This window comes from Sphaeramia orbicularis, chromosome 20 (genome assembly GCF_902148855.1).
Source record: "Sphaeramia orbicularis chromosome 20, fSphaOr1.1, whole genome shotgun sequence".
NCBI lineage: Eukaryota > Metazoa > Chordata > Actinopteri > Kurtiformes > Apogonidae > Sphaeramia > Sphaeramia orbicularis.
In genome coordinates, this window is record NC_043976.1 from 25,562,049 (window position 1) to 25,679,660 (window position 117,612).

At 36.7% G+C, this 117,612-nt stretch overlaps 4 protein-coding genes across 14 annotated transcripts; 3 read left to right on the plus strand and 1 right to left on the minus strand.

Annotated features, from left to right (window-relative positions):
- The first annotated feature begins 1,606 nt into the window (after window positions 1–1,606).
- Window positions 1,607–17,268, plus strand: pdha1b (pyruvate dehydrogenase E1 subunit alpha 1b). Of its 5 annotated transcripts, none has more exons than XM_030123225.1 (13): window positions 1,611–1,757; window positions 3,393–3,413; window positions 6,042–6,194; window positions 7,775–7,840; window positions 8,792–8,965; window positions 9,653–9,779; window positions 10,385–10,476; window positions 11,416–11,508; window positions 11,741–11,896; window positions 12,462–12,533; window positions 14,773–14,840; window positions 15,079–15,187; window positions 16,210–17,268. In XM_030123225.1, exons 1-13 carry the CDS (start codon window positions 1,698–1,700, stop codon window positions 16,372–16,374), a joined length of 1,356 nt encoding a protein of 451 aa, XP_029979085.1. In that variant the 5' UTR covers window positions 1,611–1,697; the 3' UTR covers window positions 16,375–17,268. The 5 variants fall into 5 exon arrangements, with proteins under 5 accessions (XP_029979089.1, XP_029979085.1, XP_029979086.1 ...); XM_030123226.1 differs by having other exon boundaries at window positions 1,612–1,757; window positions 6,042–6,134; XM_030123227.1 differs by lacking the exon at window positions 3,393–3,413 and having other exon boundaries at window positions 1,612–1,757; window positions 6,042–6,134.
- Window positions 17,269–19,316: 2,048 nt separating this feature from the next.
- Window positions 19,317–80,051, plus strand: rps6ka3b (ribosomal protein S6 kinase, polypeptide 3b). Of its 5 annotated transcripts, none has more exons than XM_030123217.1 (22): window positions 19,317–19,815; window positions 26,649–26,705; window positions 59,030–59,146; window positions 60,986–61,067; window positions 63,092–63,172; window positions 64,941–65,020; window positions 66,540–66,646; window positions 66,740–66,777; window positions 67,150–67,292; window positions 67,992–68,062; window positions 69,378–69,466; window positions 70,251–70,315; window positions 70,392–70,494; window positions 70,578–70,687; window positions 71,221–71,346; window positions 71,433–71,522; window positions 73,240–73,398; window positions 73,703–73,864; window positions 74,781–74,857; window positions 75,456–75,573; window positions 75,680–75,820; window positions 77,232–80,051. In XM_030123217.1, the coding sequence occupies exons 1-22, from the start codon at window positions 19,753–19,755 to the stop codon at window positions 77,352–77,354; spliced, it is 2,202 nt and encodes a 733-aa protein (XP_029979077.1). In that variant the 5' UTR covers window positions 19,317–19,752; the 3' UTR covers window positions 77,355–80,051. The 5 variants fall into 5 exon arrangements, with proteins under 5 accessions (XP_029979077.1, XP_029979078.1, XP_029979080.1 ...); XM_030123218.1 differs by having other exon boundaries at window positions 19,318–19,815; window positions 26,655–26,705; XM_030123220.1 differs by lacking the exons at window positions 19,317–19,815; window positions 26,649–26,705 and adding an exon at window positions 36,592–36,762.
- Window positions 80,052–92,922: 12,871 nt separating this feature from the next.
- LOC115411218 (myoneurin) lies at window positions 92,923–106,625 on the minus strand. Of its 3 annotated transcripts, XM_030123221.1 has the most exons (4): window positions 106,477–106,625; window positions 106,151–106,370; window positions 99,055–99,606; window positions 92,923–95,143 (listed from the first exon to the last, which is right to left on the minus strand). In XM_030123221.1, exons 2-4 carry the CDS (start codon window positions 106,175–106,177, stop codon window positions 94,076–94,078), a joined length of 1,647 nt encoding a protein of 548 aa, XP_029979081.1. In that variant the 5' UTR covers window positions 106,178–106,370; window positions 106,477–106,625; the 3' UTR covers window positions 92,923–94,075. The 3 variants fall into 3 exon arrangements, with proteins under 3 accessions (XP_029979081.1, XP_029979082.1, XP_029979083.1); XM_030123222.1 differs by lacking the exon at window positions 106,151–106,370; XM_030123223.1 differs by lacking the exons at window positions 99,055–99,606; window positions 106,151–106,370; window positions 106,477–106,625 and adding an exon at window positions 96,906–97,538.
- Window positions 106,626–108,971: 2,346 nt separating this feature from the next.
- On the plus strand, window positions 108,972–117,191 carry eif1axb (eukaryotic translation initiation factor 1A X-linked b). The gene is made up of 7 exons (XM_030123230.1): window positions 108,972–109,151; window positions 109,854–109,937; window positions 112,502–112,605; window positions 112,771–112,821; window positions 114,196–114,277; window positions 115,165–115,256; window positions 115,915–117,191. The coding sequence occupies exons 1-7, from the start codon at window positions 109,136–109,138 to the stop codon at window positions 115,918–115,920; spliced, it is 435 nt and encodes a 144-aa protein (XP_029979090.1). The 5' UTR covers window positions 108,972–109,135; the 3' UTR covers window positions 115,921–117,191.
- The last annotated feature ends 421 nt before the right edge of the window (window positions 117,192–117,612 follow it).

Consider the following 117,612-nt stretch of genomic DNA (forward strand, 5'->3'; position numbering starts at 1 on the left):
AACATGCTTATATTCTCACTTCATATACACAAATTATAGACAAATTTATAATAGAAGATATGCTTTTATGAGGCATTTAATTATACCTTTACCAAAAAGAAATGCTTTAGATAAAATGCCACTGCATAGAACAACATACTTATGTAATATTTGTAGTGAGAGCAGAAAAGATCACTTAAGAACAGCCATTATTCAGAAAGAAATCAGTTTAGGCTATATATAATTTTGATGGAAGAATTATTAAGTGAGTAAAGACTGTAGACTAGTTTCACTCCACTTTGTATGAGTTAGGCATTTTAATGATGTTCTCATTGTTTGACTTGTTTTAATGTGATACTAAATTATGTATGTCCACTTTTAAGTTAATTAATTTATTATTGGTTATCGTCAATGATGAAATGTTTGAATATTTTGTTTATCTTTGTTTTTGCAATGCTAATTGCTGTATGAACTAAATATTGCTCTTACTTTTTTCATTTATTGTTAATTGCTGTGAATAATATCTGAATATCTTGATTGTTTTTGGCTGGACCTCAGGAAGAATAGTCATGACTGTGGTTAAAATTAATGTTGGTGCTAAGTAAATTAATTGATAAATGTAAGAAGTGGCTATAATCACTTAAGAGTCATGAAAAGAGTGAAACACTGTAAAAGACTTACACCAAGACAGACATGTTGTACCCCCCCCCAAAAAAAACAAACAAACAAACAAACAAACAAACAAACAAAAAATTTAAAAATGGCAGAGACTTCCATAGACGGTGTTTAGATGATTGAAGAGTCTGTAAAAATGTACATCTACAGCAATTCACAATATATTTTGGTAATTTTGTGACTTGAACAGACTAATTATAAGAGAGTCCTGTTGGATTTAACTCTAAAAGGAACAACAAACCATCTGCTCACTAAGATTTAAAAAAAATATATGTATATATGTATATATATATATATATATATATATATATATATATATATATATATATATATATATATATATATATATACGTGTTTTCTTTCTTTCGGGGAACAGTATATGGAGGACCGAACCTGAAATTTAATTGTCATCTTTTGTGGTCCACGTGCGGATCTCCTAATTCAAATGCATCTGGCACATAAAATCATTTATCGAGCCATTTTTATATTTCTGTATGTATTATTAAATATACAGGTCAGGTCCTCCAAACAAATATACAATTAATTTCCATGACGTAAATATTTGGTACAAGGTAGCCCCTTTTCGAGGCATTTTAATTCCATGCGACTCATTAAGGTATAGAATATTTCAATAATTCATAAAAAAAAAGAAAAGAAAAGTGAATTTATTTATTCTTACTGGATGTTGTTTCAAACTCTTCCACAGATTCACAGGAATTTGAAAGTGCAAATAAATGCATCTGAATGGAGATGAAAAACACGAAGTTAGATTATAAATAGACCTTTTATTCTTTTCTCTTCAGTAAAACAGCGAATACCGATTCACTCTCCAATATAGTACCCGGTAATGAGCTGCATGACTCACATTCAACACTGGGTGTCACTCGCCACTAAACAAAATAAAAGTAGGAAGGAACCAACGCGGAACCTATATTTCGTGTCACCATTATTAGCCGGATTGTTTTTTGCGACGGACACCAACACGGATATTCAGCCAGCGGCTTACAATTAATCCTTTTAACCGCAAGTCGTCGCCCAGTAGCATGAAAAATATGTTAACCGTTATCTCTAACGCACTTTGCAGGATCACGGGCAGGAATGTGGTGAGTGGTTTGGGCTTGGCGTGGAGTTTTTCGGCTGCTTGTTCGGAGCAGACCCGGGTCGTGCTAACTGCTAGCTAACCTGGTGTTGTTTGGCACAGCGCTGACCTTGTGAACATATTAGCTGCATGTAGGCTAGTTTGGCTGCTGCTTTGTCTTTTACCTGTTGTGCTTTTATTGTGGTTTATCTCTGCTTGCAAATGTCCACTGAACAAGCAGTGAAATTATATATTTGCACGGATAAACACACGGGCAATATTCGTTCGGACATCATGACTCTTTTAGCCCCAGTTTGAGCCTAAGATTTAGCAAGTTACAACCAACTGAATAAAAACTAATCCCATTTGCTTTTCTATTTTTGTTGCACACAGTTAAACACAAGATATTTTTAAGATATAACATAAAAAATGGCTTCTTATTGTTGGAGGAATCGGCATTGTGACGTTAACGACAAACCAAAGAGGCGGTGGTCTAAGTTTAGTATTAACCTTAATACTTAGCTGTAGCTGTGAAGTTAATTGACCTGCACTATAAAATACAGGCAATACTTTACATAAGTTTGGTAATTAAATCTGTTTTTCTTTAATCAACATCATCTATTAATAAACTGACAAGAAACTCAGCCGAAAAGAGTGATAGTTTCAGTAGACCTTAACCACACGTTTCCAGTGTGAACACTATATCCTGCTCTTTACTGAATGATGTAATTTTTTTTTTTTTTTTAAATTAAATGATTATGAACTATTTTCTCATCATTCAAGAAGACTTGTTGCTTTAAAGGAACAGAATGATGTATTTTACCGGGGAATTTACCGAGATAAGGTTAAAGACGTTAAAAGTCTTTATCCAAATGGGATTCTTTTTATCCATTTGGTTAGAAGAGACTGTGAGCTTTCAGGAAATTAAGTCGGTCCTTAGTGGGTGTTGTAACTCTTCTTTAAGATTGTGAAAAAGGCCATCTATGTTTATGAATCTTGCTCATTTTATAGTCAGATTTGTGGCTCAAACTGGGGCAAGAATAACTTAATTGCCTCCATGTCTAACATCTGTCTCATCACATTTGTCTTCAAGAAAATGGCTTTTACTGCTGATATGATTGATGTAATCGACCATTTCTTACTTTTGCCATTTCATCAACCTAATTTTTTTATTACGTTTCTCTCAAAAATAATTAGAGGCTATGTTGCTGCCATGTCTGTACAATCTGATCTTATTTGTTAGCAAAGTTATTTCTTTTTGTTACACTCTCCCTTGGCCTCACATCCTTTAAATTTCTCACCAAAATTAATTTGCCCAATATTTTTTGCAGTGAATTACTCTGAGAACATCCTTATTTCAGCCGATGCTTTAAGAATCGAAGGTGATGGGTATGATTATGGGCTTTACCAGGAAATTGACTTTACAAAAGCAGTCATGCCTGTGTCAAATTTGTGCATCTGGGATTAAAAATAAAAGCAGTAAAAGCCAGCAGAGCTCCTTCAGACTTCATGATATTAAGGGTGTCTGTGGGAACTGTGCTGTATCATTCACTTTTTCCTTCCTGTGTCCACTCCTCTTCTTTACACACATACACACACACACAAAACAAACCCTAAATGTCTCGCTTTTCTCCCCCTCCCCACCTCGCCTGAACCCTAGGGAGCCCAAACAGTGTCGGAGGTAAGCAGCTTGTCACCCTGCTGGTCCTGCATCCCCTCCTTCTGCAGTCACATTACCCTGAATTATTTCTGAATAGTGGGAATATTGCTAAAGGATGAATTTGGTAATTTTCTGTACTTTTGTTACTGTCAGCAAATAATAATAATAATAATAATAATAATATTAATAATAATAATAATAATAATAATAATAATAATAATAATAATGATGTTACATGTTCCACATTTTCTCTAAAATCAAAGAACAAGGTATTTATGTAAAATGGCAACATGAGAAGCCATATTTCTATTAATATTCTCAGTTAGATATTTAATCAATGTTTGATCATTCTTCCTTTAGAACCTTAGATAATGTACATATGTATGTAAGGTCATGATCCAAATATGTATAATACGGCAAAAGAAGAATTGATTGAATTACAGTTGCAAAAGAAAATGGAGACTGGTGTAACATACAGAACTGTGCAGAAGTGATGGGACACCTCTAGCTTTGTTGTTTTTGCAGGGTTGTTATGAGCAAACATTGATTTCTCAATTGCTTTTCTTTGGATATAGCAAGAAAATACAGGAAACATCCACACAGTGATATGCTCACCAAAAACAAAACAAAATCCTCTCTACAGGCTCCATAATTAGAAGTTGCCTAAATGATAAGAAACGTTCTCACGCGTGGAATGAAACCTTAAGTAAATGATGTAAATGTCATATTGCCTGATCAAAAAAGTATGACTTGTTGCATACAAAAAGGATGTCACAGTAAATGATTAGCAGGAGATGTTTTTACTTTCCTGAAACTGGTGTGTTTAAGGCTATTCACTGTTTGTCCCTGTTGTGTCTTAATACAGGGACAGATCATTTATATATGTGTGATTGCTCTAAATAAAACAAATCTAATGATGCCCTAAGACTTTTGCTTTGCACTGTAAATATTTATAGAGGGCTGGGCAATGTATTACATTATTGCTTCATCAGGAGATCTGTCTTGTGCAACAGAAGTTCACAATGCAACCAGTTTGTTCATTCTTATGTTCATTGGGAATGTGTTTCTCGCTTATGTGTATTTAATGGGAATAATTAGTATTGATCATACTTTAATAAAACTACAAAATTCAGCACACAAAGCACCAACAACCACTAATTAGATTGTAGCCAACATTTAAAGAAAATAAATGACAAATTTAGAATGTAATCTAATTTGCTTTGTAAATAAGTCTCTGAGCTTTCCTTTTTATTCTCTCATGTTGTTCTGATAGTAGGCTATATATTTTAAACTGCATACAAAATTGAACTAGTTGAAACACTGTCAGAATCCTAGTGTTCTCTTCAGTTTCCGAAAGAAGAAACATGTCACCCACTGCAATTATGAGGCTCAGTCATGTGTTTTTAATCGTTTTCAGACAACAATGGAGCGCCACAATACAGACTAATAAGATAAATCAGGTTACAGACACACAGACGATACTGTTTATAGGATGAATTCACTGCTGCTGTTAGTCTGTACATAGGATTTGTTGACAGGAAGAAAAGTATAAATTACTAGACTCATCCTTTTTATAGTGAATTTGACTTGAGCGTCAGAGATGCGTTTTTATTATTACTGTAACGGTGTGTTTTTACTTGAAATGTCTGTTTTAGCCTCTGCATGTCATTTTGAATATCAAGTGAAGTGCTTTTTAAAAAAAAAAAAAAAAAAAGAATTCTCCTCGGAAAAAACCCTGTTCACTGTCTGTAATTTGACCATTTCAGTGTCAGGACAGTGAGTGTGAGCGCTTACATACACCTCTTTTTTTTTTTTTTTTTTTTAATTAAAATCTGTGAATAATGCACTCTGCAAAGTGATAAGCAGTCATAACAGAGCCCCTTATGAGAGCTACCAAAACACTTGCATGTCACATTTTATGTTATTTAATAATATTGTTTCATATTTATTTGATTCATAATTGCTGCTGTTGTTTTCCAGCTTCTTCAAAGTGACTGTATCATTATCCTTCATTAGTCACAAAGTGATGGTAGATAAAGCAACAAAATCATCTATGTGAATTAAGTTAGTTGAAATATTGGAACAAGGAAATGAACTTGAAAAAAGTTATTAAGAATGGTGTATTTTTTTCCCCTACTAATTAGTTAAAATGAGGAGATGTCTTTGTAGTCACAAAACAGTGAAAAATCCTTAATAATTTAGACTTCATTCAGTTTAAAACTCAAAATATCATGATCAGAGAAGCTTCATCTTTCAGGACGGAGCACTTTTATTGCTGTTACTTAAAAAAAAAAAAAAAATTAGATTAAACTGAACTCTGAGGTATTTGTGACCTGTATATGCATCCTTTTCACTTCAGTTTTAATTTGATTTTGAATGTCGATTTGACATTTTTGGCTCTTTTTCGATCAGCTAATTGATTACCCAACTAATTGTCGCAGCTTTAAACATAATTTTATCTCTAATGTAACGTCAGACCGTGTTGTTGATGCAGACGCTGGTTTTCGTCTCCACGTTCCCTCAGTGTTTGTGCTTCCTCCTCATGTTTGTGTCCTTTTGATTTCTGAGCTGCTGTTTTCACCTGTAGACCACCTGTCTCATCATCACTGTAGAGCTCTGGTCTGACTGGTTGGCTCCTGTGCTCCTCAGTTGCTGATTGACCTGTCAGAGTACGTCAATCTAACCTCACCAGCGGCGCCCGCCTTGGCACAGACCCAGCGGCAACCACCCAAACCACCACCTGTCAGTACTAGAGCTTCTGCTGCAGAGTTAGTTAGCACCCAGACCGACATAGACAGACCAGTAAGAACATGTGGAGCATCCTACATGTCTGCCTGCTCACTAACTGGGGAGGGAAATCAAATGTGTGTCTACAGGATATCAGCAAAATAACCTTAACAGCAATTATAACTCTTTCTTCCTGTTAAATTCTACCTAAATTTATGAAAATGCTGTTTCTGCCTCACTCTCTTACTTTAACATTTCTGACTTCAGCTGTAACTAACTGAAAGTGTCTTAATCAGTTAATGTCCTGTTTGTTTTTTGATTTGCAAGTACATTTATACAGTATATTTGTTGACTCTGTTTAAACAAAATACACTGATGGGGCGGTTCCTCACTTGGATTTAACTTAACAAGTAGTTAATGTCCTTCCATTAGGTAATTACTGTAGTGTTTGAAGAGAAGAGAATTTAAAGAGAATAATATTAAACATAAGAGAATAATAATTTCTGGGGGGAAGAACGTTGCAATCTGTCTGAGTTTTTGTATCATTGTAAATTACATTTTAAGTGCAGCACCCCAGCCATTTTGGGCATGAAAATTGTATGTTGGATCTAAAATGTGGATGGCATCATCAAAACTACCTAAAATAACCATTCCCGTGATCTAAGAGTTGTAGTTGGTCCACAGTGGAGGTGTTTAGCAAGATTGGGCTTTAAGTTTTGTGTGTGTTTTCCTTATTTCCAAATAATCTGCTCTAACCTTTACAATATTTTGTTCGTAGGTATGATAAGAATAGTCATCCAAAATTTGTGACACTATAGAATAGTATTGATGCAGAGTCCCCCAAATGGCTCACCTGAGTTCCTAAACCTTTTCACAGACCTATTGAAAATCCTGTCATAAAGTTCAACAGTTATTGGGCAATCAGTTGAGTAACCTAATAATTAATTATCTGATCACGCACAGAGCTGATCAGACAATGTTGAGGAAAAAATGTTGTCTTCCTGAACAAACGTTTTTTTGAGTTTTTTAGATTCTGGGTCTAATATAAAAAGGTTTTGAGGCAATGTTTGTCTTCACATATTGAATAATAAGTCATTTAACTGTTAGAATGATAACAGAGAGCAACTAATACAAATTAAATTCTCGTACCATCATTTTCATCTTTTATTCAGTGAAAATGAAATGCAAACATTACCATTCCTCGTGAACTCATGACTCGCATCAGGATGTTTAATATTTTATTTTTTTCTTTTGTGGTGTCTGTGTTCAGAGAGAGAGAACTGAAACTGAAGGCATTATATTATTAACTTTGAAAATCAGTGTCTGCCAGCTTTGAGCAGGTTCAGTGTTGTATTTGTCTGATGTTTATTCCTTCCTCTCCCATCCAATGTCACACAGTTTTAGGTGTGGTCAGAAGCTGTGATTGATTCACATGGAAAGTTGTAAACATCCAAGTGTTCCAACTTTTGAGTTAGAGTTGTGTCACCACTCAGGACACCAGGTGCCAGCTGATGTAGCATTACCAGCGTCTTTAATCCTGTGATTCACTGTGCAGAGGAGGAGCCTCACACTGTCTGTCCACTGTGAGTTGTGCTGTTGATGTCGCTAATAGTGTTGGTAATGTGGTTTATGTTTGGTGTGTTGTTGTCCTTCAGGGCACACAGGTCTTGGTCTCCCGCTCCTTCGCCGACTTCACTCCTCAGGTGACCTTTGACATCAAGGTACGTCAAAGCTAATGTGTCGAGTGTTTTAAAAGCCACTTCAGTAGCTTGGATGATGTTTTATAAATGTATTAGAATAGACTAATTTTTTTAGTCCTTCTCCATCAGTTTATATCATACTGTACAAACTGCAAATGACATAAAAGTAACCATAAACAATATAGATTATTGACATTACATAAACATTGTATTCAAATAATATGAAAGACAGTGGATGAAGGCTTGGTGATCTGGAAAAACATTATTTAACAATGTAGAATCACATTCTGCAATCTGAATTACATTTCCTAGAAAATGTGTTAATGAAGTTTGATCTGTTTTCTGTGGTTTCTGGAAGCTTAGGCGGTGTAGTGGCTTTTATTGCACTATTTTACACTAATATTATTGTTATGTTTTATGGTAATAGAATTTATAGCCGGAAAACCCCTAAAAGTAATCTATTCATCAGTGAAGTAAATGTTAGGTCAGAGCTGCTGTGTTCCCCATTAATTACAAAGACAGTAAGGCTGTATCAGCTTAATTTGGCTTGTTGTTAGAATACTCTAACATGTTTTTGCACCACTACTTCAGCAAAGTGTCTGTGTAAATCAGACTTACTGTGTGTTGGAGTTCCGAAACTGGACCAACAGCTCACAGAGTTACACTCTAAAGTTGTCTTTTCCCCAAAGCAACACATTATAAACTTTTCAGATTAAAGTAATGCAGTGACAGTAAATGATTACTATACATAGAACTAATTATATAATTTGAAAGTAATATGAGAAATGAATACCATGAGCTCACTCAGCCCTAATTTGTACCTTAAAGTAAAACAATACAAAATCATACAAGAGCCATTCTACACAAGTTTTGCAAATATACTGTACATTAACAACATACATACAAACCTATCTATCACACCAAGAGACAAAAGAGTCAGCTGTCTTCTTCCTCTTCTGTGTTCACTGATAGAAATGCGACCTGCACCGTCTGGAGGAGGGTCCCCCTGAGAAGGCAGAGCTGACTCGGGATCAGGGACTGCAGTACTACCGCACCATGCAGACCATCCGCCGCATGGAGCTGAAAGCTGACCAGCTCTACAAACAGAAGATCATCAGAGGCTTCTGTCACCTCTACGACGGACAGGTATCAACTTCTGAGGTCAAAATGAACACTGCTTTATCGATGATACTGTTCACTGTCCACACAAGCTACATGATGGGTTGTATTCACATCTTGTCATTCATAAGATAGAATCTATGCTATTAAACCATGCTATGCCATTAAAATTAAGTTTTTATCATAGTTAGATTTTCACATTTAAAATGCCAAGATTAGAAGAACAAGAATCCTTATTTGGCATTATATTATAAATTTAGACATCCAACATACACTGAAATTAAACCTCTGCATTTTACCCATCACTAGCTGAACATGCTAGAACACACTGCAGACTAGGAGTAGTCTCTTAAGAAATGGGGTGATGTTCATTAATTGCAATGAATCACAGTAAATTGTGAAATTTTCAAGCACTTATATAAACAGAGAATAAATGATTTTCTTCGGCTTTCAATCCTGCTAACATAATTTAAGGGAAGTGTAGTAAATGTATCCTTGATTTCATAAAAATGCTCATCTGTTGAATAGAATAAAATAGAATCTTTTAGCTGTTGCCTCATCACCACATATCCTACAGATGAAATATTTTTTACAAAACATCTTTAAAGTATAAAGTATAGAACAATAAAGACATAAACACAGAAAGGCCTTTTCACACATCTGCTGTGCAGTTAAAATAAGATAAGGGATAGTATTCTTGTTTTACTCCTGCAGGAAGCATGTGCAGCAGGCATCGAAGCGGGCATCAACCCCACGGATCATTTGATCACTGCCTACCGTGCCCATGGATACACCTACACCCGCGGAGTGTCCGTCAAAGAGATCCTGGCTGAGCTCACAGGTGAGATAGACTCAGATTCAAAGCGTGAACAAAGCATTTCTTCAAGTATGTAGAAGAGGAAATGTCAGTGGGATGTTTTGTACTGTGCGTCTGACATGATGCAGATTTAATGTTGGTTCACTGAAAACAGCAGCTTTTAATGTCAGCAGTGGTGGAAGAAGTTGTCAGATCTTTAACAGCCCTTCTGACTGACATATTTTTCTAGGTGTCACCATTAGATTATTAACACTGATGCAAGCATGTGGTTGCGGCATGCGGCTAACGTTTCTGGGGGTGGAGCAGGTTTTAACTGCTCAGAGGCACCAGATAAAGCTTTAAGCTCAGCTTCTTCCTAGTCCTTTTCAGACTTAAAGCATTGTTAAAGAGCCACAATGAAATAGTTATACATTTGTTTTCTTTTTTGGTTGATTTAGCTCCATATATTGGAGTGTCCTTTTAATTCTGGAATTTCTTTTGCCTACTTATGTTCGAAATAAAGTCTATCTTATATCTTATAAAAGTGCAAATCTAGAGCTACATGGGAAAGGAAAGAAAAAGAGACAAAGTACTGACACACTCATCTGTTTTTGACAGAGGTGCTACCTGATGTCCTTGTTCCTCTGCAGGTCGTAAAGGTGGTGTGGCCAAAGGCAAAGGAGGATCGATGCACATGTACGCACCCTGCTTCTATGGAGGAAATGGCATTGTGGGAGCACAGGTAGACAAATATACACACATCAGTCAGATGTACAGAAATGAGCTGGATACCCCATTACTTTGACACTTTTTGTTTTGTACTATATTTTAAAAATGAAGGGGTGAAAAGCTAAAATTGCAAGTTATTGTCCGTCTAATACAAAGTTGCACATTGTTTCCCATTAAGTAACAGCGTCAGAATTAACCCAACATATTTGTACATATCTCATAATAACATAAAAGATTTCCAGCATTGTGGTTTGTGAGATAGCCTTTATCTGTGTAATCTGCATGTGATATCTGTAGCTTCCAGTAACATGGTGATCTGAACTCATTTAACATCACACTTATTTAATTTACTGACATGTTACGCAAACACCCACGATTTCAAGTAGATTAACTGGACACTTAAAATGCTAACGAGCTCTAATGAATATATAAGCACTATAAATCATATTAAGTACACTCACTACCCTGGCAACATTAACGCAACAAACAACCCATAATTCACAATTCAATGCTCTCTTGATGATTTTCAGCTCGTTGAAAATGAATATTAATGAAGTAGGACAGTGCTGTTTTCACACTTTGGAGCTGTATATACTGTGTTGTTTAGTCATATCCACAGCTTAATCTCTCATACTGTATTTAACAAGATTATATTAAAAGACAGCCTCAAGATGTGATAAAAGGATTAATTTTTCAGACTATAAAAATGTTTTGAATTAAGTAGTTTAAAGATACTTTTATGACACTGTGGTAAGTAGGTTTCATATTTTTGCTATGAAACTGCTTTTAGTATAAAAATATATATATTGTGCATTATTCACAAATTGCATTTGAAGCCACAGTTACAATCCTTTAATTATGTTTTGTCAGTAAAGAGTTGTTTTTTGCTGGTGTGCATGAATTTAAGTGAAATAAAATGAGTTGTTTTAATTAACTAATCTGTGTTGTTCAGGTTCCTTTGGGTGCAGGCATCGCTCTGGCCTGTCAGTACCAAGGCAACAATCAGCTGTGCGTCTCATTGTACGGAGACGGAGCAGCCAATCAGGTGAGACAATGCTGACTTGGAACAGGGGTACAGTGTATATTAAGATTTCTAATTTAATTTAATTCTGTTAGTATTTAAAAGCCTTAAGATATGCTTTTTTAACAACAAAAGTATCTTTAAGGTTCATTTTATTTTGTGACCAGGGAAAAATGATGAATTCAATAAAATCATGTCTAACAGCTGGCTTTCTTACATTGTTTAAACAACCCCCTGTTCTCTTCTGTCCAATCAGGGCCAGCTGTTTGAGGCGTACAACATGGCCGCCCTGTGGAAGCTGCCATGCATTTTCATCTGTGAGAACAACAAGTACGGCATGGGGACGTCTGTGGAGAGAGCAGCAGCCAGCACCGACTACTACAAAAGAGGAGACTATATACCAGGACTGAGAGTGAGACACAAACTGATTTGGTGTACATGAGAAACATTCACATCAGAGTTTGTGCTAGTTGATAATTACATGCACGAGTAACTCCAACAGATATACTAATTTTATTTAAGAAAATTATCAGTTACACTGTGAGAAAGTTTGATCTTGTTTTAATGTGTACTGTCACTTTGATTAGTGGAGGCATGATTAAGTCTAGGAACTAGAGTATTCTGTCTGCATAAAATGACTTGGGTGTAGATGCAGGTAAAGGTCAGGGGGCTCTCCTAAACCCCCTTGAAGTTCCTGTTTATGTCTGTCATGGTCAGACTTTAAACTGAGGTCTTGGGTATTGGCTGCAGTGTGTCTTTGTTGGCTGTATGCTGCAGCTGGCCTGTACAGACCTAGACTATAACAGGAGGAGGCTCATGTCCATCCTGGCAGTTGCAGGTGTGAGCATGCATACAGCTGTTTGATGCTCATGTATGATACTGCACACAAATGATTCATGCTTAGCTGAAGGGGTTTAGGACAGATACATCCTCATATGTCTGAACCATGATGTTGATTTCATCATATTTTTGTGCAGGTGGATGGGATGGATGTCTTGTGTGTCCGAGAGGCTACCAAGTTCGCTGCAGACCACTGCAGATCAGGAAAGGTGAGCTGAGTGCAGTGGTTTTTGCCATCTATAAAATGCTAAAAGTTTGATAATGACTTCAGTGTGGTTATAAGTCTATGTATGGACTTTATAGCTGTATCCCACCTCTGTGTAAAAATATACTGAACTTAAACCCTTCTGAAAAAAGGATAGATCTTCTATGTTTTTGCTCTTTTTTTATTGTTGAAAAATGTCCCAAAAACTAAAGGGTGTGCAAAGAAATTCAGTCCAAAACCTAAAGAATCTGATGCAAAAATAAGGGTTTATTGAATTTATGAAGGCAACAAGAATGTAACAACAAACAAAAAGATTTTGAATTTGGCAGTGGTGCCCTTCCCAGAGTCTGTGTTCTCTGTTTTATAATCTATTAAAACCTCCCTTTTTGGCATGTTTAACATGTTTTTCATGACTTCAGAATACCTGCGAAAACATTACCCCTCTTATCTGTGTTTTTTGACATTTGATTACTTGTAGTACCTGTATAACCCTGTTGTGTCAGCACTTTCAGTGTGGAAACTCCCAGCTCTCCTGCTGCTTAGCCTGCAGCACTGGGCACACATATACCCAGTGTGTGTGTGCTTCATTACTCTGCCCTAACTCTCAACAGACATACATGTTCAGGGCTACAGGATCACAGCTACATACATAGAGCTATAGAGAGAACACACAGCTCTTAATAGTTACCATGTTTTCATTAGCATATACATTATGTGCTGATTAACATAATATGTTAATCACACACACACACGCACCATCAGAATCCAGGATATCACTGAGTAATAGCTTGACTTATAAAAGTATGTATTCATTTTTATCTGATTTATCCTCTGTATCTGTTCTATATTATCTTATAGTTACTGTATTTATTTATTTTATTTTAAATGTACTGTTTACTTTAATAACAAGGTTTCACATTAACTGGTAAGTGTTTTTTTTTTTGTCTGTCAAACTGGATGATGGACAGTGATTTAGTTGATTTTCTTTATTCATTGTCCCAGCAGCATTCAAACCAAAATTCCTTAAGTAGCAATATAATATTCTATATATTCTAAGTGTGTAGGAGAACCTAGGCTGTGTGCTGTAAATGCAAAAGCCCAGTGTTTTATTTTTAATTTCTCTGCTATGATATGATGTAAGTTTTAAGTCGATCAGGTTGTATAAACTGCCAACCAGACAAGCCAAGAGAACAATGAAAACACTCACCACAACGAAAAGGGACAATAGAAAGTTTGTACCCAAATCCTCTCAATTCTTCCTACTCCCTGGAAGAATGCAGCCCTTTCAGCACTGTCAGTTTTAAAGTAACAGCATTTCTTTACTTTATTATTTACTTTGGAGCTAAGCCTAGTAAAACAAAACATAAATGCATAAATTTAGTAAAGACCTTGAACATTTACCACAAATAAAACAAATGACAGAAATCTATGTTACAAAACAGGAGAAAAGTTACAAACAAAAGGCTTATTCCTGATATGATATGTTAATGCTACTTGCACTGTGACAGTGTTGTTTACAGTACTCTGGACAGGCCTGACATACATTTTATATTAATAAGACATAGTGTCATCTGTGTCTGGTGCCTTGGCAATGCAACATAATACTTAAAGCAATATATACATGCTATACATCTACGTAACCAGAAGAATGTCAGCTAAAAGAACACAATTCACGAAGCACTCGAATGGGCAAATATTCCATTCCATTTTCTTCCGCTTTATCCGGAGCCAGGTCGCAGGGGTAACAGTCTAAGCAGGGAATGGGCAAATATAAAAACATGCTAACAGTCTGAGACTATCCTATGTCATGAATAATTTTGCGAAACAAAAGACCAATACAACAAACTTTGCACTGCTAACGCTAAGCAGATGTCATTACAGTTGAGATTCACTGAACAAGCCAAAGAAGTGCAAAAATAAAGGCTGCATTTTGAAGCAATGATTACGAATTTTGTCTTACCTTTACTGTTTTTTGATCATAGCTTGGTTTTATATGAATGAAGCTTCTCCTATCAGCTAATCCATTGTTTATGTTACATTGAACTGATTCCAACTAGAAAGAAATGGCCCAGAGTTGAACAGGTTAATGGCTTGGCTGTTAGTCACTTAAAATTTATGTTCAACACTGAATTTTACATTCAAGGTTTATTTCTCCTTATCTGCCAGTGTCATTTTAAAAGTGTAACAGTGATGTAGAGTGAAAATTGTTTCTCAAATGTGATGCAAAATGAATCTGGTTACAGGGTCCCATTGTGATGGAGCTGCAGACTTACCGTTACCATGGACACAGCATGAGTGACCCAGGCGTCAGGTGAGAAGCCTCATAAACAACAGCATCATGTAACAAACGGACTCACCTTTTCAGTTTTCCAAGCTGAGTAAACAGTAAAACCAACCGTATATGAACAAATTTAAACCTGATGAAAACCAGTCATTTATGATCATCAGGAAATTATGAACCACGTGTGTCCTTCAATAGAACAGACTAGTGAGGAGGCATCAAATCAGAGATACTTCTTTAACTGAAACTGTGTTGTAACTCTCCGTAGCTATCGCACTCGGGAGGAAATCCAGGAGGTGCGCAGTAAGAGCGACCCCATCTCCATGCTGAAAGAGCGCATGCTCAGCCACAACATGGCATCTGTAGAGGAGTTTAAGGTGAGTGAACGCTTCAGGAGTTAAAGCAAAGAGCAGATTATGGTTGAACTAAGCGCATATTTTGTGAAACTGCAGCAGATTTTGTTCCAAAGTTACAAATTAATACATTTTCTGTCTGATAAAAAGTCTTGTCGCATCAGTCAGATTTTATTATTATTCACCCTATTTTATTTTACAAGCTAATACCTTTAACCCTTTCCCATTAGCCATAGGTTTCTCAGTCCAAACAGTAATACAGTTTCTATCATTTTTTTGTGTCTTTTGTTTTCTTTTATACAGCCTTTTTTATTCCTATTTCACTTAAAGCTGCTGTGCTTGTTAATTTTTTAGTCAGTAGGCAAAAATTTCAGAAATACCTTCAGGAATATTGTAACTGAAGTGGTGTGAGAGGACATGAAACTAATGCATCTCTTCCTTCCCTGTAGAAAATCTACCCATTAACACAGATTTCAGCTAATTATAGGCATAAGTGTAACTGTAATTACGAATCACTGATCTAATGAGTCAGATACGACCTGGATGTGACTCCATTGCTCTACTCTGCATCTCAATATAGAATCTCAGAGAAATGCCTTCATTTTTCCATAACAACATAAAACTGTGTCAGGTTAATCTATATTTATATTTAGACTTTTTATTTGGACCAATAGGAGGGAGATACAGATGGAAACTATTTTCAGAATCTGGCATCTTTTTCCACTGTGATTTTGGCTCCTGTAACATTAACAAAAAACAGTGGTTAATTACTAGTGTTAACTTTGGTGCAAACTGATGTCTGAAGAATGTGATTGTAGTTTTGTTGACAGTTCAGCTCAAGAGTTGAAGGACAGACTCTTTTAAGCTCTGTTTTTGTTTTGTTTTTTATAGTGGTCAGAATAAGGTCATTGTCCAGCACAAGCAGACACATGCTTGATTCGAGCTTGACATGATACATTTAATTTGCCTCAGAAAGGAGTGATTTTTGCTGGTCTTGCTGTGGAATAACTAAGTGGTTCTACTCAGAGACTTTTCTCTCCTTTCAGGAAATGGATGTGGAAATCCGTAAGGAGGTGGAGGAGGCAGCTCAGTTTGCAACTTCAGATCCAGAGCCACCACTGGACGATTTGTGCAACCACATCTTCTACAACAACCCGCCACTGGAGGTCCGCGGTACGCACCCATGGGCCAAACTCAAGTCTCTCAGCTAGACTTTTGCAACATACGTACACACAAAGACCCTCTAACGTCTGTTCAGTACAACCAAGACCCCATGAAAACATGTCACTCCAGACCTCTGCAGCATTCCGCACCTTCACAGGACTCAGCCGGGACCTGAAACCTGCCAGTGTTATTTATTTATGTAGTTTTCTATAGAATTATCTCGGAGTTAAGTGGATGTTTATCCTGCTGATGTGAGGATATCAGATGTTTAAAATATCTGAGAAGGTGATGTGTATTTAACAGAGAAGGCTTTAGTTCTGAAGGGCTGCACACTATACGCACAAAATGTTATTTTTCAGGTTTTCTTTTCATTACGAGGCCAAGTTTTTAGCTAATTTTTAATGCCAGAAGAAGAATTATGAGTTTCAATCACCTCTCCATCCAAAACGTCGTTGGCAGCATTTTCAATCCTTATATTTATAAAGCAATCACTGGTTGAGCCTCTTTGCTGAGGTGTTTTTAAAGATGTCTACAAAGATTTTGGTTTGTAAATGGAAATGCACTATCGGGAAAAATTCGAGCCATGGTATGAGCTAAGTGTATGTTTATTAAAATGTGAGCGATTTCTAACGGAAGGGAAAAAGAAACCGATCACGTTTTTAAATATTAAGAAGCAGCTTTTAAACATTCTCTTTGATTTGAGTTAATGGATGAAAATGCGCGAAAGGAAACCACTTCGGATTTCAGCTCTTTACACTGTTACTGCTACTGATAAAAATGCACTTACTGTATTGTTTTGCTCCTCTTTACATGCACCTCTGTAAATGTTTACTGTTAGAAATCCTGTACAGTTACAAATATGAAGCTTTACCTGACTGTTTGTGTATATGTTAAATTGTAAAAGACTGTAAAATAAATAAATATGCAAATGAGGAAGAAGATATTACTCTGGACTTTTTTCCCTAATCAGTAGTGGAGTTTTTTTTTTTTTTTTACTCTTAAGATCTGACAAAAGACTTAAGCCTCTATAACTCATATTAGTGCATTTGTGTGTTGAAATGTTACAATTGAAAGTACAAAGTAATTATGATATTGTTCTCTTATCTACCACTCGGTGTCACTAGTACACTGTTAATTTTATGCCCCCAGTCAATGCAATTTGTGATCAGTGGGTTTACATAAAAGAAGAAACACTACAATTCCAAATTACAATCTGTAAACATTTAATTTAAGTCACTCTATTCATTACAAACAGGCAAAAGTTTCTCATCATTCACCCTATTTTCACTTACTGGTAAGTCTTGGAAAATTGTGAAACTTTTAAATGAAAGACAAAAAACAGACTTTAAGCATGAAACACAGTAAACATACAAAATGCAATGCCAAAATATACAGTGTGTACATATGTGAAAAATGTATATAGTATTTACAGACTGTTTATTAAATACGCTAGAAGGTTAAATTTACACAATCCAAGTTAATCAAGAATAAACGGCATTTGTAGATTCATCAGTGATATTTTACATAGATAGATAGATATCTGTGCTTTATATAGCACATTTTCCAAACAGATATGCAACCTATGGACATTTTCTCTATAACCTTCAAGGATGTAAAGGGCAACCAAAAGTAACCATTGGACAAAAACATTTAATAAGTTATGAACCACTAATCCTATCAATACATGTAAACAATTCTAGTAAAATGCCATTTCTAAACTTCTCAGCTGCATCAGATATGACTCTTTTGGATGTTCAGAGGCTCTATAGCGAACATGGAAATGCTACAACATTGATTCACTAATAAAATCCATGTTTGATAAACGACTGGTTGTAGATGCTTGTTTTTATGTTTGGATTTAATAGGCTATATTTTGCTGAAAAAAGTACCATCTTCATTTTTCTCTGTTCTGATATAATAAGCTTCAGATTTACTCTGAGCTTTACTGTACATCCACATGATAAGTTAAGTATAGGAAAAAACAGATTTTTTTAAATTTGTTTTTTTATGCAAAGTACAGAGGAGGATGTGATGACACTAGTCTACACATAAAATGCCTCCAGAATAAAAGTAGTCAAAGTTCCAAGTTCGAGTCACTAATAAAGACAAATTAAGTAAAACATGCTGGTTGGCTGTAGTTTCCAAGATACAGTCAGTATGTGAAATTCTAAGAATTAATGAGAGAATGTGTTTTACTCACAAGGAATGTTTATCTCAGAACTACCAGATCTACTTAATCCACTTTACCCACCTTATCCTTACATTCACATACTGTACATAGTTGTTCTTATTTTTTCTATGTTATATTTTATTATTTTCTTTTTACTTTATTTTCTTACATTTCTTTGGTTGTATAAGAGTGTTGTGTAATCATGCTACTCATATGTGTCTTTAAATCGCACCCTGGGGGCAAATAAAGTTTTTTGAATGACATTTAATTAAAACTAATTAAATCTGTACCTTCCAATACTTTCACTTTTCAGGTTCTTTCTAATGGAAGATTTAGAAATCTATTGTATAGATGTATATAAAGTAAAGTAAGTAAAGTAAAGTAAATTTTATTTATAGAGCACTTTTCACAGACAGAGTCACAAAGTGCTTTATCACTTCAAATCAGATCATAAACCAATATATATGTGTAATAACCCTTTATATATACACTGAAAACATTAACTGACCAGCACTTTGGTAATTTGTTTTCCAGGTCATTTTACTAAGATTTAATACATTTAATCTCTGAGGCAGATAATTTAGCAAAGGTTAAACGTAGAGAAAAAATAATTTGACAGTCGCCATAAAAATATTCTTAGATTTTTAACTATTAAAATGAATGGTTATAACCTGAAAACATGTTAAAGTTGAGTGACTATGACTTTCTGGACACGCCCCATCCTGACGTGACGCTGCGTGACGTAGCGGTCTGACGGACAGGTAAGCCGACACCGGCCGCCATATTGGGAAACAGCGGAAGTGAGTGAGAGAGAGAGAGAGAGAGAGAGAGAGATCGAGAGATAAGTGTGTGTCTGTGTGTGTAGTGAATGTGTGCGTGTGTGAGTAATGAGTGTGTGTTGAGTCAATCAGTTTCCGAAAAAGGGCGTCCGCGCTGTTTTCTCTCATGTTTGTCTCGCCGGAGGAAGGGGCGGTCTCAGCACCACAGCAGATCCGGAATTAGGCAGTGTTCACTCGGCTTGGCTCCGCTTGGTCGGTCGGTGGGACGGTCGGTCGGTCGGTTGGTGGTGGGCTGCGCGGCGGTTCGGCACGGAAACAGGACCGACTTCAAACACTGACAAAGGGGGGCGATAACGAGAAAAAAAAGGGGGTTTAAATAATCAACAGGAGTTAACGTGTCGCCCGAAGGAGGGAGGGACGACAAACAGAAAAGAGGAATTTAAAAGAAGAAGAAGGAGGAAAAGTAGAGGGGGAAGATGCCTCTGGCTCAGTTAGCAGATCCATGGCAGAAGATGCCGCTGGGGGGGACAGCCGGAGAGGTGAGACCCCCACCAACACACCGACATTCCAGGTTCACCTCTGTCGTACTCAACGGCAGGGGTTCACGTTTTGTTATCATATTAGCTCACATTTAATACCCATTCCACTACTTTTCTTCAGTATTTCCATTCTCTGCCACTGCACTTTTTACTGCACACTTTTACTCGACCGCAGAAGTTACTCAATTTAAACGATTAATCGCTTGGTTGAGGCATAAACAATATGGCAACTGGCTAAAACAAACAGTTATATGGACTTCTGTGGCTCATTTGGTTTAGCTCAGAAGGTATTGGACTAAATGACCCTTTTGACGACTTTGCCTTGTATATAATACTTTTGACATTTTTCACTCTTTTATCAATTATGTTTAACTTAATACATTTATCTGACAGAGCAAGTTGTTTGCTTTATCCAAACAGCGTATGGTAACTACTTTATAGTTTCTTTATATTTGGTGTTTTTTTAGTGTTTTAACAGAGGTGGCTTTCCATTTAACTTTTAGCATGTATCTGACATGTAAAGCACTACATTTGGGTTTCAGTTTTGGGTCACTACTGAAAACAAATAATGGATTAACTCAATCCACACCATCCAACCAATTTAGGGTAGTAGTTCAGGCAAAATTGTAAATGGGAAGACTTTGCTTTGTATTCACAGATATGTTTTAGTATTTTTCTTTTATTTTACTAACAGTATAGTTCCATTTATTCTTCTTTACAGATTTATAGTTTCAGTTTAATCAACTGATAATTTTGTTGAGGTGTGAACAATATGGCATCTTTTTAAAATAAATATACTAACTTAACTTGGACATTTGGTTTGGTCAGTCCTCTATTGGACAAGTGTTTGGGCCAAATATCCAATGTGAAGACTTTGATTTCCATGTTTGGAAGTGGCCAAGTTTCATCAACATACAAACTGTAGTTGTGTGATAATTGCTTGAAACAGTTGGTACAACTAAACTGCAGATATTTCCATCATCCAACCATTTCCGGACATAAAAACAATCTGAAGACTTTTCAGTAACTCTGGATGAAACAACAAATTCTTTCCTTGTACACTTTTTGGCATGTTTCTCTATTTCAACAGTGCTAGGCATGCAGTTTACTGTCTTCATATACCTGTACAAACAGTAAATGACACCTGCATTAAACCATGATTCATCAACTAAAGTGACACATTTTGCTTGTCTTGCCAATTTTTGATGATCAGTGAGACATAATAACAGGTTTTAAGACCTTATGTTCTGGGAAGTAGTTTTATTTTTCACAAAATTGTCTGTGGTTATGAATGACCATTGTGTATACCACAAATTAGATTCTCAGAGAAAATTAATAGTCTGCATGTTAATCTTCCATGTGAATTTTCATTCATGCATTTATCTGTCAGGTAAAGTTCATCTGTATCTAAACAACATATGTCCACATCAAATTTCTCGGTTCAGTGTCAGTTTTCTGTATTCTTAATAGTAGTGTTTGCTATTTTTCCCTGGCTTTATCTGACTGCTTCAGCTACGCTTCAGTACAAGTGCAGTGATTCACTGATTAGTCGATGGACAAAAATGTCTGATTTTAAAAGATGGACTATTTTTTTCCAGTAAAACATTTGCCCCTCTTCAGTCCTTAGTGTCCGCTCCTTCTCTTGTAATCACATTATCAGTTAATCAGCTAATTTTTTAGTTTATTTGTTATTTTGTCTATAAAATGTATATTGCGAGACATTTGAAAACCCAGAGATGTTCTGGTTATTATGTTTGTTAGTTTATTATTTTTGATACATTAAATCAGCTAGTCAGCACACTGTAGGAGCTGCGACCTATATAGTTGCAATTTGCTGGTGATTTTTCATGTGAATGTAACATAAATATAGAAGTGAATGCATATAGGCTAAAAAATTGAAAATCATTTTCTCTAGGCATGCAGTGCAAAGAGAGTAATTGCACTATAACCCAGATCATTTTCACCATTATTTAATCCATGTGAACTTGATCTTCCCAAACATCTACTGAGCACAGACTAAATGCTATCCTACAGAGCACATTCAAGAAAGGATATTTGTTTATGAATTCCACAACAGTGTACATAAGTGAGGGAATTGTAAGATATCTTGTACATTTATCTCCATTGTTTTAAGTTTGTTGGTTATTATGTACAAGAAGTCAAAATCCACACATCCTAGAAGTCAAGCTTTTGGGGTTTCAATAGGATTTTGGTGCAGGAAAATCTGTGTTAGTGGTTTTAAATGGTTTGCTCCAATTTATTTCTTTTTTAAATTAAGTTGCAGCATTGTTTTACTCTACACTTTGCCAAATAGACTGAAAAACAGAAGCTCGTCCTGTCTGTTGGTGTGTGTTTTCTTCCTACAAGTTTTTCAATCTTGATAACAAGCAGGAGGCGGTGCTGCTGCCACCATATGATTCAGGAAGAGCTTACGTCTTTGTGTTGTGTCCACTTCCTGTATGAGGTGTCACAAGGTCTGCGTGAATTGGCTGCTTTTGTGTGTGTCACTCTGTAGACATACAGTTAATAAAACCCGATTTATGATAGGCTCGGAAAACACTGAGTCACAGGCAGCTTCTCCAGTTCTAGCACGCCTTCTGACAAGCTCATACCTGCTTCTAGCTTTCCCTCATGTCTTTTTTTAGTGTTTGTGTGTTGATGCCCTGCTCAGTGAGACTGACTTTTGACCTCCTTCTTTTACAGTGTGCTTTTATCGGTCTATCTAATAACATGAAACTGTCATTCCTGCCTTTTTTTTTTTAGGCCAGCATAGAACAGAAAAAAAAACACTCATGCACACAAAAGGGTGAATGGTGAACTTAAGGAGTGATTCCGCGACATTTTTGCCCTGAAGACAAGATCATTCAAAATACAAAGAATAAAAAAGGCCGGCACTCATCTGGAGAAAAGTGGAAACAAAGTGTAGACAAATACGGCTACAGCTATTGAGGCTTAGATGTTTGAACCCTGTAGGCGCCAGACTTTTTTTTTTTAATATTTAATTTTGATATCAAGATTACAAAAAGCTGTCTTTTTCATTTAGTTGTGTTGCTTTTCGCAAGATTGCAAGTTTGGCACTTAAAGCGTTAACATTAACCAGGTGCACTAAAAAGCCTATTAAGGCTGTCACTTTTTTTTATTTTGTATTTTTTTGTAGATCAGTGGTTTCTAAACTATTTCAGCTCAATACCAAAAAGTCAATTTCATGACACCTCATTACACCACAATTTGCCCACAAAACAACACTAAACTGAATGAATTTTTGTCTTGTTGCATCTTTTTTGTCTATGTTGCCTTGGTACTTTTTTTTTTTTTAACAACTTTTTTTTTTTATTTAGTTGCATCTTTTATAATGTTTTCACCCTGTTACATCTTTTTACAAAATATTCCCAAAGCATATCTTTACCAAGATCCAATAATACTTTTCACCTTCGGAGTAGCTGTGCCAATTCTTTAGGTAAAAAAAAAAAAAAAAAAAATCAAACTTTTGCATATGAAAGCATCTGAAATGTGGGGTTTTTGATGTTTTTTTCTGTACTGACAGTGAATTAAATTGAGAAAAACGTTGGGCTGTGCAAAAGAAAGGTGTTTTTTCTCCTTTTCCAATATTTTCAGACTAAATGATAAGTTGGATTCATGGAGAAAATTACCTGCAGATGAAACAATACAGAAAATAAGGATTAGTTGCAGCTGTAATTCAGAGGAAAGTAGCTTTTGTCTTCCACATCACTGCCCTCTGTCACCTCTTGTCTATCTTTTATTCTCTGTTTCCCCATAATCCATCACTACCTCATCTCCTCTCTGCGGTCTCTGTTTCACCCCGCTATGCGGGTTTCTGGATCTGCACTTAGCACCAAAGTAAATAATCACCATAATCACTTTTTTTTTTTTTTGGTTATTATTGTTTTTGTCAGGCTGTAGTATCAGTGCTATCAGTGTCTGAATCACAGCTGTTGTTCCAGCAGGGAAGCAGACAGGCTGCTAATCTGCCTTACGTAATGCTAATTCATATCTGTTGGGTTTTTTTTTTCGCTTTTGGCTCAACTTACGATGTAGAAGCGGTCACAGCGTGGTGGCCCTGCTGATGAGTCTCACACTGCCATCATCTCTTCAGATCAATGTTGGACTCTGAAATTTGTTGGTAATAAAGAGAGCAGACAATGATAGGGTTTACATTTGCAAGTAAAGATGCCCACTCGTTGAGCTGCTAGCTTCACCTCTGACTGCTCTGTAGCATAAAAAAAACAAGACTGCAGGCAGCGAAGTTGATGAAGTCTCACAGAAAAAAATATGAATGCAGTTAAACATCATTAAAAAGAGCTAGAGTTCAAAATGTTTTTTCTTGTTTGAGGTTGTCAGAGTCACAGGATTTTGACACCACTACTCTATAGCATTCTCCTCTCGGTTCAAATAAAACAAACTAAATATAAATCTACATGACCCGACACTGTTAGATGCTGATGTGGAAAAGAGAAAATGTTTTTCCAAGCTTGCATATTGTGATATGAGAACAAGCAACTGAGTTGCATGTGATTAAATCTGATTAGAAATCGGTGATTACAGCTGTCAATCATGAATTTAACCCTCCTACCTTTCTGAAAACAACTGATAAGCTAAAGTTTGAGTCTGTCACAGTGGGTAAAAGTGGGTAGAATTTTTGTTGTGTTTTAGACCAATTGAATTACATTGTGTTGAAAGGTAATTATGGAATATTTACCCATGATGCCAAAAAACCTACTATGCAATGAAGGTTTAAATAGGCTTTTCAAATATCAGTACTACTGGTTATAAATTAGTCAGTCCACTTTTTATTTATTTCCTACATGTTAACACAAATATAGGTCTTCTTCTTTCCTTTCTCACTTAAGTTTTAATGCATTTGAGTGTAACTGTTGATTAATTTTATTTTCAGTTGTGCACACTTGCATAATGTTAAGACTGATTTCACCGTAAATGGGCAATAACGCACAGAAAACATTTTCCCCATTTGTGCGCATCAAATATGATGAATATTGTAAAATGGTAATGATGTAGACAACAATAAGGAGTGTCATCATGCCTCAGGTTCTATGGCTAACCTCACATGGGACTGAATTTAATTATTTTTAGTATATTGTTTTTAGAAGTAAGAATGGTTTAATTGTCTTCACATTATATTAACATGGTATGAGGTTCAGTTTGCCAGTGGAAAGGTCCCTGAAACGCCTACTCTTTGTTTTTATACTTTGAGTACATTTCATAGCCTGTACATAGGTTAAGCAGTACCTTTTTAACCTTTTTTTTTTTTTTTTTTCCAAGTTATTTTTTACAAGTATCTGTTCTTCTCTGTGTATGTCTATGTGTATTAAAAAGTGGTCAATAACTGTAAGACATAAGACAATAACCATTTAACATAGTAATTAAAGAAAATATGGAAATCACTGGCAAAATCTCATTCCCTATGCCTCACTTTTATTTGTCTTCCTAAGTGGTGCTGCCTTAGCTCTTGAAGTATAAGTTGACTTTTTGACATTTTCCACTATTCCTTTCACTTTTTTGATGTTAAAGCCTTGCTCTAATCAAACGTCAGAGAGTTTATACAAGTATGAAGAATGTTCCTACACTATAATCTTGAAGCTTTACATTGCAGTCGGATACTGTCCATAATGTGATAATAATTCCTGTGATTAAGTGAATATGCCTTTTGTTAGGCTTTTTTTTTTTAACAGCTGAGATGGCAAAAGTGAGGGTTTTGATTAGACCGTGTTGACTTTTTTGTTTGACCTAACGTTACCTTTTCTTACTTCAAGAATCCTGTCACCCAGTACAGTAATGAGACTTGGTGATGTGTCGTAATTTTTTTCAGACAAGAGTAGGCTGTGGCTCTGAGAAGATGAGGCTTGAAGCCTCACAAACATCATAAATACAGTGATTTTTTTTTTTTTTTTTTTTTTAAGCTAACGAGTTTCACTGGTTTCGCAACATCTTGATCCTTTTCACAGTTTCAGAAGCAAACATGTGAAATGTCTTTGAAAACTGGCAGAAATGCCATAGTATTCACTGCTGTATATGATAGGAAGCCTGCACTTAGGCCTGTGACAAATATTACATAATCATCTGATTGTGATTAATTGAGCAGACTGTGATCTTTTTCCCTGATAGTTCTAATGGTTTATATGCAGCTATAAAAAATATAGCAGGACGAAACCAGCAGACATGCTATATTTCCTCACATGCATCATTTGAGCTTCAACAGCATTTGTTTCATGACATCATCTCACTGCAGTTTCTTCTCTAATGGCAGCTGAGTGGAGGATCTGGCACCACTGTTTATCTGTGAATCTTCAACACACTCTTAAGATCTATTCAACATGTTGAGTTATTCTTGACAATTCTGTTTGTGTTTATGTGTTCATTTTATATTGTTTCAGTATATTCATGAAATTTAAAAGAATTTTAAGGAAACTTTTGAAATAAGGCAAAAAAGAATACAAGCTATGTTTGGGGTTAGTTCTGTGTGCAATAAAGATTTGTTTTTCTGGTGCATATATGATGAATCAAGATAATAGACTAAAGTCGATGATAATCTAATTGATATATTTGTTGTTGGGGTACATTATTTTGTAAAGCATTTTAGGGGCTACAGAAATAGATAATTTTTATTAAGCAGCTATAATTTCATGATTGTCACAGCGCTACCTCCACTGTTTGTGTCTGCACCGTTTCCAGTTACAGATTTGCTGAGGTGAACATGCTACAACCTGAAGGACTAATTACCTTGTCACTGCTGTGCATTAATACATTAGGTGTGTGTGTTGTTAACGCAAGTTTTTTTTTTGTGTGTGTGTTTGCGGTTGCAGGATGCACATCACGACGCTGAGGACTCAGTGGGCGAGGACGACTCCATGCCTGTAAGTCGGCGTCTTTTTCCTGCTTTTCTGTTGACATCAAACAGAGACGAGCCTCCAGACTGTGTTTGGAGCTTTCTACTGGTCTTGCCTGACATGTAGTCATAAACACAACGAGTGCTATGTTTGTACAGGCAACAGCTGTGTGTGTATTTCTCAGAGACATATAAGTTCAAAGTAAAAGCAGCTTTTTTGGTAATTTGTGTGTTGATGCATGTTTTCCCTTTTTAATTCTTTATTTATTACTGTCATTAAAGAAATCTGTGTTAGCAAACAAATCAGCTTACTTTGATATTTATCATGTCTTTTAGTTGTTAATTTGTACCTTAAAACATAAAACATGGCACTGACAAGAACAGCAAAACAACATTTCCACAATGCAAAATGAAAAGGATACATAGCTTCCCACACTGCATGTGTTATAATTCATATTTAATTAATTACCTTTAGAACAAATGGGAAATGACTCAGAAGGTTGAAGTTATTTGGCCTGGAATGCTCCTTTTTAAGATATTGTCATCCATCTAAATTCTCTGGGTAAATATTTATGATTGAATAATGAAATAAATTTAAGTAACTGTTTAGTTAATTGGTCGGTGTATTTTAGTTTTGTAGTATTAGTAGTATTTAGTATTAGTATTGTAGTTTTAGTATTCTGCTTTCTAAAAGATGTGCAGTCTTAAATGTGAGGTGTTCAGGGTTTGCACAGGTTTAAAACATTCACTGTTTGAGCAAACAGTGAATCGCCTACACCTGCAGGATAATTAGTGGTATGAAAATGAACCACAGAATGAAAGTCATGACTCATCTTAGTGCAAAATCCTCCCTCAGATCGACTGACTGCATGATTTATTTGTAGTTCGACTCATTTTGGGAGTTAATGTAACATTAAGTGTAAGGTAGGATCCATGTTTGTTCAACCTACATTTTCTTCTTCTCGTCCTCCTTATTCTTCATCTTGGTTTTCCTCCTCTTCTTCTTCTACTACTACTGCTTGTTTTCATTTTCTTCTTGGCAATATTCCTGTTTCACAAATTTCAGTACTTATAACTGCAACTGAGTGTTTGTTACTAAACCTATAAAGACTGCTGCATTATTTAAGCCGTAACCCTAACTTTCATCTCTCCCTAACCTAAACCTAACAAAATCTTTAGCATTATCAGCCTACATACAAGATTAATGTGCATTGTACTGTTGCCTGTAGGATCAATCATCCATCAAGCACTGCTGCGTTCATTCATTGCTCTATACTGACTTTGTGTTGCATGATGCTACTTACTGGGGATTCAGTCTGCAAAAAAAACCCTCAAAACTGCTGTGTGTTAGGATGCGCTACCAACAGTTTAAAGAACCCACAAGAAATTCCTTTGAGCAATTAAGCCAAAAAACCAAGCCTTTAAGGAGACAAAAGTAGAAGCAGGTGATAAAACATGACATGTCAGCAGGAAGAGTAGGATCCTTAACGTGTGCAGAACCATGCAGCAAGCATTTTATCATTGTGTAAGCAAAATGTTTAAATGTGAGATGGGCTGTTATTTCTGTAAGTTTAGCCCATTTCAGACCAAAGACTTATGATGAGATGAGATGAAAGAGTTCAACTAATGCAAAGCACAGGTTTCCGGTGTTCTGAAAACCTGACTGGATTAGATGAGACTGTGTATCGTTTCCATAGTAACGACTTTCTGTATATTTATTTTTCATAGCTGTATATAAATTGCATGGCTTTAAAATATGAATGATTTTAGTGATAGTGAGTTACTTACTACAGCTGCCTTTCTGGAATTGATGAAACAGCTCTGTTTCCAGAGCACTTAGATGCACTAAAATGAGATTCAGCTTTACCACAGATTGTGTTACGGTTTTTACTGAACAAAAGTGACCAGGTTGACCAATGATCTTCACGTCGTTGAGAGTCGCAACAGATTATCTCTGCATGAAGATTGTTTAAAATATGTGTGTATTAGGATTGGGCAATAAATTGAACTAATATGATTAATTGAGGTTAATTGTTTTTTGAAAATCTGGAAAAATCCCGTTGTGAAACTGAGATTATTTCTCTGCAAACTTTTTCTGCTCAATAAAAACTGAAAATGTATCCTGTTTGCTTCTTATAATATATAAATTTTGTCTTTCCAGTCATATGTCAAACAGTTTTGGTGAAGAAAGAGAATTTTTGAGACTTAAGTTCTCATAGCTACTAAACAGTTAAAATCATAAATTTTCCATTACATTGACCAAAAAAAACCATTTTTTGGTCCCGTCATGCAGCCCTAGTGTGAATAAACTAATTTAATAGTATTGGCACAATTTTAAAGGCTAATCCTTCTACCATGCTATACTGATGGACAACTGCTGCTGCAATGACAGAACATTCCGAGTGGAGCTCATGCTCTAGAGTTTTCGATCCAGCAGTGTGAGTAAATGGAGTTAGATGGACTTTTCACTGGAAATGTTTGGGTCACAGGGTGTACAAAATGAAAAGGAAACTACACACCGAGATGAACATGGAACACAAAAAACATTTTTGAGTAAATGCATATACCTTTCATACCAATTATTTGAAACCATTTCATTGTTGGATTGGCAGAGCATTTTGGAGCTTTATTATATAAGGATAATTATGAGGATACATTTGGACAGGTTACTTGTTTCCCAGAGAGGAAATTAATGTGTTTCCAAAAATGCTGAAATGTCCCTTAAAGATGTTCCAACTTGGATACAGTGATGTCGAACATACTGCGTTGGGAATCCAGAAGCCTGATGTCTCCACTGGAATAAAACAGAATCAGACTTTGATCTCACTTAGAGGGGCTGCTGTGTGTGTGTGTGTGTGTGTGTGTGTGTGTTTGTGTGTGTGTGTATGTGTGTGTGTCGGCTGCAGCCGGGCAGCAGCTTGCATTGATTTTTAAATGCAGAGGAGATGGCTTATGGATCGTCTGTCTGAGAAGAGCTGAGCACTCATTACCTCACCCTCCAGAGTCTGCAACACACACACATGCACACAAGTATACACACACACACACACTGGCAAGCTGCATGTAAAAGCAGTACAAACACACAACATATGTGTGAGGATGAATACATTACAAAGCTGTTAATGAATGAGTTAGCGTGTTCCACAGACTCAACTGAGTGTGAAACTTCTTCCGTGTGTGTCTTTGTATAACTGTGTGGACTAATTTTTTTGTCTTTTTTTAAATTTGGGAGGACATTTTGATCAATCTTCCGCTTTAGTGGCTGTGACTTTAGGGTCAGATGGAGATTAGGGTAAGCTTAACAAAAGTTATTATATCAGTGAAGGAGACATGATGGTGTGTGATTGTTAGGTTAAACTGTCCAAATGAGGTAGCTCTATCTCTTTACACAACAGATGGCAGCTTCTGTGCATCCTTTAGTACGTCAGTGTTAAGTAGTTGATGTCTTTGCATTCATCAGTCAATTTAAAACAACTATAGTGGCTGTTAAACAGGAGCCACAACACTTCTGTGCATGGATAATACATCCATGGAGCTGTTGCTAGCAGCTTGTCTGTGTATTATAAAGTGAACATGTTGGACATAAGGTCTGTACAATATGAGGTAAATCTGCAGTGTGTGCAATAACGATGTTCGGGCTTGGAGTAACAGTTTGAACTTACATTAATAATCAAACTGACCTTGCAATTGCCATCAGCTTGAACTCCATTATTGTATGCTGATTGAAATGGTTGTATTTGTGCATGAAGGTAAAACTAAGGCTTCTTCTATGATGATTATACCGCAGACGTACGTTATTTTCAATGTGTTGTTGACATCACTCATGTGCAAATATGAAGTCACCAGATTTATAACATAAGTAATACATGACCACACACAGATGCCCCCAGTGAGGCTGAAAATGGTTTCCAGACAGCGTCATGAACATTGTTGCTCTCTGAGGGACCCAAGAACATCTGCTGCCATCTGCTGCCGCTCAGCTGTGTGTGTGTGTGTGTGTGTGTTGTGTGTGTGCGTGCGTGCGTGCTTGCGTGTGTGTGTTGGATAGTCACAGTATCATGTTTGGGTCCACAATGAGGTCACCCATCCTCTGTAGGGGAGATCCCAACCTTTAACCCCATCTCACTCAAACACATGCTCACAGTTATTATTCTAATTTTAAGTCTCTTGTTTTACATTGTGGACTAAGTTGAAGTGCTCATGTCATGGACTACAACTTAGACACAAAATGCTGGAAAATAATCCAGCTGTATATTCTGTTTATGTTATCCAGATTAATGGAAATTTGGTGGATTTTGTTGCTTGAGACAGGTTAGGATGTAAGTAGATTTATTGATGAATAAAAAATAAAGAAATATACAGTAGATCTCATTGATTATTTGTTCAAAATCTATCTCCAAAAAAGTCCAGTAATGTAACTTTGATATGGTGTGGAACTGCGATACACTGTATTGTCATGGAAGTTAACAGGTGGTTTGTTAAAATGAGAATCTTAACAGGCATCGTTGCAATTTCCTTGTCAGTCTGTATAGAAATGAAAATGTATGAAATAAACCAATTTTAAAAGATGAAATGTATAATCCACAAAAAATCCAGGGCCAAGGGAAAGTCCTTAAGGGTTCTCTTTTGTAAGACCAACAGTCTGAAACCCAGGATGTACACTGACTTACAGAGACATGTTTCTGTCTAATGACCTGACCCTTCTATTAAAATTGTTTATGGTTTTGTCAGAGCTTCCACATTGTTTCTGGTCTGCTGTCCTCTGGAAATGTCAAGGGTTTTTCTGCATTGTTTTGCCACTACATCACACTGAGAAAGAAATCAGGTGCAGTGGTTGTTTTAAAGTTGTGTACAGTAACAAGATGACTCAAAGTCTCACCTATCATTAACAAACGACTGAGTGCCTCAGCTTGTTCGATGATCGCAGATTCCACTATTTAGACAAATAATCAACATTAAGTGATGTGCTTGTCTGTTCAGAGTTGTGTGTAGAACAGCCTTAACTGACCTCTGAAGTGAAGTTCAACTCTGCAGGCAACTTTGTGCAGGCTCATTCACAGCTGAGTGTGTTTGAGCCTGAACGAGTCATCTTGATGCAGCAGTTTAAACATCCGTACATCTGGATCTTCTGCTTTCTGCTTGACCTGAAGAGGCGGCAAATGGATAAAAACACATACAGCATGAGGCAGGCTGAATTTTCATTGCATGTTTTCTGAGCTGATGGTCAGATTTGGAAGTAATCAAACTATTTTAACAGATAAGTCTGATGATTTTCTGTTTTTGTTACATCACAGCACATTGTTTTAGTACAGTGCCTACTCTGGAGGAAGGTCTTGTGAATCCACTATTATTATGGAATAGAGAGAAAAAACACTTTAGCTTATTTGTTTATTTAATCAGTCACAATCATTTTGGTTGGTATGAAGCCAAGGATGCAGCAACAGTGCCTTTGCAAAATAGTCTTGTTTTGCTGAATTATTTTCTTGTGTCTTTTCAAACCGGAGGCAGGCAGAAAGACCCATGTCGGTGCTGATGATGTGTGAGTGAATAGATCCATTCCTTTCAACTGAAACCAAAAGTTCTATGAAAATACAAGTTGTCTCAATATTTTTAAAGGGTAAATCACATTAATATACTTACTCCTATAAGTACAAGTTGTGGTGTTCTGCTAGGTCAAATGTTGGATTTTTAGACGTATCCATGGTGAATATCTATAAAAAGATTTTTCTGTTAGAAGGTCTGAAGGTTGATTAGTCCCCATTATTGGTTAAAACAAATTATAAGGAACAGTTGAACAGAATATTACAAAGTTTAACGCAAAGTTTGGCCCAAAGATGAACTGAAAATATTTTGATTCCCAAAAGTCAAGGGACATCATATGACGACACAATACATTGTTGGCTGCAACCGCTTATAATTGAGTGAACTACGTGAACAGATTATGGTGCAAGAATAGTGGACGAGTGTGATTCAATTTCTTTTTCTTGTTTTTTGAAATAAATGTTTGGAAGATGTCCCCATTGGCACGAGGGAGTTGTAATGGCACCAATTCAGAAATTACATCAACTGACAATACTCTAAAACCTTTAAATGGTATATTATAATAAGTGGAATACATGGAATTTGCAGAATTAAAGAGAAGTTAATTTTAGATGTTTGAATCCAGTAATTTTGTGGAATTTTTGGCTTCATTTAGACAGTAATGACTGAGTGATTATTTTCAGTGGTCGATATGTGACAGTATTTTATTTTCTCAGTTAATCATTAATCACTTCAAACGTCCATCTACTCAGGAAACGGCCTTTAAAGGCATTAACAGCAGGTTATTTACTGCTGAATTCTGCTGTATAATGCAGTTTACAGCCAGCGGTGGTCACACAAACACGCATACGCTGCGGCTGCAAACACACACGCGCACACACACACAGATGATAAAATCTGACGCAGTGTGTGGACGATGGTTTCTCTGTCTCCTCTGCTTGTTTTTCCTGATGAATTACCATAAGTAGAGTTTTAGCACAATGTTAGAGTAAAGTCTGAGTTTTAGTATTAATGAATCACCTCAGGACCCCCTGCATGCCTGTGTGTGTGTCTATATGTGTGTGTTTCTGTGTATGTTGGCAGATGGTGTTTAATCTTCTCTGGCCATCTGGACTGACTTTCTCTGGCGTCTTTTAAACGCCCACACATACAAACACATGGCACTATACTCTTATTCACATGCTCAGGTGTGTGCATTGCTGTGTATCTGTGTATGTTTGTGTGTGCCTCAGGAATCAGATAGATGAAGCGTGCCTCTGCAACTACTCGTCTGTGGATTAAGCAGTCATAACCTCTAAACGTGAATCAAGAAGCAGTTGTTACTTTGTGTTTTTGTGGCTATGTGTGTTGCCTTTACTTGGTGTGTGTGAAACAACAGCTGAAAAACAACAGGATTTATCTGCAAATGGGGACTTTTCTAAGAGGAGCTATTTTAGTGTTTGGTTTTGGCTGTTGGTGGTTATTTGTCTGCATCTGTGGTCATACATTTGTCGGTGTGAGGGAGGAAGCGGACCAGCTCAGGCCCAAACACCTAAAATGGAAAGTTCCGCCCCACCCACACTGGCTAAAGTGGATATTGATGGGCACAGAGAGAGGAAATATCGATTGATAGGAAGAGGCATAAAGCGTGGCTGTGTCTATTTGTGAGTATTAAAAAGAAAAGGCTGATAACAACTAACAAGAGAAGAAAGATATTAGTTTGTGTCAGTATCTGTAGGTACATTCCTCTGTTGAAATGGTGTGTGTGGTGCAGCTCTAGTCTCACCGTGTGTGTGCGCGTTCTATGAACAGAGCATTGTGGGTACTGCCATTGTGAGGTCACAGGGTGATGATGTAATCTGTGTAACCCGGCGCCGTTTTTCCTAAACACAGCTCTGTGTCTCTGTCCAGGAACAAGCCAATCACAGAGCTCCGATACACACACACACACACACACACACACACACACACACACACACACACACACACACATGCACATACACTGTTGTACTTGTAACATTAAATAAATAAAGCCTTAATTGTCATTAAAATGTATCTTTAATTTAAGTTGAATTTCAATGAATTTATTATTTATCAAAATTTTTTAAAATGCTTTATTTTTCTTGACATTAGACATTGACACCCAGACATTAGGACTGGGTGTTAGTTTCTGATTTTCCTGGTCTGGCTTGGTGAAAGAGTTTAAACCAGATTATGCAAACTGGGACAGCATGATGGTGCACTGGTTAGCACTGTTCCCTCTCAGCAAGAAAGTCCTAGGTCCTGTGTCTGTGTGAGTTCTCTCCTGGCACTCTGGCTTCCCCTTTTGAGAAAGCCAGTCCTGAGAAAGCCTGTCACCTATCCAAAGACTAGATTAACTGGTCAGTCCAAATCAGCCTTAGGTGTCAATATGAGAGTGAATAGTTGTTGGTCTGTACATGTCAGTCCTGCGATGAACTGTCAACATATCCAGGGTGTACCTCACCTTCACCCATAGGTAGGCTCCGGGACTGGCTCTGGCACCCCATGACCCCCAAGAGGACTAAGCAGTTCAGAAAATAGGTGGATGGATTATGCAAACTGGCTTAACTGACATTTGTTGTCATGGATGGTTCTTTGATGACAAATTAGATACCCCACTCAGTATGACTATACTGCATTAGTAGTGAACAAATGACAGCATAATTAACGTATTATGTTTGTTATGAATAGATTAATAGAGCTAGCAGTGACAAGCTGAAACTGATTAACTGCTGAGTAAGGCCAACATGAAAGAGTGGAGAGTACAGACTACACATTGTGTCTGTCTACTATAATGTTCATGTGCTTTTTGGGGAGACCTGAAAGGAGACATGCCATGTACATACTAATACAGGTATTTAACCAAACATTTTTCTCTACATTTAGGTTACTACAACAGAGTCAGACAGAAAAGTCCACCAGAGTCAATGGTTTATAGAGGTCTGGAGTAATTTTTTGTGTTCTCGTGAGCACGACATTTTGTAACACAAAAGGTCGTGGGGACAGAAAACAGGGACAAATTAATGGTTTTGAGTACCTGTCAGCGTGAACAGGAGACAGGTCTAAGGACAAACAAACCATTTTCGCAGTGTTTTGGAGAAAGTCATGGCAAAACTGTCTATGGTGCAGCTTTACTCTCTTTTTGCCAGACCTCAACAGCACTGCTTCACTCCTGCTTTGTCTTCTCATTATTTAGTGTTTACTGGTAGTTGTCAAACCAGCTTAGAGGTGCATTATAGCTACCAAGTGGATTGGAGTCACTGCACTTTGATTATGTTCCACTCAGGAGTGTGTGCTCATTGGAAACATGACACCCAGTGGTAAAATCTAGTTTTATGTCATATCAAACCAGCTTGAAAATGTTTCACGTCGGTTAATATCAGTACTTATAACACAGAGAAGCACCAATGAAAATATTATGTAAAATGTAATGAACAAAATGTTTACAGAGCATTATTCTCTACTTCTCAGTATAATATAGTCAGATGTTCAATTCATCACAATATTATATGAAACAACCTTCAGTTTTCTTAATTAACTTAGTTCAGTGAAGGTTTTTGAAGAGGAGGAGGAGAAGTAGTGATGGGGAGTTTCCCTTGAAGGTTAGGGAAAGACCCCCACACCTCACTTTCGAGTGCCTGGCTGATCTCAACAGGAATTTGACACGGACACTGAAAACCCACGTCTTGTCTCATTTCCAGACTTCCCACCATGCCTCCTCCCCCTCCTCATCGTCATCCTCCTCCTCTTCTCTGCCTCCTGTGGAATTTCATGTCTTGCTTATTGGTCTTCCCCCTCATCACTCATATACTGGGCACTTATTTTTACTTCTCTGTGACCTTTGGATTGGATTGAACACTCTGTTTTCCCCTCTCCCCTTCTCTTGTCTTTTCTTAATTTCTTTAACCTCTTCCTACTTTTCCTGTTTTGTTTCTTCCTCTTCTTCCTTTTATTCACTTCTCTCCCTCTTTTTTCCTTTCCTTTCCTTTCCTTTCCTTTCCTTTCCTTTCCTTTCCTTTCCTTTCCTTTCCTTTCCTTTCCTTTCCTTCTCAACTCTCTTGTCTTATTTGCAAACATAAAATCTATAATTACTCCCTCCTGCAAAATGTGTCATTGTTATCACATGTTCCGGGCATGTTGTGTTCATTAGATGGAGGATGCATTTATAGGCCTGTGGGAAATCACAGCATTGTGGCTCACAGTGCCTGGAACAATATTTAGGACATTTATCACATGAAGCAGCACACAAAGTTTGGAACACATTGTCGTGTTCCTGCCTGTCCTGACTGTGTCACATGCTCAATGCGTGTCTGGTGGGGCGGTCTCCAAGGACAGATGTGTGCCTTCCTGTGCAGATGTTGTTGCCAGGGAAACAATGACAGGACATGCTTTAATCGCCAGAACGAACAGCTGGAGGGCCTTCCTGTATGTTTGTGTGTGTTTCCCTCAAGCGCTGTGTGCTGTAACTACTTTGTCAGTCAGTCATTTTGGATGTTTGAACGATGAAGACGCTTTTGTTCACCACCAGGAATTCGCAGGTTCAGGTACTCGATCTGACACAAACATACATACAGAGATTCCGATTGTGTGTCATCCTTAGTTTGTGTGCAAGTGAATTGTTTGTGTGTATTCCAGGTTGTTGTGAGCAGACATGTCACTCTGCTTTGGCAATAGAACAGAAATCTGTGGCTGCTTCTGCTCAGTTGTTGCTGTATTTACACTTTCAGTTGTCATATATGCAGGACTTCACAAAATCTTAGTGTAATGTGACATAAATAAAACATAACAGTTGTCTTTTAGAAATTTAATGTAGCTTTTTCACTTCTAATTTTTCAAGATACTCCGATATATTTTTCTAATATTATACATGTGTGAATTCTCTTTGTAGTTTTTGACCAGTTTAATGTAGAACTGCAGCAAATATTTGAGTAATTTTTTAGAAAATTTATTTATTACTATTTTTAATGTCAGAATTCACCTGTTAAGTCTTTTATTTGGTATGTTTTAAACAGACAAATTGATGCTTTCATGCCAGAGGAACTTTTCATAGTTCTAATAACTGTTGGAAGGGCTGATTTATGTGTCCTCATTGGAGCTGAAGACAGTTATTAGAATGCTGTTTTAAGGGTCTTGTTTAGCCCCTCTGTTAGAGTAGACACTTTCCTTCCATATGGGGAACACTGAGTGATGCAGATGTGGTCTAATTGTAAGTGTACTATGAATGCTGCATCTGCACAGCATGTAACGTTGCTATATCAACCATCAGCAAGCAGTTATCTCATATCAGCATTCTTATAGGTTGTCAATAAAAGGTGTGGATTTCTTGGTGTAGATTTGCTGAACTGTTTGTCTGAAAAGGAACAATGAAAGAAGGAAAATAGTGGAGCTGGATCAGAAAGTTTGACTATTGGTAGGTGGACTTTTTAATTTTAACGTGAACTTTTGTCGTATTAATTATACAGTAGTGAGCTAGAAGGTAATCATACATTGTGGTAACCAACTTCCCCCTGCATTGATAGTTGTGAAAATCAGTGCTACACACAACCCCTTTAACCTGTAGAAGTTTGTGTGAAGCATTTTGCTGCTGCTGCAAAGTGGTGATGTCAGATTTAAAACGCATGAGGATTATGTTTAGCTGGAACTAGGCCTATGTGGTGAGTCTTGTGCAACCATTATGCTCATTTAGCCGTGTCACATAATGCTGCTGTATGTTCCGTTCTGTTTAGGTGGTTGTGTATTGTTTAAATGTATGTTGAATTGTTGAAGCTGTGGCACTGAGTGTTGCACAGCGGTGCTGGGATGGAGCTTTATATATTCACTGTGAACTAGTGGTGGAAAAAAACAACATTCGGGCCAGGCCTTGATAACAGAGGGAACTGGGTGTGCTGACACTGTAAGGTCAACATCCTTCCTTCCTAATTGATTGTCTTCCTTAATATTTAATTCTCTATTACCATAAATCCATTACTGCTGGTCTTAGCTTAATCCACCTGTCCTGTTCCCATCACAAAGATAGTGATTAAATCTGAAGTTGGTTCCTGGATGCCGTCAGTGGCAGTCTACTGCACAAAGGGTACAGTACATATTTCTGGTGTATTCTTGTTGCATCCATATATACTGTGTATGGATGAAATGAACCTTAATATAACATGCTACATAAACATCAGACACTGCCACAGGTGAAATTATATTGTATTTGCCGACAGTGGTCAACAACGCTCATATTGACTGATATATGGTATCTGCGCATGCCAAATTTTTTTAATTTCATGGTTGCAAGAAGACATTTTTTTGTGCTTTGTTTCTAGTGGTCTGCTGACTGATCTACAGCTTATAACTGCTTTCAGATGTCAGTATGTTCCTTTTGTGATAATAAAACTGAATATTGTTGCCTGTGCATGGAAAATGATTTGTGTATGATAATTTGAAATGAAAGGTGAGGGGAGAGAGTGTGATAATTCATTAAATTTCTCTGTAGTGCAGAGATGGCGTACCACTCACATGTTGCATATTTGTGTGTGTAATTAAGAGACTCCCGCACTCTGATCAGAGAGGATCTATTGGCAGCAGATGAAACACTTTGATTTTCTCTAATGAGGGGGAAAAAGGGGGAGGCAGAGAGAGAGAGAGTGAAGACAGAGTGGTAGAGTGAGGCAAAGAATGAAAGCAATGTGGGGAAAGAGAGGGTAAGAGAGGACAGACGAGTACAGAGACAGAGGCCCTACTGTCCTGCAGATGACAGTGAGGTGTGTGTGTGTGTGTCAGGATTCAGGATGGATCACTATGGCAACCTGGTCGGTATGGTGACAAAGTTTTTTCCCCCTTACCCCAACTCCTCTCTGTCACTGTCTCCTTACCCTTTACGTCTCTCTATTTGTCTCTGTCACGTAATGTCTCGTTGCCTCCTGGAAGCCAAAAGAGTAAACTAGGCTTCATTATCTCAGATAGTATAATACTCAACCTTAAAGGCATGAGACGAAAATATGTTTGTTTCCTCAGGTGGTTACAGTCCTGGCCTCCTCAATGTTGACCAATTGCATTTTTATACAGATTTGTTACATTGAATGGCTATAGACACAAAGACCCTTTCACATTTTCCGGTTTATGAGTATTAGTGATAGAATTACATCCCTAGACAAATAAATTAACATTCTGAATCAGTGTTTCCCATTAATTATATAGACTATGGCAACCTGCCATAGTAATTTGGCTCTCCACAATATCATAATGAACCAGAAACATTGTGGCGGGAGGAGGCTACTCTGATCAGAGATATGTTGGCAGTTTGAAGCTATTAAACACAACGCTTTAGGTTTGAACAATGATTAGACCACTGCATTATGCACACTGTATCTTTGCTAACACACGGGCTCATTATCAGTCTGGTCTTCCCTGTGTTACGGTCTTCAACATAAAGGTAAATAACATACAACATATTAAATGTAGAAAAATTTAATGGAGCAAAATGCCTTAACTGTTAATGTCCATAGCATGCTGATATAAGGCAAGGCAAGGCAGGTTTATTTGTATAGCACATTTCATGTACAAGACAATTCAAAGTGCTTTACATAAAACATTAAAAGCGTTACAGCAGGGAAGCAATAAAAAGTATAGGGATGAGGAACACCCCACCCCCCCACCCCCCCGATAAATAGATAAGACAGATAAAATCTTTAAGCTTAAAAGAAACAGTGCAGATCTGAACTGATGAATAAAAACTCTATTCAAATGCAGCTGAGAACAGTTGGGTCTTTAACCTGAATTTAAATAAACTGAGTGTTTCAGCGGATCTGAGGCTTTATATATCTATATCTGAGGCTATAGAATGATATGCCCACTCAGAGGGTGTAACACTTTTACCCTATGTATGAGATAAAACATCTGCAACACTGTGCTTTGAGCTACTTTAGCAAAGCATCAGTGCAATAAAACCAATTGCTTATGGACTACTAAAATAATTGACTACTGTTTTCATAGTGACAATTTGCTTGGGTAATTTAAGAACAAAAAGGCCATAATTCTCTAATTTTCTCTTCTAAAATCTGATTATTTGTAGTTTCTTTAATCCTCTGTGAAATCAAACTGAACATTTTTGGATTGTGACCAAACAAGGCATTTAATGACATCATGTTGGGCTTCAGAAAACTGTTTGACACTAATTCCTAATATTTTATTGATGGAAAAATTAGTTGAAAATATAATCATCACTTAAAATAACCATCTATTTTAGCCTTATATATACACACGCACACACACAAACAGATTCACATTTGTGGTAATGTTCACAGTTAAGATCATTATCTTAAGGGTTCATTACCTTTATTAAAAACACTGATGCATCTTAACCATTTAGAGAGATGCTGGGGTGAAACACAGTTCAGAAACTCTTCCGAAGTAAGTTTGTTGTTTGATGTCTCAGTAACAGCATACAGCTGATATTTAGAACACCATTAAAAACAAGAATTTCAGAAAAAAGTATCCAGACGTATCCAGTATTTAGTGTCTTGAACTCCTCTGCACTGATAGTATGCGATTTATTGAACTAATCTAGTGTTTTACACCATTTTTCATTCAACACATGTCCAATGTATCTTATTGTTTGGGTTACTTCTTATCAGAATTTTCAGATCACACAAAATTTTATTTCCTGTAGAAGCAATGTAGTTAATTTTTTGTGAGTTTTTAATGCTGAGCACAACATTTCCCTAAATATTTTTGTTGTCTTTTAACAAAGAGACTGACAAATAGACATTATATTGATTTCAGCTGTGTAAAAACAACATAGGTAAGGGTGGCCTAAGACTCCTGCACACGACTGTATTCTCCAAACGCTGAATGACAGTGAGTTAGCCCTTTAAGCACTAAAGTCGCAATATTATGACAAACAACATAACTGAATGAATCAAACAGCTTTTTGAAATGTTGATATCAAAAGTGAAGATAAAAAAAGGTGCAGGTGCCCAAAGGGTTGATGAAATCTACATGTTATATTATGCAGAGATAATATGAGTAATTCTTTCCTGAGCCTTAATATCAAATAACATAAAAATGATCAGTGTAGGAAATAAATGTATGCAGTTACATTCACAGTTTTTATGACCTCTGCATGTCATTAAAGGCGTTAAATAATGTGATTTGGAACGATGATTTCACTGCCCACATTCTGTCATTATCCCAAAGGGAGCCTTTTCTTACTTTCTGATCAAATTGCATCTTTTAAAAGATTGTGTTAAACCCAGCAAGAAAGTTAACCCTATCTCCCCACAGACTTAAATGGTGTCTTTGCTTAAATTTGGTCTGACAATTTTCCTCTTTGGTTACAACTGCTTGCTAGAATTCTTCAGATTAAACCAGAAGCTCTTCGAAAGGATTGTGAGCTCGGGTTGCCTCGGGTTTTTTAGAAGTCGAATCTCCAAACTGCCAGACTGTATGACCCCACCCCACCCGTAAGCCGCGGGTGAAACCTCAGGAAAAGCCTCCACTGTGACGCCATCAGATGAAATGTGAAATGTGATTTCTACACAGCAAGAATCAGAAAGCAGAAAAAAATGTAGATTACACACACACACACACACACACACACAACTTCAGACTGTGTGTGTGCACAGAGCAGTGATTGAGGATCTTGTCTCTCCAACTCCTGAATAAATGATGATGTCCTCCCTCTGCTCCTCCTCATCTATACTTAATGCTCCCTCTCTCGTCGTATCCGCCTCACTTTCATCACTTACATCTTCTCCTTCATCATTTTCTCCCCGAGTTGTACTGCTTTGTTACTGCTTCTGTCCTTCTGTATCCAAAATCATCTGTTTTACACACAAAAAGATAATCTCTTAAAGCCACATTGCTACTGTATTATACGAAAATTCCAATCATACTGGCATATTTCTACATTAGCTTTCTATATTTGGGATGGAGCTGGTCAGTTGATAGGTTTAACTGCTAAAAATCATCTTAAATCCAATTACTGAGAAGACACTCTTTGTACAGCTGCTTTGTGGAATGGATACTTCTCATTTCTTGATGCTTGACTGAATAAAGATTTCCTATAATTGTCTGTCAACACAGAGCCAAACAACCTGGAGAACAAAGTTTATTTCTGTGACTATTTTATCAGCTTGGAGTGGCTTAGGGATTCGCTGCAAGTGTGATGTCTTCTTAAATAGAGATAAATAGTCATAACAGAAGTAATAATCATAATACTTCGAGTTATTTATCTGTGAATACTATCACAGTAAATAAATGCATTTAAAGCTGAAAAATTTGTTTGCATTTTCCAGAAAAATGTAGAGAATTAACAAAGATTCTATCTACAAATAAAAATTTGAATGATTAACTAAGCACTCACTTGCAAAATTATCACAAATCACTAAACCATAAGTGTCCATATAACTTAAATGCACTAAAAAAAATACCAAATTTACTAAAATGTTGGACTTAAGAACTTAAGATTGTAACATTTGTGAACCTGTAACCATCAAAATGTGGATCAAAATAAATGGAAGGAATATAATATAAAAGGACAGAAGGAATGTTGTATTTATTGTAGTTATTTACATGTTCTTTAAAAGGTGAAATCTGCAGGATCCATGACACTGTTGCATTACACTTGTCAGTCTCTAGAAATATCTGTAGATGGAGCTCTTCTCTGTACAGTCCTGCTGCTGCCACACACTGACTGTGTGTGAGTTTGTGTGTCTTTGTTTAGCTGCGTGGACAAACTTTAGGAACCATAAATAGGGGTATTTTGTCTGGCCCTCACAGTTTTAATTGTCTGTTTGGTGCGTAAGAGTTGGTTTTAGAGTTCTAAAATAGGTTAGGGATGGGAATTAGAAGGATTTTATTGACACTAGTGCGCCTATTGATTCTGCTTATTGATCTAAGTCTCAATCGATTTACTCACTGATTGATTAATCTGGTGAGGAGTGCAAGTTTCCTGAATATGTGCAGTCTGTGAAAACCTATTTAAATCAGGATTAAAACGTTGTGTACTTAAGCATTCCTCAAAACTTGTACTTTATTTACTAGATACTATTTTAAATGTTTTTACCTTAATTTTTAAAGATTTCTGGCATTTTATATTAGAACATTTTTTTCTCTATTTCTTATGCCCCTGTAAGTCCAATTGAATTACCTTTCGTGTGTTTGAATGAATAAATTTGCTTTGCCCTCTTGATTAATGAAGTACTTGTTTGTATTTTTTTTTTTTAATAACATGCTTGGAAACTGTAAAAAAATAAAAAAATATATATATATATGTATAAATATATATATATATGTATATATATATATATGTGTATATATATATATATATATATATATATAAAGATATACATGTTCTCCAATGTCTAGGGTGATCCACATCCTAAACTCCAATTGTACTTAGGCTACTTTTTTTATTTTTATTTTGTAACAACAAAATCAATAAAATAAGCAACAACATATTAAAGGAATTATAATTTGCAAAAATAATGAAAATAGAAGAATTATTGCCAAAAAAGCAAAATAATTTTAAAATTATTACATAAAACAGTAAAGAACAATAAGCAGCTGATCTGTACTTCCTGAAGGTTCTTTACAAACATATTTGAATGATTTATAAATTCTAATCATTGTAGTTGCCTTTTAATTTAATTGTTGGCAATTAACTGATTATCAAATAATCGTAGCGATGTCAGTTGACTATAGAATCTGTCAAATCATCATATAATCAGACAAAAACTATGTACTAAAAACCACTGTGATAGCATCATAATCACATCTTTGAGAACCACTGTATTCAGCTTTGACAGTTTCATAAATTATTAAAACCTGAAGCTTATTCTTAAAAGCCTACACGGTCATGCTCCTTCTTAACTAAATGAATTTGTTTCACAGTATCAGCATTCAAGCACAGTCAGTAAATGGTAACGTCACGTTGCAATTTACAAAGGCTCAAAGAAGGATTACTGTGGAACTCCTGCTTTCCAAATGAGTGGAAAACTAAACACTGTTTTATAATGAAAGCATCAGTGCTTCCAGTACTTCATATTGCACTTCCAAAGCTACTGTTATGTCTATGTCAAATACATCAAATATGAATACAGAGCATTCCTGGAATTAAAGCCTGTGCTTTGTAGAGTGACGTCTGAGCAAGAAACTTGTGATTCCATCCCTGTTTGGGGTAAGGTCACAATATGGTAAATGTCAGGGAATCATGTCACTCAGCATTTTTACAAACATAGTGAGGCTTGACTGCGTGTAAGGCCTGAAACTCTAACGTTAATAATACTGACACTGATGAATAGTTGAATAAAACCTGACTGTGATCTGTAACAGGTGCCATCAGCTGTCAGCCTTTGTGTGTGTGTTATCTGAGCCTTAGGCTAGGCTAGCGGAAGTGCACTTTATGCCTCTAACCTGACAAATCCCCTGTGTGTGCGTGTGTGCGTGTGTGTGTGTGTGTGTGTGAGGTGACCATCCGGCCCGTTAATTTGATTGCGTAACGGGCTTAGAGGGCGCAGATTGTCTGGAATGGAATCCCACTTGCTCAGTCCGTGATAGCTGCTGCCATGGAGAAGCATTGCACACAGAGTCAACTCTCTCTATCTTTATGCGGACATTCATTGACATAAATCTGTCCCTAAACTGCATTTAAACCTAGTCAAGTCCACAGTTTAAAGATGTTTAAAGACCAGCTTTCACATCCTCATAATGATAAAAAATGAAATTGTTCATGTAGCTTTACAAAGACACACATATAGTATTGACATTTGAGGTGGACACACACCACAGCGACTCACAATAGAAAAACCCTCACGTCACCTGATTTTAAAGCAGCTGGCATCTTCAGAATCACAGACACAGAGGATAAGAAAACATACGACAGGTCTGGTTGGTATTATGACTTAAGTCCCACTCGCATCTATTTTTATTAGCCAAGTTAATAAGGGATATGAAGTGACGCTGGGCGTGTGGCATCACTTTCTCTCACTTCTTCTTTTTTGCACTGTTCATTATTGAATAATACTTCTTGCCCAGCCTTTTTAGAGCCGCAACTTGTCGAATGAAAAAGTTTTAATATGCAGCGTGAGGATGAGTTTTACATAAAAGTCAAAGGATTTCAGGCTATTGTGCACTTTGATGACATCCTATTCATTACAGAAAAAAAGAATGATTAGGTTTAATGATATTATTAATACATTGTACTATCCTGCTATTTTGAGGAATGCCTTCATAAGTTATTTGTCTCTTAAATTTCTAATAGGATTTGTGAAACAGTTAAATAGAACCAGCTCCTGTAGATGAAGTGTGTGGAAATGTCTGTGTTCTTCTTTATGTACTTATCGGAAAAGTTTTTGAGTAGAACCCCATCCTCTTCATTATCTACGCAGTGATAGGCTGTCATGGACTAACTTGCCTTCCCATTGTCTATTTTAGTCTCCCATGTTATCTAGGGATGCAACGGAACTGGGGAAAATACCGAACCGTTTGGTCCACCCTGCCCAGGACAATCAGCCCTCATGGACCATGGGTTTTCGGTTTTGTAATTGATTTTGCGTTGGCGCTTTATATACTGCTTTACAGGCCACAGAGTGTGTGTGCCTTCAGATAGGTGAAATCTCTCTCTGTGTGTCTGTCACTTTCTCTCTCTCTCTCTCTCTCTCTCTCTCTCTCTCTCGCTCTCTCTCTCTCTCTCTCTCTCGCTCTCTCTCTCTCTCTCTCTCTCTCTCTCTCTCTCAGAGAAGTGGCTTTAGCCTCACCATACATATAATACTGTGACACACTGTTACAAGGAAATGTGTACAGTAGATAACCGTGATGTTTTTATACCGCCATTTTCTTTTATATCCCTATGCAGACCAGAAATTTATTTATTTAAAGAAATAAATGAAAAGGGCACTTTTTTAAACAAGGCAAAAAGGGCAGGGGCTCAAGCACCCTTTGGGCCTTACATGTGCACATGCCTGTTTTATACTACTGGATACAAGTAGTCAAGGAATAAGAAAGGGTTCTATTGTTCATTACAGAAAGTGTTATTTTATTCAGTACAGTGATATAATTTGTTCCTACTGTGAAATTCAGTTTTAGCTGACAAGCAAAATAAAAAATATAATTTTGGGAGAAAAAAAACTGTTCTCTTTACACACAAAACATATACTGAAACGGTCGCCCAAAAACTGAGGTACGGACCGAACCGTGGGCTACCTGTACCGCTGCACCCCTAATGTTAACTATCATTTACAAACATTCCCAGTAATAAAAATGGTTAAAAAAAGCTATACTATACCTACCTTAATAACGTTGTTCATCCTTTTCCATCATTATGGCCGTGACACAAATTGACTCTATGCATAAATGTGATGTACTGTTTGCCCATTAAAAAAACTTAAAATGTGTTCTGTCTACCATAGAAAGTTGTTGAAAAAAGTCTAATTAAAAGAAAAACTAAATTTGTGTTAAAGTTTTTCATGTAAACAAGGGAGCAAGGCTGTTGAGTTAGACCCTGAAGAGGAATATTAAAAACATAGCAGACTTCTGGGAGGTTTAGGTCCTGTTATCAGCAGCTAAAACAGTGCTTTTTGTTTTTTTGGCTTTTTTTTTTTTTTTTTTTTGGCTTTTTTTTGGGGGGGGGGGGGGGGGGCTTTTTTTTGGCTTTTTTTAATATTATTCTAGTTTCTACAAGATTGCTGAAATTTTCTGAGCTTTTGATGTAAATATGGAAATTAAATACACCTCTGTTCATGTATTGATGAACAGATCCTTGAAAAGTGTATATATGCCCACTTCTGCATACACTCTAACAGCTTCAACGAAATTAATATTTTCCATGTCATTAGTGTTTTGTCATTTCAGTCAGTCCATTGAATAGATCGATTGAAATGGACATGAACATTGCATTCAAACTATGATATAAAGGAGACTAAAAATACCTACAGATGAGGTGAATATTTTCCATACAGGCACCTTTTACAATCTATTCCTGTAGTATTATCAAGTATAATTGAGTATATAATCAAGTCAAGTAAAAGTTTAAATTGCAGGTTGAAATAAAGATCTTGCAGGTACTTTTTATGTTTCAGTCTAGTTCACCTCATTTTCCGTCACTGGTCCGTATGGAAACCAGTGTTCACTCTGGGAAGGCGACAACAGGTGTAGGTAATCCAAGAAATGTCACACATCTCATGTACAGGCCGCACTCGCATTGTGTACATTGTGTTTGTGTGGCAGACGGGATTGTAGGTGAAGAGTGTATCTGTGTTTGTGAGTGTGCTGTGTGACAGTTTCGGGTATTTATTAGTTTTACGTGCATTTGTTACAGAGTTTCTTCAGTATGTTTAGATGTGGCCACTGCATGGAGTGAAACGTATCTTGAATGATTGGGCTTTAACAGTTTTCACACCAACCACCAGTATGAGTGCAAAAGTCATTATGATTTTGTTTTAGTGAGATGGATCAAGATACAATATACAAGAAATATAATTTTTGAAAATGTATTGAGCAAAAATGTTTGTACAAACCAAAGTGACAAGCATTCCGACCTCCCTCTGCACAACTATTTATTGCAGCAAATATATGATTTACTGTTGTAATCTTCAACTGTTTTATACCAGGTGTCATTCAATATTTTTTAATGATTAGGTGTCTTTGTCATGTGAGCAGAGATCACACCAAATACTGATTTTTGCCTCTGCAAGCCATTTAGTTCTGCTTTTTTGTGTGTGGTGCACTTATTTCCTGTATTATCTTGTTGCTTAGTAAACAGACAGAAATCGCCTTAGGGCTGTTTCATAGTCAACGCAAGGGCACGCAGACTTGAATGCATTGGGACACACTGAGACACATTGGCTGCCATGATGCGTACTTTTGATACATGACGCAGCGATACGTGTAATACCATATGCCACCGGCAGGGGCAATACGCAAACGATGTAGTTTTAACATGTTGTTATAGTTACAGAAGAAGAAGATGGTGGTGATTCACCGGCATCTCTGGCAGAGAGCGAGCCACTCGAGCCAGCAGGTCAGAAACAGACATTTAGCAATATTGGAAATTCCTCTCCACATCTAGAATTTGCATTGGCTGAACAAGAGATTGGAATTCCCTGTCCAGATTCCATCTCTGCTGCAATTCAGAAACCAAACATAACACCACGTCACCGTGGCACCAGTGGCACAAAGCCGTAGCACCCGGGGCAGCTGCCGCAGAATCCATAACAACGCCTCGATATGCGCCCGCTGTCTCTCCAATTCAAAATCAACATTGTTATATATTACAACTAGGGTTGTAAACAATTAATCGACTATCAATCAATTGTCAGTAAGAATTTGCTCGATTAAATTACAATAATTGTCGGTTAATTGCCCTTTTCCACAGCGGTATTTGTGGTGTCGACAGTAGGGGGCGCCACTGCCTAAACTAGGCTTCATTGCTGAGGTTGAATATCGGGGGGAGTCACCCTGTCCACCTGTCCGAAGGTTGCCAGCTTGTACACACTACGACGCAGCGGCTGGAACCGCATCTTTACTCTGGAACTTTACTGTGGAGCAGCAAGTTGCATTTTCATGACTCTAGGGCCTGGTATTGTTAAAAAAAATTAATACACCTGGTGTTCCAGTAATGATACCTTTATTTCAGTACAGTTATTAAATTATGCTTTTTTAAAAATGCTGATCAGTAATTTTACAAAAAGAATTCCAATACACATCACAATACAGTTTGGTACCCCGCCTAACATTATTGACTAATCTCAAAATTATTGTCATTAAATATTTTAATTTATCACAATATTATAAAAGAAATGTCCAGACAGAATTGTGGAGTATATTTAAATATTTCATTTTGTGATTGAATTTAATACTATGAATATGCAGCATTTCCGAAATGTAAAAAGTAATTGTTCATTAGGGTAATCTTTTGCTAGTTGTTGAATTATTATATTATAGTATATTGTATTGTATATTATATAATTATTGCATCTTTATGAAAAAACCTTCCTTTCGACTGTCATGAATAAAAAGATCTTATTTTTTAATGCACTAAGATCATTTTTGACTCAGGGTTGTAGTGAATGTGTAAAAACAGGATTGGGGTTTGTTGTACTCGTGGTGATTGGTCATTGGTCAGTGAGATATATACGCGTGTGTATGTGGAGTGGATGGGGATCTCCAGAGCACCTGATGGAAACACTGGGTGGAAGGTTACAGCTGTGTGTTACTGGAGAGGAGAGGGTGGGAGGGGGGATCCCACTTCCCGTCCAGATTTGGATCTTTTGCTCCCTGCCCTCCTCCCCTTCCTCTGGGTGTCCCCTCACTCTGACTCACACTTGTTTGCCTGTAGCTGCCACAGACAACAACTCTCAGCTTTCTGTGATGACACTTCGTACGGCGTCTGTGTGCGCCGTTACCGGCCTCGTCAGGGTGCTGAGGACTCGGCTCAAGGCACTCAGACGCCTTTTGCTGCTCAGTGGGTCAGATGGCCACCGCCAAAACCTGGGTCGGACCTTTGATGATGGGCACTGGGAGCAGCCAACTCCGTTTATCAGAAAAAACGAGGGGACACTTGTAGGCTGCTGGGGACCACAACAGCCCAGTATGGCTGTGAGTAATCGCTGAGTGTTGACTTTTATTATGTGTGCAGTTTTTCAGGCTATAAAAGTATGAAAAAGGTTCACTGAATCTGTAGAAAGATGACAAATTAAAAGGAAAAAAAACACTACGATTCTTAGGAAGGTGTTGGTTGTCTGTGTGCCTCCAGAAAAGCTTCAGTGCAGTTGACATTGATTTGCGTAGAATAATTATATATTAGCATAACAATCCTTGTCAAACTTTCCTACTACACTAAAATTATGTTAAATGGTTCAATTACCAGTGTAACTATGATACTTGAATTAATAAATATTTCCCTGAGAGTTGATTCATTGCGTTGTTTGGGGTATTAATGTTGGCAGGTTACCGAGTGTATTTAAGTCTGCCTATAGCGGGTCTTTAGAGCCTGTTGGCACTAAAAGTGTTTGGTTAGTCCACTTTACCAGTCATGAAAACTTCAGACAGTGAAGTATTTCAGAAACTGACTCAATTGCTTGTGGTGTAGATGTCCAATGTGCAAGTAATCCTCCTTTTGTAAACACAACTCTACAACACTCTTTATATGCTTCTGAGAAGTATACATATATAAATACATACAAATATTTTCTATTCGTCATCAAACTGTGCCAGGATTAAATAATTGGAAAAACCGCAGCTGTCACAGATATATGTACTGGAAAATGTGGACATAGTGTTTACTTTATTAATAAGCCTTTTTTTTTTTCTTTCTTTTTACATTTGTCTAAAAAAAGCCATCACACTGCCTCAGCCCTTGAGAAATGTAGGGGAAGCCCAGTGATTACTTGACAACAATCAGACATTTTACAAACTATCAGTATGAACAGATGTTGGCTCAGATAGTTAATGACAAGCTTTACAGCTGGAATTACCGATTATGAAGGCTGATAAGAGTTTATAAATAAAGTCTGATATTCAGTTACAGATTTAGTTATTTAAGTGTTTAGTACTTTGACTAATAAAGTAAGAGAGTAATAAAGCAAAATAAATAATATATCAAATGTTTTCTTTGTTGTTTTTTTTTCTTAAAAATAAACGTGTGCTATATTTTAATTGAAGATGTAGCAGAACAAACTTCAAACTTATTACCCTGGTACCTTCAGTAAACCAAGGTGGAGTATTTACCTTAAATGTACTGCTTGTTACTTTTTAATGTAAAGGATTATAGACTAGTGGCTCAAACTCTGTCGTTGCACCTGTTTGGGATGAGAAAATATTCCTGTGTTTCTCTTATATTTGCCTCTGAGATGTAGTGGAGTAGCAGTATAAAGCTGCAAAAAATGGAAATACCTAAAGTCAAGAACTTCAAATTTATACTTAAGTACAAAACTTGAATTAAAGCATCACCAACTCAGTGAATTTCCTATTAAGAAAGCAGATGCACAAGTTGGAAACACAGACAATGCTTCATTCAGATGGCTAGAAAGGTCTTTGAAGATTCTGGAAATACTCTCAGGAAGGCAGAGAGTCTTTCTTAATTTCCTTCTGAGGTCGCGAACCGTTAGGGATGAGTTATGTTAAGACAAAGCAGTGGTTACCTCTTTAAGTGAACTGGGTGCATTTGCAGATATGTTGCAACTGGCAGTGGTTTGGTTGTCTTTGGCAAAGTGTGTCCACACTGTGAAGCATTTACTACTGGGGTTGAAATTAACGATTGTTTTCATTGTGGATTAATGTGCAATTTATTCTCTGGATGAATGATTTCCTGGAAAAAAGGTAAAACAGTGAAAATGTTGCTGGTAATCTCTTACAGTCTAAGTTGATGTCTTCATATACCTTTTGAAACACTTGAGGGAACATCTGTGTTTTGAGGTTGTTTTTTTTTTTTGTTTAAGCCAGCTGTTGCAGGGACAGAAAATTGCTCTTTTTATTAGGGATGCACCAATGGCAACGTTGTTGACTGATACTGATGTTGCTTTTTGTTGGATTATTTGTTTTTCCTGTCAGTAATTCCCCCATCAAAGATGGTCTTTTAGCCATTACTCGGATTATCAGTGAATGAACACAACTTGAAATGCACAAACATGTGAAAAAACTTTTATTACACGGCAGTTCAGTATCTCCCATTTCCATCATGGAACGACATCTTCTATGTTCCTACTAATAACTGAGAAATATTGGCAAGTACCGGTATATATTGGTGCATCTATAGTTTTAGCAAATATCACAAGATGTAATAATTATTTTAAGCTAATTTTCCAAGTCAGAATGTATGAATGTAGAAAGCAAAGTAAACTTCCAAAGTAGCAATAAATGATTAACCCTTTAAGCATCAAAGTTGCAATATTGTAACAAGTAACATAACTGAATAAAACAGCTTTTTGAAATCTTGATATCAAAATTGAATTTTGGTGGTGGTGGGGGGGCTCTGACACCTAAATGTGCTTCTAGGTTGGAGACAAAAATGCTCTGATGTGCACCTCTAATTAATTTATTTTTTTAAATTCATCTGCTTACCTAATTTTACTCATAGTTGTGTAATATATGAACCAAATCTCTCTTTCCTTATAATCAGCCTCTGTGTTGTATACTGTTCAGAATGTCACAAACATGTCTGTTTTAACCTAAATCTGTCTCCATCCTGATGCATGAGTCTGTGCTCCAGAGCAGCAGGAGGATTTATACACTTTTGAGTCCACATTGTGCATAATGAGAGAAACCTCCTGCAGCCAGACGTGCACAGACTCATGTTGATTCCCTTGTCTGCTCCAAGGTTAAAAAACGTGTGCACAGTTTATGTTAATTTAATATGATATGTCTCAAGTGTCCATCTGGAAGGTCTGCTGCTCTAACAGCATCGTGCTGATTCACTGAGCCGCTGAGGCCTCTTAATTAGCTCTGATGGTGGACAGATGATAACCAGTTTGCTCCATCTTTTTTGTAGAGGGGTATTTCCAAACAATGACAGAAATGGTTCAAAATATGATGTATATTTAGCCCCAAAGACTGATGTAATTGCCTAAGATAGCCTGGTTTGGTCGTCCCACTCCCACTGTGTCAGTTGCACAAGTTCAGCAGTGAACATTTCTAAAAACAGGACAAAGAAGGAGGACAGAGGGTATGAGGAAAATGTCACATCAACTTTAAAGCTGTCTAATTAGTACTGCTCCTCCACCTCAGGGATCAGAAGCTATAGGGCTTGATGCTTATTGTTTTCCCCATATTTTGCCGAGACTTGCAAAAAGAACATCAGGTGCACAATGAAGATGTATGTGAAATGATTTTCTGTGGTAAAAGGTTATGAGAAGTCATTCATGACTCCAGTGACACACTCACATTTGATTATTATTGCTTCAAACGGCATTTATTTAAGATTTTTGTCATTATTTCTACTTGTGTGTGACAGATTTAGGAGGATGTAACTGCATAAATGTGATATTATATTCATAGTTTTGTGGTGTGTTACTTCTGATGACTGGTGGTATTTGTCCCTGTGTCCATTTGTGTTACTGTTTCTTTTCAAAAGTGTGAGAAACAAATGTATTCCTAATAGTCAGTGGATGGAAAACCTTTGAAGCTATGTGTGTTTTTCTGTTTGTGTCCAGCTGAGACGGAAATAAACCATAATGTGGACAATAATAGGTTAGAGAAGCGGTAAATTGTATGTATGTGTGGCCGCCTTCAGGTGTGTTAGCTTGTGTTTAATGCATGTGTGTGTGCATATAGAGCACAGGTGCAGGGTTTGCAGTTTTAATCCTGTGATTAAGAGGTGCTACATGAGCATCCTGTCGCTTCAGCTCTGATCCTCCATCTGTGATCTGACTCACACACAAACACACATACACACACTGAAATGTCATCACTCCTAAACTCCTCGGCTTTTCATACATTTCACCATCTATTTCTGCAACGTCCGAACTCTGTTGTGTTCGTTTGTCAGCTGTTTGCTCAGCTCCGAACTGCCTCGTGAGCAATCAGCTTAGTCTGGATCAGAAATTATTTATTATGATAGCAGATGGGTGACAAATTACAGGAAAAATCAACATAAACTTTTCTGACAAACACTGGTGGCGTCACTAGTGCTCCTACATGGCTTTGTCACCTGTCTGTATATCTGTGTAGCACTCTATAGGTAATGATGAATTGCACTGTAATTACATATATATAGCTTATGTATGTGGGTTACAGGTTGGGTTTGACAGCTTGATAGTAGTGCAGTGGGTGATAATTTTTCATTCCTAAGTTTAAGTGGTATAGATTCTAAAGAACGTATGTCACTATTTAAGAGAAAACAATTTTTCAAATCCACAATGTGATGTAGACCTTGATTTCTGAGCCGCAATTTGGTTGATACTGCATTTGTGTTTGTTTTCTGCCTTGTTTTTGGAGTGTGGATGAATTGGAAATTGCAAGGAAACAATTAATGGGTTTTATTAAATCATAGAACATCAAGAACTCTGTGGAGGTAGAGCAACAGAATTATCTGTGGATGTTTGTATTGTGGGCAGTTTATTCATTTGGATTTGATTATTATGTGTTGTAAGTCATCACTGAAGTTCATGCCTGCAGATTTCCTGATTTCCACATAATCTGTATGGAAAAAAAAAAAAAACAACAGTCCAGTGTTTGTAATGAGTAGTAAAATCAGATTAAACAAAAAGTTTGAGTTGGTACATCCTTAGAAATTGGGTAAACTGACTGATGGTTGGATCTGATATTCAGCATTTTCACAAGGTTTGGCATAAATATTATCCCTTAATCATTTGTCCAATAAACTAACTCCCCAGTGAAAGCTGATAGTAATAAGTATTGTGGAAATATAATTGAGTTGTACTTTCTTTTTTCAGTTGGAAGGATCTTAACACCTACTTTCGTGGGTCTAAAATTCATAATCATTTAGCCTAATCATTTTCAAAGAAAATATTCATTCTAAATAATGGTCTCCTTGTATACAGGCAGGGTTTTAACTACCATTTTAAGCACCCAACTAGAGATATGGAAATGTTTCGATTCTAATATGTATCGTTACGTGGACTTCTGCATTGGTACAGTAAGCTGCAGACTCTTACTCAGTAACATTATACTATACTAACAGTCATTACCGATTTTTCAGCCTCAGACCAAACAATAGAGTTTTAAAGGAAAATTACTACTTTGCTCTCTTTCATTGAATGGTGTTAACATTTCTACTCATCTTATGTCATTAATTTGGTTAATTTCTCTGCAGCAGCTGTGGCTCTGCTGGTTTCAGAGGCTGCTGGTTCTGGGTTTGCTTTGGTTGTGCATTTTGGACATAGGTATGTGTATTGTAAAATAGAGTTTGTGTGGTTAGGTTCATTTTCATTGTTGTACATTATAATGATAACAGGGTGCTTTAGTAACATGGTTAAGTGAGTCTCTGTTCACCACAATATTTTCTGTTTATTGTAAGGCAATGGTGGAGTAAAATAGACTGTGCACCATAGGAAGTATCATCATGGGAAACACTGGGTAACAGAATGTAGTGTGTAATGTTTATTTCAGGATATGACATAGTCTTTCTTAGAGTTGCTTTGTGAAAACAAGCTGTAGTTTTTTCATCACTTCCAGCTTTACTTATGATGCTCTCTCTGCAGATGGATTTGGGTTTTGTTCTGTCGTGCTACAGATGGAGGTGGCTCACACAGACACTGCTATGGGAAGATGCAGCTGTTAATATTACCAGAATATTACCAATATTACCATGTTGTCTTCTTATTGTTTTAATACCCATTATGAGTATCGGAGTCGAGATTTACCTGTTTGAGTATTAGCTTTAACTGATGAAATCCTAAATGTGTAATATTGTAGAAAATTGAGGGTGCTACCATTAAGATGTGTAGTGAGTCACTGAGTCAAATTGTGAGAGTAGTGAAGATTCACTCAACACATCTATACCAAATGCATGTATGAGCAACATGGACAGCTTCAAAACTATTCAAATGACTTCACAGTTCTAATGGTTGCAATTGGTCCCTGGTTGCAAATTTTGCCTTCAAGCTTTTTGGATGTTTTTCTTTTATTATCTGTTCTTGCTTCTCCGAATTTTATACACACATAAGGTGATAATAATTGTCTACAATACTGTGACAGTCGTTTTTGGGTTTTTTTTGTTTTTTTTTTAAATTGGGAAACCTATGACCCCCAAGTCTATGACAAGCTTAGGAAAAATGTTCAAACCCTGACACCACTTTTGCCCTCTGAAACAGAGGGAAAACCTTTACTAATAATCATATCAGCCTTGGAAAACCCACATCAGTTGACTCATTTTAGAAATTATGTTAAAGTGCTGGGATTACTACTCTTATTTAGTGAGTAAAGCATCTTAAAACTTCATTCATCGCTGCACATTTGGCTGCCCGCCCCCCCACCCCCACCCCACCCCCCACCCCACACACACACTCCAGTAATCTTTACCCATAATAATAACGAAGGGATGAGAGAGGTGCAAACCGAAGAGAGGAGAGGTGAGAACAGTTCACATAAAGATAGAAAAAGTGAGAAAGTAGGAGGGAACAAGGGAGGAGAGAATTCTCTGAGGGAGAGAGACTTGCAGTCAAAGTGAGAGCGTAAGAGAGAGAGGAGTGTGTTGTCGCTGGCTCCATCCGGTAGCCTTGCAGTCGACGCTCAGGAGCATGTTAGCACCACAGAGCCTCGGTCGCAAACGGGACTACAGGACCCACAATGCATTGGGACACCTGGCAGCCAGCAGGTCGCCCACCTGGGAAGTGCAGGTAATGGTGAAGAGAAGGAAATTGTAGAGAAAGGGCAATGAGAGGAGAGATACTGATAGAAAAGCAGCGACAGGAGGATGATGAAGAATGAGGAAAGGCAGTCTGGATTTGTTTACCCTTTTACTCTTGATTTTTGGATCAATATCCTGAGTACACAAAGATTTGAGTGAGTTGAAGCTTGAAGGAGGGTTGGTGTCACTGAGTCCATCATCACAAACACATAGTGTGGTACCATTAGTCACTCAGATGCAGCGGGAAGCAGGTATTGGGGGTGGCTCCATGACAACTGTGCGTGTGTGTGTGTGTGTGTCCCATGTCAGTGTGTGTGTGTGTGTGTGTGTGTGTGTGTGTGTGTGTGTGTCTTGTAATATCCCACTGAGCGGATGACGAGCATTCGGGAACCCTGCTCAACCTGTTGTGTGATTCACTGAGATGCAAAGAGGTCTGGCGCTCACACTTGGTAATTTACCACCGTGTATTTAGAGAAAACCCAGAAATAAATTAACAGTTTTCAGTAAGACATGAATTTAAAATGTAATATTGTAGACAAGCAGATTTTCATTGATCTACAAGCAGAGGTGTGAAGAAACAACACACAAATACTAGAGCGTACAGGTATCTGCTCTTTTCTTTAGTATTTATTTTATTGATCATTCTCTACTTCTTTTCACCCTTCTCCCACAAATACTGTATCTGTGCTTTCTGTGCTTTGTGTGGCTTCTCAATATCAAGATCATAGATGGAGCACATAGGAAAGACTGTCCCTTGGTGTATCTTTGGTGCAAATCATACACAACACAGATAAACAATATATGAAAAAATTGACAAAGGGCTATTGGAATAAGTAATGTTATTGAAAAACTTTACAACATTGTGGTTCATGTGGTTCTAGTGCCCACCCACTATCGTTCAGGAATAGGGGTAAAAGTTATCTGGGTTGTTTGGCTAGTTCTTTGACAATATTGGGTACAAAATGCAGTGACTGTACACTTGCAAAATAACATTAGAGAATTTGTTTTGGTGCGTGTTTAGAAGTGCATCGTGGTATTAAAATGGCTGAATCCCTATCAAAGAAAATGGCACATAAATTTGCAAATCTTCCTGTCAAAACTTGCAAATTCTTGAGAGTAGTTAGATTTTTGAGGTTGTTGTTCTTTGACATAGTGAAGGGCACTTTCAAAGTGATAACACACAGATAACGGAAGCAAAGAGAATGACAATCCAGCTATTACACAACAGAGATATTACAACAGAGTTCTTCCAGTGAGCCAATATCTTTCAACATGCCAGTTTCTTCAGTAGATTTTAAGGTGTCTTCAGCTGTTCTGACTTCAACAACATCCATGTACTCAAGTGCATTTGGTTCTGCCTGGTTTGCAGACTGTGCAGGTGAATTCTTTTGTTTAATTCCAGTTTTGTCTGTTTGTATGGAATGTCTAACACAAACATTTGCAATGCCTGATCAATCAGCCATTAGTCAGTAATGCTGGCTGATTCTTGATTCACTTAGTGCACCGTAAGGTTTGGTGATGTTGGATCATACACAGGAAGTTAGGAATGTAGGCTTTGTTGACAACTTTCCTCTGCAGTTTTCATTAACCAACTGTTTTCACACAAAAAGCTCCAGGTTTAGATTGCAGTAACTGTATGCTATATGCTATATGAGTACATTTTCTGCAGACTGAAAGAAACATTGGTTACAATCATTCTGACAGTCACTCTGATGTTGAAAAATTAAGGATGAGTTGAAGTACAAATAGCAAATGCAACTTGACATTCCAAATCATGAGTGCTTGTCCACAAGTGTTTTGTGGTTCTGTTTAGTTCCTCTGTAGCTGCTGATGCTGTTATGTACATCAGATTTGTATGGGCTTGTAGAAAATTGCTGTTATTTCTATCCCAACTTTCCCCAGCTACATTTCCCAGAGTACCCTTGGAAAAGAGGACCTTGCTATTTTCTGTTAAGCTGCTGTTGTTTTAAGCTTTATAAAAACAAGTTATGACTACTTAGGAAAGAACTTCCAGACCCCACGTTGTTTGTGACACAGGTGCTGCAATGCATTCTGGTCTATGGATCTGGGATTGGTCTGGGATGAGAAAACAGCAGAACTTTCTCTTTATTTTGGATTTGATCAGAAGTTTGTAGATGGGAGAATAAAACCTTTAATTGTTCCATTCACACACCAAGTCATCAGTGCAATTATTTCTGATTCTAAGGCACAAATGTTGAAATTTACAGGTTGCAACTTAACTAGTGTTAGGATTTTATATTTTTCTTGTTGTATCTTATGAAAACATGGATGTTTTTTGCTCTTAAACAAAAAATGTCAGTTATATTCATAACTTTAAGCAGTGACAACATAGAACAAGCATTTTTTCACTTAAAAAAAAAAAAAAAATATATATATATATATATATATATATATATATATATATATATATATATATTTAGACTACATGACAAATAAATACATTCCAGAAAAGTGCATGTGAAATTCTGGTGACAAACTCCTCCATGATGTGTGTTTTCTAGGATGATGTACTGATTAAGGAGATCAGTATCACTCATCATGTGAAGGAAGGATCAGAGAAGGCTGACCCTCGACAGTTCGAGCTACGCAAAGTCCTGGGACAAGGTTCATTTGGCAAGGTATGGTGTGTGTGTGTGTGTTTATATGTGGTACTTATGTGTGCCTGTGTGAATGAGTGGGCCTTAAGTGTAGGTTTCATTTCCACTCAATTCCCTGCAATGTTTCCCTTGCGCTGGTGTTTGAGAGCCCGTTGCCATGGACACCGCAGGATGAGGGCCCTTAACACTCCCGCGTAGTGTCATCATCTTTATGAATGAGCTATTAGCCTCTACAGGAAATGTGTGTGTGTGTGTTTATGTTAATCTACATATAAGTACGACCTAGAAAATCAGGACAACCCAAACAAACTCTCATATACAAACAAACACACAAAGACACTTATACACATTAACGGTGTTTACATCATGTTCTTAAGATTTTTACTTATGATGTTTTCACTTAGGAAAATCCAAACTAAAGTCAGACCCAAGGTTAAATTTTTTTGTTTGCTTTTCACATTTTGTGATTTGACTAATGTACCCTGTCATCATCCAAAAACATGCTGCATCTGCCTAGGCTTAACATTGATTGGTTTATATGATTGGCGATTAATTGAGCTCAATTTTAACTTCTTCCATCTTCTGTTTTTTGGACACAAACTTGTGATGGTTCAATTATATCTGGACACCCTGTTTTGGTCAGACCAAAGATTGGGTTTGACAGCTTTGACAGGTGGAAATTTGAATCAGATCAAATTGAAATGTCAGAAAGTCTGGACAAAACAAAATGGGCATGAAAGCACACTGAGTCTGTCAGTTTAGATTTTATATTCACCTTAATATTAGTTAGTTCATGAGTACATAAATAGATTTAGTTTTATTCCTGTTTCCTGAAAATGACTTGTTTTTCACATATCAAGAGAAGGCATCACATCAATCAAATGATTTACAAACCATAATTCATTAATGTTCCTGTATTATGCAACAATTTCATTCTTAAACATGATCAATCATTTACATTTAGCGAAACAAAGCTAATTTTACCAGCAATCCTATTTCCTTTTAGTTCAAGTTGCATTGTTAAATGTAGTTTCCATTCAGTTATATTTAGTTTTTATTTCAGTAAATTCAGCAAAACAGAAATTTGTTAACTATTGTAACTCTGGTCAACATGGACCTTAATTATTCTTCTAGCAGTTGGAACTATGTAATGCTAACTACGTCAACCAGAACTTTTTATTAGCTGGTAGTGAAGAGATGAGTCAAACCTTGGAGGTTTCAGGTCATGATTGGTGCCTTAAACCAGTCCACCACCAGTCTGTCCCCAGATATATAGCCACTGACATCATGTTTCTTCCCTTCCTCTGGTATCTGTAATTGTAATTTGTTTATTTCAGTGTGGCTTTATATGTTTATATATTGAGTCATTTGTGTGTAATCTACCCTGTGCAGTTTTTGGCCAGCAGAAATACACATTTTTATTTTTGTGCTTCAATGTTCAATGCCAATAAATGGTTATTTATATGAACTGTATATGTTTAAATAAGCTATTGCTAGTTTTATAATGTCCTAAAGGCATAGACCAAACAGAAAATGTGAATTTAATCATTAATCACACTTAAGTGTATGTAACTTAATTGGTTTATTACATTGTAACAAATCATACTTTTTCAGCAATATTTTTTTATATTTGAGTTGGTTATTGTAAGCAAGAGATTTGTATCAAGACAACACATATACTACAACATATATTGCATATTTTACCTTTAATATTTTATATTTTACCTTTATAACAAAATCTGCACAAAGCTTTAAGAAAAATTTTTTTAGTGTATAAGAATATCCCTTTCCTTGTAGTGTTTTTCTATTCACTGGACATGAAATGACCACAGATCTAATTGACTTCCTGTGTCTGTTCAGGTGTTTCTGGTGAGGAAGATCACAGGACCAGATGCTGGTCAGCTCTACGCCATGAAGGTCCTGAAGAAAGCCACATTAAAAGGTAAGCAAAGAAAACATTAATATAAAACCCATCAACTTAAGTTCTGTTTTAATAGTGCATAACCTGCAGGCCCCAAGCTAAATCTTTAACTTATAAACTAAAACTAAATTCTTTATCTTCTGAATGTTTTTGTTTGGGTTTGGGGACAAATGTTTGAATACTTTGAATTTGCTTTTTACAACAGTAATATAAATATAAAGTGGAACATGATCATTCAAAGTTGAGGTCTTCAACAGGGGGTCCGTGAAGGTACTGCAGGTGGGTTGTGAAATTTTTGATTGAGTAGGCAATTTTAAAGTTATTTTTAATATTTTTTTCCATGCATCATAGTTATTTTGTTAATTTACTATGCTAATTCAGTAATTAATTCTGGTACTAAGAGAGAGGACATAGTATAGTTTGTACAGTACAGAAGGGGGTCCCTGCACCATCTTTCCATCAGTTTGGGGGGCCTTGGCCTGAAAAAAGTTGAAGATCCCTGATAAAAAGTGTAAATCTGTACAGTTAATTAAAGGTACTTATCATGTAGTCCTTGGTATTGCTTATAATTTTTTGGTATGTGATACCTCAGCTTCAATACTGTTGCCTAATTTATGCCTTTTGATTTTCCACAAACTATAAATTGCACATTTGAGTATAAATCCTCCCTTATTTTTCAGTTCATTTCCATTTTTTAATGTGCAAATCACTTTCACAGAGTTCTTTAACTGTAGTCATTTTTGTGTGTTGCCTTCACTGATACAGAGATTTACTCTTATGTATTGAAATGTGACGAATGAAAATATGTTTTGTTTTGTTTTGTTTTTTCCATACTCAATCAGTAGTTTGGTCATGTCCATTTTTTGAGCAGCTTTATGTTCAGAGACTCTACATCAAGAAGTGGATTATGTATGTCACAGTTTAGATTTTTATGGTAAAAGTAGATGGGAGTACTTAACAACCAACAGTTCACATTTGTTAAAATGTTTTAAGTTATCACAAGTGGGTTCTGGATGTTTTTTCTGTCTGGTTGCTCAGTCGTCATCGCCCAAAGTGGAATTTCACACCTAAACATGAGACTGAACAGATACAAAGAGTGAAAAAGGTGCAGGGAGAAGGAAGAAGAAACATAAACTCCTGAAGCGTTGTTAAACTCACACACCATCTGCTGGCAGAAAACATACAGCATGTGCTTTTATTCACTGTAATATATGGTTGATTCTGTATTTTCAGATAATTTTAAATTTTAGGGGGGATTTTTGTTGTTTATTTTCATGTTCACCCACTGCCTTTTGCAACATCTTCAGACATTTTTTAATGTGTTTTTAGGAATCCAGTGGGAGTAAGAAACAGATACAACATTTATGAGAAGCTTTTCCACTCCTCTTCCCTTTTTCCCCAAATGTAAACCCTCAGTCCACCCTACAACAACAAAAACAGCAGTCAGAAGTGAGGACAGGCAGCAGAAAATAATAGTAAAAACAATTACTGAAGAAGTAAAAACACTGTAAATAGGCTTCTTTTTCCCTTAGGAAATTGACCTATTATTGTTTTTTTTTCTGTTTCAGTTAAAGTCTTAACCATTCATTTTGCTGTTTTTTTTTTCTTCATTTTTTATATCTTTTGATATTTGTGAATAAATTACCCAAAAAATCTAAACAATAAGGCAAAGTGATGGATATAGTAATGTCATTTTATTAATATATGTTGATATACATAACATACTATTTGAAGTCCACATTTTCCGCATTTGATAGAGTTTAGTTTATTTACTTTCCGCATTTACCTTAAAAAGATTTTTAACCATTAAAAACCAGCCCTCACAGGGGCTTGATCAAGTTACTATTACTTAACAGAAACAACACAGAAAAATAAAAGCATGGAAACAATAAGATTAGGATTTTTATATTTACAAACTGAATTAAATAAGATTGTGACGCTTGAAGGACTGAGCTTTTTCTGTTTTTTTCTGAATGTAATGCAGCATGTGAGGGTTTTAACCAGTGATTTATGTATTTTCCACTGTGTGTGCTTTTTTTTTCCAGTGCGTGACCGGGTCAGGACAAAAATGGAGAGAGACATCCTGGTGGAGGTCAACCATCCTTTCATCGTCAAGCTGCACTACGGTGAGTCAACCAATTACAGACCTCTGCACCAGCCGATCAGAACTCTACTTATAGAAACAAACAGATGTCTGACGGAGCTGTATCCGGTCCACTCCAGCGCCACAGTTTGATTAAATGTACAGATTATCACTGAAGAATATATGTGTACATTTTTACACATGTACATCCCCTACAGAGATAGTTCAACAACCAAAGCTATGGGAGGGGAAACAACCCACGCTGTGATATAAAAGCAAGGGCTGTAGAGCTAATAAAACACCTGTAGTTGGCTCAAAACTGACATCAGTGTGTCAGTGTGGATTATTTTAGCTTCCTGGAGAAAAAGCTACTGACAACCTGATAATTACCTGGAATAAAAAGATGTTGTTGATGATGTGACTTGATGATTTTTTTCACACGTCTTACATCAAATACAGTATTGATCCTGAATACATTTCTTTGGAAGGTTCTCCACATTTGAGGAAAAATGTTGTGGACATTTATTTTTGTCCAAAATAGAGATTCTGATGGCGATAGTATTGTTTACATGCGAAGTGGCCGACCAGCTTTTTCAACCTCAGATTTGCAAAATGTTCCATTGTTTGGTCAGAGGATAGCTATAGCAGAAATAAAAGTGTTGCCACCTTCCCATCAGGCAAAAACTACCAAGTATCAGGGCCAGAATGTCCAGGTTAAAGAACAGCTTCTTTCCTGAGGATGTGGGACTATTGAACTCTATGCTTTGGATTCTGTCGCTGTTATCTGATAGATTCCTGTATCTGTTTATATACTGTGGGATGTGCATTCAATTACACTGGCTATTCCACTTTATGTATACTTCTTTTTAAGACGCTCTGAGTTTTGCTACATGTCTACTGTCTAAATTCTATATTTTTTAAAATAATTGTTAATAGTTATTTCTTGATCTTGTAACCACCTTTTTTAATTTACTTAGTCCTGAATATTTTATGTCGTTTGTCTCATTTACTATGTATTTGTAAGGAATGACAATAAAGCCTTCTTGTTCTTAAAAGTCATCTGGTTAAGGACAAATTAAGGAAATAATGACTGGACATGATTATAACCATCAGTTCCATTTGTGACCTTATTGCCCAGCCCTGCACAGATGTAAACTGAAGATGAAGTTCATTTGATCAAACTAAACTGTCGATGGGACCAATAAGTTGTTTAAAAATCTAATGTCAACCATGTTGTAAGATAAGGCATATGCAAACACAATGTTACTGCATTGCTGTGATTCATCCACTTCCTGTCAAAATACCACAGTTTGACAGACACCAGGTAGTTTTCCCATTCCTCCTCCTGAAGCCTCATGTCTTTCCACCGATATCTACTTTTGTTTCTGTAAAGGATCCATTTTCCAACTCGACAGCGTAGAAAAACTTCGATCTGGGTTCTTTACCCTGTTGGGAATGCATCCCAACACACAGCAGTCCTAGGTGTTTTTTAGCTTTTTGTTTGCAGAAGGAAATGAAATGACAGCATAAACACGAAGGAAATCAATGAATTGTTTTCTCCTCCTTTCTGAAGTTTCTTCCACATTTTGTGATTTAAAGGTTCTTCTTCGGCAGGTTTTCCTCATTGGAGCAGAGGATATTGTAAATTGAGCCAAATGTGTCATTTGTGATATTTATAAACTTGAGAAATGTCTTCCCTGAAAAAAATAAAAGATAAAATGATATTAGATTAAATTGGCTTGACTCAACATCACTCTGTGATCACTGTCAGGTTTTAGATCATATCTAAACTCACTTCCTTGTCTCCTCAGCGTTCCAGACGGAGGGGAAGCTCTATCTGATCCTGGACTTTCTTAGAGGAGGAGATCTCTTCACTCGTCTCTCTAAAGAGGTGATATCTCTGTTACAGCAAGAATAATAACATTTGATCATCCCTGAAATAATAAATACACACTTTTATGGTATAGTAAGTCTATTTTAATAACCATATATAACTGATGAAAATTGCTTATTTCTCTGACTAAAACTAAAGTTCAGCTTCTTTACCACTAATTAGTGTCTTATTGTCAGTGAGTTATTATCTTTTACAGTCAGTTAAGCTCATGATTATATTTTACTGTTAAAATCAGTAACAAATGTCCACAGCCAAAAATATTTTTCCACTTGTAGTGCTTAGTAGTGTGGAATAAAAACAAAAATATAGCACTTGTATTAGTTAACCATGACTAAATCCAACACATGACTCTTCTAATTAGGAAAGGATACTCTGAGGCGAAGTGTTCATACAGTGTAAAAATCCAGAACAGATATGGTTGTCGACTTTAATGTTTTTTTGTGCCAAGTGCTTTGGTGCTCACAAGAATTGTGATTTTAAATCCATGATTGAAAGTAGGAATGGTTTCAGCAGGTCTTTATACCACAGTAAAGGAATGAAAATAGAGTCTGAGTTCAAAATGACCCCATCACATCACAGCTCAAACCTCTAAGTGATCGAAACTACTGAAAGACAAGTACATTTATAAAGCTGTAATCATAAAATTTTGGTATTTTAAAGTGACAGTCAGAATATTTTCTAGTGTTTCTGCTCTACTGTAAAACTACCATTATATTTCATAATCTCTTCATATATTTTGCTTCTCAAATTCTTGCCTTAAAGAGCTGTCAGACAAAAGTACTGCAGTAAAAAGTACAATATTTGACTCTATAGTTATGTATGACATTTGATTCATCTTTGGTTCAGATTAACAGATAATTATGGTGAGTCACTGGAGGGGACAAAGGGTTTAATATGTTGCATTTCTGCAAAAGTATTTTTAACAAAAGACTGTTATTCTTCATGACTGTTGCTTTGATGATTAACATTGATTGGAGTGACATTTAACATAAAAAAGAGCAGAGAAGGGAAGCAGTGTCATCAGTCAGCTGCTCGCTCCACATGACAGGACAGAATTCTAAGGACAAAATCACTTAGCAAACTTTTTTCTAACCTTTCAGCCAAAGATGTATTCCTAAAAGTGATAAAGTACAGAAATTACATTAGAAAAGACGGAGAGACAGCCTGTAAAATGTTCTTAAAAGCCCCAAAAAGAGCCTGTCTACTACTTTAACTTCAGTGTTTTCAGATTACATGAGTTAAATAGATGTATATCACATCAAGAATCATAAATTCAGTTGGTTGCTGTTAATTGTGTTTTTTCACAATGACCTTGATCTATGAGTCCAAGTCATGGTGTGTGCAAAATTTTAGCACACTCTGTGAAACCATTCCTTAGATATTGCATTTTAACCATGATGGAAAGAGATCCACTTGTGTATTTTTCATAAAACCCGCTGGTTTTTGACGCAGGAGGGAAAGTCAGAAGCCACAGTTTCCGTTTCCACATGTATGTTTTATGTTTGTGTGTGTCCAGGTCATGTTCACCGAGGAGGATGTGAAGTTTTACCTTGCAGAGCTCGCTTTGGCCCTCGATCACCTTCACGGCCTCGGCATCATTTACAGAGACCTCAAACCTGAAAAGTACACACACACACACACACACACACACACACAGTCCTGCTGCATTATAAATGTTCACCCACAGAATAATAAAACACTTTTCTGTTGTTTCAGCATCCTGCTCGATGAAGAGGGACACATCAAGCTGACCGGTGCGTAATATTATACCTTTGTTGTGTTTCTGTTGCACAGTGTGTTTCTATTCCACTGCTGAGTGTCATTAGGAACATTTTCACAGTCACGGGTGGAATGTAACTTCCCTGCAGTATCGCAAATATGAGACCTTTTCACTCGACTCAAGCGGACTAAAAATTATAACATCTGCTGCTGAGATTCAGTGGTAAAGTACCAAGTAGCATAAAACGAAAATACCAATTGCATTTTAGTGAAGTACTTATTTTCATTCCTCCATTGGTTGTAATAATGTCAGCTGCCACATTGTTATTCGATGTGTTCTTTCCTATGCCATTAACAGAACTTGAATACATCATAAACTATGTATTGTCTCTTTCATATATGTGCAGACTTTGGGCTCAGTAAAGAGTCGATAGACCACGAGAATAAAGCCTATTCCTTCTGTGGGACGGTGGAGTACATGGCCCCTGAGGTGGTGAACAGACGAGGACACACCCACAGTGCAGACTGGTGGTCGTATGGCGTGCTCATGGTGAGAAGACCCTTCTCGCTTATTGGATAAAATTATCATTATCAAGCTGCACAAGGCAAAAGCAGTAGATTGAAGCAGTTTTAATCACCTTCACAGCCTTGGCATCATTTACAGAGGCCTCAGGACTGAAAAGTACACGTGTACACACACACACACACACACACACACACATATATACACACATATACAGTCCTGCTGCATTATAAATGTTCACCTGCAGAAGTTGGGTCCTTACTTAACAGAGACACAAAGCTAATGATTATATCTAATGATTGTATGCTGTCACTCATTTTTCCCCCCATTATCATTATTATTCATTTGATTTGGGTAAAGGGCACGTTAATGATGATGTTCCCTTCCCTAATATTAATACATGCTTACATATTCAGTTTAACGTCAGATACGACAAAAAATGCATCAGATCGTCTCATCCAAGGGCAAGGTTTCCAGCTTTCGGTATTCTTGCCTAAAAAATGGTTCAGATCCAAAATCGCAGATTATTTTTCATTCTATGTACTAATAGACTCTATTATTGCAGCTTTACATGATGACATTTCCATTGTTCATTTTATTTTTTTCCTGAGTTTTTAAATAAATTTTAGACATTTTATACTTTCATTTGATGTTTAACTTGTATGAAATCCACTGCAGTTTTCAGGATTAAATCTCTGTCTGCTGGTGTTCTGTCCTTTGTCTCAGTTTGAGATGCTGACGGGAACGCTGCCCTTTCAAGGCAAAGACCGGAAAGAGACGATGACCATGATCCTCAAGTAAGACACTTTATACTGTCCGCTGTCTCTTCTCCAATCACCGCCGAACAGCTTCTGTTACAGCGCACTGTTCATCTGAGATGAGACTGCTCTCCTCTCACAGTGATTTGGTCCAGGGGAAAGTGGAGGAGTTATATTAGAGGAGATAAAGTGCAGCACTCAGGAGGAAGAGAACAGATAAGAGGAAGGGTGCTGAAAGCCATTTATAATGCTGAGGGGGGAGAAGTCAAGAGATGGAAGGTGAAAGAGAAAAAGTCTAGTCATGTTGGAGTCAGAGACATAATAACAATAATATAAAATAAAATAATAATAATAAGTATTATTATTATTATTATCATTATTATTATTATTATTATTATTATTAATAAAGGAGGAGAGTCAAGCTGAAGTTAAACCATTATAAAGCTCTGGCTTGTAAGAGGAAGTCAGTATATATATTACACAATGTATAGTCCAAAAACAGCAACAGTATGACAGAAGTCAAAGATATAACAAATGGATTAAAGAACAGCAAACAGTAAACCATGATTGAACAAACTGTTATGATGTTGCATATAGAAATAAGAATATTTATGTAAAAAACTCATTAACAATCCACCATGTTATCAGTGACCCAGACTCAGAGTTACAATTACATTAGACCCATGTTTTAACTGATCAAGATCATGTTTTTCTTTAGACAGTTACATCGTGGTCATAAACGTCTTCCATTATGATGGAGGATGAATATGATTTTCCAGAACATCATTAAAATCAAAAACCTGGCAATAGAAACATTTGTGATGCTATGAATGTCACGTCACCAGATGGACAGACAGGAACCGAAATTAAATTAAGAAAATGGAAGCTAAAGAAACACGTCAGGGCTCTGCATGATGACGGTGGGGGAGATGGAGGTCATGCTTGACGACCTAACAATTTTTCTTACAGCCTTTTTTTGTGGCATCAGCAACTGCTGGAATATTTGGAAAAGAGCTAAAGGTTTTCATGTTGTGTCCAGGCTTAAAAATCTAATAACAGTCAAAAATTAGACTTAAACAGCTGAAAGTAATCATTTTAAACATCTTTCAAAAACATAAATACCAGTTAATTGTGTTAATTTGATATATTGCAGTAGACGTTGTGCAATAGAAATGGACTGTCCTGCTTCCTCTGTCGTCTCTGTTTACCATCTGTCTGCAGAAAAATGCTGATCAGGCTTCCTGTGTGTGTTTCAGATGCTTCAGTTTTGGATATTTGATAACAGCTCCCTGCTGTTATTCTGTTTCTTCTTCTTTTTTTTTTTTTAATCAAACCCTGCTCTTTGTCTTTGCAGGGCCAAACTGGGAATGCCGCAGTTTTTGAGTTCAGAGGCTCAAAGTCTCCTCAGGAACCTTTTCAAAAGAAACCCTGCCAACAGATTAGGTGACATTTTATACCTGCTTTTTACAGATGCACAGACAAAAGTACCTGCTCATGAACACACAAGCACAGAGAAATACAAATTTTCATCTAATCATACAGAAACAAAACAGTCGTGTTGTTTCAGTGTGTTGGTGGTAAATCTAGTTCAATATCAGGTGTTAACTTACTAAGACAAAGTTAGATGTATGTTTTAAATGGCACACTCAACAATATTAGTTTTGTTTTTTAGAAAAACTAAGTCTTATTTTCCAGAAAGCACAGCAGGGGTTTATTGAAATTCCATTATTGCAGCATTTATTTATATATTTATTTATTCAGATGATTCAGCTGTTAAAGCTGCAACATCCACTCTTGTGGGATCCACAAACCATGAAATGACATGAATAAATAAAAATGTAAATGACCCATATATAATATGATCACAAATTTTACAGCCCAGTGAGCTGAGTTCAAACCAAAGACAACGTCAATTAATTAATGTCTCATTTGCCTTATATTGAACATTTAGATAACTTTTATAACTCTCAGATTATGGCCTTTTTTGTGTCATGTGTCCAGAAAAAGACTGTGAAGACAGGGTTACTTAGTCAGATGATATGTGTATTTATCTCATTAATGTAGAAAATCTCTCTTTCACAACTATAGAGTAAAATTAGACATTATTATTGTCATATGGCAACAACATGACAATAGAAGGTTAAACTTGCTGAACAGGTAAACCAGTCTTTGTCTCATTGTGCCCCCTGTTGGTATGAACTGGACTAACAACTACTGCTGTTTGTAGGAGCCGGACCAGACGGTGTGGAGGAGATTAAAAGACATCAGTTCTTCAACACCATCGACTGGAACGTGAGTCTGTTTGCAGATACAGAAACATGTAGTGGAAAGAGTCCCAGCAGTATTAACATTCGTGCTCCTGTTATAGAAACTGTACCGCAGAGAGATCCACCCTCCCTTCAAACCAGCTGCAGGACGACCTGATGACACTTTCTATTTCGATCCGGAGTTCACAGCTAAAACCCCCAGAGGTACAGGCCGCCCCTCAACACATCTCACCTCACCTTGTCCTTCGCTCTGTCAGGTTAATTTAGCAGATGTGTTTGTGTGTCAGACTCTCCAGGGGTTCCTCCCAGCGCCAACGCTCATCAGCTCTTCAGAGGGTTCAGTTTTGTGGCCATAACAGAGGAGGAAACTCAGCCATTACCCAATACTATTGTACAGGTATGAGAACAACTCGAATAATCTCTTCACACTGAAAGTAAAGACTGATCAGATTTAATAGGCACACATCAGTCAGAGATAAATTAAGGTGGATTAATGGGAAGAATCATATAAAAATGTGTTACTTCAAGTGCAGATTTGCTGGATTTATAAGTAAAAAAAAAAAAACCCTTGAGTTATAGAAGCTCAAAAAAGGGGATAAATTTAGGGCATCACATCAAATATGCTCTTCAAAACCACTGTTTGTTAAAGGTCTCGTATTGTGTAAAACCACTTTATTCTTGTAAACCATGAACAATTAAGGGGACAATGAAGCTGAGATTAGCTGCAGATTTATTTCATTTCAGGCCATGTTGCATTAACTGCAGTCTTTTATTAACATTTCAGTTACTGATATTTTTTCCACTCCATGTTTTACTTTTAGACTTTTTTTTTAACTATGGTAGTTCCAGCACAGACATTATTCTGTAAAGTGAAATATCCAGTTGATTTAGCTCTAACTATTTATTAACATTTGTGATATTTGTGTGTAGCAACTGCATAGAAGCACATCTCATTTCTCCGATACCTATGAGATTAAAGAGGACATCGGCGTCGGCTCCTACTCCATCTGTAAGCGCTGTCTACACAAAGGGACTGGAATGGAGTACGCAGTGAAGGTACAGCACAGCGTCCATCTCAAGAGACTCCAACCTGACTGTTGTCTGACCTTTACTCACCATAAATGATGTTTGTCTGGTTACAGATCATCAACAAGGTAAAACGAGACCCGACAGAGGAGGTAGAGATCCTGCTGAGATACGGACAGCACCCCAACATCATCACACTCAAAGATGTGAGTCACAGTGAACAAGCTTCAGTCAGTTTGATTTAGCTGGGGAAAAAACTAGGTAAAACCCTCTGTTGGTGCAGTTACAAGTCATTTTAACTAGGTAAAACATTTTGCTTTTAGTTTTAGGAGACATTTATCCATAGCAGAGGTTTAAACTCTACATGTCCACGTATGAACCCAGCTGAAAGTGGTTGGAATGTAGTTAAGTTGAAGAATGATGGTCACAAGCCATCAAACAAAGCAAAGCTGCTTGTGGTTTTGATCCAGGAGTGACATAAAATAGTCATATCAATGTCTGGATACAGTTTCATTTACATTATTCACATCCTTAACTTCTTATTTTCCTCAAATAAATGCTCTACACAACAATATTTAACGTAAACTTTCAAGCAAACTCAAAAGCTCTCTCTTAAAGCATTAAAATGTGTTTATTATAATAACACAATCATATTAAACCCCAAAACTCCTTCATGTACAGTACAAAGCTGACACCTACTGGAACAGGTACTGTCCTACATGTACTTGAATTAATAAATGACAGTGTCTGCCTATTTTTATGGTTCTGCGGCATACTGCAGACCTTCAGGGATTGTTCTAACCTTTCATTAAATTTATTAAGAATCAGTGCAGAAGACAGAGAGATAAACAAACAAACAAACAGATAAAAACGACAACATAAGCTCCTGGTTTGAGTTGAATATGGTTTTATGTGTCTTCTAGTATCTAGTGCTAACAAGAGAAACACTGGTTTCTCTCATTAGGTTGATAAAAGTGAGTTTTGTGTTTTGATGCTAATGGTTTTGCTGTGACTCACTCTAATTAGAGTTAAAAATATCCTGCTGCTGGGTGAAAATGTCCTTTGTTGTAGCAGCTCCAGTAACAAAGACAATAGAAATTATATGTTACGTATATGTTTCTCATCTTACCTACGCAGCATGACATTTTCAGTATTCTGCAGATAAAAGCAGTTCATCGTGTGCTGCCTTAAATATTTTATCAGCTCAGATCAGAGAATTAATTTACACTGCAACGAGGGAAATCCAAGAAAATCAAAAGGCCTTGATTCTGGGGAAGAAAATTTCAGCAAAATCATAATTTCATTTTAACAGGATATATCTAGTCTTGTCTGAATAATTTATTTCAGTTGATATGGAACTGGATTTGATCAGTAACAAAGTAGAACAATGGTTTGCTTCATCTTAGCAGATGAACAAGAGTGTTTTCACTTGTACTTCACTTGAGTTTTAAATGACTGTTTTTGCTGCTCATACTAATCATAACCTGTTTAAACTATTTTACAGTTTTAAGGTCTTTCTTTCACCTGACTTTTCATTTAAGAAATTTAGCCAACCAAAATTCATCAGCAGATTTATTATCTTTAAGAATATGTGGTTTCTTTCTATTAGAGCTGTTTTAATCATTAAAAATATTTATTTTTTTTACCTATGTAGAGCTGCAGCTAATAACTAATACGGTCAAATATATTTCATAGAGCCTGGGGTAACATTTACAGATTCTTTGTTTAGTCAAATATTTGCACTTTACAGTGATATTAAGCACCAGACCCTCACATCTGAAAAGTAGGAACCTGTGAATATATGGTATTTCTACTCGTTTGGATTATTGTTTCAGCTCCACCTGATTACACTATCGTAGATTTAAATGTTGTTGGGGGTTTTTTCATATGGACTTGAGTGTTGACTGGTTCTCTGTGTTGAAGGTATATGATGATGGCCGGTCAGTGTTCCTGGTGACAGAGCTGATGAAAGGTGGTGAGCTGCTGGACAAAATCCTGCGTCAGAAGTTTTTCTCAGAGAGAGAAGCCAGCGCTGTTCTGTACACCATCACCAAGACTGTGGAGTATCTGCACGTCCAGGGTGTACGCAAACCAACACACAGGCTTTTATGACACAAATACGAGGGCCGTTCAATAAGTTCATGGCCTCACCCAGAAATACTGGTTGTTATAATACAGGATGTTACATTCTTTCGTGATGGGATAGTGATGCTTGAACATCGATGGACCAAGTGCATTGCTGTAAATGGAGATTATGTTGAAAAATAAAATATAAATTATCAGTCTGTGTTGTTCTGTTCTGGGTGAGGCCATGAACTTATTGAACGGCCCTCGTATATGTCAGAGAAATGCTGCTGCAGTCTTCAACGTTGTGTTGTTTGTACAGGTGGTTCACAGAGACCTGAAGCCCAGTAACATCCTCTACGTGGACGAGAGCGGGAATGCAGAGTCCATCAGGATTTGCGACTTTGGTTTTGCCAAACAGCTGAGGGCAGAAAACGGGCTGCTCATGACACCATGTTACACTGCCAACTTTGTCGCCCCTGAGGTATAATGAGTTTTTAACACTTTAAGCTGTGATAGAAGTCCAACATTGATGGGATGTCGCTTTGAAATGTGATTTTTGCATCAGTCCCTTAGTAGAATTTCATGTATGAGCTATAATTTGTTTGTTTATTTCATAATGACGATGCACATTAATGAACAACTGTATTGAACAACATCAGATGTAAATATACCGGATTATAAGGAAAATGCTAATTTGCATCTGTGGTCCCCAGACAGGTAACAAAAAACATAATTACAACACACAAATGGAACAATAAAAGAATGACAAATTAAAAATACAAACATTAAAAGGTTAAAAGTTAAAAATGATCACAAGACTGGTTTGCTTTTAGCCACTGTTTGGGTTTAGTTTTGAAGGTGGGATATGTGGATGGTGGACTGTTCATGTATTTAATTCCTTTCACAGAAAGTATATTCTATCCAAAAGTGGTACTTCTGTGTGGGGCCTCTTTGTCTCACACAGAAAAGTCTAATCTGTCTGCTTTTTTCCTTTTTTGATATCATCTTGTTTTTTTATCTGTATTGAATATTAAATTTATTTAATATGCTTATAAGCAAAACTAAATTACAGCTGAACCAAAAGAACTGCAATTAAATGCAAATCAAGTAGAAAAACTCACAGGTTAAAAATGTGATTCTACATAATTTATACGTATATGGAATTCTTTGTTAGCCATGTGAAAAACAGCAGATGAATGTTTTGTTATTTTGAAATAAACAATTTGACATTAAAAACAAACCAAACCTTTACTGTGAGAATTTGACACTTTCTGTTATAAAAACTGATTTTCTTGGTTGTTTACTGTTGTTACTGTTTTTGTTGAATTCTGACAGATTTCTGAGACATTACAGTTGTTAAGTTGTTATTCAAGGATAGTTGTGTTTTTGTGTTGCAGGTGTTGAAGAAACAGGGCTATGATGCAGCCTGTGACATCTGGAGCCTTGGAGTTCTGCTCTACACGATGCTGACAGGGTGTGTGTTTGTGTACTTGGAATTAATTTTAATTAATCTGGTCATTCTAAATTTAGAACCAAATGCTGCAGCACAAGTTCCAAGAAAAATATTGTTGTGTAGAAGGCTCCTATTGTGTTGAGAAAAAAAAGCCATAATCATCAAGTACAAAGCATTGTTCAAAACACAGAAAGTGTGCAAAAATGTACACAGTGAATTACTTCATTACATGAGTCCTTTCCCCCAAAAAATGTCATTACAGGGTCCCAGACCTTCTCAAAAACTATACATCTATCTTCTGTTTGCCATTTCACTCAAACACAAATCATACAGTGGTTCCTTCTGCACATGCTCTGTTTCATCAAGGTCAAAGCTGGATGTTTCAGCAAGATAATGGAACTCATCCAGGACATGACAGTTTTTTTCTTGTTAATGATAAACAAAAAAAATATTTGCATTTGTTTGTGTCTGTCTGATGCATCCTCAACTTTTGAACACAAAAACAGATTTTTCCAACTATTTTGTGGTAATATTTTGATTGTGTAAAATTTGTAAGGTCTCCGAAAACTTTTTTTTTTCGCTACTCTGTGTCTGACCTTAGATGTTTTTCGGTCGGCAGGTTCACTCCGTTCGCTAACGGCCCAGAGGACACACCAGAGGAGATCTTAGCTCGTATTGGCAGTGGGAAGTTCTCTCTCAGCGGAGGATACTGGAACTCTGTGTCTGTGGAGGCGAAGGTGAGTGGACGCAGACTCTGTAAACAAACACCCTCATCATTGTTATTTTGAGCTGAGTGTGTGTCTATGTAGTCTGTGACCTTGGTGTTGCCTCTTGATTCTTCAGGATCTGGTGTCAAAGATGCTGCACGTGGACCCCCACCAGCGGCTCACAGCTGGCCAGGTCCTCAGACACCCTTGGGTGACGCACAGAGACCAGCTGCCCAAGTACACCCTCAACAGACAGGACGCCCCACACCTCGTCAAGGTGACACACACACACACACACACACACACACACACCCCTACCTTTAAACGTACTCCAACATTAAACTAAGCTAAAGTGGAACACAACAGAGGACTTTTACTCAACAATAAATGAGAATCCCCATTTTCTGCAGCTTTATTTTTTTACTCTACTACATCTCAGAGACAAATATTGTACTTTTAATATTACTGCAGTCGTCTGACAGCTTTAGTTACTTTGCAGATTAACACTTTCCATCACTTTTTTGTCCAGTGAAAACTATTCATCTCTAGATGTATTGATTTTGAAAGTTTGTGATGGACCAAGATCTGAGGTGTACAAAAGCTTATTAATCCTGCTTCTTTATAACAAGCAGAGAATTATGAGGAGCACCTGAACGCAGCATGCAGTGGTCTATAACAGCTCTGTAACAACTCTGTAATAGAGTCAAAGTCACTTTTTTTCCTGCCATGAAGATACAGTAACATCTCTGATGGTTGTGACACACACACTTCATAATGAATAATACTATCATATCCACACTCCTGTCCTGAACAGTGATAATGTAACTTTATCACCTTAAATTGTCTACAGCAGTTGTACCTTATAAGGTATGAGCCTTATGATCTGAATTGATGATCTACTCTGTGACATTTTGTTTTATTTAGCACATTTAAAAACAGTTTTCCAGCTCAACTGATTGATACATTATGGTCCTTGTAAATGGAGTTGCCTTATTATCAGTGTTTTTCATACTGATGTAGGTAATTTAGGATGATAGTTACATTATCAGTGATAAGGAGATAGTGTGGATATAATAGTATTATCCTTTATGATCCCAGTCTGTGAATGTTAGGCCCCTGTGCACGGCACTTGTATTCTGTTGCATTTAATGTGGTCAAAACTCAAAATCATCTCAAGGAGCATTTTTATAAAGTATTTCATATCCATTTTGGAATTTTGTACTGGTAAATGTTGAGGTGAATCACTTCTGGTGGTTTTTGCTATTTTTCATGAAAGAGTGAATGTGTGTAGAGCGAATGGAAACAAATTTATGATTAAATTGTAATGTACCAACACATTTAACTCACTTGTTTGATCAGGTGTTTTCCACTTCTTCCCACATGTTTCAATAAAGCATGGTCCATGTAATGTAGCTTACAGCATCACCCTAATTTAGGGAAATGCTCATAATTTCTATATTTACAAATTGTGAAAATGTTGCTTCATATTTCCCCGGACATGTTATTGATACTACTGAATATCCTGAGGTTTTCTTATTGCCAGGTGAGATGAGAAAAAATGCTAAACAAAATACCTTTTTAAAAAATAAGTAAATACTTGTATTGAAAAGACAAATCTGATTCTACAAACAGAAGACAGTTGGATTTTATCTCTTTAGCTGATATATTTCCGTCCTGTCTTGGTGCAGGGGGCCATGGCAGCCACCTACTCCGCCCTCAACAGGAATGTCCCGCCGGTCCTGGAGCCGGTGGGTTGCTCCACTCTGGCCCAGAGGAGGGGGATAAAAAAGATCACCTCCACCGCTCTGTGACCTTTAACCTCCTCTCACCTCCTGTCAACTCTGACCTCGCTCTGACCTCCGTCGGACCCCCTTCTGGTCTGGTGGGACAGACTACTGATGGACCTGCGACCTGCTAATGCCAAATAGGAGCCCTGCCCCCGCCCCGCCCACTTTGTCCTGCCCTCTTCTGATTGGATCTTTCTTGCTGTCTTTCCATAGAGTCACAGCTGAAATACAAACCTGCTGCAGAATCCTCCTGTGGCCATTTTGCTTTGGACAATCAGTGCTGCCTTGTAGACGCAGTGCATCAGGACGGTAAACGTCCTGTATTTATTCACTTCAAATGGGGAAATCTGAAATAGGAAGGTGATAATCTAATGTATGCATTTAAAGAACTGGGATCGTTATTCTACTGTCGTTAAGGTTCTGCATAGCTGTAGATCCTGCATTTAAACCTCAAGTAGCCTCTGAGATGATGGCATCTACAGAAAAGGCCAGAAGGTGTGAATCAGCAGTGAAATCTGAGCGCAGAAGCATTTACTCTGACTTTCAGTATTCAGTATTTTAATTTTCAGGTGTAAAGAACAAAGTCTAAAAGGATCATTTTAGCCACTGGACAGGCCAGTCTATCAGGGAGCTCATCAAATTATCAGTATGTATCTGGAAAAATATGTTTTCAGGATTAAACCTAGTTTTATGGTGAGTTTTCTGCACTCAGAAACAAATTACACTTCATGCTCAAAAATGAGTAAGAACATCCCTGTCCTCTCTTTATTTTAGATTTTTAGAATGAAAAGCTGTTTAATGCAGTGTTAAGCATCTTTCTGATGCTGCACAAGGCAAGTGGGACGCCACCTGGTGACGCTCCATTTACATCTCCTCTAAGTTAAATTTGTCTTTACATTATTTTATTTTTATACCATTCACTACCTTGTTAATTTGTCACAACGCATGTTTTCTCACAGTGTCAGGGAGATTTTGTAGTGGACAAAAGTAATCTCTCTGCCATTACATTTTCCTCATTTTATGGAAATTTAGTCCTTTGCTCTGGCAGTACATTGCATCCTGCTAAACAGATTTCCAAACTGTCTGCACCACAGATTCATTAAAATGCAAAAACTGGAAGAATTGAACCCAATGTTCGTCCTGTAGAGCCGTAGCGCTAAATATTGTCCGTCTTTGGCTCCCATTTTCTGGCTCACCTGGTGTGTAAGGGCTTCAGTTGTTCAAAATACTCCTGTTTTCACAACCAGAATCGTATACAGGCCAGATCACTGAGGCTGATGTGATTCACATGCCAAGGAACTGTTAATGATTTAATACATCAGTATATGACTGCCCCTCACTGTGATGAATGTTTAACCCAATTAGACGCAATTCAACATGATATGATGTAATACAAGAGTATGATTCTGTACAATGTGATATTGTACAGATGGTAAAATTTTTTTGTTCAAATCTGCCATTTTCACATCACATGCGTTTTTCTAGTACTTGTTTGAGTATCACATTTCTGTTCTTATTTTAGAAAACAGGTCTTTCCACAAGGTAGGAATGTTCTGAAAAGATAAAATCAAACCTGTCATTATTCCCTGTTCTGTTTTTCAGTTGGACTTTAAAAACACGCCTCCGTCACAATAACAGCCTAAAGCTCTGTTTATTTTCGGTGGGTATTGCCAAATGACAGCAGTGGAGATAAAAGAAAACCGCTCAGACAGGAGGAATCAACCTGTCATTAAATGGCAATTTTCACAAGCCGTATTTCTAAATATAACAGGCAGAGGGTGTTTACTAATAACTGTAATTAGATATGAGTATACAGATGCAAAGACATTTCCAGTTACTCTCAAAATGACACATGCCTGGTAGTTGCAGACACAAAGTACCGCTGTTAGCTTTAACAAATTCTACATAACTGTTTCACCATTTATTCTGTGAGTGCCATGGCTAAAGTTAAGTTTAGACATAAAACAACTTGACTAAGGCTAGAAAAGGGTTAAAAGAACACATGGAAAACAAGACCTGACAAGTCCACATAGTTTTCCTTCCATCTAAGGATTATCCAGACTTAACCATGTCACCTGGCCTGGTCACTGTTTTCCCTGCACTTGCTCATAAAAAATTCAGAGGAACAGAAACACTGGTTGTTTTTAAGCCCTTTTAACTGGTCCATATCATTAATTCCCTGTATATCTGGGTGCGCAGTTTGTGAAATCTGTAGCGATAACATCTTGAACCTTTATGCAATGTGTTGATGATACAATACAGCCGGTGTTTTGGTTTTTTTTTTGGTTTTTTTTGCGTCTTGCTTTGTGCTGCTTTAAGACGTTTTTTCAGAAACAAGCTGTTTGAGGACAAATTGTTTGAGAGAGCTTCCTGCCTCCACAAACACTCACTGGTCTGAGGTCACATGATCAGCTTCTGCCCTGCTGTACAGGACTGATCATCTCTGCGTGTGCAGCCGACAGGGAGCTGAACTGTAAATATAAAACTCAGGTTTCTACGAATTAAAACAATGCATTTTGTATGTCCAGGAGAAGGGAGATAGATGTACATAATAAGCACACAGATATGACGTGACAGCAGGTTGTCTTCACTTCCCACCTGTTGTCTTCTTCCTAAAAATACCATGTGACCAAACTGATGTCTGCCGGGGTCGAGCGCCACATATGTGTCTTTAATGTGCTCATGTATGAGATTTAGAGGAAGCCCTTTAAAAGAAAAAAACACATTTAGATGGAAAACAGCAGCAAATGGTTAAAAACATTCCTCATAGATTCACAAAGCCATGTTTGAGGCCCACTAGTGAAGGAGTTAAAGGGGCAGTTCACCTACATTACACAGCTTTTTCCACTTTGGTACATACTTGTGACATGAAAAAATGGATTTTATTCTCATAATATCATAAATAATCAGTACAGCAGAAGCAGAAATGCACTCGGTTTTATTTGTCATGTAGATCAAGGTGCTATAAATGTCTTGCACGTTTCTCCACAGTTGCAGATTTTGTTCATATTTGTAGTTTTGTGTTTGCATTTATTAGACTCAGCTCTGTCAAAAGGCTTCACACAGCTTTATTTAAACATTTAGTAGTTCCCAAGTATGGAGCTGGAGGGGCCTTTAGCATAAAGACCACTAATACACAAAAATGTTTAATGACAAATGGATTTATGAACGGAAACACTCATTTACTTGTGATAACAGGTTATTTATTCTGTTGTCGTAAACATGTTTAATAAGATGAAATGAAAATGACTGTGTGTCCTATGTATTGATCAATATTGGACACTTATTGACTGACTTTTACAGATTAAATCTGTTTCTCCAGTTGTAAAGATTCACATGAGAGGCAATAAGAAGAAGTAGCCTTTTGTTTTTTTGGTGATAATTGGTTCATTACACTGGGTTACAAAAAAATGTTTTTTGCAAGTTGTCTAGGTTTTTTCAACTGAATTAGGACCATTTTGCACCGCTAAATCCAAAAATGACATCTGTTTTTCTCAATCAGGTCAGGTTTTCTTGCCAATTTGATTTTGAAAAATTTGATCTTCTCACAAAATTAATTACATTTTTGTGACTTTATCAGTTGATTTTTTATATAGTTCTCACCCAAAATAGGTTTTAAGAGAAAAAAAATAATTTTCTAACAGGATTCCTGTTAGGTACAATGGTGTATTCACCGCAGATGTAGCAGAATACGTCAAGCTTATTTTTGCAAGATCTTCTAGTCGAAGCCATTTCATTCACCTGTAATATTAAAAAAAAACATAAATTGGCAAAAGTAAAATCTTCAGAACTCATTTATTGCAAGAAATATGAAAGAATTTTGTATCATATGATGTGACAATGTCCATAAATGTAAGCAAAAATGTTAAAAAGCCAATATGTAGCATAGTTCAGAAAGTTGACCTGATTGAGCAAAATTAATGTGATTTTTGGATTCAGCACACCAAAATTATCCTAAATCAGCTCAAAAAACTTAAACAATAAATTTGTTGTTGACCAGTGTTATAAGTTATTTCGAGATAACAAAGCTTGTTTTCTTGAGAAAAAATGAACTGATGCAATATCATGAGAGCAAGCTTTAGTAAAACGATAAAATAATCTTTTATTTTGAGAAGTTACCCATTTTATGCCAGAAAACAAACTTTCTTGCGTCAAGATAATCAAATAAACCAGTTATCATGGGAACATGAGATTTAACCTGTGATCTTTGCTTGGCTCAGCTTTAAAGAGATTAAATGATCAGAAAATACTCCATATATGATAAATACAAGAAGATAAATGAAAATATATGTGAAAATCTGCAGCAGAAATGTAAAGAATGCCCTCAAATATTTCCAGTTTAATTTTGAAAATACGTCAAAGTGAATTTCTCAGCTGTAGTTTGTAAAACAGATGCTTTAAGACGTAACCCACTGTGGACCTCCAACATGGCTGCCACAGAGTGTTCAGATTTGTCTTATCTCATCGAACACCTCTTATGAATTCAACAAAAAAATCCTTTCTCTTGCTTTATTTCTGGGTTTTTTGGTTGTTTTTTTTTTGCTTTTTTTTTTTGTGGTCTGAAGATGATCAACAGACACTGAAAGTTCAGCCTCATCTGTTAATCACAACCTCGTCCTAAAACCTCCTCAACATTCGATGAATTATTGAACTGCTCTTTTTCTGCTTGAATGTCAAGAAATCAACATAAGGGATCTAACTTTACTGCTCTGAGAGAAAAAAAACACAACTCTTTGGTATGTTTTATATAAATCTGAAATATATAAATGTTCATCTCTGCCTCGTCTATCGATGTACAGCTCTGGGAAAAGGAATGTAAAAGGATTTTTTTTTTTTCTGTAATTATGAATAAGGGGAATAGCTTTTGTCTTCTTTACCTCCTCCTCCTCTTCCTCTGTCTCTGATTCTGTCAGCGTTCAGCCCTGCTGCTATGCCAGCTCTCTGTTTTTGTACCTGCAGACTGTGAGAGTTGGACTTTATATTAAAAATAATAAAAAGGACAATCAGCTAATAACGCATGCCGGCTCTCATTGAATACAATGGTCACATTTTGACCAATTTTTAATGTCACTCCATGCAAAAAAAGTTTTGGTTTTTAGGTTGTTTTTTTTTTCTACTTTTCTTTCCTGTGTTTCAGCAGGATTATAAATAAAAAATGAGTATACTGCTTTTCATGAAACTTTGAGGGTAGAATATCAACTGAGGAACTTCACTTTTTTTTATATAACTTTACAATAAGGAAACACTGCAGTAAATATGACTGATATGAAGACTGTAAATGCAGTAACAACCATTTACTAATGAATTTAATCATGTACACATTTTCATCTAAAGTAAGGTATTCATCTATGCATTTCCAAACCTCGTTTCTGGAAAAGCTGGGATATTTTCTCAAATATGAACTAAATGCTCATTCACTTAAACCTTTATTTAAACAATTTCCAGTGTTTTCAGAGCAACTTAATTGTATTTCGGAGATTTTGTTGCCTTTAACTCACCAAAAAAGTTGACAGATATCAAATAAGACTGGAAAAGTTCATATAATATACATGTATCAGATTCTATGATTTGCAACATCAGTGATAAAAGTTAAAGGATCATGATTATAAAAGGACAAACACAGCTCCACTTTGTCTCAGACATTGCTAGAGAATGTCACTGCAGATATTTTCTTATACATACATTTTCTCAAGGATTGTTTTTTATTTATTTATTTTTTTTAGCAATTATGTTATAACACAATGATGAAGCTCTGTAAACACCCCAGTGTGTGTGGACTTGAACTCATCTGAAAAGGAGTCTACGTTACATCTGGTAACACTGGTGGTGTCACTGGTTAATGTACACTGCAAAAATCAAAATCTTACCAAGTGGATTTTTCTCATTTCTGGTCAAGATATCTCGTCACACTTAAAAATAAGACAATATAAACAGTATAAAAGTATATAAATCTCTCTCTATATAAAAAACAGCAAACAAGTCAAATGACATCTACAAACAATATGTGCACTGCAGTCTTCAACACATTTGGATCCAACTTACTTACAACTTTGGATGGAAGTAACATACAACTTTGTGTTGATCCTGGCGTCGTGTGCGTCACAATAAAGAGTCTGTGCGACACACAACAGCAGAACCAATGTTTAGTGACAGTGAAATTAAGTAAACAGCTTTGATTCAGTAAAACTGTTATCAAATAATTTTTTGGACCGATTCAATTAATTGTATCTGATCTATAGTATATGTACATCGTTGATAATGGATAATAAAAATTAAGACAAACTAAATGTAGTGATAAAAGAAAATAGTAATGGTAAATACTGCAGTGATCAACATGAATGAATTAAACTAACAGGGTTGTGCATTTGAGAGCTCCTCCATTTGTTTAAAGGTAAGATGCTAACTGTAGCTAATGTAACAAACACAATGACAGCTGCCTACTGACTCTAACTTAGTAATGCTTTAAGGAAGGTAGTTGTATACCATTCAAACTGGATAAATACTACACACTACATTAAACAAACACCAGTAATAGCTCTAAGACAATGACACATCTCAGTATGGAAACAGAGGCATTTCTTTGATGAAATACAGGGGTTGGACAAAATAATGGAAACACCTTCATCTCAAGATGATAATGCCCCAATCCATACAGCTAGAATTGTTAAAGAATGGCATGAGGAACATTCTAATGAAGTTGAGCATCTCGTATGGCCGGCACAGTCCCCAGACCTCAACATTATTGAGCATTTATGGTCAGTTTTAGAGATTCAAGTAAGACGTCGATTTCCACCGCCATCGTCTCTAAAAGAGTTGGAGGGTATTCTAACTGAAGAATAGCTTAAAATTCCTTTGGAAACAATTCACAAGTTGTATGAATCAATACCTCGGAGAATTGAGGCTGTAATTTAGGCGGACCTACACCATATTAAATTATATTTTGTTGATTTTTTTAAGGTGTTTCCGTTATTTTGTCCAACCCCTGTATTTCAATCCAAAAGAAGTAGAGCGCATGTCTGCAGTTATATTCTGATGTTGCCATGGAAAAAAAACTATTAACTTTCACCTTTTATCAATAGAATTTCTTTGAATGCACATTACTATAAAAACAGAATCACTGTGAGAAGCCTGTGATGTTTTATTCTTTATTTTATGTGATGATTATGCTAATTACACAAATTGCCTAACATGTGACCAGCCTGGATTCCATCCACTAAATATAGATATGATGTGACATTTCAATTACAAAAGATTAAATAACATCACTAATAGATCCAAGAAGTGTTCAGTAAACTTTTTTAAGTGAACTAGAAGTGAAACTATACATGTTTTCTAGTTTATGTCTTATAGGACCGTATTTATAATTCTTTTGGGGAAAAAAGTATTCAAGAGACAATTTTCAATCCAGTTTGAATTGTGCAGTTCCACTCAATGTACTTGTCCGTATTGATAACATTGTAGTTCATAGTAAAGACAGTGAAATAAGATCTAGTTTTGTTGGGAAATGGCCATAGACTGCAAAGAACATTTCAGTGTTTTTTCACTTCGATTCATTTCCCTGACGCCGCTGTTGGCCTCTTCATGCTCCAACATACGCCTTTTACTCTCAAACGTCACCTCTTCTTCTTCTTCTTCCTCCTCCTCCTCCTCACTTAGGTTCTAGGCTTTGGCATCACATGTCGCAGCTCTCTGGTGTGTTCTCTGACTACAGGATGTTTGACTATCTGCTTTTTAGCAGGAACTGACCTGTCTACAGACATTGTGAACTGGTAACTTCCTTCCTCCTCAGGGTTGGAATATTCAATGACAAAGACGCCATCCTCCTCTTCATCGTCCTCTGCAGGTATCGTACACTCCATCTCATAGCACACAGTGCCACCGGGGTTCACCTGCTCCCCTGTGATGTGTGTGTCGTCTATTCGCACCACTGTGATCTGGTCCATCCCACTGGTGACGTCCCAGTTTCCATTTCCTGCCCCAGCTCCACCTCTGACAAGCAGTTGCTCCAACGCCTTCATGAATCAAAAAACAAAACAAAAACAAAACAAAAACAATTATTAAGACCATTCTACCTACCTGACATGTTCCCATAATCCCAAAACTAATTAGAAAGCATTCAGAAACTTTGCTGAAAACTTGATCTGGAACATAATATCAAGTTTCAAGAAACTGAAAAAAACTTGTAAATTCTAAACTAGAAGCACTCGGAGAGCGCAGACCTCCGCCAAGGCTGATCAGTGGCCCCCCCCGTGGGCCCCCCCACCCCCGATCACCACCAAAATTTAATCATTTCTTCCTTATCCCATTTCCAAAAAACCCTGAAAATTTAATCCAAATCTGTCCATAACTTTTTGAGTTATGTTGCACACTAACGATCAGTGGCCCCCCCTCATGGGCCCCCCCACCCCCAATCACCACCAAAATTTAATCATTTCTTCCTCATCCCATTTCCAACAAACCCTGAAAATTTCATCCAAATCTGTCCATAACTTTTTGAGTTATGTTGCACACTAACGATCAGTGGCCCCCCCTCATGGGCCCCCCCACCCCCGATCACCACCAAAATTTAATTATTTCTTCCTTATCCCATTTCCAACAAACCCTGAAAATTTCATCCAAATCTGTCCATAACTTTTTGAGTTATGTTGCACACTAACGGACAGACAAACAAACAGACAGACAAACAAACAAACAAACAAACAAACCCTGGCAAAAACATAACCTCCTTGGCGGAGGTAATAAATGAATGAAGTTAATATATGTAGTCTTGGGCCATTTTCAACACTTTTCATAGGTTAAATATTTCTAAAACCATCAGGCAAACTTGAAGACTGACCATAAGAATAGTTTTATGACAAAAAAAAAGACCAAAAACTGACTTAAGAGGTTTCCACCCAACAGTAACAAAATGTACCTAGAGTCGCTAATTTTCTTTTTTGAAATAAAGTTTTATTTTTCAAAATGTGTCACCTCTCTGTAAGTTGCTTTGGGTTGACATCTACCCTGGCAGATTTAATATTAAAAATAAATACATAAATCACATCACAGAGTTATAGTTACAAGCACTTTCAAGTACTTACACTAAAATTCAAGTGCTTTTCAGACCTTGAAAACACAATATTGGAATTCAAGCATTTTCAAGAATTTCAAGCACCCGTACGAACCTTCTGTCTTCTTGCTCTCATCGCTGCAGCATTTTGTGCTAGGCGCTGAGCTCTTTCTGTTGATGTTTCATTTTGTCTTCTTGCTCGCATCGATGCAGCATTTCGTGCTCTGCGACGCTCTCGCTCTGATGAAGTTTCAGCTGCCCGACGGAACCTTCTTTTTAGAGCATCGGCTTTAAGATGTCTGTCACTAAGACGACTTTTTCGTCGACGCATCTAAAAATACCAAAATGTAAACACAATTAGTAACAGTATTAAGGTAAATAGGTTGTCTTGCCAAAAATGTATTAAAAATTGTATGAATTCAACTTGAATCAGAAGAAAACAGGATAAAAGGATCAGAAAAAATTGTGTTGATCCATTGTAAGAAGTCTCTATAAAATAATGTCATTTTTTTAACTCTTTTGAATTGTTTATTATTCAAACATAAGTAATGCGATTTCTGTATGGGTTAGAATAAAAAGTATCTGATTAGAAGAGTACCTGACGTGACCTCCACACAGGGAGTATTCAAAATGGGATAAAGTGGGTCTTGATGTTTGTCTTTGTAAATGGGACATCTACAGTATATGGCTCTCAATATGGGCTTTAATAATTGTATTCATGTTTCATTCAAAATGGAACACATCTTTATCAAAATGTTAATTTTTCTTTGATGCATTGTTTTTTCCAAAAAATACCAGAATCTAGATTACCTGCACAAAAAGTGTACTTCCAACCTGTACATACTGAATCCAAATTATACATTTTGTGGAATTATACCCTAGATTCTTCCCATTTAAGTTATTTCGGCTAATGTTTTTTATTTATCTAGATTTTTTGTTTATTCTGTGAGTCATACTTTTTTTCATCAAAGGATATCCATGTTTTTATAGAGAAATAATGCAAAAATACCAACAAAAACTTCCATATTTGTGACACATAGAGTCTGTGCAGTTCAGTTCAGTTTTGTATAGAGCCTATACAAATCACTGAACTACCCGGTCAAAGTTTACAAGCCACCTGACAGTTGCAGTGGCAGGCAGACTGATACCCTCACACAGCCAGGAATGTGTGCACCCTTTCCTGTGAAGGATTCACTGCTGCCTGATCTCACCTTGCCTGCTGGGGGATGCATTCTAAAACCTTGGATGGATCATCATAATAAATATAACATTATGACATGACAAAAGTACTTATTTTATGACGGCTAAAATTTACTTAGGGGGTCAAATGAGTGGCCATTTTTGTCAAAAAAGAATTTAAAAAAAGTTGTAAGAAATGCACTGAACTGTGTTGAAATAATGCTAATACATTTGTGCACAGACTACTGATATTATTTGACAGTGGAAGCTATATTTTCAGAAATGTTGGATTTTGAATAGCACGTGTATGTGAAAACTTTTGCTGGTGGACGGACGTGACATTACCCATGATGATCTGGTCAGTACCAGTATTTTATTAGTAATAAACTTATATACTTACTATTGCTAATTATCTTCTTATTCATAAATGTTGGTATTGTAGATCTAAAACAATAACAGTTTAACAAAAACACAAAATGTGGCAGTGGACGGATGTGACATGGTTGTTACAGATCCCATCATACTGATGCTCGGCAGTCATGTCACCGTTTCCACAAATGATCCCTGTGTAAAAACTAGGATCAGAATTATTTATTGTATAGTTTATCATCATACTAAAGAGTAAATAACAACATAGAATTGTCATTTCTTTATAAAATGCTTATTATTAGAAAACTGTTGATTTAAAAAGTGACGTGTGACATTCTTAATGTATGTATTGGCGTAACATAAGCAGGATGGATCAGCACCATACTCCATATTGCAACCTGTAAAAATAAAACGTGATATGTAGTATATAATCTTGTAAGAAAAATTGGGGAATCTAAAAGAATAGAATGTTTGTTTTTCAGGTAAATTCAGTTAAAATATAACTTGGCCATTTGTGACATGAAAATATAGCATTAATTGTGATGAAATTGGACATTTTTGACCTGAAAACATAGTTCATATGACCATCAACATGTTGCAACAGAACTGAAATCCTGTAAATTTGCATAACTTGCATTTACCAACACAAAGTTCCTTTTGTGGATTCACTTATATTGATTTCTTATGCACAAAGACATAAATAAGACCTCTAAGCAAATTTTAGCCGATGAGTATGTCTAACTGTATGGATTTAAATTTGTACATTATTTTGTTGTATTCAAACATTTCATTGAGCTCAAACTTCAAGTCAGGCAATATTGAAAACTGTCACAACATGCTCAACTTTGCACTTCTTGAAATATCAGAAATTTTGAATGCTCCAAATTATAACTTATAGATACACTGGAAAATCATCCAAATGTAAAGTAATATATTAATGCCTCCCAGATTTGAAGCTAAAGGTAGGATCATACAGGTTTAGTTTAACATTTAAAACACCGCTGGTGACAAATTCTCATATCAATTTTCAATTCATGACACAAATGAATGAGTATAAATATTGGTGTAATAAACTTACCTCTGACAAAGTTCATTTCTGTACTTTCTTGGTAAATTCCACTGGCCTTTTCAGTTGAATAACACCTCAGCTGGTATGTCTGTTTCTGCACAATTTCAATCTACAGTTAAAATTAAGTGTCACGTCTATGTGACAGTGTTATGTTCAAAAGTGTTACCGCACATTTTAATGTTGTATTATATTAATTTTACTGTCAAGACTGTTTAGTATTAGGATTTTCAGTGATAAACTTGATAGAATTGATAATAATAAATTCAAACGGTTTCAATGGGCTTTTTATAACATACGCAGTTTTACTTTAACCACCACTGCAGTATTAGCAGCAGTTCTCCATGTAAATAATGTTTGCATAAATAAACACTCACCGTGAAGTCAGTCTGGAACTCCCTGCTAACAGACAGCTAATGTGCAGACAGAAGGCGAAATAAACTCAAGCCAACAACAGTTTATCACTTTGCACCAATTGGCTACAAAATGGTGAAGATGCAAAACCTAACGGTACAGATAAATAAACAGAAAGGGGTTGAACTCCACCTAAATTCAGTGTAGGATGTTAGCTTCCTCTCATTAGCTACAATGCCCTATTTTGTGTCTATTTTTCTCATGTAAATAGAGCAGCGACACCGCGGTACAAAGAGAGGATGCCCCCTGGTGGCGCGGATGAATACACACAACTGAAAAAAATAACTGGTGTTTTGACGTAGAAATAATGATATTGTAGGAGCTATTTGTCGGTTTAGTTTTTTGTTTAAAGTTAATTTACCTTTTTTGTTTACTAACTTAGTATTTTTTTTTTTTTGCTAATTGTTTAATTTTTGTTTGTTTAATATTTAGAATGTATTTTTTTTATTTTTATGGTTATTGTTTTCATTCTTTAGTATTTAGCACCTTTTTGTTTTGTGTTTTCTTATTGGTTTAGACCGTGGGCACCTGAGTATAAATAGGGAGCACAAACTTAGACCAGCATGCACCTGTGTGGGGCTATGGTTTTTTACCAGACACACAGACGATCAGACAGGATGAGCAGGAGAGACAGCACAAAAGGCCTTCGTTGTTATTTGCCTGCAAAATTTTGAAAATAAACCACTCGAACTACATCAATGATATGGACATTGTATTTTTTGACTGCGTAAACCACAAACCCATGGTGCATCTAGTGGTTATTTGAGTTATGTTAAAGTCTTAAGTTCAGTCATCTTTAAGTTGATTTAATTTTGATGACAAATAGCCGCTACAGATATAAAACACAAAATGTCTCTCAAATGGAGTGGGTGCCTTCGAGCAGCCCCAAAGAACATTGTGTCTTCACATCTGAGACATGCAGTCTGTGACATTTATGCACTTTAGTGCAAAAAAACATTTAACATTTTACCAAGGACTACAGATTAATGTCAAATATAATCACCTTTTGTAATAGTCTTTGCAGTTATCTCTTCAAGGACACTGACAGCTCTTCTGAAAACTGTGAAATGAGAGAAAACTATGGTATATAATATAGGATGTGATAGTGTTATTCTTTATGATCCCAGTCTGTGCATTGTATTCTGTTGCATATAATGTGGTCAAAATCATAACTAGGTGTTTCTTTATCAATTATTTCATATCCATTTTGGAATTTCGCACTGGTAAATGTTGTGGTGAATCACTTCAGGTGGTTTTTGCTATTTGTTATGAAAGAGTGAATGTGTATAGAGCAAATGGAAACAGATTTATGATGCAGGAAGTTTTTTTTTTTTTTACTTTTCTGTCCTGTCTTTCAGCAGGATTATTAATAATAAAAAAAAAGTGTTCTGCTTTTCATGAAACTTTGAGGGTAGAACATAAACAGAAGAACTCTTTTTTTTATACCACTTTACAATAAGAAACACTTAACATTAGTAAATGCAGAAACAATCATTTACTAATGAATTTAATCATTTACACGTGTTCATCCAAAAAAAGGTATTCATCTATGCATTTCAAGGATGGGATATTTTCTCAACTATGAGCAAATTGCTAATTCACCTAAACCTTTATTTAAATGCTTTTCAGAGTCTTCAGAGCAACTTAATTGGATTTTGGAGATTTTGTTGCATATAACTCACCCAAAAAGTTGGGACAGAATTCAAATAAGACCAGAAAAGTTCATATAATATACATGTTGTGTCAGATTCTATGATCTGCAACACAAGTGGTAAAAGTTAAAAGATCATGATTATACAAGGACAAACACAGCTCCACTTTGTCTCAGACTTTGTAAGAGAATGGAACATCTGTCACTGCAGACATTTCCTTTTACTTAAATTTTATAAAGGATTTTTTTTTTTAGCAATAATATTATCATTACACAATGATGAAGCTCTGTAAACACCCCAAAATGTCTGGACCTGAACTCATCTCAACAGGAGTCTACGCTACAGCTAGTTTACCTTATATATACACATTATCATATATTGGTGACACTGGTCCATGCATTTCATTAATCCAGGTTTTTCTTTCTGAAAATTGCGGAAAAAAAAAAAGATAAAAATTCCTAAATTCCTCTGCAGACCTTTCTTCCTCAACTGAAAATTAAAATGCAGCCCATCTTTATGTTATATGAAGTTTGAATGTTTCAATAGTTATATGTGGCAAATAGTTTTAGTAGACTTTTAAACAAATTTTGCCTTTAGTTCATGTGGCCGGAAAACAATTGATTAAAGAGTAACGTGTCCATAATATTGTGAAAAAAAAGTCAAAGACAAAAAACATCGTCTGTTACAAGTTAAAGGTGTGCCAGCAGAATCTGTGATAGTCTGAGGCTTGTAAACAGCAAGAATGCACCAAAAATGCACTTAAATCAGTGTCCACAAAACAATTGAACAATATATTAAAAATTTAAAAGGACAGACGTTAACACACCTTCGTCCAGGCTGTTTGTGTGTGTTGCAGGCATCAAAACCAGTTGAAACACTGAAATCTTCTCTTTTAAATACAGGTTCAACAACTTTTAGATTTTATTGCAATTTAGAAAATGTCAAAAGTCTTCTCGGTTTGTAGATATTATTAAGCATTAACTAACATGTAATTAATAGTTTAGTCTCGTAATTTACTAAAGGTGTCTGTAGTTTGGGAAATAACAACACTTAATAATCTGTGGCAATACCTTTTTATTGTGATAAAAAATAATGTTGCAAAGACAAATTCAAAAAAATACAAAGAAAATAAAACTCCAATGTTGAATAAAATAGAAAAACGCAGCATGTGAGTGTTTCAGCACCAAAGTGCAGTCTGCGTCATGATTCAGCTGCTTCAACACTTTTCCAAAAGATGAACAGTCATGATTTGTGCCGAGCAGATGATGAACCAAACGCCTCATGGTTCTTAGACAAAAATCACTTTTCTACTTCTATTTTGATAAAAAAAAAAAAAAAAAAAATACACATACTGTATTTCAACTTCACAGGCTGTAAAAAATAAAAATGTTTCACTCAAGCAACTTAACTTTTCAGCTAAACTATATCTGAATTAATGCTGTACAGATAAACCAGAGGTGAGGGGGCGGGGCCTCACAGCTGTCAATCATTCCTTAGAGCTGCAGTCGGTCTCATAGATTTACACGTTCAGATGTACACGACAGAATCAAGCAGGAGGGGGTTTCTTAAACATGGACCAGATCTTATGAGTCAGACTTCACGTCTAAGTTTAAAATAAATTAAAACATTTTCAAGCTAAAAAAAAACAGGCTTATGACCTAAAAATACCTCTTTACTCTGAGAAAGGATTTTACTGTCAAAAAACATCAAACTATGCCCCCATGCTTTCCTGATTTTTGTCAGTTAATCCCGTCAATTAGTACAACCAAAGACGATCCAACTAAAAACAGAAGATCACAGTCTCCAGATGTAAACACACTCTGTTCCTGAATAAAGAACTGTTGAATTCTGTGATAATTTTTAACATATTATCCACAGAATACATGGTATATCTGAAGTGAACACAATGTGTATTTTGTGAGACAAGTGACAGCTTGTGGAGTTGATTCATGGTTTTGCTGTGGCTGTTCTGATCTATCGGTCTAACATAAGATATAAACTGAAAGGATTATACGTCAGCAGTGAGTTAGATTTACAGAGAAGATCCAAATCTTCTGTATCTGAATGCAGTCAAGGATGCAACTTTCAGACTGACAAACATTTTTTGGCAGTTCATTGTGTCATCAACATTTCAATAAAATGACTATTGTCTCTTATTTTAAAAAACATAAATACACAATATGATAGCAGTGTTACTTTGACCAGCAGTTAGATTGAATTCCACATATTCTCACCTTGCCTTTAGTCAGTAGTCTGTTTAGGATTAAAAAACTATCAGTGAGCATTAACGCAGTTTTTTTAATATCAAACTTGAAAAATAAATCCTATAAAATAAACCATTCTTTCATTAGAGAGCAAAACTGAGCCTTTCCTAACACCATAAACCAACCTAAAACCCTTTTATGGTCTAAAACATCCAACAAGTATACTTCATTTTTACCAGTGCATAAATAGTTTTTTGGCTACTTCAGTTTAATTTTGATTTATGTTGGCTTTATTTTTTCCAAGTATTATGACAAAGGTGTTTATTTATAGAAGTGGAAAAATGTATAAGGAGAGAAGGCATGACATAATAAAAGGACGGAAAAAAAAAACAAAAAAACAAGTCTGTTACTGTGTCATCTCTGTTTTAGATACGAGTGTGAATTAAGGGTGAAATTTAAATCAAAGCTGATTTTACCTGAAATTATTTCATTTTGGTTCGTGTTGCATTGTTCATTGCAATTTTTATGTATTTTACCTGTTCTTGAAAACTTTTAGGTTTTATATTTCAGTTAACAAAATTCTTTTTTCATTGCTAGTTTTAGTTTTCAATAACTAAAATAACCCTGACCTGAACCCTAACCTTCCAAACGTCTTTATGAAAATGTTTCTTTTTTGGCTTAAAACAAGCCATACTTTCTTTTAGCCCAACGGTCTAAACTTGCATTAGACAAATCCAGGAGTAAAACCTGAGACAGATTGAACACAAAGGACCGATCTACAACATCCTCTGGTCTAAAAATACAAAACAGGATCAGAAGTCTGAGTCGTCTGTGGCTGAGTTATCGCCACACATCTGCAGCTGCTTTTCACCCGACTTCGGCTGCTGCATCTTCTTCTTCTTCTTCTCGTCGTTCTTCATGTGTAGGGCCAGCCCCCTCTCCGTCATTTCGTAGATCTTACATTCGGCGCAGTAGTACGGTGACACGCCAACATGCCTGAACTGATCCGCCAGGTACGTATCGAGTGTTTTGAAGCCCCTGTTGCAGATGTCGCAGCGAGGGATGATACCTGGATGCTCCGTCTTCAGGTGGCTCTTCAGGCTGAGCCTCGTCCCTCTGTAGCCCGCCGCCTTCTTCTCTCCGCCTTCCGTTGTGCAAAGAAGACACGTGAACACCGCCTCCTTGATGGCATGGCGTCGTGTATGTGCATCCAGTTCGACCTGCGAGCGGACTGTTTGCTTGCAGGTGATGCAGAAGAACGTCTTGTTGCCCTCCTTGTGGTGCATGTGTTTCAAATGGACAGCCAAACCTGACGCTCGCCTGAAGAACTTTCCAGGTGATGGACACAGTGGACATTTCAGTGTTCTTTCACTTTTATTCACTTCCCTGACGCTGCTGTTGGCCTCTTCGCACTCCAACATACGCCTTTTCCTCTCAAACTTCACCTCTTGTTGTTCTTCTTGTTCCTCCTCCTCTTCCTGCACTTTCGGCTTCCTCCTCACCTGGGTTCTAGGCTTTTGCATCACAGGCAGTGGCTCTCTGGTGTGTTCTCTGACTACAGGATGTTTGACTATCGGCTTTTTAGCAGGAACTGACCTGTCTACAGACATTGTGAACTGGTAACTTTCTCCCTCCTCCTCAGGGTTGGAATATTCAATGACGAAGACATTGTCCTCCTCTTCATCGTCCTCTGCTACCACCTCCTCTGTAGGCATCGTACACTCCATCTCGTAGCACACAGTGCCGCCAGGGTTCACCTGCTCCCCTGTGATGTGTGTGTCGTCTATTCGCACCACTGTGATCTGGTCCATCCCACTGGTGGCATCCCAGTTTCCATTTCCTGCCCCAGCTCCGCCTCTGACAAGCAGTTGCTCCGACGACTTCATGAATCAAAAAACAAAACAAAAACAATTATTAAGACCATTCCACCCACCTGATACATTCCCATAATCCCAAAACTAATTAGAAAGCATTCAGAGACTTTGCTGAAAACTTGATCTGGAACATAATATCACTATAATTTAAAGAAATTATAATGATGTTATGCTTCTTAGAGGAATTTAAAAAAACAACAACACAGAAATACATTAAGAACTAGACCACATGGGTTGGATACATATCTACTTTCTGTAAACTTTCTGTTTTATTATTGTTTTTTTCCCCTTTCCTCCCTCTTCTGAAAGGTCTTCATCCTCATGTTATATCTATATTTCACTGAAGCGATGAAAAAGAACTACGACAGAAACTAACAAGCCTTTAATTGTGCAAGATCCTTCTATTATCTAGTAACTCAAGAAACATTACTACCAAATACATATTTTCTGCAGAAAATGTAGCTTTTATGTGTTTCTGTCCAACCGTTCAGAACAGTGCTTTCCAACCCTGAATTGACACAAAATTTTCACAACGGAAACTATTCACCAAATATTTTAATGTACAATAAAAAAGACATTACCATGTAAGTAAGATATTAATCTAGTCATGGAGAAAATTATTAGACCACCCTTGTTTTCTTCAGTTTCTTGTTCATTTTAATGCCTGATACAACTAAAGGTACATTTGTTTGGACAAATATAATGATAACAAAAATAGCTCATAATAGTTTAATTTCAGAGCTGATATTTAGCCATTTTCCATGGTTTTCTTGATAATAACCAAAATCACTTCAGTTCTTACATCAATATCTATGGCATTGTACTGCCAAAAATAGTGCTTATAGGCATTCCATGTTTTCTTTTCTGACTGTTTTAGTCACATGACAAAGGAGTTAGTACTTGGTTGCATAACCAAATGTTTTTGATAACTTTTGATAGTCTAACAATTTTTTCCGTGACTGTATATGAAATGTATTCTGATTTGGATACTTCAGTACTTTTTAAATTTGTTCTGAGGGTTATGGGCGACAGTTTGCACTATTTCAGTAGAAGGGCCTGTTAAATAGACATAAGGGTTTTGGGTCTAATGTTTTCACAATGACACATAGCAGTTTTAATATTATGGTGTGATAAAATTAAGTTTTTTTATTGTGTATTTAATAATGTTTTATTCTTACATGTTAAAGTGCTCTAGCATTGCATAGAATGAACTTCTCAGATATGAGGCATTGAAAGCTGAACAATGAAAAAAGATTAACTTAAAAGACATCCACTTGGTTTGAGACATTTATGGGCAGTTATTACATTTCTAGGCAAAATAAGTAATACAAAATAGTAGTTAAGAAATCGTTATTTGCAACACTATTTTTGTACAATAGTTGGCAAAAAAGTAACTTAAATTTGTCTCTAGAAGAAACTAAAATACAATTTCTATATCATAATAGAAAAAAAAATTCCTTAAACAAGTTATATGAACTATATATGTATTTACTTCGTGCTGTGATACTGCAATTTCAATCTACAGTTAAAATTAAGTGTCACGTTTATGTGACAGTGTTATGATCAAAAGTATCAACGCACATTTTAATCTGTTGCATTATCTTTACTGTTAAGAGTGTTTAGTATGAAGATTTTCAGTGATAAACTTGAGAATAATAAGTTCAAACCGTTTCAATGGGCCTTTTATAACATACGCAGTCTTACTTTAACCATCAGTGTAGTATCAGCTGCAGTTCTCCCTGTAAATAATGTTTACATAAACACTCACCATGAAGTCAGCCATGAACTCGTTGTGAACAGGCAGCTAATGTGCAGACAGAAGCCGCAATAAACTCAAGCCAACGAATGTTTCTCACTTTGCACAAAACGGTAAAGACGAAAAACCTAACAGCACAGATAAATACAGACAAATGGGTTGAACTCCACCTAAATTCAGTGTAGGATGTTAGCTTTCTGTCATTAGCTCCACTGCCCCAAAATGCCTATTTTTTCTAATGTAAATAAAGCAGCGACACTGCGGTACAAAGAGAGGATACCCCCTAGTGGCGCGGATGAATACACACAACTGAAAAAATTACTAGGGTTGGATGTAGGAATAAGTGATAATATAAAACACAGAATGTCTCTCAAATCGAGTGGGTGCCTTCTAGCAGCCCCAAAGATCATCATGTCTTCACATCTGAGACATACAGTCTGTGACATTTAGGCACTTTTGCGCAAAAAAACATTAATATTTCACCAAGGACTATAGATTAATGTCAAATATAATGCCTTTTGTAATAGTCTTTGTAATTATCTCTTCCACGACACTGACAGCTCTTCTGAAAACTGTGAGGAGATTTTTAGTGATCATTATGTTTTCATTATTATTATGTGCCATGTTTCAAGTCAGAGTTTCAGAGCCAATTTAACCCTTTCATGCATGAATTATGAGAACCATAATCAAAATTTTTTTCCTGAGTGTTTTTATTCCTCTTTAGGCATGAAAAAAACATGCCTAAAGAAAATTTTCTTATGAACCTATTTTTCATGGAGTTGCAAAAATGTCCACTCAGCTGGACACCATGCCTTTAATTTTTGAAACAAAGAAACATGTATTTAGTGATATATTGTGTGAAAACTATGAAATAAAAACATTTTTAATGGAGCTAATCTGATGTTTTCTCACATTTTAGCATACTCTAATACCAGTCATTACTCAATTCATGGAGATAATATGCAAAAAAAACAAAAAAACAAAAACCTTTTGTTTAAAAAAAACCCCTGTTAATTACAATTTAATAACAAGCAATTGATTTACACTCAATCATATTACTGCAGATCAGGTTTATCAAGAACAGTTACAGTAATGGTATGAATTGCAGTGTATGGGATAATGCATAAGTGTCCACTGTGTTGGTTGATATGGAACTAAAACAGCAAAATCCATGAATATACAAGAGAACAGCTGTAGAATAGCTGTCCACTGTAGTGACCACTATGCATGAAAGGGTTAAATGGAAAGTAACTATAACAGGAAGCGTTGTAAGGTATTGCCAAGGATCATCCTCAGTACTGGACTGGTAAGGGCCCCTTTACACAGCACAGAGGTCACTGGGTGATCATTGAGCGATCAAAAATTGACCCAATCTCTCAACGATCTCCTAAGCCTCAAAGCTGTTTCTGTGTAAATGTTTAGGAGATCTTTGTGCACTTGTTGTGCCTTTGGCCCCTACTTTAAACTGTCTGGTAAATTGGATCAGGCAGGTTTAGGGTTAGGGGTCAATGAGATAGTCACACCGACTCCCTCATTGATCTCTCAACCATCTCTACCTTCTAGGTGGAAAAATTTTAAAATCATTAAAAGATTGCTGAGATCATTGGGAGATCAATGAGATCATTGAGCTCTCCTTGAGCATGCCTTGAGCGTTCACTGAGAGATCGCTTCCCTTGGCGATCATTGAGAGACTGTTTTGGACCGAGTCAAAACTTTAAGGAGACCGTGGCCACCGTGGAGATCACTAGAAGATCACTGAGAGATCATTGAGAGATATGGGCGATCCCTGGGTCCTCATTAAAAGGTCGTTGAGAAATCTGGCCATTTTTTCAGTGCTCAAGTTGGTAGATGTTACGTTTAGATTATCACAGTCCTCTCTAATGATTTCCTTACCCAAATAGATATGTAGACTATTTGTTTATTTATTTACCTTTATAACAGAAACCAATAAAGCAATAGTATTGATCTGTAAACAAATAATCTTTAGTTTGAATATCAGCTCTGAAAGGCTGACAGTGATCCTGTTGTCTTCATAACAATCATCTATTACAACTAGCGCACTGACCCGTAGGGAACCATGGGTTCTAGATGTGGTAGTTTTTATGCTGAGGAAAGCTGACTTTTGGGAAAAGATATTAGTGTATATTTTAAAAGTACTGACCAAGCAGCAGCTCTGAGCTTCATTGGGAAATCTCAGTGCTCCACATTTGTCACACAAAGTATCCATTGCTCCCATATAAAACGGCTCAACTTCTGGAGACTTTTGCCTAACAACAGCATAACGTTGTGGGTATAGTCTCTGTCTGCGTCTCTCAGCCCTTTGCTGAAGACGTAATTTTCGCTGAGCCTCATTTTCATTTTGAATTCTAGTGCGATGCTGAATAGCATCAGTGGCCTGCCGTTTTAGTTTTTCTGTTGAAGTTTCATTTTGTCTTCTTGCTCGCGTCGCTGCAGCATTTTGTGCTAGGCGATGAGCTCTTTCTGTTGATGTTTCATTTTGTCTTCTTGCTCGCGTCGCTGCAGCATTTCGTGCTAGGCGCTGAGCTCTTTCTGTTGATGTCTCATTTTGTCTTCTTGCTCGCATCGCTGCAGCATTTTGTGCTAGGCGTCGCTCTCGCTCTGATGAAGACTCAGCTGCCCGACGGGACCTTTGTCTTTTAGTATTGGCTTTGAGATGTTTTCCAGTAATAAGACTTTTTCTATGGGAAGGCATCTAAAAATACAAAAAAGTAAACACAATTATTAATAGTATTAAGGTAAATAGGTTGAGAGAGAGACAGAGAGAGAGAGAGAGAGAGAGAGAGAGAGAGAGAAAAATTTAACATTTCAAACACTGCTGATTCAATTCATTACACAAATGAATGAGTATAAATATTGGTGTAATAAACTTCTCACATCTGATACAGTTCATTCCTCTACTTTTTAAATTCCACTGGCATTTTCAGTTCAATAACCTCTCAGCTGGCATGTTTCTGCACATGAAATTTGACACCATGGTAACGTGGCACTATTGTTTATCTGTTGCTAGGTAACCAACTTCAGTTCTGTGATTCTTTGATTCTGGGCATAGCAACATGATTGTAAGGCTACTGTATTCCAAAATTACTGATATCTCCCAAAATATTGGTCCTATCAACTTGCTGTTTTCACTAGAAACCAAAAATACAGAAGTATGCCAAACTGCAGCTGTCAGCTCTTTCTGGTGTTAACAGGATAACTTCCCCCCTGGACAACTTCCCCCACAGGGGAACTTATGCTAGGATTACCGGGTTCATTCTGTGAAGCCCCTTTTACACAGCACTTCTGTTACAGAAATATTTCACCTTTATTCTGGAATGACATTTGTGTAAACGAAATGGTGGGATCATTTAGTCCCACTGTTATTGCGGCTTTGTAACACCTCTAGAGGTAGTAACAGAGCTGTAATAAAGGTGAAATCATGATTCTGGAACACTAAAAGGAACACCTGTCATTCCACAACCAAAGTGTGACGTTTTGATGACTCTCCCGTGCTGGGGGGATTTAAAAATGAGCGTGGGCTGTGTACAGTAAACAAGCATATCAATGCGACCAGAAACATGTGGAGCTGGGGAGACGCCGAGACCCACGAGCTGTGGGCTTTACAGTGTAAAATAACTTCCCTCTCTGAACAACTCCCCGTGGGGAACTTAGTTGTCCTAGGATAAGTTTCTTTCTCCCCTGGTCAACTAGTCTCAGATACTCAGCTAAAATTTATTTATCATTTCTAAAGGTCTGTCTTTACCAAAAGTACAATACACTGTGAAAATGATTATTTTATTTCTCCCCCCTGGTCAGCCCCCATCCCCTTTTGTAGGTCGATCTTGCCTGTTTTGTCCAATACACAAAGGTATTGTGACTCATGAGAAACCTATGCAAAGAAGGTAAAAAAGGACCACAAAATCACATAAATATTCTTTTATTTTCACCATAATGTAAAGGTCCATGCCACACTGGGTATAGATGACTACGTCCTTACTCAGTAGGCTGGCCATAGCAAGGATCTCAACATCAGTAGCCCACACACTGTCACAATCTATTTTGAATTTCCTTATGTACTCCCTCACTGACTGATCAATGTACATTTCCAGTTGGTCTTTTATGGAGCCAAAATGATGACTTTAATGTTTGATATTGAAAATAAAATTTCACATTAAAAACACACACTGAAACTGAAAAAGGAAACATTGGCACTGAAAAATGTATATTGTAAAAAATGTTAATGGCATCAAAACAGGTATTGGCACTGATAACATTTCGCTGAGGTTTAAAACACAAACATCAAATGTCATATCATTTCTTTTATTTTGCATTCTGATGTGTTTTTGAATGAAAATCATATTATTTTATTTGATGTCACTGTTTTATCAATGACAGTTTATAATTTCAATGACGTTTTTCTTTTTATGATCACATTTTTTTTTACGCTTACTGTGATTTCTCTGTTTCAGTTTCTGTCACCTTTTTGGCGTGGGGAGGGGGGGCAATTTGCATATTATTTGCATACTGAAAACAGCAACACTTGGCTCAGTCAGTTGAACCCCACTGGACTAAGAGAGACAGCAGTTGCATATCGAGGCGCTGGCAGTCGCTGTTTTCAATATGCAAATAATATGCAAATTGCACCCTCTTTGCCCTTCCCCTCAAACCCTCCCCTCCACACCAAAAAGGTGACAGAAGGTTGAAAATGAAAAAACACAGTAAGCATAAAAAAACTGTGATCAAAAAAGAAAAATGTCATCGAAATTAGAAACTGACTCAGGCTCTGACTCGGGTTCTTCTTCTCCAATCACCGCTCCTTCACATTCTCCATCACTGCTCTCTTTCTCTTTCACATCATTAGTATCAGAGGCATTTTACAATTTGCGCCTGGTGACACTGATTCCTCAATCACTGGTGATGCAGCCTCTGACTGAACATACTTCTTCAGTCATGTGCCATTGTATGCAGTCTTAAGTTCAAGACCTTCTTTGTTTTTCAAAACAAACAAGCTCCTCCTCTTCACTTGTAAAATAGTGTCCACCTGACATCAATCGTTCTTCTTCACCTTTAGCAGAACTTGGTCTCCATCGCCATATATAGGAGGTTGTTAGCACCTGTCATGGTCCCGTTTTTGTCTCATCTGAGCCTTCACAGTGGCGTCTGCTGCAGTTCCTTTGGCTACACGGCGTAAGTTCTCAAGTGTTGCAAGCTTTTCCTCCAAGTCTAGCTCATGACCTGCTTCCTTCTCATTCCCCTCAACCAGAAGGTCAATGGGCAGTTTTGGGTGCTTGCCATACATGAGATAATATGGTGGATATCCTGAAGCAATACAGAACGGGAAATAATATTAATATGCTGTAATGGTTTTAGGTGGTTGTTGATCAGATCTAAAGCATCAAATCAACATCATACGTCTATTGGTATCATATTGTCCCAAGTCATTCAATGAAAATCAGCGAGGATGTATAGGTCTTACTAAATTTATCATTCAGATGCACTTTCAAATATTTAAAAGAAACATTTGGAAAAGCATCTCCTTCAGTTTACACAGGAGGGACAATGCATTATCTGTAGTAAAATAAAATGTGTACATATAATCTAGCCTAATTTACTTGTTTTAACATATTCTTTCCATTTTTTTCTTTTACTACCACCAGGTAAGGTGCATATGTCAGTGTTACCTAATTTCTCTACAGGGATTATTAAAATTAATCTTAATCTTTGCAATAACTACCTGGATGGGATTATTATCCAGGTATTATTCACCTATTCCTCAACTGTTTTTCAGTGTTCAGGTTCAGATTATTCACAATAGACATTTGAAATATTTTTAACTGATTTCTACAGGCGTGATGCTGATGAACAGAGGAAACAACAGTATTTAGAAAAAGAGAGAGGGGGTGGAAGAAAGATGTAGAAACAGCAAAGAAAAAAAGACAAAAGACCAGAAGAACCCAGAGAGATATGGGATACTCTGGACTGCTATGAAAATTAAACCTGGACATCAGTTTTCTAAAGTATTGATCAATTCATGACTATTTTTTGATATTCTTGTTCATTTTAATGCCAGGTTGTTGGCCTACTATAATACAGTTTTTCATGTTTGCCAGTTGAACATTTGATCAGATCCAGTTTGTGGTCTTGTTGACATGTTAATGTATCATTCCTACTCAATGATCCTCCAGCAAAACCTGTTTCAAATATGTAAACTATTGAATTATAGGCATTGCAAGTTTATTTATGAAATAAGATGTTCTTAAACAACATTTCTGTTTTTGTCATATTTATGGTATAATCTACAGTTAAAAGTGCTATGTCCATTCAACCCTGTTACTTTAATTTCAACCCTGTTACCATGTCATTTTTCTTGAAATAATCTTGAATAATTCTCTAAACTTGTGAGGGTTTGACCTCTTGACCTTCTAATAGTTTGGATGAATTGATGCATAATGGTTTTGAGCAAATATTTGAGAATCAGTACTGAAATTTGTTTTAAAAAAGTATGTGACTATTGAAAAGTTGGGCAAGCTAAATTTCGAAAGTTGCTTAAATTAATATAATTCAAGTTTTATCTGAAATTTAATGATTATTTAATGTAAATGTGACCTTTTTTACTAAATGGTGAAGGATTTATAAATAGATCTGTATTTTTATGTATTTTTTCAGGTTCTTGAGTATTCATAACAGGGTTGCACTAAGCATAGTGCACAACAAATAAAACATATAATAAAAAGTGTACCTTTGATGCTTGAGCTAGACAAATCCAATTATCTGATGGTTTATTACTTGGTGTTATAAAATGCATGACAAAACTTCATAAAATAATGGAGAGACAGCGTAGATTTTTCAAAGGTTTTGATGCCTAAATTGTCCTCCAATTCTGGAATGACCCATATTTAATAGTGTATATGAAATATATTCAATAGCAGTATGTAATCGGTTGCTCAACATATATACACTTATAAATCTTTAAACCTAAGCTTACCTGTACTGGCATGCTTGGAGGTGCGAATTGCGAATAACACTCCTTCCACAATATCTGACCAGTTGGACTCTTTGTCCTCTAGGTGTTTGAGAAGACACTTCTCAGTGGTACAGTTTTGGCGCTCCACCTATGATGGGAATTTAGGTTGACTAATGTCATTTAAAAAAAGCATTTTCAAGGAATGCCAAATAAAAACATAGAAGTATGTTCGGTTGTGATGCACTTTGCTCGAAATGTTGCATTACATTTAAAAAAATAAATAAATAAATGAGGAAAAATGGGGCAAAATTAGTTGATGAAAGAATTCCCTTTGAAAATGCAAAAAAACCCTCATTGAAAGACACTGAAAGTAGCTAGAAGGTATGTAGATTTAGATATGTCTTCCATGGTTAAATAAAGAACTTAATGTATAAATAGATATGAATCGCTTACCAATCCGTTACACTGAGGATGGTAAGCACTTGAGATTGTGTTCCACCCCTGTGAGACGACAGAGCTCCTTCTGCAGAACGTTAACAAATTCCCTGCCCTGATCAGTAATCTGGACAATTGGAACCCCAAAGCAGCATATCAAACTATAGATGAACTTTGCAACTGACGGAGCTGACTTGTCCTTCAGGGGTCTTGCTTCTGGCCACTTGGTGTGGTAATCAATGGCTGTTACTGGAAGAGGCAAGACATACTGCATATAATATATTATTAGTCTATATTGTGTATTAGGCGTTTAGTAACATTCAGAATGATTTTTACTCTACCATCCCTTAGAGATAATTCGAAATGATCATGTGTTGTATAAATACATGCAGTTTCAGTGACCTGTGAGTATGTAAGGTCTTACCTATATACTTGTAGCCTTCTGGTGTTTCAGGAAGTGGTCCTCTGATGTCAATACCAATCTGAACCCACTGCTCCTTTGGAAATGGGATGGGATGAAGTTCTGCGCTGACCTTCTGAATTGGCCTATTGACCCTTTAACATTTGTCACACTCTCTGACCACTTTTTCAATGTCCTTTGACATCCCTGGCCAGTAAAACTTGTCAGTGACTTTCGCAATAGTTTTGTCTCTTCCTAGATGTCCTCCCAACACCTTCCATTCTTTAATTTCCTCAAGTCCTTCATGTTAGGCTTTCATCCCTCTGATTTGCTCAGCCTCATCTGTGATGACACAGACGCACTTTCCTGAGTTTGGGGTGTGTGTGTGTGTGTGTGTGGGGGAGCATACTGTATTATTACACTATAAAAGATTTTGCCTTCAAAGTAATATTTCACAGATTACAATGTATACTATAAAAACATACTCCTTTAAGAAGCTGAGTGATATCGCCACAAAATAATAATTTTAACAGTGTATTGTACCTTCATATAAAAACAGACCTCTTGAAATGATAAATACATTTCAGCTGAGTTATCTGAGACTAATATAGTCAGGCAAAAATGGAGGGGTGGGGGGTGGGGGGGGTTGTTACACATATCCAGGCCTGGATAACTCCCCCTCCCCACAAGTTTTTAGGCTGAGATTGCATCAAAATCTGGGTGCCATAAACAGAGGTAAATGTAACAAATTCATGGGGCCCAGCATTTCTGGGGGGCCCATAGAGCTGTGGAGGGGGTCCAGTGGATACAGGTGAGAAGCTGAGAAAATTTTGTGTAAAGTCCACTGTATAATAGAGGCCTTGAGAGCATGTTAAGTCTAACTTTTGCTTCATGCCAGCATTAGTTACATTAGTTATGGAACACACCCCCACCTATATTACTGCTGCCCCTACCCCACATATACCCCCCCCCCCCAAAAAAAAAAAAAAAAAGTTTATAAAGGATCCACAATGTTTAGCTTTCATGTCATGAACAAAATAATTTTCACAGTGTACTGTACCTTCATATAAAGACAGACCTCTTGAAATGATAAATACATTTCAGCTGAGTATCTGAGACTAATATACAGTAGTCAGGCAAAAATGAAGAATTAATGAATAATTTACAGATGATATTGCATCTTCACATTTATTGGAAACTAAGGTGGTCTGGCAGTGGGCTGACTTCTTCAAGCCTGGGCTAACCCTCCCGAAAATTCAGAAGGTAGATATTACATCAAAATTATATTATACCGATTAGAATGTATATTACATACATAAAGACATGTACCTCCTACAGAAATAATAAAAAAGGCGTTTAAAAAAAAAAAAAAAAAAAAAAAAGAAACCACAGGTGATGGCAGTAGTGCCATAGATCAGTTTGCAGTCCTTGTCAGTACAGAACACACACAACCCTTACCTCTGACTGTATGCAGAACACTTCCATTCTGCAGGTCGTAGGTTGAAGCTCTGGCTCGAAAGTCCGTTTTTTGCTGTATTGAGAGTCCAGTAGGGTGTGATCCTGACGACAAGTTCTTGTATACTTCCTGAATCTTCTCAGAAAATGACAGCGTACTACTGCACGATGCCATGATGGAGGAGGGGGACTTGTCCAGGGGAGACAAGTGGATAACTTCCCCCTTCGAGGGGGGAAAGTTATTCTGTTACACCGGATTTTGTGTGATGCCCGACACACTCACAGACAAACAGAGTCCGCTTCCCTTTTTCAATATAGATATTTCTTACCTTTATTCTTGGGCATGTTCTTTCACGCCTCGGACACTGTAATCCCGCTTGTTAGAAACGGCTGTTTAATAATCAGTGTTTACAGCCGGCGGAAGGACACGTGTACACTAACAAAGTGGTCCGGGTTAGTCACAGCTGAATCTGCCTGAATCGTTCCACCGGTCTGTGTGTGATGTCCGACACACACACACACACACACACACACACACACACACACACACACACACACACACACACACACACACAGAGTCCACTTCCCCTTTCTCTGTATTCTAAAAGGGAAGTGGACTCTGTCAGTGTGTCTCGGGCATCACACAAAATCCGGAAAGAGCTGACTGCTGCAGTTTGGCATACTTATGTATTTTTGGTCAAGGAATAGACAAGCGAAAACGGCAAATTGATAGGACAAATATTTTGGGAGATATTAGTAATTTTTAATACAATAGCTTTTCAAATGCCCAGAAACATAGCATCATCATTGAAGTGGGTTACCTAGAAAGAGATATTCAATGGGGCCACGTTACCATGGTGTCAAATTTCATATGCAGAAACAGACATAACAAGTGAGAGATTATTCAACCGAAAATGCCAGTGGAATTTACCAAGAAAGTAAAGGAATGAACTGTATCAGAGGCTCTAGAACTCGTGATGGCCCACAGGTAATATATATTAATATAAATAGATAAAGCAGAGCAGTTTTGAATGTCTTGGCAGAAGTGATAAAATGGGAGAGTGCTGCAAGCCTCTCTGTATTTTTCTGAAGAAAACAGGATTAATAGATGAGATCAGAGCCTTCGATATAAACCGAGTCACGACACTTCCATAGACTCTCTTGAAAAAAAAAAAAAAAAAAAAAAAAAAAAATGGCGGATGAAATAGGGACCTACTTCCGGGTTATGGCGGGGCAGATAGTTCCTACATTGAGTGTAACAGTGTCAGAACACAGTCATTTCTATTGCAGATGCTTTAGCAGTTACAGCACTAAGTTAATAAGATACCATCATCTTTCCAATTATCAAGTGTATTTCCTGTATTAGCTGACATTTATATTGTAAATTCTGTTTTCTTTGGTATGTGTTAGCGTTTGTATAAATTTATATCTTAAACAACTGTTGTATTCAATTTTCAGCTATAGCCCTATAGTTAGCTAGCTTGACTTGGCCCGCTGTTTAATCACTATAACCACAAATTATGGAGTTTTTAAAATAAGGGAACATTAGTACAAATTTTGTTATCAGTGGGTTTTATTTTAGTTGTTTGGCTGAGCTGTTGGTGTTTGGTAAAGTTTGTCAGCTGAGGTAATGTGCTAATTAGGAGGAGAGTTGCTGTAGAGCTGAGCCCTGCCAATAAAAGTTAATTAAAGTTATTATTCATGAGTTAAAGGAGGCGAAACTGCTGTAACATGGCGTTTGTAATATCCAACTCATCCTATAATAATTCTGTTGAGTTTGGAGTTTGCTAATGTTGAGTTTTTAATGAGTTTAACATCCATGCTAATGCTAACATGCTAAGTTAGCTGCTATGCTATATGCTATCCATTGGTTAATACTTCATTGTGTGTATCAGGAGAGCGGAGTTTGGCAGACACAGTGTTCACAGCTAACCACTGTTTATTGCTTGTACCACAGTCCTATAATAGTAAAACTTAAAAATAGTAAATTGTCTATCTCCTTACGAGTACAGTACAACTGTAGAATGAATGAACTTGTAAAGTTAGCACCACTCACATAAGTAGTCTACCCAAGCTAACACAAACCTTTCCCCCCAAAGTTTAAGTTTTCAAAATAATAAATGCTGTCCTTTCAGTGCACAACCCCACTACTCAAAAGCATAACTGACACAACAGTACATACAGTCGTGCAACAGTTGTGTGTGTTTTATTTTGAGATTTACGATACTCACTACTGTTTGTCCCATGGAATGACATGACAGCACTTGGTTTGTTTGGAACAATTCAGGCTTACATGAACCATGTGATCACCAGAGTGGCAACATCAAAGTGTGTCGTAACTCTGGTTGAGATGAGACAGAAATTCTAATAAATTTAGTATTATGTTGATACTAATGTTATTTATTTAGTACAGCTTTACTTCTTTATTCTTTTCTTTATTTTATTTTTTCCTTATATATATATAATTTGTACAGGGTGTCCCATAAGTCTCCATACATAGGAGACATAATACATTCCATACATATATGGTTCTAACATGTATTTCTTTATATTTATTCTTTATAGTTCTTCAGCAGACACGCATTGAAATGTGTTCCCGACAAAATGGCTGTCGTATAGAGCATATTATGTAAATAAAAATTATTTATGTCAAGAAACGTTGATTTTTCCTATGTATGGAGACTTATGGGACACCCTGTACATTGTAACCTGTAGTAATAAGCCATGATGTTGCACACTCCGGTACAGTAGGTGGCGGTATGCACCTTTTAACGCGGAGTGCAATCCGCCAATAAAATGAGGGAAGAAGAAGTATTGGCGGGCGCATGCGCAGACCGGTAGAACGATTCAGGCAGATTCAGCGGTGACTAGGTATCACGTACCGCTCTGTTAGTGTACATCTGTTCTTTCGCCGACTGTAAACATTGATTATTCAACAGTTAGCCGTTTCTATCAAGCAGGATTACAGTAACCGAGGCGTGAAAGAATATGCCCAAGAATAAAGGTAAGAAATATCAGATTTAACTGGTTTGTTCGTGTTGTTAATTGTCTTCGCGCTGGTGGAGCCCGCCGTGGAGACACGCAGTGAAAACGTGACACTGACCAGCTAATGCTAATTACCAACACGAAACATAGCCTTTCACATAAACATCTAAAATGTCGACGTGTAGGTGAGTATATCACATGTTTGGTAGTTTTTAAGCTCCAATCCGTTAAAGGTGAAGTCTGTCGTTACTTGAAACATGTTAGATTAGTAATTCTGATGCTAGCTGACGCAGCTAACTAGCTAGTTGCTAGTTAAACCCCACCCGTCGGCCCGTGACATCTTCGACTTAATTTCATCTAAATTTATCAGCGGTTATAGTATTACCTGGGGTTTAATTCATCTTTAAGTCTTAAGTGAAACGTTTGAATAGTGTACCAGCCCCAATATGTGTGATAAAGAAGTTTAGTAGCATACAAACGTTCGCTTAAGGGAAATGTCACTGTTCTATCCTGTCAGCCGACCTGTAACTGTAGGGTGTGAATGGAGAGATGTTCATTTGATGGTTAACGAATAGATTAAGACTAGATAATATCTTATATAGAAATTTAAGCACGGGCCGGGAGATTTAAACGATCTGACATTGGTAGTTAACTTAGATTGGATGTGGTGACTCCAATAAATGGGCATCCTAATGAATCAGTTTGTGTTTGTGCCTTACAGGTAAAGGAGGAAAGAACCGGCGGCGTGGAAAGAACGAAAATGAGTCTGAGAAAAGAGAGCTGGTGTTCAAAGAGGATGGACAGGGTGAGTACCTGTGCTGCCCTAGTTTTCAGGTAAACCCAGCTGTTTTTTAGGAGAGTTACATCAAGTGGGTTTGTCATGATCCTTCATTTGCTTTACGTATATGAATATAACTTTGGTACACCTAGTGTCTCTAAAATGAATTTTTAGTACCAATGGAGTGATTGTTATGAGGGCAGTGTACGGAGTATCCACTAATGTCTTGTACATTTGGCAAACAGATTCATGAAACGAGTTTTAATTTAACATAGATTGGCCACTGTGATTGGTGAAATGTCATGTGACACTATTAGCACTGATATCTGGCTGATATATCTTCACATCCCTAGTGTTTTTTGTTGTTGTTGTTGTTGTTGTTGTTTTACAATCTCTTTGAATGTTTAAGAATGTAAATGAACAATAAAGGAACTAGTTATACTCTAATTTTATTTTATTTTTTTGTCTAAATAAGATATTGTATAAACTGCACATTTTATGCCATAATTATACTATAAGTCTAATAACAATGTAATAACACATTATGAAGAAATGATTAGGCATAAATTAAGTTCTGTGTTATCACTGGTGCCCTCAAAATTGTCATGAAATTTGACATTGCTGTTAGTTTCATCCAGCTGTGTTCAGACAGGTAAATTTGAACCAGTATGCAGATAGGTCACCAAAAATAATATATAACAGTGTGAATCAATCAGTTACAGTTTTATTTATCTCATTATTTTTCCCATCCCTTCATTCTTATGACTCTTTTCTCTCTGCATTGTAAGAAACTATTATGAATATCTGCAAATCTCCTTGAAAGTAGATGCTTTTTTGTGAGGAGCTACCTCATGTTTATCACAAAACCTTCTTCCTCCTAAATCGCAGTCATAATGAATGGAAGCTCTGCTAATCAGTTCAGAGACACCCTCCCACTGGGCAGGATAGACTTCTAATGTTGTGTGTTCTTTTTCAGTTTCACAATGTTAACTCAGCCCAGCCCTAACCTTCTTCATTGGTTTGTTGTTGCCTAGGAACTTGTAAATGATCCAAGAGAGACAGTCACTGCTTTTGAGGGTTTTAACATAGACACCGAGGACTGCGAGTAATTATTTTAGTTTTGAATTTAATTCACATATAACTTTTGTTATGAATGTATTCCTCTTATAGAAGACAAAATAGCCTGAAGTGATATCTGTGTAGAACAGTGTCAGTATACTTCAGAATCTTTGTGTTTATAATGGGGATCAGCATTTGTTTCTTGAATACGTAGATGTGTAAACCGTTTGTGCACACTTGGTATAAATAAATCAGTGGTCAGCAGTAGGGTTTTGGTATTGCTGGTGATTTCCTAAATCTACTTTAATTGCATTTATAGGCCAGTAGGTGCAATAAGAAAGTAATTGGTTTAAAATGAATACTTTAGAATACACCTGATATGTAAATTATAGTGACATTCAGTGATTTCTAAAGGGTTTTACAAAATAGCTATAACAGCTTCATTAATACAGATAATAGGCAAATAAACTGAAACCTTTAAATGAGAAACTGAAATGAGAAGAGAGTAGCCAATCCATCTTTCTAGACAGACACACATGCAGTTAAAGTAATGATCATATGATGGAGATGTAAATGATATACAGAGATTTGGAGGATCAGGTTGAAAAAGTACAACTAAACCTGTGCTTGTGTGCAAAGTTTTGTCGCTGCCAAAATGCCCATCAGTGTGTAAATGAGATCAGTGTGGAGGAGGTTTTGTTTGTTAACAAAGTCCTTCTAGCAGAAAAGGCTCACAGATGCAGTGTAGGATATTTAGTGGTGTTTTAGACAGCATGTGACCTCCTTAAAGTGTTTATATCTGTAACTCTTAGTTAAGGATTGGAAAATGTACTTCTGAAGTGAGTAATTGACATTAGAGTTTCACCTGGAGCCTTTAAAACTCAGACCAGGAGTCTTCTGCTGCTTGTTTTTCCATCTGTTCCTTCACATTCATATATGATCAATGCCACAACCAGAAAAGATATTTTGCACAATTCTATGAAACCAAAAGTAGAGTCACAGCAAAATTACATCAGTTAGGTACATGGTTGCTCAATTAATTTGTAGATTATATTCTGGATCAGTTTATCAAAGATAAAGTAGTGAAGAAGTCCCTCCTGGATATTTTGAGACCTTTTGTTTTTCCAAGTATTTGTCTATTTTGCTAAGAAAAATAATCACTGATATTATTATTAGAACTTCAAATTATTTTTTCTGTGTAAAGTTGTTACAGCGCTGTATTGTTGTAGGATATATTTAATGTTAAATGTAGAATGATGTAACTTATAATCAAATAGAAGTCAAAGATGACATGAAAGGAGCCCTTTTTTGACACTTGTGCTCAACAATAACAATTTTCATCCATGTCCACATTCACCATCAAAACACACTGAATATCCATGTGATGTCCTGTTAACCTGTCTCTGTTTTTGATTGAACAGAGACAATGCGGTTGTTTTCCCAGGTTGAAAGTCTCAATTTCTGCTTTTGAAGCCTTTTTTGTTGAATGAACTGGCGAGATCATCTGGTTTTTACCTTCTTGTGTCATCCAGAATATGCTCAGGTGATCAAAATGCTGGGAAACGGACGTCTGGAGGCCATGTGCTTTGACGGAACCAAGCGGCTTTGCCACATCAGAGGAAAACTCCGGAAAAAGGTAGGAAAGTCTGTCCTATCACCTCACGCCTTCCCCCACACAGAGGAACCCCCTGCCCTCGCGGTGTACCGCTGAATCAGCTGGTTGTCAACGGTCAGTCGGCCACTGGGTGCACGTGAGGTCAGAAAGGGCAGTCTGGATAATCTCTGCTGTGTTTCCCTTCAGGTTTGGATCAACACGTCAGACATCATCCTGGTCGGACTCAGAGATTACCAGGTGGGGTGGTCGCACAAACAGCACTTGATTCACTTTTACCCCAAAGTTTTTTGACTCAGTCTCCTTGGGAGCCACAGTTTAAAAAATAAATAAATAAATAAATAAAATTCATATTCTAGCATATAAAATACAAAAATACCAGAATGTTTTATCTATTCAGATGTACTTCATGTGATTAGAATTCTCTCCTCTTGCTACTGAAAATAAAAAGAGGTAGAAAAATCAAAAGAAGAAAAACTTCAATACGAATGAAGATTATAATTGTTTAGATAAGCATGAAATCATCAAAATGAATAAAAATGAGAAATAAATCAATTTCAAAATAAGGACACCTGAAAGGTAAACGTTGATTTGTTATGAGGTGGAAATATTAATGTTTATTAGAACCAGTGTTTCACACAGTTTGTGTCTGTATCAGAGATGATATTTTATGTAATTATGGAATCATTTGGTGGTGCTTCAACTCACACCAGGTTGAGCTCTTCTATTAATATATATCAAACATGATGGAACAGTTGTGTAGTAATTATTAATTATCTAAGGCTAAGGTACAAATGAGAAAATAAAGCCAAGAATTCTGCTCATAATTTAAACTAACCCTTAAACTGAAAAAGATCTGGTAAATGTACAGTTAAAGCACTGGATTGATAAGCAATATTGATAAGTGTAGCAATGTCAATAAAATCTTAGCAATACCCATTCCAAGTTCCAGACAAAAGATGTCAAAACGCACAGATGTATTTGCCTGAGGCCAAAACTTGTTCATCCTAAAAAGTGTCTCAAAGCTGTTTTTCTAGATCTTCAATGGTCAGAGTAAAATATATAACAATAGTATAATGTGAGTTTCCAAATTAAAATAGTATGTGTGATGTTTTCTAGAAGACATGTACATTCATGTGAAAGTAAAAGGAGGGAAATGTAATAAGACAAAAATGACATCAGAACAACAGAACAAAATCTTGTGAAAGATGAAACATGACATACAAAAACTTAAAAGCCGGAGGAAGATAAATTTGAAGTAAAAATACACACCAAGAGGTAAACAATTTAAAAAAAGAGTCAAGATGACAAAGATGTAAAAGACATGACAAAATTGGTTTTCAGACACATTATTTTGATGCTGGAATAGTCAATACAGACATGAACATTACAAAATGAACTATGTATGTTTGTAAATTTGGGTCCCAGGGAGACATATGTTTGTTGCATTAGGTTTCAAGTTGAGGAAGTTTGAGAATCGCTGCTTTAAAGTATGAGATTTGTTTATTCAAGTTTTAATGCAAGTAAAATTAAAGCCTGTGAATTTTATTGATGTTTCCTGATCACCAGTACTTGTTAACCTAACACAGCACATGTGACATCCTCTTATCTCAGGATAACAAAGCTGATGTCATCCTCAAGTACAATGCAGATGAGGCTCGTAGTTTGAAAGCCTACGGAGAGCTGCCAGAGCATGGTGAGTTTATTAATAATAGTAATAATGATAATAACGGATTGGATTTCTATTGCGCTTTTCAAGGCACCCAAAGTGCTTCACTTTATTGATCCATTACACATTCACACACTGCACCAGTCGGATCCAGAGACTATAGTGAAATGTAGTTATCATGCAGTTCCTGACTTTGAACAGCAGAGGTCCTCACTGTCCAGGCCTTCATCTTCCTCCTGCATTCAACAACAATTATATTGTTTCTGTTGTTGCACCATCGCAGTAGTCTAGGCCTGCTTCTCATGCAGTTAATTCACGTCTCCTCACTCCTCCTGTGAAGAATATCCAGTTCCCTCTTTTGTTCAGAGGAGCAAAGATAAACAAACTGTTGTCTGAAGTCTTACTGAACCAGTGCAGTCATTTTAATGGAAATCTGTTAGTGGTCAGACAGAGCTGATGAAACAGATCTGAAGACGCACCAAGCTTTATGTAGAAGACATGCCTTCAAATATCTAAAATGCAGTCATTTTAGGTCTGAAAAAGTCTTGTATATAATTTCAACAGGTTTTAAAAATTAATTAGACAATGAAGTTAATGATGCTTTCACTGATTTCAGTCTCTTGTTATTGATCACACTGTAAGAAAACTATAAAGAAATTCATCATGGAACAAATTTGCCAATGCAGAATGTGCAGCATTTGTCAAAACTGAAGGGTGTTAATGAAACAAATCCAAACTAAAGCCAACTCATCCCAAGACAACATCATCAGGAAAATGTAACTCCTTCAGAGGACAGGATGTTTCACTTCTTCGTTTCCTCGTTTAAGATCTGAGTGATGAAACTGTTGAAACTTGATGTGAATCCGCCACGGACATGTTTGTTTTCTAAACCTTTGTTATCCTTTATCCCACAGCTAAAATCAATGAGACAGACACGTTCGGACCTGGAGACGATGATGAGATCCAGTTTGATGACATTGGCGATGATGACGAGGACATTGATGACGTAGGGACCCTTTCATTTCCATATTTTGAGGCTTTTAGTATGTGTAGAATCAATACATATACTAAAATTAATGCTTTACCTTGGATATGAACATGTTTTCTACAAACATTTTGCTGCGATCTCTGTCATTAGAAAAATCCATATCTATGTAGAACTATGCAGGTTGCAGCTACAGATGTAGTTTGATGTTCATCTTTTGTTGCACGTGACAGTGAAGTGAATAATTTTTGGTTCTGGATGGTAGTTGAATTGACGAAAGCAGTAGAATTAAATTATAAAGCATTTTAAGCAATACTCTGAAATTAACAAAGAAATCCAGATAAACCATTAATGGTGATCCAAGGCTGTGGCATGGATTAATGAGGCATTTATTTTCTTTTGGCATTAAAATCTTCAAAAAAAACCCTTGTAATGTCTGAGATGGACATAACATTTTCCTCTACCAGTACAAATCCTAAGATATTATGTTCAACTACATAAACTGTCATGTAAAACAAAAGTGGAGCTAAAACAACCACATCTTCAGTTTTAAAGTTAAACCAGCAAATGTACATCATTTCACCTTGAAAATCATTAATAATAAGAATCAATGCTATGTGTTAATGATAATGAGATATAATGTTTAAAAAATAACCATTTTCTTTTTTTTCTGTTTCAGATATAAACACCGGCTACAAGAGAGGGAATGTTGGATTTTAGTTCAAATGCTCCGATTGGGATATTTTGAGCCGATACTTCGCACCAATAATAAATATTTTTATTAAGATCAGCCTATGCCAATCCAATACAGTTTATTAAAATACAGTATGTTTCCCATTTTTTCAGTTTGTTTACCATCAGTCAACGTCTTTGTTGAACTTTTAAGTGCGTTTCACATTAGGGGAAAAATGCCATCAGTACTTTGAGTTTATTAAATGAGTATATTTCAGATGCTGCTTTGGTAAACCTGTCTGTTATCACTCGTAGCAACGGTCGCCTGGTGACTGATGACGACACAGACAGTGGGATTGGAGAATCAGAGTAGGCTGATCACCAGCATCATATGTAGAGTGAAAATCAGGAGCATTGATAGATTTGTACCCGTTTGCTTCAACAAAACGACAAAGTCGTCACTGTGTTTATGGAGTTTTTCTTTTTTTCTTTCTTGTATCGTCCAACAAACACTCACTCACTGATACTAAAATGCAAAATGTCTCACCAGTGCAAACTGCAACGTAATCTTTTTAAAAATGTATTTATATCTATTTCACACTATGTGGAATATTACTTCGAATACAGAATCTCTGGATTCGCCAATAAACATATAAACCATTTTGTGTTTTTTTTTTTTTCCTTTTTTTTTTTTGTCCTTTGTAGCTGTGGTCTGTAAGACAGTTTCTAAAGTTTCAGACAGTCTGAAAGCTGTTGATTGACAGGAGAAAGAGAAAAGCACTGACTATAGCTCTGTGTCCTGTGAGTTCATGTTGTATTCATCATAGTCCACTGACAAAATGAACTTATCTGCTCGTTTTGAATCGAAACATGGCCTAATGAAGGCGATCCCTCCCTGGAATCAAAAGAAAAATCTAAATGTATTTTTCTATAATTTCCCTTATTTGTGTTTCTGTCTGTCTGTTCTGTTTTGAACTCTTTGCTGCTCGCTCTGTAGCCTCAACGCTCAGTGGAGCTCGGCTCAGTCGGCCGCGCCGTCTCATTCTAGACCAGTGGTTCCCAAACACTTCCACAGCAGATGCACACACCAGTAAAACCTCACAGATCATTAACGTATATCGTCAAATACCTATTTTCTCTCTTGTCCCCTTTCAGCACCTCAGTTTGGGAACCTCTAGTCTAGACCGCATGAGGCCTGTTGCTGTTGTTGCTGTAACTCTGAATTAATAAAAAAATGTAGTATGATGTTTGAAGGCTGGGTTTCCAATAAAGATCTTAACTCCACTGACCTGGCAACGTGATTTTTGGTGCAATGAGCACTTCTATGCCGGTCTTGCAACATGAACTGCAGTGGTGAAAAGTAAATGAGTACTTATACTCAAGTATAAATAAGAGGTTTAGAGAAATTCAGGATTTTAAGAGTCTTCCAGTAACATTTCAGAACTGTCATTTTCAACCCTGTATCATCTTGAGTTGTCACTGTAGGTTTTCCTTTTTTTGTGCATATGTAGTTCTTATAGGAAACATCTGATTTAATTACAGGGAATTTCATTATGTCCAGTAAAGAAATAGCCCAAAACAATCTGTCCAAAAAAGCAGCTCCTGCTGCCATTTTGTACATTTTTGTATTATCTATTCAATTAAACAAAATTTATAGATAGATTTAGAGATCATATTAGGCCGCATGTGGACCCTGAAGTTAAGT

Coding starts and splice junctions, on each gene's coding strand:
- eif1axb (XM_030123230.1), top strand. Junction 109,938..112,501: donor GTTCAAAGAGGATGGACAGG/GTGAGTACCTGT, acceptor TGTGTCATCCAG/AATATGCTCAGGTGATCAAA. Junction 112,606..112,770: donor GAGGAAAACTCCGGAAAAAG/GTAGGAAAGTCT, acceptor GTTTCCCTTCAG/GTTTGGATCAACACGTCAGA.
- LOC115411218 (XM_030123221.1), bottom strand. CDS start 106,177: ATGGAAGTGTTCTGCATACAGTCAGAG. Junction 99,607..106,150: donor TGTTCTGCATACAGTCAGAG/GTAAGGGTTGTG, acceptor TTGTATTTTTAG/ATGCCTTCCCATAGAAAAAG. Junction 95,144..99,054: donor AAGCTCAGAGCTGCTGCTTG/GTCAGTACTTTT, acceptor TGATTCATGAAG/TCGTCGGAGCAACTGCTTGT.
- rps6ka3b (XM_030123216.1), top strand. CDS start 49,571: ATGACACTTCGTACGGCGTCTGTGTGCGCCGTTACCGGCCTCGTCAGG. Junction 49,799..59,029: donor CACAACAGCCCAGTATGGCT/GTGAGTAATCGC, acceptor TGTGTTTTCTAG/GATGATGTACTGATTAAGGA. Junction 63,173..64,940: donor CATCGTCAAGCTGCACTACG/GTGAGTCAACCA, acceptor TTGTCTCCTCAG/CGTTCCAGACGGAGGGGAAG.
- pdha1b (XM_030123225.1), top strand. CDS start 1,698: ATGAAAAATATGTTAACCGTTATCTCTAACGCACTTTGCAGGATCACG. Junction 6,195..7,774: donor AGACCGACATAGACAGACCA/GTAAGAACATGT, acceptor GTTGTCCTTCAG/GGCACACAGGTCTTGGTCTC. Junction 7,841..8,791: donor AGGTGACCTTTGACATCAAG/GTACGTCAAAGC, acceptor GTTCACTGATAG/AAATGCGACCTGCACCGTCT.